The sequence below is a fragment of the Buteo buteo genome, chromosome 6 (genome assembly GCF_964188355.1).
Source record: "Buteo buteo chromosome 6, bButBut1.hap1.1, whole genome shotgun sequence".
Taxonomy (NCBI): Eukaryota; Metazoa; Chordata; class Aves; order Accipitriformes; family Accipitridae; genus Buteo; species Buteo buteo.
The window spans coordinates 27115834-27260012 of record NC_134176.1 but is presented as its reverse complement, the minus strand read 5'-3'; the positions used below and the strand labels follow the sequence as shown (position 1 = coordinate 27260012).

At 38.6% G+C, this 144179-nt stretch overlaps 5 protein-coding genes across 15 annotated transcripts; 3 read left to right on the top strand and 2 right to left on the bottom strand.

The window, feature by feature from the left end:
• Window positions 1-34449: 34449 nt before the first annotated feature.
• On the bottom strand, window positions 34450-67658 carry SEC23A (SEC23 homolog A, COPII coat complex component). 6 transcript variants are annotated; one of them, XM_075030245.1, is made up of 23 exons: window positions 67521-67658; window positions 66488-66658; window positions 66119-66287; window positions 64455-64904; window positions 59473-59714; window positions 57569-57626; window positions 57198-57284; window positions 55784-56020; window positions 55597-55676; window positions 54532-54676; window positions 54032-54190; window positions 53080-53195; window positions 50865-50988; window positions 49625-49705; window positions 47802-47891; window positions 46442-46548; window positions 45438-45591; window positions 44613-44690; window positions 43396-43557; window positions 41808-41894; window positions 40182-40337; window positions 39503-39568; window positions 34450-35906 (listed from the first exon to the last, which is right to left on the bottom strand). In XM_075030245.1, exons 5-23 carry the CDS (start codon window positions 59691-59693, stop codon window positions 35817-35819), a joined length of 2298 nt encoding a protein of 765 aa, XP_074886346.1. In that variant the 5' UTR covers window positions 59694-59714; window positions 64455-64904; window positions 66119-66287; window positions 66488-66658; window positions 67521-67658; the 3' UTR covers window positions 34450-35816. The 6 variants fall into 6 exon arrangements, with proteins under 6 accessions (XP_074886346.1, XP_074886345.1, XP_074886344.1 ...); XM_075030244.1 differs by having other exon boundaries at window positions 67498-67637; XM_075030243.1 differs by having other exon boundaries at window positions 67286-67627.
• An 81-nt stretch (window positions 67659-67739) lies between these two features.
• Window positions 67740-75928, top strand: GEMIN2 (gem nuclear organelle associated protein 2). The gene is made up of 10 exons (XM_075030250.1): window positions 67740-67980; window positions 68660-68744; window positions 69940-70029; window positions 71634-71693; window positions 71858-71968; window positions 72572-72616; window positions 73373-73441; window positions 74768-74878; window positions 75097-75155; window positions 75476-75928. The coding sequence occupies exons 1-10, from the start codon at window positions 67859-67861 to the stop codon at window positions 75513-75515; spliced, it is 792 nt and encodes a 263-aa protein (XP_074886351.1). The 5' UTR covers window positions 67740-67858; the 3' UTR covers window positions 75516-75928.
• On the bottom strand, window positions 68746-83470 carry TRAPPC6B (trafficking protein particle complex subunit 6B). 3 transcript variants are annotated; one of them, XR_012650735.1, is made up of 9 exons: window positions 83248-83470; window positions 83100-83167; window positions 81798-81915; window positions 80230-80313; window positions 79069-79162; window positions 78348-78396; window positions 77521-77669; window positions 70998-71046; window positions 68746-70064 (listed from the first exon to the last, which is right to left on the bottom strand). XR_012650735.1 is itself a non-coding variant. In XM_075030252.1 (6 exons), exons 1-6 carry the CDS (start codon window positions 83326-83328, stop codon window positions 78365-78367), a joined length of 477 nt encoding a protein of 158 aa, XP_074886353.1. In that variant the 5' UTR covers window positions 83329-83470; the 3' UTR covers window positions 78219-78364. The 3 variants fall into 3 exon arrangements, 1 of the variants encoding a protein (XP_074886353.1); XR_012650734.1 differs by having other exon boundaries at window positions 68746-71046; XM_075030252.1 differs by lacking the exons at window positions 68746-70064; window positions 70998-71046; window positions 77521-77669 and having other exon boundaries at window positions 78219-78396.
• Window positions 83471-84564: 1094 nt separating this feature from the next.
• PNN (pinin, desmosome associated protein) lies at window positions 84565-94925 on the top strand. The gene is made up of 9 exons (XM_075030249.1): window positions 84565-84755; window positions 85225-85296; window positions 86175-86243; window positions 87399-87471; window positions 87552-87646; window positions 89601-89676; window positions 91093-91248; window positions 91331-91469; window positions 92534-94925. The coding sequence occupies exons 1-9, from the start codon at window positions 84643-84645 to the stop codon at window positions 93820-93822; spliced, it is 2082 nt and encodes a 693-aa protein (XP_074886350.1). The 5' UTR covers window positions 84565-84642; the 3' UTR covers window positions 93823-94925.
• Window positions 94926-100938: 6013 nt separating this feature from the next.
• MIA2 (MIA SH3 domain ER export factor 2) lies at window positions 100939-140364 on the top strand. 4 transcript variants are annotated; one of them, XM_075030242.1, is made up of 30 exons: window positions 100939-101203; window positions 102692-102825; window positions 104685-104771; window positions 105118-107503; window positions 108575-108577; window positions 110207-110422; window positions 110541-110641; window positions 113800-113931; window positions 115913-115934; window positions 116048-116136; window positions 116536-116607; window positions 117308-117418; window positions 117731-117802; window positions 118248-118352; window positions 121921-122043; window positions 123065-123188; window positions 124011-124057; window positions 124255-124345; window positions 125638-125776; window positions 127713-127814; window positions 129149-129209; window positions 129537-129572; window positions 130539-130606; window positions 131318-131400; window positions 131761-131892; window positions 133793-133945; window positions 135319-135450; window positions 138266-138342; window positions 138754-138979; window positions 139810-140364. In XM_075030242.1, exons 1-30 carry the CDS (start codon window positions 101089-101091, stop codon window positions 139959-139961), a joined length of 5391 nt encoding a protein of 1796 aa, XP_074886343.1. In that variant the 5' UTR covers window positions 100939-101088; the 3' UTR covers window positions 139962-140364. The 4 variants fall into 4 exon arrangements, with proteins under 4 accessions (XP_074886343.1, XP_074886339.1, XP_074886338.1 ...); XM_075030238.1 differs by lacking the exons at window positions 100939-101203; window positions 102692-102825; window positions 104685-104771; ... (2 more) ...; window positions 110207-110422; window positions 110541-110641 and adding an exon at window positions 111858-112169; XM_075030237.1 differs by lacking the exons at window positions 100939-101203; window positions 102692-102825; window positions 104685-104771; ... (2 more) ...; window positions 110207-110422; window positions 110541-110641 and adding an exon at window positions 112658-112829.
• The last annotated feature ends 3815 nt before the right edge of the window (window positions 140365-144179 follow it).

The following is a 144179-nucleotide window of genomic DNA, read 5'->3' as shown; positions in this document are numbered from 1 at the left end:
ACAGTTCCCTTTAAAAAGCCTCCTACAGGGCATGCCATTTATAAACTAGCATTAATATATTTTAAAAAAAGATTATTTAGGAGGCCCTATCAGACTGCTGTAGTATTTTTTCTTTCTAAACACATCTACCATAAACCATTCTTAAAAATGGAAGTCTTCCTCAGAGTAAAAGTAGTGACCAAGGATCACTGCATTCTTTCAAAGACTGTTGGAAGGTCTGAACATGAAAATCTTTTGACAACCCTTGCAAAATGACCACATAATTCCCAAATTTTTTGTTTCTTAGCAGAGATAAAATGATGTATCTGCACAAGACAATGGATACCTGAGGACAAAATCATGTAGCCTGGTACCTGCATTGCAAGCTAGCTTTCCAAGCCCTTTTACCACTTTCATTTTTCAACACAGTCAATACATCTAAACATTCAATCTGTTGTTGTGGTGTAATTTGTATGTGTTGACTTTCTTGTTCTCTGTGACATTTGCTTTTCTTTTTCTTTATATATTCTTCCTCTGTCATCCTAAGGCCTCCTTCACATAGCTGCCTCTTTCACTATACCATAAAACCACTTTTTTTTGTGATTTATTGATTTTAATTTTTTCCAGGTAGTAACTGCATATTCCTATTTTATATAAGAAACTCACCACAAAACAGATTCCTGATTACATTTTCTGCTGATGGCAGCAGATCCTCCTTTGTCCTAATCCATTTTTTCTTTTAGTATAGCTGAAAATTTGGCCCGTTATTCATATTTTCCTCTGAGATAATATATTTACATCAATATTTCATGATGTAGTTGACCTGAAATTTGGGGATTATTTGTTTAGCTTTGTCACAGGGCGTATCACAGTTTATTTCATGTTTAGAGAATGAAGTGACAGACTTGTTAGAAGTCACTAATGGTTTCTGTTTATGTCTTCCAGAATAACAAGGGGAGACATTGAATTAGTAGTACAACTGCAAGCAAAGAAGTTTTTCTGAGTGAATATCCACAGTTATTGTAACCCATCTGATCCAAGCAGCTGACTAAAGTAACGAAGATATATGGGTTGATTTTACTTAAGGTAAGACATTCATAATGGAGTCTGGTATCTTTATTTACAAGGAACATAAAAAATCCTGTTTCTTCAGAGTGCAGGAGGAATCAAAAGGAAACAAAAAGTCTTTTCTCACATGTTCAGCTTTTTTCCCTTAGTCAGTATCTAATCCTCAACATTGAAAGCCAAAATTTCTCTCAGGGGTTCTGGATTCTGCAGATGTATTCTGAATTTTCTCCTTTCCTTTGTTATTCCATCTGACTCTTACCCACACTTTCTTGAACCTCTACAGCAAGGTGCCTCTGCCTATATAGTCACGCTTCCCAAATGGTCTGGCCATACCACAACTAAGTGGTGGCACATGTAATTTAATTCAGAACTTGTTTCTGTTTAATGAAAAATAGGTTTTCCCCACCATACTAGGCAAAAGACAGGATTTGCACATGCTTACTTTAACATCTTTTGCCCAAAATTAACAAACAAACAAAACCCACAAAATTATTTGGAACTCTACATTAGATTTACAAGTGAGGATAACAGAGTTTTTTAGACTTGGCCCAAAACAGTGCAAGTATGGGAAGATAAACAAATTCGGCTGCATCCTCTGCCAATTACTCTAGTAACAAACTCATGTTTTAGCCATCATTAGTCCATCAGCGTAGGAAAGCTTGTAAGTCTTACTGCTTGCATTGCAGTAGCAGCATGGACATTTTGTTGCCGCCATGAAGTAATGGGAACATAACTGCTGCACTAAGTCACTGAAAGAATTGTAAAAATATTTTGCAAGGTTGGCTAAAAGGACCATTTATGTTCTTGATTCAAGGACTACAAGATTGATGTTTAGAAGTATGTTAGCCAAATACAATATTCTAGAGATGTAACCCAACTTTTTTGAAAAATGTGTATTCTGAGTTTGGTACCACCAAGTTTCTTGCTGTTGTAAGCTATTAAAGATCTGTGTAAAAGTTTCTTTTAGCAAAATACCTTGCAGTCACTTGAAAAATGTTTATGGTTTCCTCTATTATTGCAATCATTAGCAAAACAGATATAAATTTCCATGCATCAGCTCTAGAGCAATAGCGGATGTTTTACTCATTAAACTGCAAGTCAAATATTTGCCAGTTGTTAAACTACAGCTCCTTGACATTTACCAATGCCATCCAGGACTCCCTAATCCTTTTCTATCCAACCGTTAGGTCCTGAGAACACATAAGATCAAGTGCTTCAATGGGTGGCCTTGGGTTTAGGGAAAACATATGGCAACAGACTAGCCCTTAGGCTATTTGAGATTTGATTATTGGCAAGCACTCTTTCCACCAAAAAAAAAAAAAGCAGATTTAATTTTTTTTTAAGCAACAGTCCATTTAAGAAAAAACAGTACACACGCAATCTGAGTGGGTTCTAAAGATAGCAGTTCAAACAAATATGAAGTCAAAATATCCTGTTTCAATGATAAAATGTTACATTCAGTTCTCCTCACACATCTTCAGTTATTAATCTTTTGGAAGAAAATCTAAATCAATTTCAGGGAGATCTGAGAAGAGAATAATACTAATTAGTATATCCTGTAGTTGTTCAACCTTGCAAACTAGTTCTTCCCTGAAAGGAAATCAGAATGACATGACTTGCTTAATGCAGGTAACTACGACAGATGAGTCATCATGTCATAAGAATGAAGTAGTCCAAGTCATGCATTTACTAATCTTTCCAGAGTTAGAGAAGCAAGAAGACTGTGAAAGAAAAATCTGGAGGTAAAGCAATAAATCAAAACTCTCCTAGAATATTTGTTCCTTACATACCAACTACTATCACAGGTATGATATAGTTTCAGAAGTTCCATTGCTTTCAGTTCCCATTCCAATTTTGTGCAGTTTCATTTATTGTAAACTTCTCTGGCTTAGCACATATTTTTCATCATGGGCCTTATCATACAACTTTGGAAATATGCAATCTCATAGTTAGAGGTCATCAAGCTTTGTTCCCTCTTTCACATCTATACAAGTTTGGGTTTATTTTGAAAAAACAACTATTTCTTCCCCAAGTGAAAGAAAATTGATTTAAAACACAGGCACACACACCCCCCAAAAAAAAGTTGTAGGGAATCTAGACTAGAGAAATAATGATTCCCTAGTTTCATAGTTTCTGACTCATTCAGCAGGATTTTCAAATTTTTCACAGACCTCTGGGCAGTGGAAGCTTATGCTATGAATTATGCTATGAATTTAAGGCATGATCTTACAGACTACTTACTCTCCTATTTGTCATACTGGAAAAAAAATCTAGCTGCACACAGCTACAGTAATTTTTCACCACCACACACACAAAAACACAACTGCAGCTAACAGTACTAACTGAAAGAAAAAGATAGGAAAGCCAAGTGGGATAGAGACCAATTGTAAGTCAATATAAAGAGTCAGCTTTTTGGGACTCAGGCTAGAGAACGGACACCTTCCCACCACTTTTTTTTCAGAACGCTTCTGCCTTAGGTAACAAATACATCATATTCACTACCTATTTGAACTTCTACCTAGGAAACATTGGCAGTGAAATCAGAACTCACTTATTCCCAAGAAGATCATATGAGAACTACTAGGAACTTATCAACTTATTAAACATTCTTGTACCAATAAGTTCTTTTAACATCTGTTGTAAGCTGAAACCCTCACAGTGCTTCATTGAGTTGCTTCTGCTTCATTGCACTTTTGTTTATAATACGAGGCTGTATTTTCAAATTGCAACTGTGTCTAGGAACTCCATACAATCTAAAATCAAATCAAGCAAGGTGGAACACTGATTTTAAAAACAAAAAAGTTACCAGATTTCACGGGGGAATAATTTAGAAGAAAACAACACTGTAATTTCACAGAAGTCCTACAGAAGATGCACAACAAGACTCAAAATAACACATATGCTATATGTCTTGTAGTATTTGTGATTGAATGTCTACAGAGCAAAAGCCAAATCATACCTGTGAGAACATGACCCTCCCATTGATAGCACAGACCAATTTCCCTTGTCTCTGCCACTTGATATTTATTGATATTTTACCAAATCCCTTCTAGGTGTGGCAAGTGTTTCTTTCTTTAAAGAAATACATACAAGCAGCACTCCCCAAAAATCTAATCAAAGCCTATGTTACTCAACACAGGGTTATTTTTTCGTAGTATCATAGAATCATAGAATGGTTTGGGTTGGAAGGAACCTTAAAGATCATCTAGTTCCAACCCACCTGCCATGGGCAGGGACACCTTCCACTAGACCAAGTTGCTCAAAGACCCATCCAACCTGGCCTTTTTGACAACCACGCAGCATTTCTTCTGCACCATAGCAGAGCTGCTTGCTACTTCACAGATGACGTAAAAGCCTCAGGAGTTTGTGGACCATTTCTGATGGCCTGACCTTGCAGATGATGTTCTGCAGATCTGTTTCAGCAGCAGAGTTATAGAGTCCTAAAGAAGTCCATAGGACAAGCTCTTGTACAGGACTGCAGCTTGCCCCTAGTGTTTTGCTGTCACCCTGGCACAGTTCTGGCATACTGAAGCTAGTGGTCTCCAGCACAATGCACATACATAACTCAGAGCTGGCATACCTATGCCAAGATCCATTCCCAGTTGGCAGTGTGGACAGGCTGCACTCACTGGGTTTGGCTTCCTCATCTGTGTCATGAACTTTTTCGTGAGGTCTCAGGTGAACTGTTGCAGTTTTGCACTGACTAGTGCAATTGCCTTTACTATTGTCATCAGATCAGCTATTCATGCCCTAAAGGAACAAACACATGTGTTTGTTTTGTTCTTTTCTCCATCGATTGAGTTTTTAGCTGTTGAAGCACTCCTAAAACCACATATAACAAACTGAATTAATTCACTAAAAGCTTTAAGGCACAATCTCCACATACCTAAGAAATCTGCCTGTAAGAAAACAGATTCACCACCTGCAAAACAGTCAACACTGCCAAAACAAATGGATCAGTTGTACCAAAGAAAAAACATAGTAAGCTCCAGTTACATGCTTCTACTGAGGTTAACCACAGCCACTGGCCAGCCAATACTTAAAAGGGCCAGCATGGAAAGTGCATAAAAGGTTAGAGTTCTTCCTCCTTTTAATAGGAGTGTTAAAGAGAAAAGGTTTCCTTTTTCTCCCCACCAGTACCTGAGAACTTTCCGTCCTAAAACAAAGGGGGAAAAAACACCCAAACACTCATAGAAAAGAAAACCTGCCATCCATTTTCAAAAAATATAAATAAAGCTTGAAACTTAAAGCAAAATATGTTTGGGGAACATACATTTAGTTGAAAACCTCTTCAGTGTTAGCTTAGAAAAGAAGCCTCTGACAAACTTTGCTCCAGCTAGCACCAGCTAATGATACAAGGTTTCCTGGCTCCAGACAGCTATCTCTGACTGGTCACAGTGGAAGTAGGGAAGATGTGCTGGAAGGGGTAGAGTAAGTACATCTGACTAAACCTGTCACAGCTGGGCATTACTAGGGCACTGCATAAATTTAAACAAATGAATATTGATTTTATTCCATTTTTCACACCGCTACTCAAGGGCTTGTTTCCGTAGGTCCTGCCAAGTACACAGCTCTGCTTTCTAAATTAAGCAGTTTTATAACACTATGCTGTAATAATACAGGTTCTTAACACTGATCACTGTAAAGGGCAGAAGCAATAATGTGCTAGTAAATGCCAGAAGGAGAGTAATAGGGATGCACAGAAAACATAAAACAACGCATTTTACTGGAACATGTGGAGGGCAGCTAGTAAGGTAGGCAAATGCCAATCCTACCTAGTGCCCCAGAAACTCCACCCACAGAGCTCCCCAGCAGCAGCACAGACTCATCACTGCTGCAACAGGCAGAGCAGGTAAACCTATGTGCCTGCTCTTACATCCTGCCACACAAATGTGCAATTACATTCCTACTGGTGCTGTGAAAGAATAGACCTACCCGCTTCTGACACAATCTGCACAGTGCGCAGTCATTGCCAAATGCTTATACAACATTATCAGCCTAGTTACTAACAGAAAGGCCATTTCTGTATAACAAAGATAAAACCAAAGCTGTTTTTTGAGCATAAGTGAAGGGAAATGAAGAAACAAATATACATTTTCTCTTCCTAAAACCACCCAGGAACATAAAAGACGTTTGTAACAGCATGATTTATAGATTACTTTTTCTTGCTTTTCTGAGGGGAAGATCAGAAATAGCCACAAATAGATTTATAGACAGACTAACCCATTTAAATGTTAAATTGCAATCCAATCTGTTATGAGCTGGTACATTAGTGTCTGGCTTTCCTATCTGTTGACACTCCACACAGCAAAATCTTTGAATTTTAATAAAATTCTTTTTCTGCTGGTGAAAGGAAAGGGAGTTTGGGTGGGGTTTTTTTCATCTAACTCAATTCTAAGGTTTTCCATCGGCCTGGGCAGCCCCGAGGAATTAACTTTTCAGTGATTTCTCTTCCCTTTCCAGGAAGAGTAGTGCCATAATTGCTCTAATCAAAAAGGCGTGGATGAGCAAGTTTCATCAATTGCCTTGTTTTGCTCAGTAGTTGGACTCCAGGGTAAAAAGTCTCAAGGAATTAAGGCAGGTGTGTCTGATCAAGAGATCATTACAATAAATGGCAGACCACTCAAAAGGTCTGTCTCTCACATGTGGTTCATAACATCTCATAAGACTTGTTCTCATGTACTTCATACCCTCAGTTGCTTCTATGGGTCAAATCTTTCAAACAGGCCCAGTGTCCTGTAATGCACCAAAGCACGTGGCTTTGCACAGGTGACAAAGCACAAAGCTCATCCCTCCAAAGGAGTACATGGGGCTTTAGTAAAGAGCATAGGGACATAAGTTACAACTCCCTGGAAAAACTGTGGAACTCTGTGTCACTGAAACACTACACTGCATCTACCTAAAGTCGGTGGTTCAATTAAATGCATAATTTCAGGTTTTCTAGAGATAAAGCCAAGTATTTCAGCAAAAGTCTCAATGAAGCAAAATTTCTTTGCAGCTCCTCCCTGTACTTCATTTAGAAATTCCCAACTAGCCAGTGGAGGCCATGGAGGGATAGATTGGATGTGTTATCTGGGAGGCTGCAGCTTTCAGCATTATCTTTCTTACTACCTATGGTGAAGCCTAAAATGCAGATCAACACAGGACTCTAATATTTAGGCCAGAAGCCATGAATTCTGGCGATGACATATGCAGATAAAAATTGTGAATTATAATAAATAACGAATAGACCATGTAAGCAAAAAAACATGTAACTATGAAGCCAAGAACCTCAGCACATTCTTGAATAGTTTGCTTAAGCAATCTTATCAAATTATATTTTTCTGCTGTTGAGGGATGTAGTAACTCAGCAATAAGTGGGTGCCCATTTAGATTCAATTAAGAACCTGCTAGCCAGCAAGAAGACACACCCATTCAACAAGTAAGCCTTCCAATATTCTCCAATTGCTTTTCCATCCCAACACCATCTGTATTAAGATGGCATAAGTAGCTTATTAAACATGCCACAACCTACATTTCTTCATCAGTTCTCTTAGTGTTTCCTATTAAATTTTCCTCCTGTGGTTCTCAAAGTTTAAGCACTCCTCCCCCTTGTCCTTCTGTTTGCCATTTGCCTGGTGTCACCTGTCTGTTAGAGGAAATGTCTCACCCATGGAGACTCTTCTGCTATCAAGTCCCACACTGGCACTTGCCTCCCACCCAAAAACCAATAAAATATGGATATATTGCATCAACACTTTGCAGCTACCTTGAAAAATCACCCCTAAAGAGAGGTTATGCTAAAAAGTAAATGAAAATCCATTTAAATTAAAACATAGGTAATGTAGTTTCAAAAGTTTTATATGAATGGACAGAAAAAGGAAACAGTTCCATCTTCCTTTTGTTCAATCCAGTTCAAGAGGTTTGTCTCTTCTTGTGCCAGCTAACTTAGAGGCTATTTTGAAGTTAAACCTGCACACAGAGATTATTTCCACTCTCTTTGCACTTCACCCTCACTCCTCACTGCTCCCAAAAATATCACTTTGCATAGCTAAGTGCAAACATCTTCCATCCAGGCAGGAAACAGAATCTGTAACTGTCCTGAAGGTTACTAAGCTAAAAAGAAACCATTTACACTTTGCATGGTTACATGAGTGAAATAAACATAGAATTTCATTTTCTGTCTCAAAATGGCAAAACAGACACACATGGAATTAGTGCTGCCTGGTTTTCATTGCTCTTAAGTGAAGCTGCACAGCCGTAAACAAATACTCGGGGTAGAGATGTTTTCAAGTGACTGATCCCAAGTCACCATGAAAACTGTAATTATCTTTATTGCTTTGTAAACATATTTACTGTAACCACATGTCAAAGATGTTGAGAGGGCTAATTCTAATAGAAGAAGAGAGGGTAAGAATAAAAAGGTCGTTTTCCTTCTTAACAGGTTGCGGGGGAGGGGGAGGAGAAACCAGTCATGCAGATAAGCAGGGCCAACTGGCCTCCTTTGATGAGTTGGATGAGAAAGCATTAATTAAAAACCCAAGGTGAATAACACATCTACAGATAAGTTGAAGGTGCTGGAGGTCCAAGTCTGACCTCACCATCTGGAAGTCTTCCAGTTTCTGAAGCAGTCCACAGAGGTCTGTCCAGAAACCTCCTAAAGAGCAGTCAAGCATCAAAACACACACATACCAGTTATATCAAGGGTACCATAGCTGCAAGGCTTGTTCTTTAGAAAGCTGTGTAATACTTTGTGTGTGTGTTCATTGAAAACTGATAGAAAAACAATGTATCTTTTTCCATTATTTAACTTGATATACCTCCATTATATCTGAAATTAATTTATTAGAATAAAAGTCAATGGAATATTTATGAGCATCACAGAACACTTCCAAGAAGAAAAATAGTGTTTCTATTTCATTCCTAGGGAATATATCCTTAACCAGTGCCAGAGAAAACATACCATTGTGTTAGCCAAAAGGAAATTAACTGGAGAATTAAAATCCTTCCTATTACCATAATGCAATTCATTCTAACATACATAGTTTGTAAATTAATTAGCAGAGATATGCCATCACTTACAACACCAATCTACTTGGCAAAATAACTTCTCTAGTGCTAGGCCTGTCACTGAGCCATCTCCCAACCATCGTAATTAGCTTCCAGTCAAATGTACTAACTTTCATTCAACAGCATACTTTAGAAATGTCTGTCTTTGTGTACTTTGTGACAAGAAGCATGTTCCCATTTCTAAGGATACAAAGAAGAGCCGATAGGAAGAGGGAAAAGAGTGAAAAGAACATTATTAAGGCAGTTCAGTCAATATAGTAAACTTAAGACCTAATCTATTAGATCTCAGTCTGATCAGCACACAGGGAAGATTGCTGTCTTTTTTCCTGTGGGAACTTGCACATAGGCAACTACTGTAGAAGAGATATCTTGTCTGGTAACATCGGTTTACTGCTATCATCTAAGAAAAAAAGAGATTTTCCCATATTCCCCCTGTGAGGGGATCAGTTCAGGCTACCAAGATGGTCAGAAATCTGTCCTGCATAAGCCAACTAGAAGGAAAAAAAAACCAGTAACTTTTACAGTGACTTGGTTGAAGGCTGAAAGAGTTACAAGGTCAGAAATAATTTACTGTTATTTGTTGTAACAAGAATGTCCTAGATCTAGATGCTTTTTTATAATCCAAGTTTCATAATACTGCATTTACATGAAGATTTTATTCTGTCATGAATATTTCCTATCTTTGTTGCAGTTTATCACAGGATTAGCTAATAAACAGGCCTGTTTCACTCACTAAAGCTTTAGAGTGAAAACTTCACAGAACAGCTTATATGGCAGAGCTGTGGTCACGAATCAGTTAGTGTTACTATTATAAGCAGTTTGGGAACTTATCTGAATATTTTGAGTCATATCCTGACATTTGGTGTAAGATTTGGGAGTCACACACAGATATCTATTCATATGTGATGTCACTGAAAACCCTTTGTGGTTACTGAGCAGTAATAAAAATGTTAAATAGCAAATGAACTAAGCCTAGGTAGGAAAAGAGTTGAGGCTGGTGAGCTTAAGAAAAGTGGGCTATATTTGAACACAGTAATTGCAGTTCTTCATTTTATCAGCATTAGTGAAACTCCTGCATAATAGACCAAGAACAGGTCTTCAGGAACATGGCAGCAACATAGAGTGGTCCTAGAGGATTTGTTGGTATGAATTATACCACACATTTTACCCCACCTTATCTTATCTCTGACAGCTAGTGAAAGGGAGAGTCCAGGCTGAATCCCAGCACAAATTAAAGTAGTCTTAGGATTATTTTAACTAACACCAGAGGATGGCATTCCAGTTCAGGATCCTTGCCCATAGTGTACAATAACAAACTTGGACTCTCACCCACACTCTGGAAAATTCATCTGGAAAGATTAAATTAGTGTGCTGAAGAGAAAAGATATTTGGATAGAAAATCTGTTACTCTTAGTGGTAACTTAAAACCCTGTATGTTTGAAAAACTGTTTCACATCCACCGAGTCTGTTGTTGTACAGCTGTATTTGTAATAAATGTTTTTAAAGAAATGTTTTTATGTTGGTGTGTTCTGGCAGCCAACTTTTTTTATTTTATCCGTTTTCTGTTCAAGGCCTTACGCTTCTCCAGGCATATAATAAAAATCCCTGAAGAACTACTGAGTTATTTGGAACTACAGTATTTTTTTTCTTTAACAGAAATGCCTATACAGGTATGACATGATATCTTCAGGGTCTAAGAGGAGTTTGAAGATTTCACACATGTACAGTGCCACACTATGAAACAGTTTAAAACATCATTTTATACATGGAGAAGTACTACTAAATCAAAACAGTCATTGCATAACTAAACTTGTGAGACAGTTCACTGAAACAAGCCCAAAAACACTGGGTAGGCAACACACATACACTGGGTGATTTTGCTACTGCAGTCGGGACAGTAGTCACCTGATCATAAACCAAATTGCAGGCAGATGGAAAGTTTCTTAAAACAATTTTGCTAATAAAGCTAAAAAAAAAAAAAAAGCCTAAAACAAGTTTTCAAGCTTGAGGCCTGATATGGCTAAATTATTTTCACAAAAACTACTACTAGCACCTGGCAAAACTAAATTGGCTGGGCCACAGTGCTATTTATGGCCTAGATGCGAGCTACAGACCCATTTCATTTTGAGAACAGAGGAGCTAACTGGATACCTTTACTCAGTTTTTAATCAATACAGTGACATCATTTGAGATACATCCCTAACTGCAGTGGACATACTCTAGACCGTATCATCACAAGCAGTGGTGGAATTAGTCCATTCTCCAAAAAAAAGTCAGAAGACAACCTTAGTTACTGCAGGTCTGAGGAGTGTAGTGTAAAATGTCAGTAACAATCCTACGAGAGCATTGTATTTGGAGAGGAAGCACTGCAGAGAATGACATTCAGCTTTGGTTTTATGCATTTGAAGATCATTGCTACATTGCCATACATGTTAGGCCAGAATATTGAAGTGTCACCCTTTCCCCTCAACATGTTGGGGAGCATCCATTTGGGATCAGATTATCTCCCTCTTGACATTAAAACTGTAGTGCTGGGAAAAAACAGAGTTTGCTCGTCTAACAGTTTGTTTTGGTTTTACTTCTACAAGATATAACCAATAAGATAGCCAAAGAGACTGAGGAAGATTTCTCTCTTCTTGTCATGTCAAGCATAAAGACCAGGCAGTCATAGCAGGGATTCCCCAAGGAAGATTACTTGGGAGCAGTTGCCACTTAGTGCTGGCAATTTTTTCCTGGCCTGCTTTCACATACCACCCTTCCCTTGAGTCAGGGAATATCTACAGCAGCACAGATAAAACCCTCCCTGCAGCCTACCACATCATACTGTATTCACAGGAATTTCCCAAGGACTGGTATGTATGATCAAGCTGGAGGCAACTTGCACAAAACACATGTGGTGGCTTTCTAACCACAGCTGAGATATTGGACTCTTTATGAAAGGTTATCAGAGCAGTACTTCCTTCACAAAAAGTTACACTGTATTTAATTAAACTTTTCTGTTATCAGCGGCATCTACCACTTGCTATTCCACTCTTTGGTTGATAAGTAATATTGTTTCACTTCCACACCATCTGATCATTTTTACTTGCATCCTTTTCAATCACCTTTAAGAGCACTGCAGAAGTTTTGAAGGCTGCATGAATTCCCAAAGGTCCTATTTCATCTCTAGGTCCCCAACAGCAGTAAGCACACAGAACTGTCTGGTACCTATGTCCTGGTTTCAGCTGGGATAGTTAATTTTCTTTCTAGCAGCTGGTATAGTGTTATATCTTGCATTCAGTATGAGAATAATGTTGATAACACACAGATGTTTTCAGTTGTTGCTAAATAAAGTTTAGACCAAGTCAAGGATTTTTCAGCTTCTCATGCCCAGCCAGCAAGAAGCCTGGAGGGGTACAAGAAGTTGGGAGGGGACACAGCCAGGACAGCTGACCCAAACTGGCCAAAGGGGTATTCCATACCACGTGATGTCATGCCCAGTATATAAACGGGGGGACTTGGCCTGGGGGGATCGCTGCTCGGGAACTAACTGGGCTTCGGTCGGCAAGTAGTGAGCAATTGCTTCATGCATCATTGTTTTGTATATTCCAATCCTTTGATTGTCATTTTATTATTCTTATTATTATCATTATTAGTTTCCTCCTTTCTGTTCTGTTGAACTGTTCTTGTCTCAACCCACAAGTTTTACCTTTTTTCCTTCCGATTCTCTCCCCCATCCCACTGCAGCGGGTGGGGGGGGCAGGGAGTGAGTAAGCGGCTGCATGATGATTTGCTGCTGGCTGAGTTAAGCCACAACAACCTACAAATCTGCCACAGGAGTCACAATATAAGCGTAAGGTGCATTTATTGCTTTTGTAATAGGAGTCAGTCCCTGAAGCATATTCTGAGCATTTGAACCTGAAGAACATACTACAGGGATCACTGTCTGCCAGCAAAGTATCTTATGAAAAAATGAAGTATTTTAAAACATTCGTTGTTTTCCATGTGTCTGTGACTCCAGGTACCCCCAGGCTAAAGAAAGCCTCAAAGAATAATAAGTAGGTGTCTAGATGGGATTCACTTGCATATTTGAAAAGCATGTTCAAAACAAAACTATTTCTAGCAGTGAGTTAATGTGCTACAATTTGCAGTCAATTTCTAGAGAAAGATGCCTAGCTGAAGTTTCTATTTCAGAGCTCTTCCAGTTAAGATTTCATGATGAAAAGGATTTGTGCATATAGACAACTCTTAGGCCAAGAAGAACATTCAAGAACATCCCTTTCAAAGCCTGTTCCCAGTAAAGCTACTTGAATTTACATGCTCATTTGTAAGTTGGGGAATCAGCTCGCGTTAGTATCCAGTTGCCTCCACACCACTTTGTGCCTAAGGTAGAGAAGGAATTGGAGCTTCTTCCTGACACCTCTCCTGGTGAAGCACCCAGGATTTGAGACTCTCTGTGGAAAGTAGGGTGTCCTCCTGGAGTAAATGCCAAGGAAAGTCCGGTTAAACTGTTCAAGTTTCCAACATAAACTTGAATCAATATTATTTGAAATGAAAATCTGTGCACATTTCCAGACACTCACCAGTATTTTACTAGCAGATGCCAAATGGGAGATACACTGCAATCAGGAGCATGCAGAGTGACACCCAAACTCACCTAAGATTGTAATGAAGATGCAGCAATATTGTCTTCAGCACAGGCTGTGTAAGTATGCCTGTGTTTTCCTTACCACCCACTTAAACAGCACAGATCCAAGATGTACCTCTCCATTGAGAGGTTGATCTGTCTGGAAGTTCTGTTGTAAAAACTTACAATACAATATGAAACAGAAGATTTTAATGAATAAAAAAAAAAAAGCCACAGCTCAGAAGTCTATCATTTTGACGAGAACATACAACATAACCCCCAAAACACAGTGAACTAAATAGCATCACACACACCCAAAAAAAAAAAAAAACCACCAAACCCAAAACATCAGACTATGCTTAACTTGATATCCAAATACAGTGGTTAATTGAGTCAAAACCTTTTGGAAAGAAAAGCATGCCCTTTTTTGTTCAGTAGTTACAAGGCATCAGGTGCGTACTCAGATCCCTTTAAAGGCATGGAGAACGAGAGGAACTGTAACACAGAAATGCATCATGGACAATCTCACACTACAGATGGTTAGTTTCAAGAATCTTTTGTAGCTCAGTTTATTACTGAAGCTAGATTTGATTCACTGTGCGAGCTGAAGGCCTTTTTTCAGAGCACAGTCCACATGGGATCAAAATGTATCACCTAAAGAAAGAGAAGCACGAACTATTCCCTGTATGTGTTCATCAGTTTGCAGGACAAGGAAGCAGACTGCCTTTGCAGAGGATATCAACATCGCCAAACAACAGGTTTTTTAATACAACAAACACCAGTTGTCTTGTTCATTGTAAAGAAGGGAGATAATCCCTTCCCTAATCAGTTAAAGCTCTAAGCTTTCTCAGCTTGCTTTCTCAGCCTCGTATGGATCTTGTAACGTGGTTATACGTGCAGATTGTAAGGCACTACGGAATCCATTAATGAGTAAGTTGTGCCACAAAGATACTGTGAGAGGAAACATCCACACTAGGTGTTAAAAAAGTCAATACAGCTGACAATTTGAGGGGCAAGGACTGTTTAAACCTTGCTTGAAGAAGATTTCAGCTAGGTTAAAACTCCCAAAAAAATTCTGAAACAGAAAAGGGGGCAGGGGGGCATACAGGAGGGGACAAGAATTTCCCTAACCACTGAAGTCCAGATTTGCAGTTGGAACTTCAGAGGCTTAACATGACATTTCAGCCTGTTCTCTGGAAGATTTGATCTAAGTGCAAGACTTAAAAAGTTCACTAATGCTAACCACGGGCTGTACACTGGCATGAGCAAAGAAGCACAAGTCTGAGGAGTTTCTGTGCCCAAAGAATCTTCCGTGCTTCTGTCAGTGCTGCACACTGGGAACAATTACCCCATACACCCCAAACAGTGAGTTTATCCCCTAATTTGGGCTATTTCCTGGACTCACACGTATATCAGCCAACTCAAGAGCTGCAGAGCATCTGTAACTCAGGATGTGCAAAACACATTAAAACAATGGCCCATTTGGCCATTAAGCAGCCCGATACTGTAAAGAGTAGCAGAAGTTTTAAAAAGTCAGACAAATTCTAAAATTCAAGACATTTTAAGCTAACCCCTGTTCTCTGCCCACTTACTCTGTTTTCAAACTCTGTAGCTAACAAAGTGACTTTCATCTCAGCTCTTTTCGAGGTATCCTACAATCATAATGTTAATAAACCAAAAGACAACTAAGACAATTAGTTGCTAATGTAAAAATAGACAGTTTTCTGATTCTGAACACTGGGGCTTTTTAAACTGGCAAGCCTCCAAGCCTGCCTGGATAGATGAAGCTATTTGACTCATGTTTCCCATATATTCATGCATATTTCCTCAAGTCCACAGACCCTTTTGTTCTGTAGCTACCTCAGCCTCACTGCTTGTTGTTGCAGTACGTCAGTTGTGAACCCATAGCTTTTGTTGTCCTCTTTGATGCTGGAGGGAAAAAAAAAATCCATTGTACTCGAATTCTGCAGAGCCTTATGATTTTTTTCCACCTTCTTGCATGTCTACAACATGTGTATTGGACCAATAGTCTCAGGATTTCTGTAACTTTCGGGTAGCATCTAACATAGACAAAAAGAAAACAGGTTTGTTTTCCCACACTGATGATAAAAGATAGCATTGGTTGATCTTGCAGCTCAAGGGAAAAACAGATATCAAAAGTCTTTGTAGACTAGGACTCCTGTCTCCACATCTGCTCAGAGAAGTGTTAATGAAGACTGATTACTCCATGGAGGATAAAAGGAATACCAAGTGTTATGGCATAAATAGTAGGAACATCCAGGATGTGACTTGCCACTGCAAACACATGCATATGTGTGTCTTCAGCTATCTGTGTGTCCTGACAGCCTGAAGAAGAAAACAAATCCTTTTCCACATTGAAGCATACACAGTCTTCAACCACACACGCACGCACGGTTAGAGCTACAAGGACTTTGCCACACCAATCTCAGACCTGGAACTCGTTGTTCTGAGACACTCTCAATACTCATTTACATCAACGGTGCCAGGTCTCACAGGGCTGGATGAATTCTGAGTAACTGTGTTCATAGTCTTTAAGACTGCAGACCTTTATTAGTCTCCTAGAGAAGCCAGCAGAAAGTAGCAGCATAGATTTAGGAACAGGTTTCCATATTCCTTATTTAAATTTTGATTAATTGCATATATCCAATGTTTGGAGTAATCAAATGCCTGCATAGGAGGATCCAGAAGAAAGACATTCTTTCTGAGGACAAATTAACACTTGCAGCTCTGTCAGCGTTCCTGCTTTTTAGGAGCTTAGGCCTAAGATGCAAATAAACCAAGCATTATCTGAAGAACAGAATAATGCAGGTCAAGGACTTGGAGGATACTGTTAATTAGTTCCCAGCAGAAGCTGAGACTGATAAAGCTGCTGAAAAATGAAAGTTCTTTCATAATTATCAAGTTGTTCAAGACACATACCAAGACCACCTACTCTTCAAAACTGCATCTCTATGTTACAATCAGAGAGAGGTTTGACACTGCTTTGAACAGTGCTTTCTGTCAGCGCACAGATTTACACTTGACTAAATTTCTTACCAGCTGTCTCATTTTACCAGTTTTTCTTGTTCACCAAACCCCTCTCTTCATATGAAGAATGCCAACTTTATCAAGTGGAAAAGCCAAACAGTCTTGGCAAAATTACAGTATTCTTGTGCAGACTCTCAGGTAAGTTTTCAACTAAGAATGCAGGGATAAAATAAAATATATCCTGATTTTACCAAGGAAAGGGGTAGTTGCTGCTTAGCACTGTCCAACCTCAAAAGATCAGAGCTTCAAAAAGGGCATTCCTCAACCAATAGCAGTGTCTGTACTTGTCATTAGCTGTTAGATAGGCTATGGCACATAGCTACAATCAGGGTTCAGACTTCGTTGAGATGGACCACTAACTGTGTAAAGATAAAAAAGCTGTAATGGGACACCTTTTCAGCAACAGCAGCAACACAGTTCTGCACTGGCTCTCCTTGGTTTGATAGACTACTGGAATTCTTAGTGGCAAAAGAAATAAAATGAAAGGGTTGATATATAGCAGCAGAGTAGTACAGGAGATCCAGGCACACGGTAAGCTGAGCTGCAGCTTTACAAAAAACTTTCTGTGGTGCTACACGGCATAACATCAACATCCACAGTGGGGTGGGGTTTAGGGTACACTTGGTCAGATGTAATTACAGATCAACCGGTTCAGGAGCAATGATATTTCAAGCACAGCTAAGATGCTCATCGTAGCAACCACAAAGCTAAATGCTCAGTATGCATTTTAATTTTGCCAGCTGTGCTCTTTAGTGGTACATGAAATGTTTAAATTCAAGATAAGATCACACCAGCATAAAGAGGCAGTATGCACTTAAAGATTTTGGGTTGGTTTTTTTTAATGTATGAGAAGCTGACAACATATCAACTGGCAAACAGCAGTAATAACATCCACAGTCCAAGAAGAAACAATGGAACAATTATTTGAAAACAGAAAGTAGAGCCTCCATCTACTGATTTTGTATCTTCAAGCTTCCTCACTTCAGATACATGACTTGATGTACCAATAGCTTTTCACTCCAGTAAGTTGTGCTTGGCTGTTGACAAACCCTCGACTTTCCAAATCCAGTAGGATTTATAGCAGTTCACTACTACTCTAAATAGATCTCTTGCCATGTTTCCAAGAAAAGCCCAAAGAAACCTGCTATATATCACCGTCACTATTATTATTATTCAAAGCTCTCTTTATTTGACAGGCTGCATCTCCTTCCCAGTTCCTCCACACAAGCTGATTGTTTGAAGCTTCATACCACATTTTGCTATTTGCTAAAGGCCTCTCCATGCATTTTAAATGGACAGAAGATGAAAGATGTGCTGTCTCTTACCCTTAGTAACTACTGGGGTAGTTAGGACAGGATAGGATGCCCTCGGGGAGTCTAAAACACATATTTTGAAAGAGGATAAATGTTCCTGAGCTGCCAGAGATGGCCTGAGCAGACATACAGCAAGACTGCTGACTATAGCACTTGAAAGTATATTCTTAACACCACAAGTAGCTACTATACTCTTCAGACTTATTTTCCAAAGGTGTAAGGAGAAGCCACTACTGTTAGTTTTCTTCTATTCCTGAAGTGGTCAGCTACTCAAGAAAGCTGAAGTCAACTTCACTCATCAATCTCTGAGTAATGTAAGAGTATTTAGGGTCAGTACATCTCCTGCTAGTGTCAGCAGGCACAAGATTTTGCCCTTTATGTCATGGTCTTTTTGTTGTCCGTTTTTAGCATCACACCTATAACCAAGGATATCTTTTTCCAGAAAGCTTTTAAAAAAACTTCTTTATACAAATAGATTACAAACCCTTCTAGCTAATTCATATGAACAGGCCATTTATTTGAGCTTGTTCTTCTCTTCGCTTGTTCTTCTCTTCTAGTATGAATATCATCAGATTTGCTAATACTAATACAATAACTAAGTTATCACATCATCAAAGAGAAAAGTATCTGTCTGGTTTACAATCTTTTTTAATACCCTAGGGAAAAAGAGTCTGATGAAAACATACCCATTGAAAATTATAATAGTGAGAATATTATTTTTCTATTAATGTAAGTAATTTACTATCATTCACAAAATACTATGAATGACAACCTAGCTGTATAGCTACCAGCTTGCTTTTTTACATTTCATTTACAGTAGCTTTCACAATTTTTTTATTTCATGACTTAATGGAAAACTGTCTATGACAGATTCTTTCAGCTTAGTATACACAGTCAATAGTCTCTGAATAGATTAGGCACAAGTCATTGCTAACAGAGGATATCAAAGGAACACACATTCAAGGTGGTTCATAGAAGTTGCCTATTAAATAGTTAATAAAGATACAGTCTGAGAAGTCACCATGAAAAATACTTGTGTAATGTGAATAAGACAATTAAATCACAGGTTTATACACCTACCTTATGTTTATAAATGAGGTAATCTTTCTTAAAAAACTTTATGTGAAGAGAACTATCTATATTGTTTCAGACTAAAAATCTCAGTTATCCACCTAAATTTTTATCCAGCTGTGCCATGAGACTGCTCACCTCAGGATATTACAGTTTGTGGACTGCAGACATTAAAAGACTCTCCTGCCTAGTGCATAATGAAACTACTGAAATCCAAAAGCCTCACTGAAGGTAGCATCCACTCTAACCTTCCACTGACTGCAAAAGAACCCAGCATAACCTTGAGAAGTTAGTATCCTGAAGGCTTTTAGTGGCAGACATTCATTGGTCTGAAGAAAGATTTTGAAATATTTTCCTTCCCTTACCATTATTTAGAGATGAGATTATAACTCTGTCCTAACCTGAAAATAAGGTGGCATAGCAAGAACCATATTCCCAAAAAACAACGTATCTGCAGAAATGTATTTATGACTAGTTCTATTTAAACTGAATGTAGCCAGAGAATCAGTGGTGACCCATAATTAAGCTGAGGCACTGAACTTTTTACGCTACAGGGCAATGACTTTCCATATCAATATGTTGAATTGGATTGCTCGCAACCTTTCAACTAGGTCACAGGAGTACACAGAAAGGACAATTCTCTTAAGGTGCCAGACTAGCATTCAGGAGATGAGAACACCATGTCTGGTGATGCCATGATTTGATATAGACTCCTGGTTAAGCCTGTTAACCTCTCAGCATCACTATTTATAAAAGAAGGATAACACTTCCTAGAGTCAGAAGGAAGTTGCAACACATCAATCAATATTTGTAATATCTTCAAATAGTGACATTTTCTTTATTTTCTGTTCACTATCCACCTAGACCATAACTGGAAGCTGTAATCTCACTACTTCTTTCAGCTGGGTGTTGAACCAGTAAGACAGCTCAGAAGTCTCCTCTTTGTCTTTCTAGCATCATTTGGTGACTAAGACAGAAATTCTTAAAGCACTATTAACTAAGTGGCATTTGCAAGTGAAAACACAACAGCAAATACAAAAGTACTGAGCCATAACAGCACCTAATCTCCTACTTTAGGTATCTATTCTCCCTGTCCTTCTGCTAATCTTACTGTCCTGTAACTTCATTTAACTCAAAAGGATTTCTTAGGTGAAGATGGTGACAGTGCAAAAAATCTAGCACTTGGTCTCTTGCAAAAAGTTGTTTCCATGAGCAATCAGCTGGGCAGAAAGCAGTAGAAACTACTCAGAAAACAACTATAGTTTTTCCTAATATCTCTACCCTTTCATGATTTTATTTAGCTTCACCTAAACTTATGGCTTTTGCTGCCCAAGCACAGGATTACTGCATTACAAAAATGACTAGGCTACTGCCATTTCGTACAACCTATTGTGAAAAATTAAATGTAAATTAAGCCTTTATATAGTCAGCTTTTATCCTAACCAAATTCAGGGGTTTTTTTCCTTCTGCAACAGCTTTTATTACATAAAATAACAGTGCAATAACAACAACACATTAACAAAGGTTTGTGATAGGTTTCAGCACATGTATTTTCTGGAAAGAAAAAAAAAAAAAAGAGAAGACTGATGCAACACAGAGGGCAACATTGTAAGCCCTAGTGTTCTCTTATTTAAGCATATAAAATACTTCTACCTACAAGCAGGTAAAGGAATTGATTTAATAAATATGTCATACACATTTTAAAGATTTAGTCTGTTTCAACTCATAGTGGTAAAACTAAAGAAAACAAAAAAATCCATCCCTTGAGCAGTTATTCCAGTGTGAAAGTGCTCTACAACATTCTACAACTAGAATCTGGACAGAAAAACCCATTTCATTAAAAAAAGAAAATCAGTACAAGGACACATTTGAAGTTAGCGATTACTCCCTACTAAAGCAAAAACTGGGTCATTAGAGCATTAACAGATCCCCAGTGACAATATAGTACCCTTGGTTATTTAGCTAGTCTTAATTAAAGGAATAGCGTGGCTCCCTAAATCAGAAACTCTATTCAAAGTTTCTCCTCCAACAAAGAACATTCACTAGCACTTTCTCCCAGGATATTTCTGACCAACTTATGACTACATCCTATACTGCAGGGCTGTAGTCCTTTAACCATTTTAGTAAAGCAATATACCACCACAACAAATAAATGTCCAGATTAGGCCCAGAGACTACAATACCAATCTACTAAGATATTCAGTATCTACAAGCCAGAGTTCTCAATGTAACAGGCTTTGATCTGTTAGGAAATAAGAACTCAAACTCACATACACTTTTTCCAGCTCTTCCTGAAAAAAACAGTTTCACATCTTGTCAGATTACAAAACCAAGTCTGCTACCTGCTTTTTCCAACGCAAGTTTGCAGAATTCTGCTGAAAATTTACCTGCACAGTACTTCCTAACAAAGCCAATGATGTCTCCGAAGGCTTTCCAGCTACAGCTGCCTCTGGTGCTCACACACCTGGAAAAACAAAGGAAATAATGCTTCACTGCATGGACCATGTGGCCCCAATTACTTGAACTGCTTGAAGAAAGGGAATCAAGGAGCAATCTACCACTTGTCCTGACCCATCTGTACCCAAGACCTTGTGGGTTTTCAGTTACTTCTATCTTCTACCATGTAAAAGTGTGGAGGCAACATATCATTTACCTCTATTACTTTTTTTGACCGTTTCTATTTCCAGCTCATAGCCTGCTTAGAGTAGTAGCTCTAGGCAGGCAAGAGGTCTATAATCCTAGATGCTTTTATTTGTTTTTTTGTAAGTGTTGTACCATTTATTTCAAAAGCATCTTAATTCCTGTAATTTATGACTGGTGAAAAACATAGATAGTGACAATTCAGACCTCCATGGGATGACTCTGCTTTTTATTTAATTTAAAGAAAAGTCAGGTCAGGCTATGTTCCCAAAGCCATATACTCAATATACAAGGAAACAGATGGTTTTGATTTTAATCAGCATTGCACTTCAAACATGCTGTCACCTAATCCCATCTGAGTATGTAGTCACACTGAGTAAGGGAGCCACACTTAAGGAAGAGCAATGCTGCACGGAAATCTTCTGTACTGCTTCAGGCCATGGTTTTGAGGTATTTTACAGTAGTACAAAAACTACAAAGTTAAACTATCGGTACTTTAAAAAGCATGAAATTCTCTCCAAATTACTTACTTCCTTCTCGGGTTATAGGATAATGTCCACCACTGCCCTTACTTCCAGTAAATAACAAGTCAAGTGCTCTTTTCTGAGCTCTGTAATAAAAAAATCACCATGAAGAGCAGAGCCAGGTTCTGCCCAGTGCTCAGGTGAGTAATGGTGGTGTCACCGTGAGAGCTGCACCATATGCAGACCTTGCAGACGTGCTTTCTAACCTCCCCCTTGCTGTAAAGCCACAGGGCAGCTTTAAATAAAACCTTCTTTCAAGTCCTGCTGGTACATTTAGGGGAGTCTGGATTCACCAGAAATGTATAGCCATCCTGCCTTTCCTCACATATTTGACGTTCATCGTGTCACCACACATGTGGCACCTGAAGCCCGGGCAGACTCTGGTAACGGCACTTCAGGGAGAAAATGGCTGCGCCAGCACCTTACCAGCGAGGAGCCCCCCTGTACCTGGAGATGTCCTCCTACAGTAAACAGGGGACCTGGCATTTAGCCCCTGGCATGGCACCACAATAGCTTTCCAACAGGGAGGACGTTTTTCTGTTTGCGCAAAAAAAAAAAAAAAATCCACAGCGGAGCTGAGGACTCGGCCTCAGAGCAGGAGAAGGAGCTGGAGCACGTCGGACATATCCACCGCAGGGTGTGCTGCGGGACTGGGATTTCCTGCGTTTCGTGAGGGACTGAAGAAACCAAATACCTCTGTTTCTGCCAGGATGCCCCAACACAAGTTTTCTTCCACCTGAAACTGAAGCTGGAGCAGCCAGGCCCGTGCCTCCCTCAGATGGGGGAGGAGGGCGGGCGGCGGGTGCACGGCCAGACCACGCGCGGGGCAGGCAGCACCGGCCGGCCCGAGGAGGAACACGGGGGACGGGGCTGGGGCGTGGGCGAGGGGGGCGAAGGCTGGAGGGCGGCAGCTGCAGGACCGGTGTCTCAGAAGGGGCCTGCACGCGGGGACGGTGGTGCACAAAGGCCTGAGCTGGGACACCAAGCATGGCAGCCGTGAGCACGGCAAGCTGGTTGCAGGGACCACGGCCAGATGCTGGTGAACAAAATCCTCGGACAGCCCCGCTGCTCGCTCCAGCTAGCAGGCAGGCCAGTAGCAAATGGCAGGGTTTCTAAAATTTACAATCCTTTCTCTTTTTTTTTTTTTATTAAAAACACATTAAATCTCCAGTTGTCTGGCACTGAAGTTGCCCTTACTTGATGCAGAAAAATTCTTGCAATTGCCTTGAAATATCCATTCACCATAAGCTTGCAGAAGGCTTGCCCTCTCTGGCAAATGAAGCTTTACTACGGAACAACAACATATAAACAGCTTGATTTCAAAGAGAGCTCTTGATGCAATAAAATAAACAGAAATGAGGTATTATGCAAAGCAACTGTCTTACTGCCTGTTCCCATAGCTCTGTTGGTTGTTCACAGCTCACTCCCTCTAACAGATGTTTCATGCTGTATGTCAAGCCTGAGCCTTTACATCTGCAGCCACAGTTCATGAAATCAGCTAATTCAATCACACGGTGAGATCTGCTGCTTCATGGCTGCAGCAACTTCTGCAGTCTAACCTTTGTGTGCAATAGCTGCTTGGGAAGTGAAATCGAATCCTCCCCTCACCGAAGTTGACATTGGATGATGCTACAGTAAAAGGTACTTTTATCTTGCCTTGTTTTGGTTTTTTTAAAATTTTTATTACATCATTTTCTCTGTTTTGAATGATCCCTTAAAAAAAAAACAACAAACAAAGACTAGCAAGCAACTTTCCAATCTATTTCCCATCCCCAAAGAACAGAGTCAACATATTCTTACTATTAGTAAAGAATCTGAAAATGCACTCAGTGATCACAAGTTGCCACTATCACATTGTTCATATCCATTTTTTCCTTCAGTAAAAACCAAATTTTTTTTCACTGCTGAGACCACTCTCCCGATTCCTCTTATGGTATGGAGCGAGTCTTGCCTTCATACTACTCTAGCATGCAGACCTTCAGTGACTCCTTTTCCCAAAAAAAAATTCTTCCACTTTGATGTAAGAACTTCACAAGGTCTCTAAAGTCCTCGCATATATAAAACTTCCTACCAGAATGAAGTTCTTGTGACCTGAGCCTTCCAAGCTGACAAAAGGCACTCTGAGATTTGTGGAACAAAGACTTCCCAATTAGTGTACCTTGACTATTGTGTTCAAAGATAAAAGTGTTGTTTTATCAAAAGCTGAGTCCACCAAAAGTCGTGCCCTTATGCAATAAGCATGTACAATAAACACATTCCATAGTGTATGATATTACAAACTTAGAAAAATTACAAGTATACATACATTAGTGATCTGAATAAAGACAGGTCAGCTGGACCTGAGCTACATTTGCTTCTTGCAAAGGTTACAAGTGAATGTCGCCTTAACTACATCTGCATTGCATTAAGGCAAAACTCCAAATTACTGAAAGAAGAAACAGAGGGGAATCATTCAGATTTAAAGTGGTTCCTGAAGGGCAGGATTGTCATAAAAACTGGGTTGCAAGATCTACAAATTGCCCAATGGCAGAACTTAGTCTAAAAATAATAAAAAGATGGATCTACCAACAAAACACCCTCTAATTCTAATTAAAGGCTGGGTTGATTTTCTATACAACCAGAAATTTCAGCAGAAGGCCCAAGTGGCAAAGCAAGGAGCTGTTAATGAATTAAAAGGCAAAAAAAGAAAACATACAAGAAGCAGAAACAACGACAGGCAACAAAGGAGTAGTATAAAAACATTGCTTAGGCAATTAGAGATGGTATCGGGAAAGACAGAGCCCAGTTGGAGCTCAAGCTGCTGAGGGGCATAAGGGCTAAAAGGAGAAGAATTCTGTAAGCTTGCTAGTAGCAAACTGAGGTTCAAAGGAAATGTGAAGCTGTTGTCGAATGGGGGAAGACAACCTGGTGGCAGACAATATAGTGAAGGCTGAAATACTCAGTGATTTTTTTGCCTCAGTCTTCAAAAAGTTTCCAGACCTCCATACACACCTGCACACTTTGAGAAAGGAGGAAATGCAAAAGTAGGAGGGTTAAGGACTATTTAGAGAAACTGGTTATATTCATGTCTACAGGGGTAGATGGGACCCACAGAAGGATGGTGAAAAAGCTGGGTGATGGGATTGTGAAGCCACATCATCCTCAGAACATGTGATGATCAGGGAGGTCCATGGAAAGGGGCTAAATGTTACAGTCATCTTTAAGAAGGGTGCAGAGGAAGATCTGAGGAACTAAATGCTGACCAGCTTCAACTCAGTCCCTAGAAAGACCATGCAGCACATCTCCTTAGGATCCATTTCCAAAAAAAAATAAAGGAAAAGAAGGCAGTGAGGAAAAGTGTGGATTTACAAAGGGCAGATCAGCCCTGACCAATCTGATTGCTTTCCCTAATGAAATGACTTGCTAGGTGGACATGGGAGGATCAGTGAATATGATATACAGCCCTCGATGACTCCACACACCAAAGCCACCAATTTTTTGTAAAATCATTGTAAAAACTTCTCCCACAATACCTACAAATCACAAGTACCTTTCCTCAGCTGCAGAGACACCTGTGGCTGCTCCAGCCTTCCAAGATCATTTATTTGCTGCTCTTTCTTGACATTTTGGAGAATCTCCTTGCTCAGGTTTGCCTGTTTTAGCTGTTTCATGTCATGGAACAGCTGCCAGCTGAGTATTCTGCAGAACTGCTTAACTCAATTTGTACACCACCTAGGACAGTGATTATGTGCGATGATCCTCTTGTTCCCTGGACTAATAATTCCTTGTATATTCCATGGGTTTTTTTCTGAATTAGTAAATGAACCTGGAGTTATCAGAAGCATTCATTCAATGCTAAAAATCCTAACTTAACAAATTTTCTTCTGGATATTTTACACCTCCAAGATAATTGTCATCTTACATTAGTTCCAGCTGGGTGAATGTTTTGGACAAGTCTTTGGCCAGACACATATATACAACACATCTCATTTCCTTTAGTCAATCACATCCTGCTTTGCTCTTTTTACAGATAAAAAAGAAACAAAAGCATGCAAATCAGTGCCCATGTATTTAGTTTCTGCTTATTTTGTATTCTTTTCAGAAGATGAAGATCAAAAGATGATCATTCTGCTGAATTCCCTCTCTTGTGTTTATTTGTGCACATTCTATCTTACAAGTTCACCTTTTTAAAAGAAGATGCTTTGTTACAGTTAGGGGAGTTTCAGCTTATTCCATTAAAATATTTTAAATCAGTTCTTTGTAGCTCTTCTTTCTAGATTATTTCTTAAAACATCAAAAATGCTTCTGACAGGTTGTTGACTTTAGAAGGAAAGAAAATATTGCTGTGTTTTTCTAAGTGAAGGTGAATTTAAGTCAAATTCTACACTGATTGGGCCCACATTTATACGGATGTAAAAGAGGGATAATCAAAGACACCTGATTACACCAGTAATCAGCATAATAGAAACCAGAATCAGGACAGAAGCCTCATGCATCTACTGCCCTCTCGAGGTTTGCCAAAGGTAATGCCAACAATTAAAATACTCCCTCTTGCTGGGAAGCTGCGAATCCATATTATTTTCTCTGTAGCTGGCCTACTCCTGCAATCCTACAAAACCACGGAATTGCAGCCAAAGCGTGGCAGGGCTTACCTGTTAACATTAAGTCCTGATATTCATCTCAGAAGATAACATCTTCCTTTAACCAAAGCTCTGATCCAGCAGGGCATTAGCACGCACATTTGATCCACACACAGCAAAGTAACAACTTATTCCATTGGGATCAAATTTGCAAAAGCAAATTATTCCACTTCTTTATGAGATTGGAGGAAGAAACTGTAAAAGTATTCTTTGCTTCTTGTAAGGATATGGAAACTGTCAATTGCAATGTGCAACACAGTATTTCAAGTAATACATATTTTTAATATATATTTCCATCGGCAAATAAGACAGTTGTGTCCAAGATTAACACGTTGCAGAACTCTGACTAAAACAGATGTCCTTTTTATTCTGTTCAGCTTAATTCTAAGTTATTTTGGGCCCTGCTTAGAGTGGCATTATGTCATACATTACCAAATATATCATCACAAAAAATAAATCTAGACTTATTTATACACATTGCTTAACTAGGACAAAGGATGTTTTTCATTCAGATGCAACTGACCTACTCTGAGGACCTGTCACTTTATGGATTGCAGATATTTACACACAGGGAACAATTTAATTTTTGTTTAAACTGCATTCACTCCACTGATGAAGATGGATTTAGCCCTTGAAAATGTCCTGCCCACATGTTATCTTTTCAGTTAAAATCATCTCTCAGGAAATATCCTCTACGTGTTTATAGACGTAGTTTTGCACAGTGCCACAAAGACAGAGACTGACACGGGGAGCAGAGTGCCCTCAGTCCATCTCCTGCAGTTTATGGGACTATTTCCATTTGGGCTACAATTCTGTTGGATAACAAGTAGCCTGTGCAAGGACCTGTCTTTAAATTTGTAAATTTTCAACTCCTTTTTAAGTCAAAAAAAGCCATCTAGACAAGGTCCTGGGCAACCAGCTCTAGGTGGCCCTGCTTGAACAGACGGATTGGACAAGATGACCTCCAGAGGTCCCTTCCAACCTTCAAGCTTTCTGTGATTCTGTGAAAAGTAACATAGACAGTAATGGGACTCCCTATCCTGCAGTCTTGGTAGATCACATGCAATTATGAAATCCGTCTCATTTTCTGCAGTTATCTATCAGGGTTGTATTCTTGCTTTCTCAAGGAAAATTCATTCATATCCCTTAGGCAGAAAGAGGTTTTAGGTTATTAAGTCACTTAAACAATCACTTCAGTTTGGAAGGCGCAGCCATCAGTTTGTGCATCTGTGCTCAAAAGCATCCTGTCGACATGTGACTAACACATCTGATAAGTACAAAGAAAAGCCATTACAATTATTGCCAAAGGAAAGGAAGTAATAACAGAACATTTATGAGCTAAAATTTCAGCACAACCATCTTTTTCATTTCAGTAAGCCAAATTATAAAAATAGCAATCACAGTGTACTTGGCTTGATTTACCTTTGATGGGCCAAACATCAGAAAATAGAATTGAGTAAAGATCTGTTTGCCTTGAACATACTGGATAACCTATTCTGCAAAGGCTGCAGTAGTCTGCTGTTCCACTGATCCATTGCACAGCTTTGCTTCTGGGGCATTTTTGCCTTCCTTGGAAACAGCCACTAACCACCACTTGCTCTAGGATGCCAAACTGGTGCTCATAATCAAATGAAAGCTCCAGGGTGTCTTGCTAGTATTTGGGGTTAAGTTAGCTTCCTGTTTGGAAGCTGGCAAGGATTTTTCTGCTCCGATTAGATTGGCAGGGCTTACCAATGTACTGCAGTTCACCAGGCCAATTTCCTCCCATCAGCTGGTGTCGTGGTTTAACTCCAGCCGGCAACTAAGCACCACACAGCCACTCGCTCGCTTCCCCCCAGTGGGATGGGGAAGAGAATTGGAAGGGTAAAAGTGAGAAAACTCATGGGTTGAGATAAATACAGTTTAACAGGTAAAGCAAAAGCCACATGCAGAAGCAAAGCAAAATAAAGAATTCGTTCAGCACTTCCCATCGGCCGGCAGGTGTTCAGCCATCTCCAGGGCTCCATCACGTATAAAGGTTACTTGGGAAGACAAAACACCTTAACGAGGAACATCACCCCCCTTCCTTCTTCTTCCCCCAGCTTTATATGCTGAGCATGACGTCATATGGTCTGGAATATCCCTTGGGTCAGCTGGGGTCAGCTGTCCCGGCTGTGTCCTCTCCCAACATCTTGTGCACCCCCAGCCTGCTCACTGGTGGGGTGGGATGAGGAGCAGAAAAGGCCTTGACTCTGTGTAAGCACAGCTCAACAATAACTGAAACATCCCTGAATTATTAACACTGTTTTCAGCACAAATCCAAAACATAGCCCCATACTAGCTACTATGAAGAAAATTAACTTTATCCCAGCCAAAACCAGCACACCTGGGCATTGCACACAAATTTCATCTTGGGTTTTCATGAGAAAAATATTAGTTCTGCAATAGATGTTAAAATGTCTCCTGTGGCTGACAGCTCATTCACAGAGGAAACGGCACAAAGTAGACCCACCAGAGCAAAGTGTCTGTTACCCAAATACAGTTGTGGGGGATTAGCTCTGTTGGCAGTCTCTCTTTTCCAGACCTGTCTTTACTCCAGTGAAAAAAACACTGTATCTTCTGCAAACAGTTTTAGCTTCAAACAGTCTGTGATAAAATCCTCATTTTCTAAAGGACAAAACATATATTCTGTTAAGTTCTGTAACAAGTTAGCTCTCTCATTTTCTGCTTTTACAGGGATAAAAATGGAATACAATTCCATTGTTTGGTTCAGCGCCATCATTTAAAGGGTGTCATCTCCATTTACCTTCTCCTCCTGCAGGGGAGTGGGAACAAGTCTGAAATGAGAAGTTATATCTTCTCATGCTGTAGGACTGCTCACATCACAGTGCTGGAGCCATGCGGGCTATTTTTTCCCCTCAGTGCAGTGTGTAAATACCTAGCGTGGGAGGATAGACTACAGCAACTTGCATGGGAGGGTCACATTTTGATGCTAACTACACTGGCAGCATTGCTTGAAACCATGAGCTCCTCAGCAGCTAATAGTCCCAGCTTGGCCCTTTGACTGCCGCCCTGGCTGGCTGTCAGTGCCTCTCCATACAGCCTGTCTTTCACATCTGCTCTTGGACAAACAGGAGGGGGACTCAGCAGCTGGGCTTCCATGCAGACAGCGACTGTGGCAACAAGAAGAGATCTGAGGGTCATTCATGGCTCTTTTAGCTGTTTCATGGCACACCAGAAAAATGCAGCAAGTAGTATTTTGCCCACCTATGAAGTTCCTGTGTGTTTTCTGGAAAAATTCAATACAAGTCCTTCTAAAAAGCAGTGCTAACAAAAATACGCTTGCTCCAGGATGAATAAAGATCAGCACTGCTACAAACCACTTATAACTCTACTTCATTAGCCAGGTGTGACATGTCTGCAGATTAGGATAGCACAATTTAAACTGTTCACGTTTCAATTAGTAATTCGAGTCATCCTGTAATGCTGACATATCTAGCAGGAAAATAAAAGGAAAAAAACCAAATCCCTTTCCTGTGGTAGCATTCTCTTCAGATTATACAGGATAGGGTCTTAAAAGGTTCACATCAATTCAGAGCCAAGGCTCAACCATGTCTGTGCTGCTACAGAAAACAGTGAAATAGGTACCAGCCCCCTGTATGCAGCTGAAAAGGAGCTCACAGTTGAATCCTAGAAATGTAACCTCCTCTTCTTTGGTACTTCATTAATTACATGAGCTACTTCATACCAATCTAGTGTCACCTAAACTTTTCAGGGTCTCCACCTAGCTTCGATTTTTCACACGTGGCTATGCTCCCTTGCTGAACTTTTATAAATAACCTATAAAAGCCATACAGTTCCACGTGCTATCTGTAGACTACGAACTGTGGCCCATGAGTCACTGGCACCTCTCCTGGGGTTGAAAGGTTGGCAACCGCACAGAGGTGAGCTCTAACCTAGAAGGAAGTGCATGTTCAGGGACCTCAGAGGCCATTCCACATTATTTTGACCCCACTTCAACAACCATTATTGTTCCAAGTTACTCTGATAGCATAATTTATATGCATGCTTTGAAAGTGGCTAATCCCTTGAGTGGTTGTCTGTTCCTAACATCAGGGAAAAGAGGATAAAATTACAGGGCTGACATGCCTGGGCTTTGTGAGACACCTTTTTCTAATAAGGTATATTGGTCTTTGGCCATTCTCTAGCCAGAGAAACACCCCCTGAACGTGCACAGTTCCAATGCATCAAGCTGAGCACAGACCACGACACAACACATGTAGTTCTCCCTGAGAAAGGCAAAGGACAGCCTTTTGCTCGTTCCACACACATTAACTTCCAAGCAAACTCTTACCCCACTTCATGGCAAGTATACCACACAGCTGATGACCTCCAGGCAGTCATGGAAGAGGATGGAAAGACACACATGATGGACAATCTGCAGGTGTTGGAAAGCCTCCATTGTTCAAGTATGCAGTGATTATTTCGCTTCATTTTTGCCAAAAATCAATTTATGGACATTGATTTAATTGTTTATCTTTTAGCATTGCAGTCCTTTCTTTGGACAAAACCTTACACTATTAGGCACAGTCTGCCATTTTAAACAAGATTTTACATTGAATTCAGAGCAGAGCAACAGCTTCATTAATTTTTCCATCTGTTCTGTTCAGGCTTGTTGGTTTTCATGTAACATTTAACTTTTCTAAGAACCCAAAATGCAAAAGCTAAACTGAGCTCAATTCTATTGTGCTTCACAATCTAACAGGGGGATAATATAGTTGTTTGCCTCAGATTTGGTAGAAGAACAGGATAGGCTCCTGGTCACTGTTCATCAACTATAATTTTTAACTGAGGAAAAGAGGAAATATTGGGAAATGCAATTTTCCAAACACACCACTGTGTGTTGGAGGCAGCCATGACACCACTCATCAGTGTCATAGTCTCACAGATCAAGCTATGAGGTTCTAGGAATTTGACAGTGTTTGTATTTCTAGGCAAATCCACGTGCCTTTAATCAACTTAACTTCAACTTTTGGTTGAGCTTGTTAAATCTGCGTCTAAAGCTGGTACCTTGTGAGTTATCCCATCCAAGCAGCAGATGATAGTCTAAACTTAACAATCCACTACCTTTTCCCAAGTAAGAGGAAAGCAAATTATTGACAGTTGGTATAAAAAAAAAAAAAAAAAAACCACAGAAAAGATGAAATAAACAGAGTAGCTAAAAAAAATCCTCAACTCTCCAAAAAAGGAGATCCTGAAGCTGTAACGTAACATGGATTCAACTACTGTAAAGTACTTCCAAAGGTTCTTAACATACCATCTGGGGCAGTCCCAGACCTGTGAAGTGGGGGGGGAGAGGCCAAGCCAGGGCATTTACCACAGCAGCTCACAGACAGCAAATCAAACAGCAAAGGCTTGCTGTCTCACCAGTGAAAGAGCAAAGCACTATCGGGACACTCCGACCTTCTTTCCAGCATACTTACATCTCTGTGTGGACAGCAAGGAGTCTGGTTTTGAGGTGCAGTCAGAAAGACTTTGAGGTTTTTATATGTATAAATATGGAACTATCATCCACATTTTGGTTGATGGCCTCTACTGCTCTAAATAGCTCATTCCGAAATAAGAGCTTAAACACCATTTCTTTTCCTGTATGATGGGCAGCTCTCACACTTACAAGGTCCAGCAAACTTTTACCTAATCTTTAATATGCTAGCAGGAAGAGCTTTGTGTTGTGGGCTGGTCTAAACACATAGATGGCGTGTGCACATAATACATGGACAGGACTGTAAGTACAGGACTTAAGGCAATGAAAAGATAAGAAAAATTTAGATGCTTGTGTAGCCCATAAAGCCTAGAAAGCTGTCCAGAGAAAAAGGCAGCGGGCTAGAAATAAACACCTTATAGATCAAGCACTATGCAAGGACTGCCAATCACAATGTGCTTTTCCATACAATGTCCTAACACCAGCAACAAGAGTATCTAAGATCATAAACAGCTGTTACATTGCCATGAGTCTCCATCTGATTTCATGATCCTGGCAAAACAGTAACTTCAGAGTCACCTACATTGCTCTCCAAGACAAATGTACTTCCCAGATGGCAATGCTTCAGGCACGTATGTGTCCAGTCAGGAAATTTATATCGAGAACAGATTTTGTTAATTAAATTTAACCTGACTGCTTGCTCCACTACCTCTGACTGACCATGGATAATTTTCGGTCTTTAACTTCCCAGTCCTTAACAGAACACCCAGCAATGGTTTTATCCCCTGTCCTGCAGAAGGCTACTTCTTCCAAGTCTAAGGCCTTGTGTTTTTCACAAGGAGATCTGACCAACTCCTCCTCCAATTTCCAATCTGTGTTCAGGCAAGACCAAATATTTAAAGAAATCATTGCAAAGCCCGCTATCATAGTTAAATAGGTCAACCCTTGTGATAAGACGGCTGTGTCTCATGGATATTGCACAGATTGGTAGCATCTCTTCACCAAGAAACCTAGTAACACAGATGCTAGCAAGGACAGCAAATAGCAGCAATTTATCTTTTTTAAACCACTTTCTCCTGTAGCACAACCCTACAACATATTATTTTGATTTTAAAGGTTGATCCACTCTCAGTTGTAACAAACAGCTTACTTCCCCTGGTGTAGCTCATCTGACTGATGTAAATGTGCAAGACATATTAGATCAAGCAGATGAATGACATGTTAACGAGTTACCAGGACTGGATGGCCTTCACCCAGGAGTTCTGAAGACAGTGAGACATCGAAGGGCCGAGGTGCCAGTGAACGTGTGTAACTATCATTACAGATATTCACTGTGCCAGATGACTGGCAGACTGCTGCCCACATCACTTGTCCACAAAAAGGGCTGTTGAGAGAATCCTGCAAGTTACAGACTGGTAATTCTGATCTCTATCCCTGGTAAGATGGTAGAGGCTGTAATGAAGAGCAAGACTTATGAGCCTATGGATAGACATGGGCTTTTGGGAAAGAGTCAGTGTGCTTCCTATGAAGGAAAATCCTGTCTCACTAACCACTCAGAGTCTTTGGAAGACGTGACTAAGTAGGAGGATAAAGGTAATACATCAGACATACTTGAATTTTCAAAAAGTCTTTGACAATGTTACATACTTGAAGTTACAAAAGAAGTTAATGTTGCCGAGAAATTGGATAAAAGAACCTGTTACAAGGTGAAAGCTGGCTAAAGGGCAGAAAGGAAAACACAGAAAAAAACATCCATTATCATGACTTGGTGATGAACTGATTTATTAGTCAAACAGTATTTAACTGCCAAATAAATTGGACATATTTAGTGTTACGAGAAAAAAATTTTAAGCTGTTTATTAGCTAAAACAAAACAAAGTTAAGAGGGCTACTAATTTTTATCTCCTAAACTGCCACTAGTGTAAACAGTTCAGTATCTCTGGAAGTTAAACAAGGTTGATATGAATTATTACATGAATAAAAGTGGTGAAGTTATTCTAAATTTTACCATTACTACCTTTATTTCCACAGTTCTAGCATCAACAGAAACCAGCCAAATAAATACAGAAAATCAGAGAGAAACGTATTTTATTTGTATTGAGGCAAAAAGAGCTCATCTCATTTAGATCAAAGAAATGGAGAGCAATTGATTTAATCAAGTTTTTAGAATTTACAGAAAACAGAAAAAACCCTCTTGCTTATCACACCAGTATATGATTGAATTTCATAAGTCAAAACTCTCTCTCTTCCTTTAGACTTGGCACAATTTTTTATTGCCCACTACCACACTTCACATCTTTATTTGTCAAAGTGTCATATTACCTATGTAAACATCTGTTTTATGTGTAAACTTCAACAAGTAGATGGGAAAGCCTATTAATTTATCCACCCCAAAAAAATCAAGCATGAGCTAAATATCAACTTAATTACATCATATTCTATATAATAGTGTTTCAACAAGAACTATAGCCTGTTGAATTCGTAACAAAAAGGATGCAGAAACAAAAAGCAGATGTGCAGTGTCATGCATTAGTGTAATAACATAAGGCAATAATAAAAAAAGGTAAATACATTTTTTTTTTTTAAAGTATACTCGCCAAGACAAAAATCAAGGCTGTACTCTTAGTTCATTTTGGTAGCATAGGATTTCTTCTTAGCTGGAGCTAAAAGTGTTAACTTTTGAGCATATCCATCTGTTACTGTGTTTGATAATAGATACTTTTGTCAAAAATACAACATGTGGATTTAACTTTTGTGCAATAACAGACTTTTTACTTTTTCAGTTCAAATTTTTTATGTGGAAATAAAAACAAACTCTGTTCCCAAAGAATCAAGTAGGGTAAGTGGGAAGAAATATTTAAAATTAAATACTCCCAAAATGAACAATACATGAACAATAGTATCTCTGCAGGAAAGAAAAGTTCGGCAGCCTAAGTCAAAAGACTGAGTTAACACTATTTTTATATGCTTTTTGCTGCTTCTTTGTTCACTTCATGCTCAAATTGAGTAAGCAAAACTAGTCATATGGCAGTCTGGAAAGCCCGACATCAGCAAAGATTTCCTTTATTGTTCAATGTGCCTTTGTAGTGCCGAGCAGAATCAACCTCAACCATTTAAAAAGGAAACTGAAATCACATCTCAAAGTTGTTATAAATGATCTCAAAGTAATTATAGTATCACAGTAATCAAAATGACTGTTCTTTTTCCTCTAATTATAACTTAATTTAATCTACTACCTGTCATTTTTACAAACTGCAGTTCACATTAAAACATTTGCTGATAACAAAAGCTTTTCTTTGAAGACAACACTGCTTTACATCTAGTCAGGCAGCTTGTGCATATCAGAGCATTCTGTCAAGAGAGACATGGACAAGGGTAAAGGAGAAAACGCTGAAATACGGCTACAGCTTATCTGTGCCTTTAATACACTGCAGAATCTCAGGCAGCACTAGAGACAGCAAGTTTCTTCAGATGATCCATAAATACCTGCAAGCTGACATCATCAGTAAGAATGGGTGCTCCAGACTCCTATAAAATAAAAGGAAACAAGGAGAATGGATTATACTTGTGGTGAAGAAAAAGCATTTTAAGGCACAATACATTCCATTAAATAAACACTTTATAAATTCAGAAAGACCTTAGAAGCGTACCATTGCTGAAATCCTTACAAAAAACAGCAGACTATAAATTTACATAGATTTTCATACATTTACATAAATCCAGGCATAAACCACAACTACACTCTTTTCCATATTAATGCACATAGCAATGAGCTGCAGTATAGCAAGATATTTACACCAACCATACAAAACTCAGAGTTTTTGACAGCTGCCCAATACTAACTTACAAATTTTTAAAAGTAAATAAAACTTCCATGCCACAGTTCCTGTATCACTCCTACATCAGTGGACCAGACAAAGGTGAGAGAAACAGAAACATGCAAGTGATGCAACTAACAAATCAGTATCTGTCAGTGAAGCTCAGATATATCAAAATGGTGAAAGGAGGAAACAAATCCACTAAGGGTCTGATTTGACACTGAGTGAAGGTCAACTAGCTTTCTCAAGGAAAGCCGGGCCAATTCTCTCGTACAGCTCTGTGCCACCTCAGAGGAACACCAAAAACAACATCTGAAGGTCATGCCACTGCAAAATCAGATCACAAAAGATTAAAAAAAAAAACCTTTTCGGTGGATTTTTGCAATTTACTTATTGACCTCAGAAGTAATTTTCAGAAATCCAAGAAGTTCAAAATGGCCATCTTTCAATTACTATTTTTAAACACTTTACAGTCTAAATAAAACAGCAGTTGGCAACTCTACGAATGTTACATAGTAACTCTCAAGTCCTTTGAAACCAATCTGCCATTACTTCCATTTACTGATGTAGGAAGAATTCCTATAAATCTCAACAATTCAACCTTTTCAAAGGTACTAAGCACCCATATTTCCAAATGAAATCAGAGCTGCCTAAACTCCTACAAAATCCTCCAAAACACAGACCTGAAAATCTTAACGGGGGTGCTTAGAAATGGTTCCCCTTTTTGAGAACTGGCCAAAAACAGTTCTCAGTTAATGATCAAGGGACAAATCCAGGAGCAGTAAAAGTTCTTAGATCACTACAATACACTTGACACAATACACAGTCACTCTCTCAGGGAAGGCCCACTAAATTATCTATCAGCTGATGGTGGCAAGATAAGAATAAAGGATGTTCTACCTCTAAGCCTGAGCTCTCTTATTAAAGAGGCCACAACGGAATTACAAGTAGTTTAATTCTGGGACAGGATATGATTTGCCACCTTGTGTCTTATGCATGGAAGGACAGTACATCATCCTCTAGTAAATAAACCACCAAAGGAGCTGATAGACCCCTAAGAAAAGAGATCCCTCACGATGACTGCTAGTGCTAATCCAGGGGAATTAAAACCAACAGACTCTATTCCTGAAGCTGAACGCCTCATCCAACATGTGCACACAGGCAGCTGCTGTCACCAGTGCTACCACCAACAGCAGCAGCTTTGCTCTGAAGACTGGGAACCCTTCATTCTAGTAGGTAAGGTAGCAGAGTATTTTATTTGCTGGGGAATAAAGTGAAAACCAACAAGGTCACAATGTACAAGTCTGAAAAGTACATGAGAATTAGCTTTGATTTTTCACAGACCACCTTAAATTTTGTTTTCTGTTCATTCAAAGTTTTCATCTAAGGCATACAATGAGAATTTAAATTTAATTAACAATGATTTGATGACAGCTAACTGGGCATTTGGCAAGATTTATGCCATTGACCTCATCTTTCATTTCAAATTGCAAATTCCCCATAGTTACCAAGACAAAAAAGATGATTGGGGGGGAAAAAAAAAAAAAAGAGAGATGAAAATAAAGGCATTCTCAAGTAAATGTCACATTCAATATAATCTGAAAATTTCAACTACATCTTCAAAGACTAACCAACATAATAGAGCTGTATGAAAAGTTTACCATTATTTTCCGAAAATGTTTTCTATACTATATAAGGAACCTACCTGCTAAAGTTAAAAAAGAAAAATCTTTACTTTCAATATAAAAACCCAAACTAGTCAATTCATCACCTCCTGAAACATGGTTTCATTGGTGTGTGGGTGCCCTCTTCAGGTCAATGTGGACTAACAAATTTTTCTGTAGACTTTCAGTTATGCACAAAATGAAGTTACATGAAACAATCCAGGAAGCTCATAAGAAAAACAAGAGCAAAACCAATTCAGTTTGAAATTTTCTCCCAACAGTTACATTTCTCACTTCATAATTTGTACTTGGTTCAACTTTGTTCACAAAAAACCCTGCAAACGCAGGAGATTATTGTGTTGAGCACACACACTGCAATGCCACTGAGGTGATGAACACACCATTTCTTATGTTACCCTACAACTAAATTCTTTCCAACATTAAAAGGGAAAGCTGTCTTTTCTAAGATGTATCAAAGAGTCTCACTTGTCCAGCACGAACAATTTTCTTAGAGATCAGTTCAAGAACTGTTTTGTATTTGCATTTACATTTGGAATACTGTTTCATTTGCTTTCTAATTTACATCAGCAGAAAACATTGTCCTGTACTGTTGGCAATGTCAAAACTTCGAAAATTTCCAGGTAATGTTTAGATAAAAATAAGAACTTTCAAACTACAGGATGTATGTTGTGGAGGAAACATGATGAAGAGAGACACTAAACAGATTGCTGGTTAGGTTATCAATGTTGGAGGCAAGAGAGCTGGGTTCACATCGTGCTGTCCCTGACTCAGTAAAAAGTTTTTAAGTATTTTCACTCTGGATCTCAGTGCTCTTCACTGCCAGAAGCTTCATTAGAACCAATACATCCCTATGAAAACATACCCTGGTAAAACTTACCTAACAAAAATCACTGCCGTAAAATTGCTACAGAGCTCTCTCACTCATGACTTGAACACTGTATGCCCTTTAGCAAAATACTCTAAAAGTCCAGTTAATATGTAGCTTCAACTGTCTGATGCCATTACATTTTCATGAGAAAATGCATTAGCATTAGCATTCACCCACAGCAGTGTTTCTCTTCCCACTCTAAAAACTGAATGTAGGAGACCATGGAACTGGGATGCAATGTTCAAGAATACAAGCTGCTCTGGAAAGTTTAACTTTTGAACTCTTAATGTAACTTCCTTCAGGAAGACAAGATTTGAAAAACTCATTCCTGGTCAACTGGGCCACAAAAATTCTGGAAAACATCAGTACACTGGTACTGGTGTAGCTGTCAGTTCTTGCTTATAACTAACTTCAAAATATATTTCCCCTATTGCAAAAAGGTCCCTTAGTATTTATGTGTGGTAAGTGGTCTCACTCCAAGGAATTTGAAGGTATCTTTCTAAGACAGACGGCTAGACACAAAAGCAGCCTAACAGAAGCTTATAATAGCAAACCAGATCATTTTTGTCTGAAAAAATGACATTCATTTTTCTTAAATTTTGCAATTTTGGTGGCATCAGGCCAAAACTCCATTTCTTTCTCAGTTTCAAAACTTGGCATTATTACTTGTATGTATACAATGTGTCACTTGATTTCTGGAACAGGGAAAAAGAAAATCATCCATACAAGCTTCAACAGCAGATTCATGCTTACCTGTCCCCATGCATACATATTGTTATGAGTCTGAGAGGGATTTACTTTTGAAAGCAGGAAACGAGCCTTTAAAAAACAAAACATAGGCAATAAATTAATCTTCTCAAATAGAAGTTTCTTGTACTCAGAAAAAATTACATGTGTATGAAATAAGTCACTTCTATTATCTGGAGATAAAAATGAGCACAGATACCTATTCAGAAGAGCAAGTAGCACCTCTATAAAGCAAGCCACTGGATTCTATAGCTCTAATGCAGAACTGCTAACAACTTTTCAATGCAGCAGAAAGTAAGTTTTTGTATTTTTCTAAGCACTAGCAAAGCAAATGTGACTATCAATAAGATAATTAATTAATAAGTTTCAAAAAAATAACACAAAGAATAATTCTGGTATTGGTCCAGAGACCCTGACAAGTACTATCTTTTTTGTCCTACACACCTCACACAAGGAATCCAGGAGTCCAAGTCAGTATGGTAAAAATAGTAATAAATAACAGGATTCACAGATTAGGCAAAAAGCTACTGTTAAATATCTGGCTCTGTAAAAGCTTTAAAATTCAAAATGTTCACTTGCCATTTACATATATTTTAGCACAGAAATGTATGTTTACTACCAAAAAAATCTCATGACATTACTAACATACCACTTCCTAGATTACATAATATATACTTCAGCATACCTGGCTTCCTCCATGCTCTGTATCAATGTATCTGGGCATTGGAAATCTGGAATGGAGGATTTCTTGGGCATCGTCTATTGGAGCTTGTAGCAAGTGGTGAAAATTTTCATATTCTGGCATATCTTGGTAACCTGATTTACGCCACTGAGCTATGGTCTGGGGATAGTGGGAAGCAAGAAGTTTAGAACTGATTCACCAATCTTTCTTAGAGGATACACAGGGCTTTTCAGAGGTGAACGTGCCATTGCTGGCCTCTTCCATCACTCACTGCTTTCTGCCCTATAGAACACAAGTTAATCTTTAAAAGTCAAGATGTGCACCTAACATGCCACTAGATTATTATTTTTTTTAACTCTTACAATTTATGGTCCATCTGTATTTCCTTTTTTGTCATCCTTTGTATGCTAAGTATTTAGTACATGAGGTCAAGAATACTATTTACAGTTCTCTAATATGCATGTCTATGACACCTAAGAAATAAATATTTATAATGATATTTATCTTTCAAGCCCTGTAGCACAGCCTTCCAATCTTCTAGGAGTGAAGCTGGCTGCTCAAGGTCAGCTCACCAATACAGGCTGTTGTTAGGAAAGACCTGGAGGGACCCTCAGTAGGGGTTCCCCCCTCTTTTGCTTGGCAACTGTTTTAGGCTGAGGCTCTCATTCCTGGCTCCTGCCTAAGCTATATTGCAGCCATGCCTGTACCTGGCCACGTACCCCACTCATCTGAACCCGCATCTGGCAACTTGACTTCCCACCTTGAACTGGGATTGGCCTCATCCCCATTAACTTGTCTGGTGATCTGGACTGGAGGCTGATCCTGGCTACTGCCCACAAACTGCTCTGCTTGCCTTGCTCAGGTAGTGTGGGGCCAGGTCCTCACTGGTGAGGCCTCTGCCTGCCTTGCAATCATGCTAAGCTCCCTGTTCCCCTTCCCTCAGGGAGCAGCCTGCCCCTGCTGCTTCCTGACAGCATCTTACAAAAATATAGAGAACATTTTTCTACTTAAGAAGTGGTAAAGTTTAGTAACTATTTTAAAAAGGACAGCTATGAGGACATGATCACGAACAGTATTTCTCAAACTGTCAGCTATGAAATGTTTACAGTTGCAAAGTCGTAAAAAGCAGTAGGTTAATTCCTCCAGGGAAGCAGAGCACTAGCAAATCACAGGCATTTATATTTATATTACCAGGGAATGTCTATCCATCTAATAGCCAGAAGCGCTTTCATTCCTCCAGGACAGTGCAGATGAAGGGTGACTATAAAACTTGGTGTTCTGACTCCCTATCCCTAAAGAACTAATTTAGAGGTCTAAAATAAATGAGTGAAAAGCAGGGGGGTGAGGGGAATAACACTCTCAAAAGTTGGAAGAATACTGATCTAAAACAATCTGCATATTGAAGCTAACTCATCTTAAACCCATAACAAACAGGACCAAAACATCAAGTAATGTCAGGTAACTTTGTATAGGCATGTTAGGCTACCAAACAACAAACATGAATTAGGAGTCTGGTATCAGCCATGCAGATGAGAGGTCAAGCACTGGAGTGCATTAGAACTGGGGCATGACTTCCATAATGTAGCACTACAGAAAAAGAATATTTATGTAGGAAATGACAAATCTTACCTCTCCATGATAAATAAGGATCTGGAAAAAGGTGTCCATAAGGAGAATGCGATCTGGTAAAATGCTGCTGCTATCCAAAAGAACAGGCTGAGATTTAAAAATAAATTAAAAATTACCAGCTGATGCAGAATTGAGCAACCAGATGGCATTACCAGCTTTTTGAATCAGTCACTGAATCTTAGGAACTTTTTCAATCACCTACTAAAGCTCTGTATTTGCTCGTTTTCATGTTATACATCTGCAACCCACACAATCTCATTCTAAAGTTATCCAGCCTGATTCTGAATATATAACTTCATGAAAGTAATAAAAAATGTATTCAAGAGCTGAAACCTCTTTCATTATTATGCACTCTTCTAGTCTTTTCAAGTACTTCCATATTTACCTATACAATGCCATTAATTTGAATGATATTTCAACATATAGAGATTCAATAATTATTCAAGTATAAGATTTGGGGGTTGTGGGTTGTTTGGGTTTTTTTAGTCTTGTCCTTGCAGCTATTATTACTGTGCATATATATCCACCAATACTGTATATAGTAAATACTCATGATTTATGAAAGCTAATGTAAAATTTAAGTTTTTAATTCACCTTTTTAAGGGCAGTGACACTATACTGGCACTATGTGATTTAACTGAATCAGTACGATATGATTTAATTGGATCAATCTTATTAGGGATACCAAAAATATTAACTATTCCAAGAATCAAAAAAAAAGATTATTACTCATTCTACATTGAGGCGTCAGCTCCTGCTTGATCATGCTTCTCTCTTGCATCACTCATGACTAATTGTTATTCATACATTGGAGAGTGGTCTTACACCTGTGAGTAGCTCTTCACAACCCACCTCATTACTTTAAACTCCACTTTTAAAAGTCTTTTTCTTATTCCCATGACAGAGTCAAAAAAAAAATCCTAACAAAAGTTAGAATTCCAACCTGCCAAGATCCTTGCCTACTATGTTTATTTTCACTGTCTTACCATTTCCTCACTCTCTCTTATTTATCACACTACTTTTGTTGTCTCCTATCTTGCACTTCTTTCACAAGCTTCTTGGAAGATCATCTTTTTATTTTATGTTTATACAGAATGTGCCATGATAAGGTCAGCTGGAAGGTTCTGTACCAAATCCATACATAGTGGTAACCACATTAAACTTAGAAGCTTTGGATAAGGGTATTACAATAAAGAGAATTTTGTACATCTCAAAAAAACCCCAATTTTTCTTTCAAACTCTACAGAGAAAGTATATTTTGAAATAAAAACATCTTTGGTGATGTTTACATTCTGGCACCAAAAAAACAAAAGCAAAACTCCTGTAACTCTCAGAAACTAACAAAAAAGATACCATTCTTTAGTTTAAATCATCATCTCTTCACAAAGTGACTTTCGTTCTCAAGACTAAGCTATATCAGAATTCTGAGATATGCCTTGTTCATAATATGTTCTATATTAAATGAATATTCTTTCTCATGCAATATATTTTAAAACAACACATTTTATAACATGTAACAGTGAGGACAACAATCATCTCTCTCAAAACAGCACCTTTTAACCTACTATTATCTTATATACAATGATACCTCTGGAGGTCCATTGAAAGAGTAAGCATAAAGAATCGGCTGAACCATGATAAGCGACTGGGTTAGGTCTTGACGCATAAAATGATGACGATAATATGAGCTCTCATCTGGACTGTTGTTAAAAACTTGTAAGAAAGGAGATCTTCTCAAGTGAAACATAAACTGCAAAACAAAAACCATTTGTTTGAACTTTCACAGATAAAAAAGAGAGTTGTACAAGGAGAGAAATGTTTTCCACAAACTACGCAAGACCAATGCCACAACAAAATTGAATTCCAAGTCCTTTAACATTTCTAACTTGTATATGCACCTTTGCCGGTTTTTATATACTCTCATGAGAGTAAGACAGAGAGATCAGAATGGATAAACCTATAAAGCAGCTTTGAATTAAGAGAAAAGTTTAATACTTCTTCTTCTCCAACACTAACTGATGAATAGTATGACTGAATATTGCCAAACCCTTCATTACTGTAAGTTCTACTGTTCCTATGAGGGAGGCTGCTGTGCTTGAACACACAAGGTGTATTATAGCATGTGAACAGAAAAAAGAACATAAACCACAGCAAAGTTGAACTTCGTTAGTAAAATGGAAAAAGCAAATCCTTTCATTGCTGAATCAATCTCTCCACAACACCTAACACCCTGAGACAGATTGCTAGATAAGTTGAACAGAAATATCATGAAAGTCTATCAAGAGTCCAAAAGCAAGATATCTGGAGCTATTAGAATGGAGGAATTTATCAGAATGGATTATTAGCAAAGAAACTATTCAAAGTTTAATATAGTCAAGCTCAAGTTCAGTTCCCAGATAAGCATTTCTTTTCAGGTCAGTATTATAAATCATACAGGAAAGCAACAAAGCAAAGCCGTATCTTTTCTCATGTTTTCTGAATTTGTTCATTAAAACTGCCCTTAAAAAACACAGTGTCATTATCTAAATTACAAACTCAGTTAAGATGAGGATTCCATTATAGGAGAAACAAAAAAATACACACAGTTAGAGGAAGTTTAGCTGTAAGGACAGAGGGCAAAAGGGGACACAGCAGCACAAACAGAAGTGATTTGCTTAATGTCACATGCCAGACAGCGGCTGGGGGCAGGGCGTCTTTCATTCTGGTATCCAGTGTAAAGCCTTATTTTACTCTGTGCTACAGTGCCTCTTCCTTCACTAAGCATTCTCTCTTTATTCCTTATAGACACACCTTCCTTCTACTCACCTGTGGGTAAAGTGAAAAGGTTTCTGAAAATCTGAAAGAGCTTGGATCATCCTTGTGATATTCTCCAAATTTCTGACACTGGAGGAAAAGAAAAATTTACCTAAATTAAGAAACATACTTGCTTGGTCATGCCATTACTGTAGGTTAATTTGTTTTTAATAGACACATGATTTGAGGTGCTTACAGCTTTGCAAGCAAACAGAAACATAGCAAAAACACTGACCTAATTTCTTTTGTTAACAAGCAGCAATTTCCTTGCGTATGAGGCTTTAATGGCTTTTTGGTTTTTTTTCCCTAAAATTGCTAAACAGAGTTAGATGATTAAACAGCCCCGGAGAACATGTTTATAATTAAATTGTTAATAACTACTCACTTATAAGTAAGAAATAAAAAGGAAAAAAAAACGAAAATTGAACTTTTGAAACTAAAGAAATTCCATAATTCCATACAGTTTTCTAGATACTTCGACTTTTTTTTTTTTTTGCTAAAAATATTTCATCTACAATATCATTTTAGGCAGCAGAAAGCAGAGAAAGCTTTAATTACTTCTAATCTTATGCTAGAATTTCTCTCAATTTCTGGCAATTACCAGCTGCTGAGGACTGAGGAAACATTAATAAATGAACTACAAACATATCTGCTCTTCTTTCCATTTAAAAGAAAATCTTAGTTAATTCTGCATACCCACTTGTCGAAATGAGACATTCAGTCCATTTGGTGTTTTGTTTTATTTTTAAAACAACAATCACTTAACACTAGTCATTTAAGAATTTTATGTCTGGAGACAAGAAACCAATCTAAGTCTTTTAATATAGTCGTTTTTACCAGTCGTATAAGTTGTCTGTCCAGCCACCTAAGCACATCAGGCCCCTCTTCTGTCTCCGCCCTATACACTGCCAATCTAGCCATGAGAATTGCAGCAGCTTCCTGGTCAAAAGATGCAGCAATGTTTTGAATCTGTGTCTGTGCATCTGCCCAGCTGCAAAAGAAAAATGCAAATATGTGCATCTCAGTAAAAGGAAAGATGGCCATGCAACCAGTGAAATAAAATACAATGCCACTTATAAAATGGTTATTATATTTTTAAAAATATTAATTATGAAAGGTAAGAAAAACACTGTCCATTAGGCTAATCACGCATTCCCACACTAGCAGTTTTCTTGTGCACCTTGCTTGTTTTTTTCAATTTACAAGGTGAACTATTAATCTGTCCTTTTATCAGTCACCAAGAAGATTTTACTAATATAACTAATATGAGTTAACAAGGTATCCATATCAACAGTAAGGGCAATGGTTTTTTTGATAAACTGAATTTTCCATTGAATTAACTAATCAATAATCACGTTCAGCTGAAAGGAAATATCATTGGACATTGCAAAATGCCTGCATAATATTAAACATCGCTTTCTAAAATTGTGAAGTAAACTGAATCAAGGAAGCTGCAGGTAAAGGTTATACATGGAAGAACATGTATTTACACCCCCATGAACTGCAGCTAGCACTCTCAAGTTATGAAGTGATCTTTGCCATTCCCTAAGTCCGACCATCTCCTCAGTTTGGGCCATAGAATTTCACTCAAAGGTGCTTCTTCATCTAAAATCACTTGGGTTACTTCAGAGCACTCCCATAACATTATTATACAGCTACTACAACCTTTCAGAGGAGAAACAGCGTACAAGACAAGAGAGGCAACTGTCTCAAAGGTATGATCATGCCTTCACCACCTGTGGCACTGCATATCCCAGAACAATAGACTGGTTAATCTATAGATTAAAAGGCAAATATATATCCTGCTTTTTGAAAAATGATTCCTCACAAGTAAAACATACTTTCTGGCAACTGTGGTCACTCTGATACGTCTCTGTCCACTGGAATGCTGGTACTGAGTCACAAACTGGATTGCACCACGTCCTCCTTGAGGAATGGGAGCGTTGTGCTAAGTACAAGAGGAAAAAAAAATAAATGGAGGGGAATCTCAAGATTTTACAGTATAATTCAAAAATGTATAAATGAATTACTAGAAAATGATAAAAATTTTCACAATAGGCAGCTCAAGTTACATAAATGCATTGTCCGGTGCTTTTATTATGTTGAGTACCTTTACTAAACATGGCTAGTAAACTTGGAGACTGTTAAGGGACATTAGGAGCAGTTGCTGCCTCCACCAGATATCCTTAGAGCAAGCAATGCTCTCTCCTTCCACATACCCTCACAGAGACAATACTTTCAAAGGGGCTGTGTTACAATTGTTGATTTCATTAGATTCTATCTGAACAGGGCAACAAAACTACTCTAAAATGTTGATTAATGAATCCCAGAGTGCTATCGAAATGTAAAGATTGGAACCCAGGTGTAAAATGAAATTTCGAAACTCTGGTCAGTAGAAATACAGGTTTATATGCTGTAACAAGGTAAGTCATTCCAAAAGAGAAGGACAGCAGAAATCAACTATTACACGCCATGACCAGACCAATTTTAGAGCTACTAACAAAATGAGACCAAAATAAACATGCAAAAAGTAAAATGAAAAATGGCTAAGGTAAGTTCAAGTTTTCAAACCTTTGCATAGGTTATAAAGTATGTAATATAGTATACTAAATATATAGAAAGTACAGTCAGCTCATATAGTTCCTGAGCTTCAAACATTTGGAAGAAGAGAAAGTACTAAAAGATTTGCTTGTCATGTTTTTATCCTCTTTCCTAGTACCCCCTCAAGGAGACAGGAAACCAGGGTATATGCCCCTGACATATTTCAATGAAGCCAATCTTTACTTGCAAATACTGAGCAATTAAAGTATAAATTAAAATGTAACATTACAGAGTAATTACCTTGTCACTAAAATATCAGAGAAATACTGAAAAGCACTTTTAAATATACAGATTACAGTTTTTTCATATACTGCAACTGAAATACATTTTAATAAGTAACACTCTGAAAAGAAAAATTGGACTCAGATTATGAACTCTATCCAAAATTTGTAGAGCTCTTCCATTCTCATTATCATATTCAAGAAGATTAGCTTATCATTAAGCTGTAAGTGTCCATCTCTAAAGTTTGACAACACAAAATGGCAACATTGTTTGTATCCCTGCTACTGTACTTAAGGGAACCACACAAAAACATAGGCTTCAGCAGTCACATAAAATATAATTACTGTGTTTAGTAGACAAGTAGAAAATATTTATTACCTGGTTGACCACCTCAAAGTACAGTGCAAGTGTTGTAGTAGGATTGAGTCCACAAATCTTCCACTGGCAAGTACCTCCTGTTCCAATCTCCTGTATAAAGATTTTTGTAATACTTCTACAAACCAGAGGTATTACCTTGGTTGCAAAGTACAACATCTGCCCACTATAGGTAACTGTTTACGACTACTCTGTCACAAAAGTTTTCTCCCTGCTCACTCTGTCAGCTTCTCAAACACTCTTGCAAAACAACTGCAGCATTTGATGCAGGAATAATAAAAAAAGGAGATAGTTGCAAAAGATTAAAACATTAGAAAGACAAGGGCATTAGAAAAATGGAAAAAGCAAGTCAGAAACAGGAAAAAGTACTAGACTTTGCTTAAACAGTCCCAAGAGAAGAGGTAAGAAGCACATTTAAGTGGAATGACTCTTCTAAGGCACGCCAGTAAAACTTCAAGCAGGTAGCTTACATAATCTCTAGTACGTAGTTACACAGTCTCTAGTAACTAACAAAGTAACCGTATACATAGTGATGTACTTCAAGTGATAATTCCTTTTTGTCATCCAAACAACATAAATACCCAGCGAAACCAATTAAAATAATCAGTCATCCATAATGGACCCAGTAAAACGAAACAAAACTTTCAAGGAAAATTATAGTGGCAATGCTGCCACTGTGTTTGTGTTCACTGTTAAAAGCATTATGGATAGAATAATTGTCCAGTTACCACTTTAAATGAGCTGCATGCATCTACATTTTATTTATGTTTTACCTCAAAAATTTTAATTCAGATAATTTCAACAAAAAGGTTTTTGGAACAGAAATTAATCATTATATAATTGCAAGGCAACAGACATGAATTCACAATTAAATTTTCTATTACCACCTATGATTTAGATATGTAGCTTAAATAAGGAGATGTACATTTAATTGTTTTTTGGCTTTTTAACTTTTATTGTAATACATGCAGTCTGTATGCACCAGACCACTAAGAAAAAAAAACCCAATGCTTATTATATTGAGAATTTTAGTTCACAAAGATGCAATTATAAATACAAGGAAAATTTAGGCATGAAAAATACTTGATTAAAGCACGCCATTTGTAAGCATTTTCATACTGTAAAGTGCTCTATTATGCAAATTGTTAGGAACAAAAGTGAGACTTCTCAAATGTAAGACATTTTGGTTACTTGCAGGAGCTGTTTTTGATTAGCAATCAAATGCAAAATTAAGCTGTAATAATATTATTCAATAAGAAAATAAGTGACTATTTAAGTCTGATGTAAATTTAAAGGAGTTACTTCAGGAGCCTGTAATAGTTACATATTCTAATCAATTAAACGTGCATTTGGTGAAACAGCTACAAAAATGGGAAGACAAGGTCAAGATAAAGGGGATGTTTCCATGGTCTTGTGTCCTCCTGTTCTCTCAGTCTTTCTAAACAAAGTACTTTTATGGTTGTCTTTGGATAAAAGGACATAGCTCTGATTTTAACAATAAAGCATGCTAACTCAATTTCTACTTGGTTTCTGCTATGCCTGCATCTAACTTCTTAGTAATAACTTTAAAGCAATCACTCAGTGGACAAATCTAAACAAGTAACAAGGGATCTGCAAGGTCTAATACAACTTGAATCTAATCTAGCAGTAAACAGGAGCTTATCCAAAAAACAGCCCTTGCATGTGTTTAATTTAAAATTGGTAAAAAGTGAACACTATTTGTTCCATTTATGGAAAAGTTTCAGCCTCTCTTCAGATTCAGAAATCCTAAATCATATTTTTCCCTCGATAGGGTATTACCTTCATTTTCAGCAAAGTTTACTTACATTTTCTGAGACACAAGGTCCTTTAGAGTTGAGAGAGACGCAGGGTCCAATTGCTCCAGAAATCTTTACTTCTCTTGAAGTCTTCATATTTAGAAGAAAAACATACATTAATATGCCACACTAAGAAGAATTCAGTCTTATTTTATCATTAGTTAATGAAAACCTCAATGAATATCAGTCTTGATACCATTAGGAAAGGTTATACATACAATAATACTTGATACATTTAGAGAAACTTCTCATGTGCTCACTTTCTACACTTAATTACGTATGTTTGCTATATCAATTAGCACATCTGAAACAATAGCATGAACATAAATTAAAACATGGGAGAAAAGCTGCTGTTATTTATAAACCTGAGGGCCTAGAAAGTATACTGCATAATGTCTATTTTCTAGCAAAGCAATTAAAATATTCACAAGATGAGATTAAAACTGAAGACTGGTAATATAAGCCTGTACATACTCCACAATGAACGTATACTCTATCTCCTAAACATATTTAGCTAAAAGCAAAATCCAGTTATTTACATTCTTCCAATGTTATTTTCCTGTTTGAAGTGATTTGTACATCCCTCTAGAATTGGGGCTCCCTTTTTGTGTTTTCCAGGATCTTCCAACGAAATTCACAAGAACACATACATGAAAAAAGAGGGTTTGATTATTTATCCTGCTAGTAAAAACTTTAACAGAATTTTACCGACCAAGAAAATAGCCCCATATTCTTCTACAAGGTAGGATTGTAATATTTTGCAAGAAACATCATGGAAGACAGTACCTGAACCTAGCACATTCAGCTCTAAGCTTCTCACAAGAGCAGAGGTGAAAATGAATGTTGTTAAAGTGCCAGAGTGGAGTCAGAAAAGGACAGAAAATGAAAGGAAAGCTGTCCTGGCCTACATAGAGAACCTGGACCTAAAGCCAAGAAACACTCACTACTGATACCAAAACCTACGCACACAGCATTGTGAGTTTCTAACACAAGACATTGATTTTAGTTTAGTCACCCCTTTTAGCTGTCACTAAATGCAGAGTAAGTAGGAATTAACATTATACCTAACTCACGTTTACAGAATCAGGGAACTGCAAAAAGATAGCTAGACAGTAATAGCTATGTCCAAGCAAACCCTAAAACACCTGTTTGGCATGTTCCTCAAAATTCCTTCAAGGGCAAAGATTCCACAGTTCGTAGCCATCCTATTCCAGTGTTTCACTAACACACTGCATTTTTGTATTCTTACCTTTATTTCTAATGTGCCACCAAATCCCATTTTAAATTGTCCTTGCATATCTTTCGTGAATACTCTCTGAAAGGTTTGTTTGAATAAAGATGTATTGAAAGAGTCTCCCATTATCATGTAGCCCCTAGACAACAATAGAACAAACAAACAAAACCCTCAAAACAGATTACTTATTATGCAGTAATTTAGTACATGGGATTTATATAGCTAATTTCTATTAAACACTACAACTAAAGACAGTTCATTGTGACGCACATTTTTGCCTTCTTAAAATGGACTATCATTAAATTAATATTTTGCTACAGTGTTAGGGAAGAAATTTTTAAGTGAGCTTCTTGCCCAATCTGCACTTTAAGGTCATTGTGATTATAATATATAACAAAATCTTTCACTGGGAAAATACTATACTGGACTTCAACACTAAGAATGTCTCATAGCCTTGTCATACAAAGTCAGTTTACTTCTAATATTCAATATTCCAAACTTATTTCAGGCTTAAATCTATGCTCAAGAAGCATTATTTATTTTTATGCTTAGCAATATTCTGTTGATGTAACTGCAACAGTTGCTGCTTATCATGGAATATCATACACTGCATTTAGGAAATAGTAATGGGAGATATTATTTTTATTCATCCAAAAATATTAATTAAATCATATTAGTAAAATATGTTAATTGGTCAAACATTACACCTGAATGAAGTTATATAAGTTTTCAGGTGGATACTCAAAGACAGAAGAAAATAGTCATGGGCAGAATCAGAAATTCCTCCCTGTATGCAGGATGTAACCAAACAGAAAATAGGAACAGCTGTAGGAGAAATAGACAAACTATACATTAAGGCTAGTTTTGCTGGAAGAGCAGAAACAGGGTAAGGTGAGTCACAAGTACAGACAGAAAGAGCAAAATTATACTGTAGTATACAGACAAATACAGCTTGTTTCATGCAGAAAAGGAATAGGAGTCAAATATGCAGGTAAAGTCATAAACTTAAAGATCCTGAGCAGTGGAAACTCCCAAGCTAAGGCTATACACACAGCTCTGAAAAGAAACAATCCAGCAGTGATTAGCATGGCCAAGCTGGCCTGAAACTCAGTGGCATATGTTCATCACAACCTGCAGCTGCATCTCTCATTCTTCTTGGTATGCCTAGTTATGTAGCATGTGCTTAGGACCCTCTCTCATATGAAGATACTGACAGGGAACTAAGGCAGCCCATTACCCACAGATATACCTGTTATTAAACTGATAAGCAAAGATGCTTCATTTAATTTTACCTGCAGTTGGTATTGACAAAGCTAACAGTAACAAGCAAGAAAAATGAGCTTAGCAAAAGAATCCAGACTGAATACAGAAGTCTAACCTAAAAATCAAATGGTATGTAAAGCTGTACTAGTAAAGATGAAATATTATGAGTGTGGAAAAGACTTTCAGAAGGAGAAAGAAAAGACAGTCTTCAGAAAAAAACAGAATTGGCAGGATTTACAAAATGAACGAGGTACTTAGCACGCAAACAAGTGTCAAAAGCTATCCCAGACTGTAGATCTGCACAACAGGAATGGTGAGGGTGTCATCCACACCAACAGAAAATAGGGGAGTGGTTTCATGAGAAAGACAAGAAGTTGCTTAACTGACGGCAAGACAAGCTGAAGGGAATACAAGACCATGTCTGAAATTTAGAACTGCATAGAGGGAGCAAAAATCAGGAGCAAGAGATGTACCTGACAATCACCTAAGACAGTAGTTGAGTCTATGAACAACAGTATATAGAAGGGCATAAACAAGACACAAAGAATAACACAGGTTTTTGTACCCCTCTGAACAGCAAGAAAAAGAAGGATGACAGCTCCTTATCTTTACTGAAACATGCAGCATACATATACACACACTGAAAAAGAAAAATAGCAACAGTGCCTAGGATAAATTGTCTGTTTAAAGGATATCCATGTTATTTAAGCCTCAAACAGATCATATTAAAATAAAAACAGCAAACCCCCTTCTGATTAAACCCACAATTGCAGTGATTAATTTGCCAGAGGCTGAGAAATTCCAAAATTTCAGTACAAATGCAACCATCACATTATAGCAGAGTGGGTTTGTGCATTTTTTTTAAAAAGTAGCAGAACATTTTTTTGGTAAGTGCTTCCTGTCAAACAATTTAAAAAAATTAAAACCTGCATCTTCATATACTACTTAAAAATGAATAAGCACATACCCAGTGTAGTTGGGACAACACTTCATCTCCAGAAGACCAGTCTGATCCAATGCACACGCATATATGTCAATAACATGACCATTTGTTGCAGCCCGATTAGCCAGGGCTTCAAAATGCTAAATCCAAGATGAAAATACAGTTCATAGCAATTTACCACGTGAACTCTCCTCATCTTTGTATTAAATCCTAAACTCACAAAATTTTTCTAAAACAACATTATCAGACTTTATTCACATCATATTCTAATACAAGCTGAGAGATTTTTTTTTTCTGAAGTTAAAATTAAGACTGGAATTTTCAGCACTTGGGGGGGGGTGGGGTCTGACCAGCTGAGAACCTGACTCACAGTAGAGAGACCAGTGGTTGCTACTTAAACTAGCAAATGACCTTGATTTTTTTTCTTTTTAAACTTTGCATTAAGTACTAGGTCCAACACACAGAATTGAATTTACCTTTCTAATCTCAAGTGTCTATAATGACAAGTGCCTGCGACTGAGCTAATTGTTGAAGCTCCCATTATAATCAGTTAAGATGAATTCAACAGGTTTTGGATGCAGTTCACCTGCCCAAATGTACATTTAAGATTAAATGAACTATGCCTAAACTCTACTGCCTAACCCTCCCGCAACTACAGAGGCAGTTTTGAGCAGCTGTCTTAGAAGCAGACAGCCTTTCTCTAGATACAACATTCAGTCACATAAATTTTTTCTGACTTAAAGGGAAACACTACTAAGAACTTTAATGTGAGCTAGACAAAGTTCTAACTTAATATACTGAAATATCTGAAGAAATTCCTGAAGACATACCACTATTCAGAGACAGGCAAACAAAACCACACAATTTCCACCTCTTTATACATTTGCTGCTACTAACAGTATTTTACAGTGCCAGGCAATCTAAGTGCTTACTTACTGGTAAGATGCCTAAAATATCACCCATGATCATCTCTTACCTTAGTACCCTTTTTAACATATTTAGCATTGTCTTTTTCAATGTCATGCCATGATCTTATAGGTAACTTCAATTCATCCCCTACAACCATGCCAGGTCCTTGCGTAGCTGGTCCTCCAATGAACATCATTATACGTGCACCAGTATTAGGAAAAGTGCACTGCAGGAAATAAAAGACAAATAAAACCATCAGGTTTTGTTACAAATTAAACAAAAGAAATAGCTATGCAGGTATTTATCACGTTAATAGGACTCTAACAATAACTGTACTTTTTCCCTCCCAAAACTTAAATCTGCCGTTAACGCAGTCTCAATTTTGCCTCATTAAAATGCATAAACACCTACGATTATCCTATGCACGTAAGGGATGATATCCATCAGAATCATCATACAAATCTAATATGCATCAATTACTAAGGTTTTTACATATTGGTTGTGGCAGCTTTTCTGCAACAAAATAATCTGTTTACATATTAAAACAACTGTAGTTAAAGCTATTACCTCAAGGAGCCCTACAGCTATAGAAAGAGCCACTCCGGAAGAACGTAAGGGCCGTTTTCCTTGTGGAACAGGCCAAGGATCCCGTTGCAGTTCACCCAAAAGATCAGTAAGATTCATATCAATTTTCTGCACTGGCTGCAAAAATCTGTAAACAAACATATGGAATTAGTTTAGATTCAAATTGTTAAATTAAAATTTTATCAGTTGCTTACTAGCAATATATTAGACATATATTAGCAATGTCTAATTCTAGATTCTAGTTTGGACTCAGACCCCTGTCTCTGCCTCACCAAGATAATGCAGTTTGGTATTACCACACACACAGCACAATCAGCTTAAGTTCTGCAAAGAGCTTGTAAAACAAAAACTTGCTGACTTACAGATATCGCCACTATCCAGAAAGAACCCTAACTAGTCAAAAGAACACAGCAGATGACCTATGAATCTCAAAAAGAAACTCAAGTTTCACTACTTCAGTGAAAATCAAAGATCAGAAGAAACATTAACGTATAGAGAATTTTTCATGCTCTCTGCTACAGGCTGTCTACAAATGCAGCTATTTATTGGAAGACAGAGACTGCAAAAATGTCTCTTATCATTTCATAAATTTCTTCTATGTCACAGTAGAATACACAGGAGGATCAAACACCAACCCACAATTTCCAAATGAGAGACAGAAAAGGAGGGGAGAGGAGCAGAAGAGGGAGAAAAAGGGACAGCAAAACCAAATATCCACGTAAGGGGCACTAAAGCAGCTATTAACATTTTCCAGCATACCAGCCAACAGAAGCATCACTATTTACGTCTCCATAATATGCCTATATAACATTCTCTCAGAACATTTCCAAAGCATCATCCAGATGATTTTACTATCACTCATTAAGTCTTTTCTTCCTAGTATAAACTGTAGGAAAGAAACAGGCTATAACAATTAGTCTCCTAGTAAATTTGTGCCTGATCAAAAGGTTCAACTGTCAGTTGATTGTTTGCATTGTCATAAAACATAAGTCTTCCAGTAAATCAGTGTAGTCAAGGTATGTTTTTTAGATGTTTTAAGCACATTACCTGTTAGAAGGTGGTGGCTGCTGCACTTGAGGACCCCGACCGACTTGTGAAACAGCTACTTTTGTAAGCCCTAGCATTTCCTGTAGTTAAATATGTAAGATTTTATTACAAAAATTGTTTACAGACTATTTGAAGTTCTTCACCATCATCACCTTGATGATTTCTTTTTGCTTGCTTTTGTGGTTACCTGAAGCTGTTTTGCAGATAGGTCCTTTGTTCCTCTGAAGACATAGCTTTTGGAAATTCCTTCACAGCCAAGCTCATGAACTTGCACCATTCGGCCAAAGGTAATGAGACCTACTAACGCAGTTGGTGGCAGGAGACTAAGTGACATTTGCATGGATTCCTTCAGAGCTTGCAAGTCTTCATCTTCCATGCATGTGTCCACAACATAAAGAAATATCAAAGGCATCTGAGGACCACGCTTTAAGAAACACAAATATAATCACATGAAAAGCAAATCTTGCAGTATTTACAGCATCAAAAATGAACAAATAAAGTACATTTTGTAAAAGTTTTAATTTTAATCACACCCATAATGTCAATGTTCCATCTAACTTGGCTCCCTCTCAAGTAGTAACCAGTATCTGGGGCTAAAGGGAAACAAAACCCCTACCATAATGACGTCTGCGCAAAAATGAAATGCTTACTACAGAAGAAAGGAAAAAAATCCTTTCAGGATGTCATGATCATTTTGAAGCACATGCCAATTCTATGAATCTTTTAATATACAATGAGCTTTTATTGCTCTAAGTGAACATAATAGTCATAAAGCTATTCACAATTATAAAATATTCCAACCTAATGACATTCTGTGGCACTCCACGTCATAGTTTTACTCTAGAGATCATCAGTTCTTTTTGAATAATCAATTAATTAAATAACTAAACTAATTTTGCTGTACTATGAGCAAATATCCCCTTTACTTTGTGTTACAAGAGTTAGCAAAAAGTAGAGATTCTGTTCAGTCTTTGTTCTTCATAATCTGAATGCCTCACTGAAGTCTTACAAATTTTAATCCCCAAAAATGGAATTTAGAGATTACAAATTTGCAATTGCAAATGTTTGCAATTTGGGGTTTTAGGTCCTTTTTTTTTTTCTAGTCAAGTAACTTCTACCCTAAAAAACAATTAATATTAAAATTCAAACACCTGAATTGAATATGTATTAGCTGTTTTCTCTAAACCAGCTAGCCCTATGACTAACTCGTAATCATTCAAATACAAACTTAAATTCAAATGATTAATGAGACATGAATCAACAGTCAGCCAAATTTGAACTGAAATCATTTGAGCAAGCAACAGCAGTAAGCAGACCCCCAATACAAACACAAATTAAACTCCTGGTAAAGAAACAGACCTAACAGAAATATTGCCTTTAGAAGAGACCACTTTTTTTTTTAAACCGGTCTTATTAGCCATCCTTATGCTCTTATAAAAAGTTATGTTTTCCATTCCCAACTGATGACATAAATGTTTAAGCTACTAACAAGCACATACAGACTCGCAGTCATTAAAATGCAGTGAAGAAATAAAATTGAAATTAATTCTTTTGTATATTGCAAGGCTACAGAAGTTAAAGATTTTATTTAATGACTTTACCTGTACTACATATTCAATGCTGGAGAACTGAGGCAAAAGTTCAGCTGGCTGATTCATTTCAGATATGCCAGCATAGGTAGGAGGAAACTGCAAATAAACACAAAGAAATTAAGTATAAATAAAAGATTACAACTTCTACAAAAACAAAAACATACATATAGACTACCTTCCTCTGCAACAGATGTTCACTATTCCTGTCATGAAAAAAATCTCAATGCAATCCCTGAAGATATTATGAGGGATATATATGACAACTGCACACTCATGCTCTTGCTGTCTACCTCAGTTCTCAACTGTAATTTGAAAAATGAGAATTTTCACTTTTACCTTATAAAAAGATTTTCTATATCCTGAATGTTTCATTTTCTTACCTGATTTCTCTGATAACAGAAGTTGCAAGCCCAGAGTTTTGCTCGATAATCCACTTGGCTATAAAAATACAATAAGAAAAGTTTATATAGCATGAACAATTCATTTTCCTCCACTGCGGAATTTGCAACAAAATGCAAAATTTTTTTTCAAAAACAGATTGACTTTGAAAAAGCTTCCTCCTAACATACTTTCTCCTAAATAGCATATTACAAATTCAAAACAAGTGTAGTCTTAAACAGATATATCAGGCAACTTATTGTCTTTAGAGAGGAAGAATGGTCTTCAAGGAAAAGGAGCAAATAAGAAATGTAAGAATACAGACTCAGCACCTTTATTAGAGATTTTCGGCATGGTTTTAGGCAAATCATTTTAACTCTCCCTACCTTTGCGTTTTTCTCCTTTCTCAGCCTATTAGCTGTCAGTCTGGGACTACCCTGAGTATACCCTATGCCCTAAAAAAACAGGTTCCAACTTAGCAGCTCTTTCTCTAGTGAAAGTAACATTTTTTTCAGTTAATGTGCCTACTTCCTTTTATCTACATTTTTATTAGTATTCAGATAGTTAAAATAAAAAATGCAACTTGTATCTTCATGCCATACAGATGTCTTACAAAGTCGTACTCACATCTTAAGGGAAAGTAAACTTTACATGTTTTCAATGTACGCTTCTTGCTATCACATCTTCTCCTGCCTACAAGGGCAAAAGTCTTTTTAAAACATCATTAAATCTTTGGATAAGTCCCAGCATGCTGTAAACACAACACAGCTCTATTGAGATCAAATGATCTATACCAATTTCAGGGGCTGCAGGTTATCTAGCCCGATTCGCTGTGCCATACAGGCTTCAAAAGGTCCCCCCAAACTGAGTCTCTAATCACACCTTGTGTAAAAAAAATAAAAAAAAAAAATCCAGTCATGACTTGCACACATGATACAGGAAAAGTGTACACAGTTCACTGTAATGTCAGGGATCTGACTGACCCTTTACAGCTCTGTCTTTCCATTATTTTTCTTCCCAGTCCTCAATAAAAGATAATGCTTCCAAAAAAGTTAGCTTCCACTAAGTCTGACTTACAGTATAATCAGCCACTGTGTCTATTTAATACTGAAACACAATTTTACAGCTGCTTTGAAATTGTCTTTTCTCCCAAGCAGGGACAAGTCGTTCATAAAATTGAGTTCATTCTACAGGATCTTTTACACCATGTCTAATCTCTCACTATCACCCAGTACCTTTCTGATGCCTATCAAACTCCACCTTAGACTTTGTTCCGTTTCCTCTCCATACTTTTGTGATTGGAATGACATATGAAACACTTCCTCTGCTTCCAACCTAAACTTATCCATGACTAGTCCACAATTTGTGCTTGTGCCAATATCACCCTTGAGCTTAAACAGCTTTTCACCCCCTCTCATGTCTCCTTCTGATGTATCTATCTTTATCACATCTTTCAGCTTCTGTTTCGGTAAGCTAACCTGCTTTGGTCTACAAATTAACTAAGGTCAGTAATAAACATAGTTTATTTCATTTGGAAATTAACCTATATCAGGGCCCAATAGTTAAAAAGATACAGCAAAGTTAACTTTTTACCCAAATAATCTTCTAGAGACAAAATGCAGGAGTATACTAACTCACAAGATACGTAGTTCTAGAAAAATAACATACCTAATCATTACTTAAGTACGTTGAAAAGACTGGTTAAATGAAAGCTATGCTTTAAGTATATATGTTACATATGCAAATCTATGTGCAGAAACTTCTAAGATCTGGAAGTTTGAGCTGTATGCTCATGTGAGGAGTACTTGAACTTCCACACACCAGATCTTTTGCATAGTTTAAGTGGCACTATTCTAAATATTGTTTGTAAGCTAAAATATTGGCATAACGTATATATTAGGTTTACCATAAGGGATTCAGAACAGCTCGACACGTGGTCCTACTGCACAAAACTGGCTCATACTGAATAGGAGGCAAGTCTGGCCGTTCCTTCAGTGGCGTGAAGAGGGCAGCCACCGGGACTACCATTCTTGTGGCTTCAAGACGACTTGAAGGCCAAACATTCCAGCTGAATCTAACTCCATCTCTGTCCTCATTCTGCTGGATAAATTCCAGGAAGGTTGTCATGGTCAATTTCTCTGTTTATCACTAAAATAAAAAGATAACCATTAGCAGAGTGTTGGAATGCAAACATTTTTAACCACTAAATACAGAATGCACTTAACAACAGTCACACATTCAAATACTGTAACTGAGTTACAATCAATCAACACTGAGTAGTGCTTATTAAATCCTAAAGGCAATGCACAGAATACCAAGGCGAAACAAAAAGAAATTAAGACTCCTAGCACGCAGCAACCTCTTCAAAATAACAAATATTTGATATGTTGGAAGTTAAATACCTACCGTTAAAATAGTCCATTTCTGACCACTTCCTGATTTAAAGCAACAAACTCAGGCAGGGAATGTTACAAATAAAGCAATAATTCTAGGGTAGGTCAGAGTAGAGAATACGCAGCACACTAACACTATAAAAAGACTTGCTTACAAAAAAATATACACGCTGCTTTAAAGACTTTCACTAATGTACTTAGTTATTCATTCTGTTCATTATTCAAGAATCATTCATTCTTGCAAACTGTTTAATCCTCTTAACTTCTTTTAAGAATCAAATAGGAGAAATATTTTGCTAAGTGTACTTGTTTAATGTCTTCCGCTGTATCAAATTTTGTAAGAGTTTTGTAACCCTATTTTCAGTAACTCATGATGCAGCCTACATGCAAATATAAAGGAATCACAACAGTACATCTCTACAGCAATGCTAGGAAAGAACTTTGTAAGAAATACGAGTGCCATATTCCACTACATTATCTATGAAGATGCACCTTTCAACAATTGTTTCAACTCAAATTTACCATTTGGGGCACCAACCTAAGGCTTTCAAAATTTTCAGCTACAGTTACTCAGAAGCTGGAGCATTGGGGAACACAGACACATCTGAAAAGCTCAACAATTACCTGTGAACATCTGGGAAAGCCAGCAAGAAGCATGCTCCCTCCCCCCAACCCAAAAACCCTCAGCTATATACACACTGTTCCTGAATAACTGCTACGTGCTTCCCAGTACATTTTATAATACATAGAGTACAGATTTTCCAGCAACTAGGATACCTAAACTCCCACTGCCTAGCCTAATAATTAAGAATTTACTGTAAAAGTCTAAGTGAACCACCGAAGAGGTAGTCTGGGAAAATACTCCTAGGTCTCAATTTAGGCTGTACTAAGTTAATGAACAGCTTTTAGAAACGCTGGAATCCTCCTGGATTGGGATTTAAATCAGGAATTCTCACAAGCACGCTGACTTTCTTAGTCCTGCAATTACATATGCTAAAGGAGACTCCTGTGAAACTCTCCATTTATAGAGACCTAGCTCTCTTTAATAAAATTATAATGGCATTGCAGCTTTAGTTTCTATGACAGTAAAAAACTTGTCAAGTTCTTTTAAATTATAGTTTAACTTAATGGGCTTATTCTAATGCTGACTTTTAAGAAAACAGATTAACAACATCCATAGAACAGAGAAGCCCTACATTTCACAGTTAAGATCATTAGAAGATAACCAACTGTCAGCATGTGATGATAGCTACAAAAAGCAGTCTCAAAATTGTTCCTATAAAACACAGACTGACAGGCAAGCTTAACTCTATAGAATACACTTCTCTTAAAGTTTTCCACAGGTGCTATCACTATCCCTTATCTCCACATTGTAACAGAAATACTATGATAATTATTCTGCCAACATTTTAATGGACATGTCATCTTACTGATATTAGGAGCAAATCTACATGTCATGGCAATTGCAACACAAGGAGCCACATGGGACTTTGTACAGAAAAGCATTTCCACAATCACTTTTACTCAAATTGCTGCAAGGCCATTGGGCTGAACAACGCCATCGGGCAGGGAACAAAACTGAGTGAAAGCAAAGGGAGAGGATATCTGGAAGTCATAATTAGTACAGAGGGATCATAGATATAAGGTAATTCAGCTATGAGAGGAAAGAACAGTCTGGTATTGGAAAAGGGTCTAGAATTTAAGATATTTCTTTCCTAATACATCAAAATCCATCAGTGTTTTGTAAAAAAGGTGAAGGAACATTATCCCTGAAAAATGAGGTATTGATACAACAATCTGCATGAGGCAACTATCTCAGCTATAGCCACAAACTGAATAATGTCTCCTTTTAAAATTATCTCCTGAGAAGACAGAGAAAATTGCAACTTAAAGGCCATTTCAGCCATTCCATAGGCATCTGCTACAAAGTCCACCAACTCAATCTCCATACACTGCAATGTGAACTCTCACCTTCTGTACTGGACTTTAAAATCTTTCCTCCACATTATACTCTAGCTTTGTTTGAAATGGTTTTACATGGACATTATTTTTACCATTCGGTTACTGCTCCTCAGAGGGCAATGTACGAACACCAGTGTGCAGTGACTAATAAAGTACACAGATATATATAAAAGATGCGTTGCATTTATTGAGTTAAATACTGTCACCTTCTAGTAAAGTATGTATCTCCTATTCAGAAGGCAGAACCTGCTAATAGATTTTCCTCCATCTTTTCTTCCATCCTTTTCTTCCCTTCCAAGAGCCAATAATGCTTACATATTTCATCATTCATCAAATGTGAAACTCACAGTCTGATAGGTTACATTCAGTTTCAGTACCATTGTTATAGCTATGCAGACACATTTTCTGGGATAGGTGTGCAGATGTATTACATTGGAATAGCAAACCCTCCTGACCTACAGGCTACATACCAAACTTCACACACCTGAATGCCACAAAATACGTACTGCCCACCTCAGAAGACCACAGAAAAGTGATTTTCAGAACAGCTGAACAGCAACAGGTCCCATGTTGGGGTGTCACTACTTTAGCTTTGCTGCAGAACGGGACATCCAGACAAGACCAGCAGTCCTTCCTGGCTTGCTTTCTTCCTCCCTCCCACTGCTGAGGCTGAATGTACCTTGCATCCCCACACCATGTCAATCTCACTCTGTGTCACACAAAGAAGCCACATCTGAAATGCACACAGAGTCAATTGCACAGATTATACCTGACTATGAAGGCTTGATTATCAGGTCAGTAATAGTATTCATGAAATTTGACTAGATGCAAGACTACAGTTAAGACTTTCTAACCATTGCACACATCAAACATGTTTGATATACCATTCAGAAAGCTATCCTATAGCTGAATAAATGGTTTTGAAATACATCACTTTGTAAAGACATTATTTTGAAATGCTCCTAGAAACAACTGCAAACCATAATGATAGTTTCTTCAAAATAGATTATTCTAAAAGCTCCTCCTTCATCTCAGCACCTTTAAACATTTACACACCACATGTAAATGTGTCCCAACAGAGAAGATCACCAAAATAATATCCACTAATCCTTGGACACAGATACAGATGAAATCAAAACATTTCTCTCTACAGCACTTTAAGAGCTCCAGCACAGATGGATCAGGGTCCCTCATATGGCCACATATTTACATACCACTAAATCAGTACAGTTCACTGTGCGCTTTTCTTACAACAAACCTATTCTTTCAGTTTATTATGCATTAACAATTTGGTAAAATAAGAGATTAAGAATAAACCTTTAATTCATTTTGTATGCCAAAATCAGCATTTCAGACACAAATCTATTTCAATTCCAAGGAGGAGACAAATATACGGGGAGAATGGCTTAGCACTTAACTAAAGCAACTTCAAGCTGTCAAACTGACAACATAAGAATTCCATTTTCACTACTCAAACACAGCCATCCTCCAAACCTGCTCTCCCAGTTTTGCTCACTGAGGGCTTTTTTTTTTTTTAAAAAAAAAAACAGCTACCTAAATTAAAACCACATAATCAAATGCAGCAGGGCCTGCCTAAACACCATATTTGTGTAGCTTTACCTATATCGCAAGGCGCCCCTGTCCAAGCCCCCGGCAGCGGCACGACGCGGGTACAGAAGAGCTCCAGGACAGCAGCGCTGCAGCCGCAGGCCCGTCCAAAGGCCGTGCCCCGCCGGCCCTACCCGAGTGCCGGCAGCCCCCGCCGAGGACGGGGCCCTCGGGGGCCGCTCGCACCGCCCCGAGCCGGCCTCCGCCGCGGCGGCCAGGGTGGGCGCTCCCCGCCCCATCGGAAGGGGCGCACGCACCCCTGGCCCGGGACCCGGGAGGCCGCGGGCGGCGCTGACCAGCCGCCGGCCGTATCCCCGGCCCCTGAGGGCCGCCCGGGCATCCGCCCCCCCACCGCCACGGAGGGCGGCGTGAGCGCCCCAAGCCTGGTGAGGGGAGGCGGGGAGCGCCCCACCACGCTCCCTCCTGCCGCAGCAGCCGGGCGGGAGCCCCACGGCCCGAGGGCCGGGGTGCCCCCCCGTACCCGCGCAGCGCGGGGAGAGGGGCTGCCGCCACGGCGCCGGCGAAGGATTCTCCTCACCGCGGCACCCCCCAGCTCGCGCCGCCGGCCCGCTCCGGCTCCCCGCGCCCCAGCCCCTGCCCTGCCCGCTCACCCCGCGTCCCGGCCGCCGCCGCCGCCTCCCTCGCTCTCCGCCGCCCGCACGCAGCCGCCCCGGCGCTGCCGACGCAGTCAACATGGCTGATGGGAGAGTTCGCGCCACGTCAAGGGGCAGAGAGCGGCGGGCCGGGGCGGGGGGCGGGCTGAGCTCCGCGGCTGCCCCGCCGCTCCCCGCCTCCCACACAGCGGGGAGTCCTCGCCGCGCCCCGCTACGGCCCCGCTCCCGCCGGGCCAGCCCGCCTGTGCCCCGCGGCCCTCGGCGGCGAGCGGAGCGGAGGGGCCCGGTGTTAGTCATCCCTCACCGCTGACCTTCGCTTCACCGTCCTGACGGCTCCTGCTCGCGTGTGCTTTCTGCCCCCTTCGGCTTTCAGATTTCTTCTAAAGGTCGTTTGTCTCGATCTCGCTCCTAAAACCGTTCGGGAAAGGAGGCATCGCGGCCACCGGGGCGGGGGGGGAGTTTGCCTTCCCTACCCTTCGGCTGCGCTCGGCTCGCCCGGGGCTGCGCCTCTGCCCGCAGTTACCGGAGCTGTCCTCGTCCTCGTCCTCGTCCTCGCCCCCGCCGGTGGATGTTACTGCTCCGCTGCTGCTGCTGCTGTGTTCTCTGCTTGCGAGGGGCTGTTTCAGGGAAATCCTCGGGACCAAGCCAGCCGGGCTGCTGGGAGTCCTGGAATTCAATCCTGCTTGTTGCCCGTCTTCCACCATGTGCATTTATGGCAACTTTTTAATGTGCAAGATTGCTTACGTGTTTCTTCGGACTGCCTGGGAAAAAATATATTGAAATTATATTCCTGGTGGTTTTCAGCCTGAGACAAGACTTTATCTCATATTTATAAATATTGAGAAATATAACACGTGTTTATTTACTATCCACACAATAACTTTCATGTAGCCACTAACTGTACAGTTTTGTTCAGGTTTTTTGTGAGTGTGGTTATGTTTTTTCCCCCCAAACCCGAGTTATAGGGATGCTTACGTTTCAGGGCACTTCAGAATCGTTTGAAGCAAGTCTGCCACAAAAGGCTAGAACAGTAACTTCTCTCTTTCCTGAGATATCTCAGTGCAACCCATATGGACATGGGGGAGGACTGAAAAACTTTATGCTGACTACCACATCCTCCATCACCACAGCTCTGAAAACACGCTATGACCACCAAACAAATATAAGTGACTAAAACATCCTTATCCTCTTTTCTTACACGTCAAATGTAATTATGATAGAATTTCTATGCCATTACTATTTCAAGTTATCGTTTGCCAGTCCTCTTCAGCCTAAAAATATGAGCAGGTAATAACAGCAGAACTTAAAAGGAGGGATTTTAAATTTCCACGTCCACAAATCTCACTGCTGGCTGTGGGAGCATTAAGCAGTAGCTTGCCAAGGAAATGTAACCTCCTCAGTCTGTTAAAAAAAAAAAAAAAAACAAAAAAAAACCCCACACAACAGGGCGATTCAAACAGATGCACAGAAAGCAATTCAGCAATAATTTCAAAAGTACTCAAATACTCTGTGAAACATTTTCAGAAAGTTATACTGAAAAGAGGCAAGTCCCAAAGTCAGAACTGCAGGATGAACTCTATAGACAAGAGAAGAGGCAACTGACACTTAAAAGGGAAGAAGGAAGAACAGGAAAGTCTACTATTCTGAAAGTTCACTACAAATAAAAGGTATACAGTATTTTTAATCAGTCATTAGCACAATTACATTTCATTGCATAATGACTCAATCCAATGCTCTAAACTTCAAGAAATGTCACAGCTGTTACAATGGTGCAAACCACAGAGAAAAGCAAGGGGAAGCAAAAAAAACAGAACAGCAAATAGGATCCTAACATGGTGTATACTCATTATAAGAAAATACTTTATTGTATTAGAATGTACAGTGAAAGCATTTCATTTTTCTTAATGCAGAATTTTTATGTGTTAGATTTATTTTTTTTTAAGTCAGCAGTGCGTGTCCACTGATGGCAACTCACCCTGTCTTTGAAAAAGTAGTCTTCCATAATGCCTAGGCAGTTGAGGAGAAAGAATATTAATTTCCAGTTTCTTTTTCCTCTTCCTCCAGTGAGTCTTGTTTACTAGCCACTGCATCAACATTGTTGGTAAAACTGGTTAGGAACAATTTTATTATCCATGGAAGACTACCTGTAATAATTAAAAATACGTTACTTCATTTAAAAAATATCAATGGAAAGTTCCAGAAAAAGTAAAGATAGAAAGTATATTTAAAGTATATTTCTATCTGTGGTTTCTCTTTCTGTTCATAGTTCTTGACTTCGTGACAAATAGAAAAAATAAGTTCTGAATATTACCAAAGTATTAGAACTTTTTACAGCTGGACTCACCGAAGTTTTTGTCTTGACCATTGATCAGCCTTTCCAGAAATCTCACTGTAGTTTTAGCTAAGCAGGTTTTATTTCTAGTGGTGACTGCAATTATTGAATACTCGACTAGGATGTTAGATCCGGGTTTCAGAATTAAAGCTCCCTGTTACACGTAGGTGGTTTTGGAAACACCTTAAAACAAACAAAAGCCAGTGGAGAGGAGGAGTTAGGGTAGATGTTTGTTCAGAACTGCTAAAATACAGCCTTGCAGAAAAAAAAAGCATTGCTTGTTTTGAACTTATGTCAGAAGTATTTAGAGCTACTCCCGTCTACTAGATGGACTGTGGGTAGCACCAAACTGACTTTGCATGCAGAACTAATAGGAAAAAATAATATACAGATTGACATTTTACATAACAGGAATTTCATAATACACAATGATTACAGCGTTATCCTTCTGCTTTCTATCTTAACTGAGAAACAACCCCCCTCTGTGCTAAGGCTACCTTGCTTTTGATTTGGCACATGGATACTCCCACATAATAGTATTTAGATAAACCCATACAGCAACAAAGTAAAAACTCAGGCACTGACCCTTCCACAATGAGAACTCTGTTTAAATTTACAGCAATTAACTTTTATGTAACTGATTTCATCCACAGATCTCGAAGCATTTCAAGGAAGGGACAGGCATTATTACTATTGGATGTCCACAGGTAGAAAACACTAATGGATGAGATTTAAAGAACCACTTGCAAAAACTACGGTGTATTAGAATAACTGCACAGGGCCTAACAAAAACAGTTATTAAAGGCTTACACCGATTCGCCACAGAAAGAGGCCTAGTTTGATGGGCAGCGAATTGGCACAGCCACCTTCTGCACTGCTCTTTGGCCAAATTTCCCTTTGTTCCCCTCCCTAGGTTTTCAGGGCAGTCACCACCTCCAGAGCAGGCCGCCGCTCACGGCTTGGCGTTTCCGCCCCGGTGACGCAGCCCCAAGCACAGAGCGCGTTCACGGTGTCACTTCTACCTCAGAGCGCAATACCAACGCACCCTTATCAAGGGCGCAAGGACCGAGAGGAGACGAGAGGCCCGGGGGTGTTTATAAAGGCAGCGCTCCCAGGACGCGCTCCCTGCGCCGCTAACCCCGAGGACGCGCCCGCCGCCGCCGCCGAGGAGGCAGCGGGCGCCGCGGGCAGGGCCGGGCACCGCGGGCAGGGCCCCGCACGTTCCCGCCGGGCGCCGCCGCTCTCGCGAGAGCAGCCCGCCCCTCGCGCCGCCTCCCAGCGCGCCTGCGTCGCGGCGGGCTGGCCCCAGCGCTGCCCGGTGAGGCGGCTCCGCCGCCGGCTGGGGGGGGGGGGCGGAGCGCGGGCGCCCGTAGCGGCGTGGCCATGGAGCCGGGCGTGGAGGAGCTGATGCCGCGGCTGCTGCCCGTGGACGACTGTGACTTGGCCGAGGACTTCGACCCCACGGTGCCTCCCAGGACGCCCCAGGAGTACCTGAAGCGCGTCCAGTGAGTGGCGGGGCGGAAGGGCTGCGCTCCCGCGGGCCGGGGCGGCGGGCCGGGCCCGCCGCCGTCACCTCCGCGCCGGAGCGGCGCGGCTGCCGGTGCTGCCCGGGCCGAGCTTCGCCTTGGGCTGCGCGGGGGCTGCTGCGTCGTGCTACCGTTAACCTGCTAGCCGCAGCCGGAAGAGCCGTTTCCCCAGCGCTCCCGGGGCGGCGGGACCCCGTCCGGCATCGCCTCTAAACCCGTCCGCTTTCTGCGAGGCTGCCGCTTCTGCGGGGCCGCGGAACGCCCCGCTGCATGCCGCCCTTGGCGGCGGCGAGCCTCCGCAGGCTCGCAGCTCCACAGCGATCCGCAGCTCTGGGGGCCGGTGCCGCTCTGCTTCCCGCAGAAAGGTGGAGGTCCCGGGAGTTCTTGGCTCTCCGTACCGGCAGCGGCGGCCTCCCGGGGCCGCGCTTCGGGCAAGTTAGGATGTCAGCAAGCTCCGAGGAGGCCAGAGCAGTCGTGCAGCAACCGAGAATACTCGATCTGTAACTCTCAAGTCAAACCCTCTGTAAGAATTGCCGGTATAGTCAGTGTTTTACTCACCTGAAGGTTTCCGCAGGTGCAGTATTTCAGAGACACCAGGCATATAACCACCACCTGTTACAAAAAGAAAAAAATGTAGCCGCTTGATTTTATTTTGTAGGATTGAAGCAGCTCGATGCCCAGATGTGGTCGTGGCGCAAATAGACCCCAAAAAATTGAGAAAGAAGCAGACAGTAAACATTTCAGTAAGTTTGAGAGATTTTACATGTTTTATTTTGAGAGGAAAAAGATTAAGGGGAAAGGTATTAATATCATAATGTTTGTATTAATTTGAGGGAGCAGTTGGCGTAACTAAATAGCACTGCTGGATTTTAAAAGCATCTACAGAATTAAATGTCTGGGTTTGAAGAAACACCTGTTCAACTGCTGGCTAACAGCAGTCTTTAACTGATCTAAATTGGTAACATCCATACTATTTGATACACAGCAGACTATTTTACTGTCTGAGGAAATCAAATGTTGCATTAAATTTTACAAGTATTTAATCAAAAAAACTGCATAAACTTTAGACAAAAGATACCTCCATACCTATATTTAGGTTTAAATATACATCTAGGGTAAGGGTACTAAAAGCAGCTAAGCTTTGCTAAAGTTAGATGAAATTCTAGCACCACTTCTTTCCTTTTTGTGGAATATTTTATTGGAATTTTTCCTTACTGCCCATGCAGATTTTTCTGTTGTCACGCTACCCTGCCAGCATGGTCTTTAGTCTGCTTTCAAGTAGTTCAAGAGACCAAGTTTGCCTTTCTCTAGTGAAAACTATAATCTGAAATTTAACTACTAGATTGCTCAAGAAGAGTTTCTAGTACTGACATGTGACCATGTAACTTCTGTGACCATTCAATTCATTTGTCTCATCTCTTTGTAGTGGCATTCTTAAACATTTGTAGAAAGGTGTTGGGTTTTTTTAAATAAATCTTTCATGCTAATCTTTAAAGAGGTTCTGTCTACTTAACTGTCAGAGTTAATTTCCGAAAAGATACTTTGGTGGTCTTCTGTCTTCCTCAATTTATTATCTTGGCAAGTAGAACTCCTGAGATTGATAGCAGCTGTCCAAGATAAGGAAACAGCTCCCTGCTTTTTATAAACAGGGAAATTAAGGCAGAACAATTGCTAAAAAGAAGACCTTAAATAATTCTTTGACCATGTATTTTGAATACTTTGTCTTCCTTCTTATTTGCATATGAGAAGAGTCAGAAGAAATTTTGTCTAAACCATCTGTTAAGTCAGTCTTGGATGTCGTCATGAAATTACCTTTCTTAAGCAAAGATTTAAAGGATATTGTTTACCCAACAGTAAATATTTACTGATTCTCTTGCTCTTAAGGGTTCTTCTTATAAAGCTTTCTTTACATTATAATTATTGCCAGTGTTTTCTTAGATTTCTGGATGTCAGCCTGCTCCTGAAGGATACTCTCCAACGCTCAAGTGGCAGCAGCAGCAAGTGGCCAATTTCTCAGCTGTTCGTCAGGTACAAAATGGTGTGTGTGAGGGGACTTGCACTGTCTAGATAGAACACATCTGTGCTTTACGGGGGACAACCTTATATCTATTATAGAAATGTTATGACTTTATGGTAGGACAAATTTTTAAGTTCTTGAAAAAGAATTGAGTATATACTGTGTGGCTTTTAAACCTCTGATAAACCTCTTGAGAGAGTCATGTTTAAAAAAACCATATCCTTCAATGTCAGCAAAAATAGCTGTCAGTATTTAGATTAAATCATATAGAGTAGCTGAGGGAGGAAAAAAAATCCCTGTGATGTTATGCAGTTATATTCAAATCTAGTGCTAGCAGGAATTTTCTGCAGAACTCAACATTAACTGAAAAACAAGTAGATTCTAACCCACCAGGAAATCCATGTATGTAGAACACACTGTCCATTTAGGATACTCTTGACAGTGGTGGCACCCATTATGAGGGGAAATACTGATTTGGTAAAATGTATTTGTAAGATTGTAATGTTAGCACAGACTTAAATCTTGCCTACTGCGTTTCCACCCTGCTCTTAAATAACAGAACAGAAATGGAGAATCGAGCAATCTCTCTATCCACAGTTCAAACAAGGTGAAATGCAAAACATAATAAAGAGATAAGTAGAGATCATTTATGACTCCAGTACTGCAGAAGGCATGTTTACAATGCATTGATACTGCATTGTAGGAATACCTCAAGTAACTGAAGTATAACCAGCTGCCCTGAAGCTGCAGTAGCATTCAACTTTGCATAAGCTCATTTACCCTGTTTTTTCAGGGAGGTAAATCAGTGATCTGTACTACTGCATCTACATTGTAAACATTGACTGAGCTACCCCTATTTCTACAAGTTATCACACTGTATATTGTATATTAGGCATAATCTAAGGTTTTAGTAAAACTAAGGAAACTGACATCTAAAGGCATATTCACTACACAGATATGTCTTTTATACACAAATCACCTGTTCTCTCATCTGTGCCAGAATTAACGCTGTGAAGTATGAGAATATCCTAAAAAATATTTAAGAGAAAAAAAGAGCATCAGAAGTCACTTGTTTAAACACTATGCATCAGCTACTGTTAGTTACAGTGTTGTTAGTGGTCATTTTTACTGCTACAATAACAATTGGATTGGGGGAAAAATTTCAGGTAGAAGGTAGAAGAAATATGCTAGGAAAGCACACTTGCTGCCTTTCTAACAGTTCTGTAGACATCTGATACAGATGCAGACCACTGTTGGAAACAGGATATTGGCTTTATGTGTGCTTTTGGACTAAATCAGGTTGGTTTTTTCTTAAGCTTGTTATACCAAGAAAATTCTAGAAGACTATTAAAGCTTACTACATCAACTTAACTTTATGTAGTAGACTTTAAATTCCTTCAGCTTTTACCATTACTTCCAAAAATCCAGCATGAGCAACTTAGTTACACTTCTACTAAGAGGCATGGGAAATACTTAGCCAGTTATGCCTCTACTGATTTATAGAACATCATAAAATACACTCTTTATACATTTTAAGAATAATGAAGAGCAATTATGGCTCAGATAAAATAACTGCAAAGTTAAACTATGATTTGGCTTTTTTTTCATTACTCAGAGCCTGAACAAGCACAGAAATCGCTGGCGGTCACAACATTTGGACAGCAATGTTACTATGGTGAGTAGAATTCATAACAGTGCTGTGGGTTTTTTCCAGTCATTAAATCCGTGGTTAATCTTGCTTTACAGTTTAATGTAACAACTTGTAAATATTATCATGTCTTTTCTTCAGTGTCTTCAAGATAGCAATATTTCACAGTTTTAACTTATTATTTACTTCAGCCAAAATCAGAGGATGAGGAAGGCTGGAAGAAGTTCTGCCTGGGTGAAAAAGTATACTCAGAAATAGATGCACTATCTGATAATGAAAATCTAGGAATTGATTACATAAAGGTGAGTATAGGACTTCTATCTAATTTTCAGCTGCTATTTTCAAGAGTAACTGCCAGAAACAATCCTACAGTTTATTACCACTTTGTGCTAAATAGGAAGTAGGCTCTCCAATGAGCCCAGAAAGTCCAATTTTTCTTCCCTTTCAAGTGGAAACTGAGTGATGCAGAGGAAAAGTCTATCCCTTCAGTCAAAAAGTTAAAGAGTTCCTTCATCTGTTACCAGCTAAATCACATCACTTTGTTGCTCACTGAACTGAATGGGAAGCTTTCTGCATACTCTGCTTTAATGTTTTGTTGAATGGTGATATGTGGTTTCTGTCCTCATACATGCTATCCTACAAACATGACCTTCACTGCATCATTTTGAAAAAACAGAACTTTAACAAACAGCAGTAAAAACAAGGTTCTTTGATACCACATTTGACTGGACCTTATCTTGAACTTGCTTGAAGATTTTTTATATATATATATATATTTCAAAGCTCAGAACAGACTTCCAAATCACTACAAATGTCTGAGCATCACATCAAAATGTTAGTATGTTCTAAATTAGAACAAAAATGTTTATGATTATGTCTGCATTTTCAAACTTGATTTTTTTCAGGTGGGCTTTCCCCCTTTGCTAAGTATTGTAAGCAGAATGAGTCAGGTAAGCCTACCTCTTAAAATCGCATAGGGACATTACATAAATCATTATTTCTCTTATTCTATCTGTTGTAGAGGTCTTACCTATTTTTCTGTGCTAGAGTAGGCAATTGTTTATTACAACAATTATTGTATATTTACAAGGAAAACACATAATCTTGCCTTCAGCTACAAACAACTTTTACTAGTAAGTATTTATCATGACTAGTTTTAAGAGTATTTTGTCCTTGTAATTTCTCTATAGAACATTTAATATTTGAATTTTTGTTGAATGCCCCATTAGGTGTTTGGCAGTGTTTTTAGTATTTCTCATTTAGTGTTTTTTAAGTGCAGTCCTTCAACTTGATGGTGAACTCTTGCGTACGTTGCAAGCCTGGAAGAATCACACTTACCCTTCCTTTACTATGTTTCCCACTAGTCACTTTTATAAAGAAACAACCACTCAAGCGTGATGCCTCTTTCCTAATCTGTAACTTAACCATAACTTTTTGTTAACACAGAAAATTACTTCCTAGCTGAACCTAGGACAATTTTATATAAAGTTTTTTTCCAGGAACTGGTGCTTTAACACTTACTCTACCCTTATATGTAACTTCAACCTGGAATAAATACCGTATAGTATCACAGTGGAGTAGAAATGCATAATGTGTACATTTTTAAAAAATCAAATTGCTTTTTATATAATACAATGCTTGGGATAGAAGGACAGCAAAACAAAACATTGCAGATATTGTATTGTCTCTTTGTTCCTCTTTTGAAGGCAACAGTAACCAGTGTCTTAGAATACCTGATAAGCTGGTTTGGAGAGAAAAAATTTACTCCAGAACTGGTAATTTTTAATTCATTCTAACTACTTGCACATGAACGCGTTAAGGAATAAATTGTTCATGATTTTATATAAAACTGCTTTAGTTTCTAAAGAGTTCTCTAGATGCACGTATTGTATTCAGTTACTTTCAAAACTTCCTTGATTAGATACTGAAATGAGTATTCACAGAACTTTTTGCAAGGCTAATTACAAAACGTAACAGATACAGATCTATCAAGTACTGCCAAAACCCTCTCCCCTTTTTATCATTCCCCACACTAACTTAAACCATAAGGTTAGATGAGTGTTGGCACTGGGGAGAAAAGAGGGTCAGACTGCAGCAGCTTTGATTCTGACCAGCTTAAGTTGTCAGGGTGATGCACACTGTATTTACCAACATGGCCATTTTAGTTTGGAGATGCATGACAGTGTGCTGGCAAAGACATGTTTAATCTTTCCACATGCAGCACAGATGAGAAAGCTTAGCTGCATTAGTGTGGTGACAAATTAAATCTACTACGAAATTCTGATTGGCAGGGTACATTAGAATGGAGTTTGGCCACAACTAAATTGACTACCTATGTAATGGCATCGTATCTACAGAAGACTTTGGTGGATGCATCTTATCTCATTCAGTACCAAAAAGCAAGAGAGTAATGAAAAATTATTTCCATAATACTAAACACAGTTTCACTAAAGGCCTTTCATGTTCTGTCCTTCTCTGTAGGACTGTTTTCTTTTTAACCAATATGCTGCAGAGAATGTGCATGTTGACTTTTAGTTTATTCCCATAATGAAAGCCACTAGACACTGGAATTAAGAAGTTAGACTGGTAGCAGAAGTTATATTTGATAAGCATGCAGTAGAATTCAGTGAAGTAAAATGCTAAGGACATGTTTCCACAGTGGTGCAAATCTTAAAGCTGATCCAACAGCATTAATTGCACAAAGATCTGACTTGATACATTCACTGTTCAGGAATGTTTTTCCACTGTTTGTGAAGTTAAAAATTAATAGATAAGTAATAATCTTTAGATATTACTAAAATAATCCTTCCTGAGGGAAGGATTACACTTTAATAGTGTAAGCTGTATTAATTTATATCTTGGCTAGTATTAAAAAAAAATCAGGAAAGCCAGGAGTACTGCTCACAAGAAGCTTATCTAGAGGCACAAAATTCTACTGTGTAGTATCTAATTTGGCTTTAAAACTTTTTAATTCTGGCAGTAGCACTTAAATGCAATTTTGTTTTGAGACCTATGCTTCAGGCCTACTCTATATAACAAGAACTCCAAGAAACTTCAAAGCAATGCTCATAATTAAAACTTTCTTATTTGAATCCACACAGGGTAGATGGCTTTATGCACTGCTGGCATGCCTTGAAAAACCTTTGCTACCTGAAGCTCACTCCCTTATTCGACAGCTGGCAAGACGATGCTCTGAAGTCAGAGTACTAGAGGTAAGATCTAATATAACATTGCACAAAGGACTTGCTGAACTTAGCAAATTATTAGGAGGATGATTTTTCAATTCTTGAAGTCTTTCTAAGTAATTTTTCATGTCCTAAGTTTGCTCAAGAATGAAGGGAATATTACGAGCACGTAACATGGCAGGTAACAGCTTTTCTGTTTGACACAGGTAACAAAAGAACTGTTCTAATATTTATTTCTCTTTCAGGAGAACAAGAATGACGAACAAATATCAGCTCTGAACTTGATAATCTGCTTAGTTAGCAGGTAATGCAACTTGCATACCTAAAACAGCAAAATATGTCCAGAATAAATATGTGATTACTGTTGTCCTAACCTAGATTCTTTTAAAGTGGAAGTCAATTAAAATGCCCTGGGCCTATGTAGCAAATATCCTCAGCTAAAAGGACTTAAGATAAACCTAAAAGTAAATTAAGCTTACTGGTTGCCTTGGATGAGCCCCCTGAACTGCAAGCTCTAATTATGATAGAAACACTAAAAGAAGAGCTAGAAAGCAAGGGGTCTATCAACTCAGAGCAAAGGAGTATGTTGCATTACAGGTTTCTTACTGTGTTCCACTTCACTAGGTACTTCGATCAACGTGACTTGGCTGATGAGCCTTCCTAGACTGTTTTGAGAATATCAGGTATTTTTTGTTGCCATGGTACAAAAAGCATTATCAGAGCTAAGAGCAAGACACTGCACTGTTCAGACCTGAAGCACTATACAACGCCTTCAGAACACCCTCACGATAATGCATTTGGGACAGCTATGAGTAACTTAAGCTGAACTTTAGCATGAGATTGTCACTGTCTCCAATGTCATCATCACCATCATCATAAAATGGTCAATGAAGTGTCTGGCATCATCTCTCAAGCTATTATCTCTGTAAAGTACATTCCTGGTTAGAAATTTCTACCATCTGAGTAATCCTGTGGATACTGCTATTAGGTGAAGTCTGAGGTTACATTACAAATGATCGTTCTTTATCTAACACAAACCTACTGAGGGCTTTTTTAATAAAATGGAAGCATTTTAAAGAGTGTTCTTAAACATTGTGGCTTTTCTCATTCTTCATACTATTTAACAGCAGCCTTACTGTAGAAATCTAGACAACTAGGACTGTGTTTTTTCAAGCTTTGGTTCCCAAGCTTAAGCACTGCTAAGCAGCTCAAGTATAGCAACAGTTATTTTAGTATTACTACTCAGGAAGTAGTAATGTTTGTTTTATTATTTTTTAGTAAACAGTTGCAGAAACCAGTGAAAATTAGAGCTGTATTCAATGCTTTTAATAGAAGCATTTATTAATCAGAATGAACAAATTTATTTTCTGTATGGTATCTTGACAAATACATTAGCTTGCCTATTTAACATGGAGTGCTTCGCCAAGCGTATCAGCATCTGCTTGGTATATATACACAACTCCCTCTGGTTCAAATTGTCTTCAACAACTAAAAATCCATGTTAAAGGAACTGTGAGTTCTGCTCATAACAGCAAAATGATACACAATATTAACTGACATCTGCTTTCTGTATATTGTAGGATTTAAGTCCCTCTCCTCACTATTAAAAATAATCATTAACCACAACCACTTACTGATAAACCTTTAGTATGTCTTTGAATGATTGGCACTTTTACATCTCAGTATTAACTGTCGAGTGAAGAGTCAAACTGAGTTACTATAACTACTAGAGTTTTCATTCTGGAAATGAAAGTAACAATGATTCTGTATATGTTGACACTGAATGTCTACCACTTTGCACATGCCTAAAACATGATGACACTGAGATGTCCCTCTATTAGACATGTAGTGCAAGTTGATTTCTAGTCTCTTCAGCCACATTTTCAGCATGTTGAAATCAGGATGAGTTGGCAATTGAAGAACCCATGAAATACAAGAATACTAGTTAGCTTACTCTCTAGCCCTACAATTTCAAACAGATCAGTTACAAAGGTGAACAACAACCCGAGCCTTCCTATAAACTACCAGTAAAAGAACCCACTATTTTTAATCAGCTGAACAGCCGATCCCCCACCAAGTACCATACAACTGTAGTTACTTTCATCTTTGCTAGTTCTATAAACAGGGACAGCATTCTGCTAGTTCAAATTCTGCTCTAGATGTTTCCTAGAACTGTCAAGTTACTCAGCTACAACTAATCTGAACTAGCATTCGCATACCCAGAAAGATCAGCATTTGGTCACATCTTAAGATCAAGTCTAATAAACTCCTGGTTATAACATTTATAATGTATAGCTTGGCAGCTTGTAACAGCTATCTAGACAAGGTTTGATCCATTGCAAACTTCAGACCTTCCCTAGAGCTTAGGGAAGAACAGCCTCCACTGTTCTTGCCTACCATGCAACTGGACAACATACACTTCTCCCAACACAGAAGGTAGTTATAACAATCAAAGGTGCTGGTTTAACGTGTTAGCTTTTCTAGTTAGCCTGTTACTGCTCTCAAAAGTAGAAACTGAATCACTGTCACAAGGCATTCTCTCACAGTTCAGAATAAACACCATAAGTTTCTATTATGATTCATTTGAAAGTATAAGGCCTGAGCCTGCCAACAGAAAGGTCTTACAGCAAAATTCATTAAAAGTTTTAACAAGATGTTTCCATTCTTACCTATAGCAAGATATGTATTGTTACGCAAATCTTGTAACAAGTAGTATCTAGCAAACCCCAATGTCCTCAAGAGTCTTGGTGATGTCTTTATAGCTTCTTGCAGGCCTAATCATCCTCCTGCACACATTCATTACAGAAGTGAGTTGTAGCTAGCAATTAAAAACAGTTACATTAATATTGAGTTTACGCACAACAAGCTAAAACAAATTTCCTTCTCTGGCCAGTACAGATGACCTTAGCTGTAAAATTATTCTGACACAAAAAATAGCTCCTAAGTTTAGGGAGGTAGGAGAAACTGTTTAACTATGTAGAAGTAAGTTCTCTCTTCTACATATCATTCCTACAGCGGAACTAAGCCTCCACTGAATGCTGTTAATGAAGGCTGTTGGTTCACATGCTAATGGCTTCCTCAGAATAATACAAAAGCAATTGCTGCCTCACAGTTCAGAGTGAATAGGGAAAGGTAGCAGTTGGGCATTCATGTTCGGTGACACAAAACACGTTAGGCTAAGAAACTAATTTAGTCTTGGTCAGGTTTTCACTCTATTCTCAAAACATGCCTCTGGTCTTCCATACATGCTGTTTTGGTAATTAAAATAATTTGCTGAAAACTTTTGAGTAGACAGTTTTTTACAATGTGGACATTAATACCTTGGTATAGAATAAATTTCATACCAAGATACAAGGATAGCGTTAAGTTATTTTGATGAACTTTTTATTATATATTTTGAAATTGTGCTGCCTGCACACTGCTATAATTTACAAGCTACAAGACAAAGCTGAATCAAGAAACTGAATCCACACACAAAGGATTTTAAGGTAGATACCCAGATTTGAATGTGCTCTACATCTTCTGTATCATCACCTGAAATTTACCTGAAAAGAAAAAGCAAAGTCAGATCACAGTATCACCCACCATGAGAATTATTTTTCCAAGTAATTATTTTCTTGTAATCATTTTGTTAAAAGGAATAGCAAGGAACATTTCAATCTTACAGTTTAGTTGTGAACAATCTAGCCATTATTTAAATTTAGCATTTAAATTTAACTCCAGCTGAACAGCTTTTTCTTTCTTTTCTTTTTCTCTTTAAGTCGATCCATGTCCCACATCACAACAGTTTTGTCAGCTAAATTTAAAATTTGTGCAAAGTCTATGGAAATTTCTAAATCCACCTTAAGCAGCTTGAGTAGTTACAATGGACTTCACTTACTAACTTTCTTAATGACTCCTGTAGAGAAAAAGCATATATGTAGTTATTTTTATCCTCCCTTGTTCAGGTAGCCTTCTGAATGTACATCATCCTTATGCATCTGACACTTCCAAATGTAAATAGAACTTTTTAGTTTTGCTTTCTACTCGGTCTCATAGAGGCTCACCCTTTGTCAGTATTTGCTAAACAATAAGCATTTAGTGACAAGCCATACCCTGACTCCTATGGCCCAGCAGCTTCAAACTAATCCCATGTTGATAAATGCTTATACAGTGATGAAGTCAGGAAGGAAAGTTACCAAGTTAGCTAATCGTTGAATACTCCGAGAACTACTTACATGCAGGCATTGATGAAACTTCAGCTGTTACAATACTCTTTATTCCCAAATTCGATAGGCCTCCTCTGATTAGTCCACAGGTAAATGCTAAATACTAAATATAAAGTTGCACTTTAAATAAGTGTCAAGGGTGAAGCTAAAGGGTTGCTAAAGATTGAAACTAAGTACTCAAGAACAAGACTTAAGGCTTAGACAATACAAAACTATGGAGGTTTTGTTCCTGTGCTTGAGAGACTCATCATGTCTCTAACAAATGACAGCTCTGATATTTGGTGCAGCAGAGCTCACAATACAGAGTTCTGTTGTTAGAGGTGCTATCTTGAGTCATTTGTTTCTATTTCTATTAAACCTGTAGGAACTTAATATCCTTAAACAATTATTCCCAAGACTTGGCTGAAATTAACAGCTGGTGTTAAAGTCAACAAAGAAGAAACAGTCCAAGATAGCATTCTTGTCCAGGCCACATCTTAGAATACAAGGCCCTGCAGTTATTTAGAGTATATGTTGCAAAACAGAAGAAACATCTCACCAAACACCAAAAAAAAAAAATCCCTAGAACAGTACCCTGCAACTGTGATTACTAAGAAGAGCAAGAATTAAGAAACCATAAAATGAAACTGAATGCCCCATTTCTTACATCCACCTGAAGTGCTTTATAAGAGGTTCTGCAGAGGCACTGATTTTACTTACCTAAACTATTTTCCTAGCTCAGCATCTACACTCAAAACTACTTTTAATTGGTGGAAGATCTTCCTGAATGTTCATATAATCTCAGAAGGTTGTTCTAGGTAACAAATAGCAGCTTCCAAATACGTTTTGGAAATTTAAAAAACGCTTCTGAAAGCACAGGCTTTCCAAAGAGAAAGAAAGGATTTGTGTGATAGCGGCAGGTAGTGGCAGAGCAGCTCCTACCATCAAGTAACTCAAACATGAGAACAGCAAGTTTCACAATGACTATGACCGTTTCTTGAACCATAAATCAAATCCACCGATCCGAAACAAGGTGAATTTCTAAAAAGCACAGGTTTTGGAGACTAAACTTTAGCTGCCCTTTCAAAGAGTTTGTATCCATTCAATTACAAAATTTAAAGTTGTTATTATTAAAAGATCAAGATAATTCAAATCAAACTGGTAGATCCCAAGGATAAAACTGAAGGGTACCTTTGGTGCATGTTCTAAATACTGCTTTCCTGCAGACATTTGTGTCAAGAGACGAAATTTATTGTCTTGAAGGACATAAATACCCTGTTTAAAAAAACAAAAAGTTTTATAGTTGAATATACGGTAACATGTAATGAACATTTTATGTAAAGCGATTTGATTTGTAGATACAATATAAATGTTCTCAGGTTGAAAAATGAAATTTTAGATTAAGACATATGTGATTTAAGTTTAAACTGTATTATTTACTTACATGAAATATCAAAACAAAAGATGCTTAATTGTGAGATTACAACAGAATCCCTAGACAATAATATGATCAGTTAACTCTAAAAAATGTTTATGTACATTCTTCTTGGAAGAGTCCTTCCAGTGCTCAGAAACAATAGTTCCATATTAGAAAGTCTCTGTTAATATATCAAATGCATGCTGATTTTTTTAATTCAAATTTTAATTTTCACTTGGTATGCAAGTCACTATTCTTATTCTCAAATTCAGCGACAATTATCTTCTTTAATAGCGATACAAGCAACACCCAGCAGATGATCAAAGTCTAGAGTTTTCTACATTACAATCTTGTGCCACAATACGCATTTTAATAAATTATGACACATAATTATGACATAGCTTAATCTACACCTGTCATTTTAATTTCTTTGCTAATGGCTGTGCCACTTTGGAACTTCATAACCCTTGAAGTTAAATTAAAGCTGCATATACAATTGAGATCTCAGCTCAATACTGCAGCTTTCTTTGAATTCAAAAACAGATTTCTAAGGTAATTATTATCTGTTAAAACTATAACTTGATAAACAGCTCACTGAAAAGTCAAACCTGTTTTATTTGGCACAATCCTTGTACAAATTCTCTTGTTCCTACTTTGGTACAACAGGAAAATGGCCATAAGAAAACCAAGTCATTCAAAAGGAAGAAGATTTTTTACTCTAGTAAAATGGGTCCTTAAGTTATTTTGATCTTGCTTTAAGAATTGCGGCCATTGATATAGGAAAGGACATAGATACAATACAATGTCACCAACATGCAAATTTGGGAAGTTTTTCAGCTGTTTCTTATACAAGTATGTTCAGTAGAGTCCAACTAAGTGTGTCAACTGCCAAAAAACTGTAAATATTCTTCAAAATAAAAAAATTACTTCAAGGCAGCCATTCTATTTAAATAGCCATTAAGACAGCAGTATCACTTTCTCACACTAGTTTTCTACTAAAATTCATTGGGAGATACATTAAAAAGTTCCTGTTTAAATGTTAATCAACTGTAACCACTACTGTCTTGTCAGTTCGTAACTCTGCAACAGCACATATGAAAGTCAAAGCATTTAGTCTTTTCAAACAGGATGGCAATAAAGACATCACAAGCAATTATCAAATTGTATTCTGAAGACACATGCTAACATGAACCTTAAAAATCTGCTTTTTAAACAAAACAAAGAACATTTGGGGTTTCTTATCAGGTAATTAATTCTAGACCAAGAAAAAACAAAAAATGCAGTAGTAACTTGAAACTATTTCTGATTTTGTAAGTTAAATCTTATTCTACAGCATTAGTACCTGATGATTAGTCCTTAGGTTATCTATTTGTTTTTTGAAAACAGTTGTCCAAAAATCTTTGCAAATGAACTTCATAATATCTAATTCATCCTTGAACCTGGCAGTATCTTTTGTAAACCTAAGAGATAAGTGAGAAAGATATCAATAATGAAGGTACACACAACTTGACCAATTAAACAGAAAAAGAAAACATGAAAAAATGGTACTATGCAACATTATTTTTGAGGCCGTTATGGAAATTAGTTTTCCAACCATTGTACAGTATCATTCTAGCATCACTCTGCATTCAAGTATTTTAACTGAAGAGCAACACAGTATTATCTTAGTGCCTGCAACATGACAGCAGAATAAATGGGTTTAATTGTATGATTATTAAAGACAGTTTAAGTACAGAAAGGTGCAAAGCACTTCATCAGTTTTCTCTTTAACTAAATGTCTAACTAGAAGATAAAAAGTTTACACCTATACTACTGCTTGGAAAGAGTCCTTCAAATATGCAAAAAAGCACTAACACATAGGAACAAACATGTAAAACTTGTTCCTGTTTCCCAAAAAGGCAGTCCTTTCTCTTGCTTATTTCAGAATTCTTGCCCTTCATCCTCCTTGAGGGTCTTTATCTGGCACTAAAGCACCACTTTGTTCGATGAAAGCATGACTTCAGAAGCTCAAGAGTCTCCACACGACCTCGGAATGAGGGTGCTGAAGTTGGATGTGCAGCAAGTCATCGTGCATCCCCAAAGAGCCTGGGGAAACAAGGAACTTGTGCTGGGTCGTCAAGTTCCAAGAACTGACAGTGCTTTAGAAAAATGAAATAGAGTAGCCAATCACAAGATTATGTTGAAGAAACAAATTAGAAAATCATGAAACGTACCAGAAGTAGGAAGCATGGAAAAGCAGGTCTACGAAAAGTGCAATTAAAAAGGATTATAACTATTAAAAGTAACCATATACGCTGACTCAAGTTTTCATGATTGAAAGCACTTTCCCAAATACGTAGTCCAAAACTATCCAGTGTTATCCAAACACAGGCCTCGGCAAGAACGAGATGCCAAAAGAGAGGATGCCAGAACGCCTAATAAGAGGAGCACACCCGCAGCATAATCCCCTATCCGCTCAGAGCGGCGAGCAGCTTTCCCCCGACGGAGCGAACGCTCCTGGCCCCAGCAGGCCGGGAAGGAGGGGGCGTGGGCCCTCGCCGGGCAGACGCAGGGGAAAATCCCCGAGGAGCAGCGACGCCTGCCGACCCCGGGAGCAGGAAAAGGAGCGCTGCAAGGGGCGAGGCTGGCTGAGGCGAAGACTCACCTCTCGATCAGCCCCTGCCCGACGCGGAAGCCCATGCTCTCCAGCTTGGTGGTGCAGCGACCGTTCTCCTGCAAGATACGAGACGCCGCCGCAGCGTTAGCCCCGGCCGCTGCCGAGCGGCCCCCAGCGCGGCCGCGGCCCCACTCACCCCTTCGCCCTGCTCGGCGGCGCGGTACAGCCCCGCCACCATCTCGTTGTGCAGCAGCAGGAAGAGCGCTTCGTCCGCCATCTCCGCTTCGCAGCGGGGCTGCCCGGCGCCGCGGCAACCGCCAGCTGCCGCCGGGGCCCGCCGCCGCCGCCGCGCCGCCCCTTCCGGCTGGGCCGAGGGCGAGGGCGGCCGGCGCGGCCGGGCCCCGTCAGCCTCTGATGCTGCCGACCGAGGCGAAGCGGCCCAGCAGCGGCGGCCCGGCTGGCTCTCCCCGTCGGGGAACCGCTCGGCGTTCCCGCCCGCCGCCGCCGGGGGAGGGCCTCCCGCGGCTGGTCTGGCGCCGGCCCAAGCCTCTCCTGAGGCGGGAAAGGGCCTCTCACGTTAGCGCTTTCCGGAGCCCGCTGCGTCGGGCGGGCGGTGGCGCGAACCGGGGCCGCAGGAGGGAGTGCCGTGAAGGGGAGGGGAGCCGAACGCCTCTCTTCCCTGCGGAACTGCACCCCCCTTACTACTGAAATTGGGGGGAGGGGGGGCGTGGGTTTTTAATTGTCTTCAGAACGTCACTGGTTTATTCGCCTTCCGTTTTCTGCCACTGTGAACCGGCAACGGGCTCCGCGCCTGCGGGCTCTCCCCAGCCTCTCCACAGAAACGGCACCGGCTGCCTGGCGGGGAAGAGTGCGGTTAAACACCTCGCCACCACAGGCGTCAGGAGTACCGTCCGGTAACGGAGTTTTACAGCCACTAAACGGAAAGCCAGCTGGCCAAGCCCAGGCTACGCTTCGGGTGACGGGCGCCCGGCGCCGGGCCGCCCCCGAGGCCGCCGCCGCCACCCTCCGGCACCGGCCTGCGCGCCAGCCCTCAGTAACGTCCCCGCCTATTGGCTCGCCTGGCACAGCGGCCTCTGTAGTGGAGCGGTGATTGGCCGCCACTCGAGCCGCAGGCATGCTGGCTTGTCGGCCCCATAGAGAGTGGGAAAGTAGGATGCGTCCTAGGAGGGTGGGGATAAGCGTCCTCGAAATGGCTTTCTGATTGGGCCGCGGGAAACTGACGCATGAGTTGTCGTTAGCTCTAAGCGATGTCACTCCGGCGGTCCCTTTGGTGATTCGTAGAGCTGGCAGGCAGAGGCTTCCAGTAGTTGGTCGGTCGGGATGCCAGTCTGCCTCTGGGTCGTGTGATTGGTGGGCGCCTTCAGCGAGCCTTTCCCGCGGGGCGTGCCCTTTCCTCTCGTGCCCGATTATTGGCGGTCGGAGGGGAGCGCCGAGGGGCTATTGGCAGTTGCCGGAGAGGTGGGCCGCCAGGCGGGCCGCGCGGCGCGGGGGTGGGGTCTATCCCCCCCCTCCCGACCATTACCCAGCGGTGCCTTGCGCTGGGCCCCGGCTAGGCCGCGCTGCGGGCGGGATGGCGGTGGCGGTGCGCGCGCTCCAGGAGCAGCTGGAGAAAGCCAAGGAGAGCCTCAAGCACGTGGACGAGAATATCCGCAAGCTCACGGGACGGGACCCCAACGACGTGAGGTGAGGCGGGGGGGGGCCGCCAGCGGGAGCAGTGGCCCGGCGGGGGGAAGGGGGGAGGCGTGAGGAGCGGCCAGGCCCGCGGCGGGGAGGGGGGAGAGGGTGAGGGGACCGGCGTGCGCCGCGCTGGTCTCCCGGGGCGGGGAAGGGGGGGGGGGGTGTATGAGGGGCCCGAGGGGTGGTCGGCGGGGTCAGCCCGTGGGCCGCCGCCTCCGCGCTCTTCTGCGGGCCATCGCCGCTCCTCAGGCGCAGCGCGGGGATGGGGATGGGGATGGGGGGGGGGGGCTGGTTTGCTGGCGGCGTCTGCCAGTCGTGGCGGGGTGGGGGGGACACGACCGTGGGGTGCGTGAGGGAATGGTGATGGCCGCGGGCACCTCTGGCTGGGCGAGCTGCAGCGCCCCGGGGAGGCGAGCTGCAGCGGCTGGTGGGGGGGGGGGCAGGTAGCGTTAACAGCGCCCGCTGTCTCTTGCAGGCCCCCTCAAAACAGACTGTTAGCCCTCACAGGCCCTGGTGGAGGTAGAGGGCGTGGGAGTTTATTGCTAAGGTAAGGAGCCGCAGAAACGGGCGGGGGGGTTCCTCTGCCCTTTACGCTGGCCTTGGTTTGCTGTCCTTACACCGGGGCGTTTGATATTTCTCGTCGGACCCCATTGCTCATCATACTGCTGTTTCAGTAGGCAGGCACCACAGCTGGCCTACAGGGCATATGGGGTTTTATGTCACAGCCTGATACTTGAAGTATCTTCTCATTTTGAGTTACAACAGGTTTAAACTGGTGGTTTTCCCTAACCCTTTCAGCCATTAGTCTGAAAAATAAGGGGGGGGGCATCAAAGTTAAGGGAGGTGTTGTGTGGTATCTGGGACTTTATCTCTTTGACATCGTCCAAAATTGGTCTCTCGGTAATTAAAAAGCTGGTAGGTTTTCCAGGAAGAATAGAAAGAGTTGAAGTCAACAGGAGTTTTAAAACATATGTAGGTAAAACCACTAGTGCTTTGTTGTGGGTTTTCCTACACCACCACCCCCATCTCAAGTAGAATGAAAAGGCCAATTTTTTTGCAGTAGTTCTTTTTTAATGCAGTATGTAGTGGATTTTTTGTCAAATTTCACTATTAAATTGCTGATTAAGACGTGTAGTACATCTTGAAAATTACTGCAAATATGAATACTTGAACATAATGGGGCTCCTTGTTTGAGTGTAGCTGCTCAATTGAATAAGTGCAGAAATTCAATTTTAAATTAGTTGGTCCACAAGTAGTATGTTTAAACACTTTATTGCGGTAGTAAGAGTAAATGATGATAGAGCTGCTTTAAAATTTATTGTTATGTCATGACCACAAAGCCAAAATACGGTTTGATTATGCAGGCTTAAGTTGGACCTGGGGCTAGCCTACCTTGTTTTGAGATCACAAGTCTTTTCTTTTTAGGCGTGGATTCTCGGATAGCGGAGGAGGACCCCCAGCCAAACAGAGGGATCTTGAAGGGGCAGCCAGTAGGTGGGTTCAAAAACTAATGCAGAGAACTTGCTTTATCAGAATGAGAATTTATAACAGTAAATTTAAAATACTTAGATTCAATAACTGTTAATAACTGATGACTTTCGCTGTCTTCTTCAGAGATTACATATTCAAGACTGGTTGGAAATATATTTGGATGATAGCAGTTGACTGTGGTGAAACTTTTTTTTTGCATACCTTATAGCAATATAAAGATTATAGCAGTAATATAAAGGTATAGCAATACAAAGATTCTTGGAATTTTCTGTTTTACTTAGCTTACAGTCTGCTATATTATATTCTGCTTAGTAGCCCAGATTTGTTTTACAGTAGACACAAATTGAATTATGATTGAGATCTCCCGTTAAATAAATTGGATGTGTACAGTGTGACAATAGACTCAGATTTTGAGCTTTCACTTCTGGATGCAGATCCGTCAGATGTGACTGATTATAGTGAGCTTCATTCTGTAGGCACTTGTGTGCAATGGTAGTCCTTGACTAAAGCAAGGCTTGCCTTTGAATTTTGGAGTTAACACAAAATCAATACTGTGAAACAGCTTTACCAGTGGTAAAGTGCTGTGCCACAAAGCTGAAGGTGAAAGACGAAAATAACTTTTAACACATTGCCTAGTTCTTTGTTAAAGCCTCAGTTCATCCAAGTTCTCAGGTCCTAGGTGCTCTGCCCCTCCTCATCTGTTTTCTAGGTATTTGGCTAGGTAACTTAAAGAGCATTTCCCATTTGCAAAATCATACCAACCTTTGTATCTTAATGCATTTAAATCTGTCTCGCGATCCCCTTATACCAGTAGCCATTTTGGAGATTCTGGAAAAAGAAAAGTGCAAACATTAAAAACAAGAAATAAATTCCAAAGGTATTCTGAAAAGTCAAATATGGTAGTAATGTGGGCTCTTCTGGTTTACTTTACTGTGCAAGTTGTATTAAAACTCAAACTGTTTCCTCTCACTGATTTTTACCAACAGTAGATTATGTTTGTAAAATGCTACTTACTGGTCATTGGAACAGTAGGGAGATTTTTACTGGAAACGTTGGTTCTTCTGCCTAGACATGCTGACTTGTATTTTTCTCGTGTTAGAACAGATACTGTCCTAAATATATGTTCTCTAGTGACCACTAATGCTTTTTCTTCCTCAGGCTGGGTGGAGAACGTCGGACAAGAAGAGAATCACGCCAAGAAAGCGACGCAGAGGATGATGACATTAAAAAGGTAATACATGATAAATGGAGCTGTGCAGGAAGAAGCTTATCTGGAACATGAACAAAGTAGTTTGTTTTTCTTCGTTGTAGCCAGCGTTGCCATCTTCTGTTGTTGCTACCTCCAAAGAGCGAACGCGTCGAGACCTTATACAAGATCAAAATATGGATGAGAAAGGAAAACAAAGGTATACAGAAATCTCTTTTTAAGTGCTAACGTGATACTTCCATGTGCTAGCATAGGAAGTAGCTTTAGATTTAAAAAGTATTATACAGGTGCAATTATGTATCAAAGATGATGTTGAAGAGGTACCATAATGTATAAAATTTATTTTAAAAAATATTCTCTTAAATACTTCACAACGGTAACAACACATCGTTCACACACAACAGGGGTTCTGCTTCTCAGGCCACCTACAGGAATACATTTGCTAGTGCTTTTGTAACTGATCATCTTTGAGTAAGACAGAAATATATATAGCTTCATTGGTTACTTAACATTTTGGACTGTTACAACCGTCTTGGTACATCACTTATTTTGTTGGTTGAAGGAGGCTTTTGGGCGTGGGTTCCCCCCCCCCCCTTTTTTTTTTTTTAACGCAGTAGTTCCATCATGAGTTTCTTTTATTACTTTTAGACTCATTATTGTGTGTACAGTCTGACCTTCCTTTTGCCTGCTGCTTTTTAGAGTCTTCCTATGTATATCTCCTTTTTCCTATATTATATTTGTGCCAGGGTGGCGCATAAAAGTTATTGCTGAGGTGCAGTTCTGTTGGGAAGAGGTGTTGGAAAAGCAAATTTGCAACTGTGTCCAACCTCTTGGACTCCATCCACTTCAGTCTGCAGCTCACCTGGTGCAATAAAAACCCATACCTCAAATAAATAGAAGAATGGGAGCTGGAATAAGGAACTATAGGGAGCTTCTCTAATAAGGACCACAGGTGGATTAGCACAGAAGAGGCACTTTGCTTACTACTTCTACAGTTACAACACCACTAACAGGCTGCTGTTGCTTCCATCACCAGTTTCCAACTGCTTTCCTCACTGAAACACTTTAAAAATTCTTAGTGGACTTCCTAGAGCTTCAGGCACTAAAAGTTTGTTTCATAAGAATTGTAGTTTTACTGCTTTGCACTTCAGTAGTCTTCCGGGGAGAAGAGAAAACCAGTATTGATATCTATGTGACTTGTGGTGGAAAGAGGCTCTTTAAGGGGACAGCATCCATTGAACTCTTGATTTTGCTTAGTGTCTTCTGAGTTGTCATTCATATACTAATACACTTTGAGTAATCTCTAGCTCTCAATTCTTTATTTGTTCCTATTTCTGCTGTTTAATATACCTTTACCTTTCCGTGTCAGGTTTGTGCCACTGTAGTAGAGTGGTACTGAGGGAAGACAGTAGCATTTCCTTTTTCTCTTAATTGGGTGAAAGTTCAAGGCAAGTAAGAGAGTCTGCCTCTTGCTGTAAAAGTTTAATTTGGGATTAAATAGAAAGAAAGAAAAGGTGAAATTCAAGAGATTAGGTTTTGTTCAGAAGAAGGGAATTCCTTGAAGAATTTTACTTATATAAGTTTTCTCAAAACAACACTTAATTGGGTGAGAGCAATTCTGGTTTCATCTGGTAGTACAGTGTCTCACCGTAGAAGATACTTTTAAGCAAACTGTGACAGATAAGCTTTTGCTCCCCTGTGGCTCCATTTCTGCTTAATCCTCTGAGTGGGGCAGGGGGGGTATGTTTTTCAGAAAGCCCTATGACCTTGCAGTTCACTGCTTTATTGATAGCTCACACTGTATTTACTCAACCTTTTCTTTAGTACTCTCTGCTTTTGGATTTATTTTAATATTTCATTAGTGTCATTATTTCCAGATGTAAAATGTGCAGGCTTCCAATTTTCCCACCGCTAACTGTGCTGTGTTATGGATAAGAGCTGTGTCTTACTCTTAAGCAAAATATGATATGTGACTGTAAATTATGTCCTTGACTGTTGGCACAGTCAATATGTGTTCTATTGCTGATGGCCTTGAGTAATACTGAGCTTTTAAAAATAAACATCTCTGAGGTGGAGGGTTTCTCTGATTGTTTATGCAAATAAAAATCTCGGTACTTGAACTGAATCTCAAACTTCTTTTTGTTTTTATTCAGGAATCGACGTATATTTGGCTTGTTGATGGGCACTCTTCAAAAATTTAAACAGGAGTCCACAGTTGCTACTGAGAGGGTACTTATTTTTAGTTCTACCAGATTGTAAATAATAAAGCAAAATTGTATGGTTAACTATTTAATAGGTCACAGGCTACTTCTGTAATAATGGTGATTCAGTATTGCTGGAGCAGTGCCCACCCTGAAGTGTTCCAGATGTTTAGATTATAACCAAGTATACAGAAATGTATGGCTGTATTATGCCATCTGTTTGACTACAAGTGGCTTCCCCCTCCCTATATAAATAACAAGAATTCCTGTTTTTTGATAAATGGATATGTGATTGTACTGAAGTGAAGGCTTTGCATAGCTTAGTGGTAACTTCAAAAAACTTGCGTATAGGATGGTGGTAACTTTATTCCTAGTACACCCTTTTAAATTGTGGACAGTATGATATTTGTTTACTGTTGCCCTAAATGGGTTATTCAGTTAATACTAATAACCTTGAGATTAAAACCAGTGTTTGAAAGTTCTACTTGCAGCAGTCTGGTGGAAGCAGATACAAAGTCTTTAAACTGAAAACCTTTTCTGTGTAGTGTTAGCATAGCTGGCTTGCAGTGTTGGTATTGATTACTTTCAGATTCAGTATTTGGATATCCTGCTGTTCTATCTAACTTGCCATGTAGCACATGAGAAAGGACCAAAGTTCTCTGTTGCCTGCTTGCCTTTAGAACAAGAAACTATTGATTAGGATGGTCTAGAAACATGAGAGTCTTTGTTTCAAGTAGTATATGTTTGCATAAAGAGAGTTTGAGAAGTTTCTGCTCTCTGCAACATTTTTTTCTGAGAATTTGTATAGGCATTGTTGTCTTCATACATAAAAATTTACTATAAATCAAAGTAGAGGCCTGAGGAGTTTTATGACACAGCTATTTTGTTGTCCAGGCACTGAATTGTATTTTCATATTAGCTATTATACAATCTGAACACATGGCTGTCTAGGACATATAAACAGGGCATTCCTGGATTATAGTAATGTATGTAATAGCAATGAATATACTGGAAGTATTCACAATGTAATTTGTTTTGTTGGTCACAAACACCAGTCTGCAGTCCTTCATTTGTTTCTGGGGGAGTTGACTTTTTTCCCTCCAAGTGGAACACATGAAATCTATTTCTTTTTTTCTGCCACTGGGGGAAAAAAAAACACACACCATGTTTAAGCTTGTGTTGAAAATTCAGATCCAAATTGAATGATAGGAAAGCAGACAGAAATCCACAGGGGCCCATAATTTTATAGTTAACCCTCAAAAAATTAGGTGCCAGCAAGCAGTGACACTCTTTCCTTCCATTACCTGTAATTTAGGAGATAGTTCTTGATGTGTTTTTAGGAATGCCTTTAATGGTGTAAATAATTCAAAATTTTAATTGGACCAAACTAAAACACTTTCTTGATTTAGAAAATATATTTAGGGTCCTTCTTTATTTATCTTAGCAAAAGAGACGACAAGAAATTGAACAAAAACTTGAAGTGCAGGCAGAGGAAGAAAGAAAGCAAGTTGAAAACGAAAGGCGAGAACTGTTTGAAGAAAGACGTGCTAAACAGACAGAGCTGCGGTTACTGGAGCAAAAGGTTGAGCTTGCTCAGTTGGTGAGTTTTAATTTTGCTCTTGATCTTTCTCTTGTTTAAACTATTCTTGTGTATCTTAAGGTTATTTTCTTTCATTTCTCAGCAAGAAGAATGGAATGAACATAACGCTAAAATAATTAAATACATAAGAACCAAGACAAAACCCCACTTATTCTACATACCTGGCAGAATGTGTCCTGCTACGCAGAAGTTGATGGAAGAGTCGCAGAAAAAGATGAATGGTAAGTGGTCTTTATGATACGAAGGCCCTTGTTCTTGCCTCCATTCGATGTTTCCTGTACAAATTTCTTTTTAAGCTTCTCTGCTTAAATACATAGATTTCATGATTAGGGCAAACTGTATGTTCTTGTGTTGGGTGTTCATCATAAGTGAACATTACTCTTTCAGTGACTTATTTTTATGTTGGATGTGCTTTGATTCTCTTACAAAAGAGGTGTATGCATAATCTCAGAGGTATGTGTTTAAAACATAATCCTTTGTATTAGCTTTAGTACCCAGATGTATGCCAGTGCAGCAACTTAGTTTTTGAAAAGGCAGATTCTGTGGACTGAAGACCCAAAGAAATGCAGGTTTTTACGAAGGATTTGAGAAACCTTTTCTAAAGCACAGCACTAGAACTTTATGATGGTTTGGTTTTGGGTTTTGGGGATTTTTTTTTTTACCTTAATGTGTGTTCATTTCTGTTTCACAGGATGACTATATTTTTCTTTTGGAAAACAATTTAAAATACTGCGGTTGATGGTAGACCTACTGTTCTTTTTTTATTAAACTGAGAATGTATTGGTTTTGAGTTTTTTTCTTAAAAAGCTTTTCTTCATTGTGTGGGGCTGGGGGATAAAATAAGCTAGCTCACTTGTCTGAATTGCTTACATTATTTAAGCTTTCTTAATACCTAACCAGCTTTTTGCTGATTCTTACTGTCTTTTGTTTACCTTAGGAAGTATAACCTTGTTAATATATAAATACCAGGAAATCAAGGTATTATTTTGATATACTGTTGGTTGGATTGATTTTAATGAAATCAAAACCTCTTTTTGTTAGTTCAGATTTAGGGCTTTACTGTTCTGATACTCAGCTGAGCTGACTATCCCCTTTGCCTTGTTTTCTTAAGGTAACTAGCAGTCTTTTTCATTATGCATGAGTGGCTGGCTACTTCAGAATGAATAAGGATGCAGTATTTATAAGTTAAAACAAATTTATAACTTATTAGCTCATAGTTAAGGGGAAAATATATTTCAGTGTCCATAGATTATCTGAAACTATTATTTATGCATTTATTCTCTAGCACTCTTTGAAAGCAGGCGAAATGAATTTGCAGAGCAGATTAACAAAATGGAGGCCAGGCCCAGAAGACAATCTGTGAAGGAAAAAGAACAGCAGGAGGTGCAGAATGAAGAAAAGAAGGAAGAACAGAACAAGGAGCAGGAAGAGGGTAAGGCGGCTCAGCAGGTGGAAGAGTTGGAGACAGGTAATCAGCACAATGATGTAGAAATGGAGGAGGTAGGGGAGGAAAAGGGAAAAGTAGGTTCAGGGCATAGCGATGCAGAGAAAGAACAGGAAGAGGATGAACAGAAACATGAAATGGAGATTAAAGTAGAAGAGACTACTGAGGTGAGGGAAAATGACAAGCAACAGGATGGTCAGCATGAAGAGGTCACAGTTGTAAAAGAGGAAAGTGAAAACATTCAGCCAGTGGATAATGAGCAGGATGTGGCTGAAATGAATGAGGCAGATAGTGTAGAACCTGTAGAAAATGAAAATGGCAAAGAAGTGGAACCAGAAACAGAGTGTGATTCTCAGCCAGAAAAAGTGTGTAATGTTCCTTCTCCCGAGAAGGAGAAAGGTATCAAACCGGAAATTGAAGCTGAACCTGAAGAAAAACAGGAAAAGGCGCCAGAAACTCAGCCAGAACCTGTGGCCGAGGCTCTATCCCAGCCACAGTCTGTGCCACTGCCACAGTCACCTCAGTTGTCTCAGTCCACTCAGGATACAGAGCCCCAGGCAGACAAGGATGAAAATGCTGCGGTGTCTGTAAAGGTGGTTGAGGCACAGACAGAGCAGAGTCAGACACCGAGTGTAGAAATTAAGAGTAAGACTAGGAGTAGAAGCAGAGGTAGGGCAGGGAACAAAACTGGTAAGAGTCATAGCCGTAGTAGCAGCAGCAGTAGTAGCAGTAGTACTTCAAGCAGTACTAGTAGTGGAAGTAGTTCCAGCACTGGCAGCAGTAGCAGTCGGAGTAGTTCCACCAGCAGCAGCACTACAAGTGGAAGTACTAGCAGGGACAGTAGCAGCAGTAGTTCTAGCAGTAGTGAAAGTAGAAGTCGAAGCCGAGGAAGAGGGCATAACAGAGATAGAAAACGCAGAAGGAGTACGGACAGGAAGCGAAGGGATGCTTCAGGAGTAGATAGAAGTCACAAGTCCTCAAAAGGTGGGAGTAGAGATACCAAAAGCTCAAAGGATAAAAGTTCAAGATCTGACAGGAAGAGGTCTATATCAGAAAGTAGTCGGTCAGGCAAGAGAACTTCACGGAGTGAAAGAGACCGTAAATCAGACAGGAAAGACAAAAGGCGTTAACAGAAGAGACCAAGCTTCCTTAGCCTAATCTTTGCAGCGGAAGATTATTTGAGTGAAAGGATTCCTTGTAAGGAGGAGGAGAAGGCTGCCTTAAGAATTGCATGCTGTAAAAAATCTTTTGGAAAAATGCAGACTGTTTACCAGGCATTCTTGTACTTTTTACATAATTTTGTAAAAGGTTACTTACCAAAATTATGTGAAGTTCCTGAAAATGTAAAAATAAAAGATTAACACTCCTTTGCATCTTTTTTTAAATATCCTGTACTCATTAAGATCCTCTGTATATTTTAATAGGTAAACCTTTAAGTAGGTGTGATCACTTCTTCTGTATCATACACTTTTTTTTTGTAGAAATAAATGTGCGTTTTAAATAAATTGTTTGAGATGTCCTGTTGACAATTAAATTCCCCTTTTAGATCATATTTAGGGAGGCAGTATTGCAGGAAACGTAAAATTTTGCTTTTCCCCTCTATTACTTGCAAGAATGGGAATCTTAAGACCCAGTAAACGGAGTAATCTCTCCAGTGCTGGGTAGGAAGCAAAAGTAATTGATTTAGATCTATACTTTTTGTTTTCTTCTGTAATCACAAGCTCTGACTCAATTCTATCTTCCAGTTTTATAAAACTTTTTCCTATCCATAGGCAAGCAGTGATTAAATGGGAATGTTAACACTGGCCAAGATAGCTCAAGTCAGTCTGGAATACCACTCTTACCTGCCTTCTGCAGGTGCTTTGATAATACTTACATCTCTGTTCTGGAGACAGTTAATCTGTTTAATGATGTTCCTTGCTTTGATGGCCAGTGGAGGAAAGACTTCAGGTTGCTTCTCAACCAGGATTCTCTTTATTTTAGTTGCAGACTAATCTTTGATCCCTTCATACCACTAGGAATAATTACATTGCAGTGTGGGAGTTACCTGGGACTACCTAATACTAATGTTGTGTGTGTGCAAGAATGCTTTCTGAATGTATTTAATACAACTTAAAGTGGTATGGTGTTATCTATGAAGGTGAATACTGTTTTTATATAATTTTGTATGGAAAACAATAACATCTGTTGCTCTGTTCTGTACATGTGCAAATAAATGTGGCTTTGTAGACTATTCCCAATGCCTATGATGTTTTCTATAACACAGGTATATTATCTTAGTCTTTCTACTTTTAAAGCATGAATCATAATTGCAGGTGACTACCTTAGAAGCTCTGTATCCAAAATTGTTCTTATAGGCTTTAATTAATGCCTGTTAACTGAATATGAAACACTGCTATAATCTGTGGTGTCTTGGCAGGAAGAGAATTCTCTTATCTCATATGCCAAACTGCAGACCAGGAAGTCCTAGAAAGATTTTTGGAATGGAAATTACATGTAAGCTTATTTTAGTGTACAAAATGCCATATATACCCTGTTTTTCTGGAACATAGAGCAGGCTTTTGCAAAAAAGTTCTAGTTTGGGAGAGTGTCAATTTTTGGATTTTTCATCTGAACTCAGAGTAGTGATGGACTTCTGTGTTAAGTGCTAAACTTCCTGGCTTAAAGAAATGTGTCTAGCAAGGGATGAGGTGGAGTGTTCTTTCAGCACAAATAGACACAGTGGGAAAGCTCCTCAGGCTTCCCCCTTCTCAACAAGTTCAATGCTTTATTCTGATTCTTCAGTCCATTTGCTGCTTCAGTATCCTATCTGCCTCTGCTTCTCTACAACTGAGAATCGTCCTTAGTTCTTGTCAGTAGTCTCCAACTGTATCTCATTCCCTTTAGAGGAATGTGGTGGTTTAATGTGCCTTCTTTTTTGAAGGACAAGCAAAAGTTCAAATGCCCTATTGAAGATGTTCAACACAATTTACCACAAGGAACAAACTTTTATACTGAGTAGTTGAGTAAATGTTACTGGTTTGCATGTTTCAACTGCACATTGCAAATTGCCTTTGGAAGCCATTTTAATTTTGTCAATTAATTATATATTTTTTCCTAACACTGAGTATTTTGAAGGTTTCTTATTTTGAGCTCAATGGAGTGTTTCACTGCTGTAGTGTATTTACTGTATAGGTTCTAATGGCTGATACTGTAGTCATTATGCAAACTAGAGAGGCAGGTTGCTACTGGGAAGGCACTGTTTCAGAGGAGCATATTAACAGGGTTTATAAAAACAGCGTGATGGGTCCTGGTAACTGAACTAGGGAGTGGATTTGATTACATTGTTTCAGGTTCTATTACTGGGAGCAATTTATTTTTGACAAGGTGAAAATACAGTTTTGTTGCTGCGTGCAAAGCTGGTGACTTATTTGATAGTGTAATGTTTGTTAGAAGAAACTTATTGCCATGGTTAAACTATTAATAGTTAGCCTTGCTAGATCTAAGCAGCTCAATGCAACATAAACATCAGTGTGTGATAATTTCATAAGAATGAAGTTTTCTGAAAGCTAGATATTCCAGCCAGTATTCCACTACAGAAATAGTGTAAGATAGTGGTATACAATTAGCACAATAATGCATAAAGACCTGTGTCTTTACAAAGCAGTAGTATTTTTAGTAATTACATTTGCTCTCGAGGTCCCATCCTCTTACCCTGAAATGACTTCAGAGCTGTGGATAGGGCTGAGACCATGGGTGCAATTTCCTTCCTCTGTACCCAGTCTACTGTTCCAAATAGCTGACAATTTCAAGACTGAATTCAATGCAACAGTTTGGGGTTTTGAAGAATTAAGTGCAGATAGCATAGGGGTAGGAAATGATTAAAACATTTTCTTATTTCCCTTCCCTATAGTGGTGAGTAGAGATCAAAGGAAAAAATACCTTGTTCTCTTTTCACTTAAGCGATGTGGAAAAAGGAACAATAGAAAAGGGGGAAAACTAAGAATGAAGTAAAGATGCTTTATGTGAGTGGGCAACATACTATGTATGCTTTATGCCTGTCTTGTGGAGCACTTCCATCAGATGGGCCCTTCTAGCTTCAGGTATCACTTTATAAGACGGTTGGGGGTGGGGAAGGTTAGAGCTTTTGTACTATGCAGTGGTTCTATACCGTTTACTTGTCTTTTTCTTCAGTCCTGACGCACAGGTAAACTGGAAGGCTCCAAGAATGTGTTTTTTGCCATGATGCTTCACTCGGAGTCCTTGTCAGAGTAGATTTTACACAGATTGTTCATTAATTATAAGCGGAAACATGACTTTTCATAAAAGGTACACCTCTTCAAATTTCTGCTCCTTTACTTGAGGTGATGTCTTTATGCTTAGAATAGCTTCATTGTATGTATTCAAAAGAAACCTGAACATAATTTTTCTGTGGAAAGTAGGTATTAGTGAACTAAACACCCTCTCCAGGAAAATTAATTTCCAAAACCAGGAAATTTGCAAACAGATTTCTAGAGCATCTTTTGTTTATCAGGAAAGTAATGCTCTTGGGGTTAGGTCCTAGTTATATTTTTGAGATTCAGGTCCAGCTGCTGATTTTGTAGCAATTACTGTGGTACAACAGGACAAACCTATTCATTTTATGTATGTCCTACATCTTCAAAATTAGTTTCCCTGCTCAAAGAATTATTTCTCTGAGACTGCATGTATTTATGATGGGATCAAATGCTGTGGCAGTGGTCTATGAGTAATATACAGACATCTGTGTTCTGGAGGATATAATTTTGCTCTTTCGGTCTCCCCCCCCCATCTCAGTTTTATGACAAACCTGTGTTTTGCCACAAACCTTGTTCAGGCAGTTGTTATTAGGTGACAGTGTTCTATTATATGGGAAAATGTGAGGCATTCAAAGCTTGGAAACATATTATCAAGATTCAAAGTAATCTAAGTCACAAGTTCCATGATTTTCTAGAAATGCACTGCAAGTTGTCATGCTTGTAACTGTTTTTGTAATAGGGAAGCAATAATGGCTTTTTCTTGCTATTTGTTATCGTGGCTGAAAAAGTTGGTTTAGATCTGGATGATGAATGACTGTTACCTGTTTAGATTTGTCCAGCAATTAGTGTTCCTTTTCTTCCTTTGACTTATTAATTTTTAAAAGATACTTGTTTAAAAAAAAAAAAAAAAATCTTTTTGTCATGCCACTTGATTCAATTTAAAAGTTGATCTGTATTTTCATCCAAACATCCTACGCCAAGAAAACTGTATTTTTAAAGTGCTTTTGCCATGGACTATATTCTTCCATATATTAGTGCAATATTCTACACAGTGAAACCCTACATTCTGTATGGAGCTTTTTGGTACTATCATAATATAACCAAAGCTGTATATAATGTTGTTACTATAAAATAGATGTTGACTTTAATGTACTTAGGAGAACTTTTACCAACTTACGATTTGCTTTGGGATCTTTATTGTTAATGCAGATACTGAATAGTCTAGGAGATGCAACACCTCTTATACAAAGCCATGTCTTAAAAGAGCCTTTCAGTGTGCTGTACTACTCATTTTATTTAAATTACACTTAACTCGGAGTTGATCCTTCTGTGAATTATAATATATCATAAGGGATCTCTGCATTTCTGTCTCAGTAGTTAAAGTTACTAAGATGTCATTGCAAATAAAAAGTTAATAGTTTCATCCTAGCGATAGCTGTGGAAATAGATCTTACTTTTTCATTAGCATTGGTTGTCTTCACATGTGGAATAATACTCACATTTGTTGCTTCAGTTCTGCAGAACAGAAATTAACTGAAGTCTCACTCTGTCTGCTATAAAGCTTTCAACTTTGTCCTTTGGAAGCCAACTATGATAAACTCCATGAATCTTTATCTTTGACTTTAGTTCAAAGGTGATTAGAAGTTATGCTTCTATAACATCTGCAAGTATAGGATTTGCACCCAGAAGACAAGAATATTTGATATAAATATGATTTATTATTGAAGTTAGAGGAATAGTTTACACAGAGATCACAGCAGTGCTCATCAGCCTTTTCACAGCTTCAGAGCTAGAGGAATGATTGTTGAGATTAAGCTACACAATGAGCAGCGCCTAGAGTAACTTCAAAATTGCAGATGTAGATTAAACTGATTAGCTAAAATGAGCTGCAACGTTTTATCTCCATATAAAGACTTGAGAATTAGTTTGGGTATCCATATGAAACTGAAGTCAGAGTCATTTTCAAAGCTATTTTGTCAAATAGAGTAATAATGTGCACATCTTCAGGTGTGGGTCTGATAGTTTGTTCTCCTGCACAAACTTGCTGAAGTACCTAATTTCAGCTGTCAGAATACCTGGCATTTCCTTTTTTAGGTGAATCAGCTCCATGTTACCAGGCTCAAAAAGGGACTGTTACCTTTCTAGGCCCATTATTGGGTTTTGTCCCATGTTCCGTGGTTGGTGTGCAACATTAACAACTGGGCAGAAGAGTGTTTCATAATCTTGGTGGGATAAAAATGCTGTCCTTTTTTTGATTTTTGCACAACAGTTAGTATATATAGAGAGTCCCCCCATTATAAATTTCTTGTATGTTCCTCCTCACCAATCTGTCCTAATCTGTAGAGACTTGGAAATGAAAAAAAAATGCCCATCCTACTTTTCTGCTCACCAGGTTTCTTTGCATTTGTCATGTTTTAGCTGCTTGGTATTCCATTTCTCCCCTTTTACTTCCTTCAGATAAACCCGGAGGACCTCAGGGAAAGTCCCAAATCACAGACCCTGTAAGCAACACAAGATCCAGGGGACTGAAGGGGAGGGAATATTGATGCTGGGATGGGCCTGCAGGAAAGCTGGTCAGGAGCAACTGGGGGGGCTGATCTATAGTATTTTCCCAAGTGCACAAGACAGCTCTCCGGTGGATCACCTAACAGCAGAGGCAGCTGGCATACTAGGTCATAGGATAGGCCTGTCCAACTACCAGGTCATGTGGCAAAGGAAGGGGCCAAAGTGTTAGATTGCAACTGGAAGACGTGTCATCTACGGTGATTTTTTTGTTTGCAGGACATTGCTGGTTAACGTGACCCTGGCTCACTTTGTGCCCTCTCTCTCAGCCTCCAGCTGATGATCTGTTTGCTGGCTCAGTAGGTCAGGCCAAGCACTGGCATCTGGCAGGTTTGAGTCGTGGAGCAAGAGGGAGGGGGAACTATGCTGCAAGTAGGATACAGCTTAGGTTCATGGAAGGAGAAAGCAGAGCAAATTCTGTGTGAGTCATGCTCAGGACTGAAGGAGGGGCAGGCTGCAAATATTATCAGGTTGGGAAGGAATGCAGATTCTTGGGGCCCTATCAAGAAGGGAGAGGGAAGAGGCTACCTCATGCAGGAGAGTGGGAAAGGAAAGGTGAAGCCCCTTTTGTATGTAAATCAGACATACCGGGTTTTGGTCACCAAGGAAGCGCAGGACAACGATGTTGAAGCCTTTGAAGCAAAGCTTACTTCTAACGCGAACCTTTCTGCAAGATTTCATTTATAGCACAACTTCATACCTATATAACCAGTGTACAACTCCCTGCACAATTACTACTTCAAAGCATAACCTGTATTTGAGAAAACATTATTTATAACTCCATATTGGATAATAGGTTGCTAAGAAACAGAGGGTATTCCGTAAAAAGCAGGACATATCATCTGCTTAGCTTTGGTATATTGCTCTATGATATACGATGTAGAGATAGCATATGGATTTTCTCGTTGTCTTTAAGAGCCTGAAAACTGCTAAGCACCTTTAAAAGACTTTGGAGTTGAGTAAGTATTCCCCGTGCTAAAGGACAGTACTTAGCATCTAGTGCGTGAGAAAACTCCAAAAGAGTATGTTGAAAAAATTTCTGTTGTGAGTTCCTAATGACCACCTATAAATAATCCAAAACATATCAGTTAACTATTAAACAAAAAAACCTAGAAAATTTTCAGTAGTTATATTAGCAATCATGCAAATCAATATAAGCATAAAATCAATAGTCCATGTTAAAATCAAATGGAAGATATATATTAAAATTCATAATCCAGAAAAAAATCCTAATACAACTCTTGTTGAATTTCCCCTAACACAAACTTCTACAAACTTAGTACAAAATAACTTATCTGATAGAGGATAGATTTTGAAGTGACCAGGACTAGTTTCTTTGTATTCAAAACATAGGTCTAGCTATCAGAACACAGTTAATTATTAAACGGACATGTATAATCAGGACACCTGACTTTGCAGTTTGTTAGCAGAGTGTACTTCTGTTTAAGCAGATGAGAGGAGGAAAATAGGATTATAAATTTATTTGCAATGTTTCGTTAGGCTAAGAAAAATAATGTAGAATATTCTTGCTAACCACACATCAATGCAGTTTCCGCAGTTTCACTGCATTCATCTAAAATGTCAAGGATCTTCGATCAGAGAATTTTGCTGTTAGTAATTTCATTTTTAACAAGGCTGCCGAGTACAAAGGTACTTTCAGAATGGAAGAAGTGTGGTGATCGGGAATGTGAGAGTAAGTAAAAAAAATGTTGTTTTTTTTTCAAAAGGAGTCTGTGGTGTATGCAGCTACTACTAACCATAATGTCAAAATTAGCAATGAAACAGACTGAAAATGAGTAGCCATAGAAAATATTTGTTGTCAATATACTAAGTTTATGAGCAATAGGCTTAAACTTTTCAAACAGAAAAAAATACTTGCTGGATTGCATTGTGCAAGTATATAAAGATCAAAGTTCAGTAAAAATACTCTTGAATGTCTAGTTTTTTTCAGGTTTCCTCAAAATGGGCAGTATAAAGCAGCTTTAAAGTATTTTTAACTCATTCTTTACAGGTACAAAAGAAATTTTTAAAAACCCCAAAATTGGTAGGTTATAAATTGAGAAAAAGACTATGTATCTTGTGTTTATAGTACATTCACAGCCCATTCTGCAAAACTCTGTTGTTTTTTTTTCTACTGTAAGCAAACTGTTTGGTTTGGGTGTTTTAGTAATCCTTATTACAAAAGACCCTGTTAATATATCGTCTTATTTTTTCTGCTTTAACATGAAGTAAGAGCAGTAACTAGTTATGGGGTTCCTGGGAAGTAAATAGCTCTGCAGGAGGCAGAGCCACCGAATCACGAGTGGGCAGCAATAAATAATGTCCCATTTATTATCCATTGATTACCACTGTGAAACCTGTCATAATCATATGAAGTTGAAGCCATTTCTAAGCTGTCCCCATTGGCTTGGCAGCCTTAACTGTTGCACTTTCAATTTGGATAGCTTGTGCTGAAGTGGAAGAGACCTTAGATTTCCTCTGCTGATGGATCTTTATTTTCCTGTGGAGCCATACTGGCTTCAGTGGGGTTTGGATGCTCAGAGATGTCTGTCTTTGTGGCACAGCATGTGGAATGGGCTCCAAACTGACCAGAGCACATCAGTAGTGGTTTCTGTGGGGAGATGGGGTGGAGACAAAGAGAATGTAAAGTCATTCAAATTGAATTGGAAACTTTGGTTTTGAAATGTGTTTAAGGTTTATATTGCTTAAACTTAACTATTTTCTTCATGAGATAAATGTATTCAAAATAGAGGACAAAATCCCTGAAATAATTACTAGATTTAACTTAGAATTTCTAAAATATATAATTACAAATATGCCTGGGAAATATTTTTTGGCTACTTGGATCTGGATTTAGTAGTTTAACTTCCTAATTCTCCACACACATTTCAGCATTGAAAGCTTGGCTGAACAAGGACTGGAAAGTGCCCATATAGGACAAGTGCTTTTCTCCTTGAGGTCTGTAGTAAATAGGAAAGAAAATAGGATAGGGCTGCTTTTTGCATTAGTTGCTTTCCACTTGGTGGTATAAATGGATTAGTATCATAACAAAGCACATACTGATGTATTAACAAACATTTTAATGTATTTATATATATCATACTTCTTCAGTAACCTATCTGACTTCAGACAAAATGGCTGCTGTACTTACTTGTGTCTTTCTTTCCACGTACTACTTTAGCGGCAATGAGCAGAGTTCAAGCCACTACAGACTACTTAGGGCCTGATTGCCGGTATCTTAACTTCAAAACAGGGGAAGAGATAATGGTATACTCCAAACTTTCAAGGAAAAATGAAAACTTGTGGACAGGAAGTGTAAGTACTTCAATCTGAAAGACTTTCCCCATAAATAATCTATAGTCTAACAGTGTAACAGTTGCAGTCTGCTTGCTTCTAGGGATCTTCCATCTCTTTGGTAATATTAACCAGTCATGGATTAATATAGTATTTGGGAGATGGGTCATTGGTACTATCTTTATATAGAGGGAAAATCAAATCTTGGCAGAGATCACTCATGGAGAAACAAAGTCAATATCAGAATCCAAGTTTTCTGTCTTCTTGTCCTGGTTTCAGCTAGAATAAAGTTAATTTTCTTCTTAGTAGCTGGTGTAGTGCTGTGTTTTGGATTTAGGATGAGAATAATGGCGATAACACACTCATGTTTTAGTTGTTGCTAAGCAGTGTTTATACTAAGTCAAGGATTTTCCAGCTTTTCAAACTGCCCTGCCAGCAGAGGCTGGGGGTGCACAAGCAGCTGGGAGGGGACACAGCAAGGACAGCTGACCCAAATGTTCCAAAGGGGTATTCCTTACCATATGATTTCATGCCCAGTACATAAACTGGGGGGAGTTGGATGAGGGGCATTGTGGCTCAGGGACTAGCTGGGCATCAGTCAGCAGGTGGTGAGCAATCGTATTGTGCATCACTTGTTTTCTATATTTGGTTTTTTTTCCTTCTCTTCTGTCCTATTAAACTGTCTTTATCTCAACCCATAAGTTTTATTCCCCCCCCCCCCCAATTGTCTCCACCATCCCACTGGGCAGGGAGGGGGTGAGCAAGCAGCTGTGGGATGCTTAATTGCTGGCTGGGGTTAAACCATGACACTCCTTCATCTAATCATCTATAGAGATTTCATCTGGTTCCCTTACAAACATTCAGGTCTATCAGGTCAGGTACCTACCTACAGGTCTGTGGGTAAGAAGGTTTTACAGTTGCTCAATCGGTGATCCAGTAGTGGGACCTGGCTTCACAGTTCAGTGCTCAAGGAAAGTTCCCAGAGAAGTTATCATGCATATTTAATGATTTGGAACAACTGACAATGTAGTTAGAACAGCCATGTAGTTATTTTATAGCTAAGAAGGAATGGATGCATTGATCCAAATCCAACTGCTAGTAAAACTCTGTAAGTGCTTCAAAACCAGAAGATACTGGTAAAACTTTTTTTTTTTTTTTTTTTGGTAAATGATCTGTCACATTTATTGTTTAACAGTGAAGTTCTGTCTTCCTTTTTTTCATCTGAGCGTATCTTTGCAGGTACCTCACTCTTCCTTGCTTTCCAAGATGTATTCCTCCACTAAAGGCTATGTGCAATGGTTTGATGTAAAGCTAGTGGTGTGTTTCTTGGTCAGACTGACCCTTACTTGATTCTTTGGGGCATTATCATCAACTTATTCTCTGTAGTATTATCATCTTCACTGCCATTTTCTCTTCAGCTGCAGCTGACCTTGCACCTGAATTTCATATCCTAGTTTTCTTGTAACTTATTATGGGTCATTAGTTATTAAGGCACACTTTTTCTCCCACTTGAGTCAATGGGAAATTTGCAGCCGATTTTAGTAGGACATGGCTGAGACCATCTGTGCACAGAACACTGTCTGCAGTTGGAGCAGTGTTAAGGCTACTGGTTTGGTTCTGCACAAACACATGTTCATAGAAATAATACAGAAAATAATAATATGGAGTATTATATTTCCCCTTCCTTTCTGAAATGGCAAATGGAACACTTTCGTGAAGGAAAAATAAACCAACATTTTGACCAAACAAAATGAAGGGGGTAGAGGGCAGTCCTATAAACATATTATTTGTTTATTCGTACTTTTCTAGCATATATGCAAGCACCTAACACGCTTATCACTGAAGCTTAAATGGTCTCATTCCCTTTGTATTTTTTACAGAAAGGAAAGGATTTTGGATATTTCCCAAAAGATGCTGTGAAGGTTGAGGAAGTTTTTATTGCAGAAGAAGTTGAAGTGCTCACTAAGGTAAACCAACATCACCAGATTTTTCCAATGTAGTTCACAGCAATTGAAAATCTAATATCCAGTTAAGACATTCAAGTGTCAATGCATATTTTATTTCAGATAATTCAAAACATGTTTTTTTCATAATTGTTCCACTTACATGTCTATTGTCCTCTAAAATAATTTTTATCTAATAAATGATATAGAACCATTAGGAATAATATCATTATTTACAGTCCTTTGTGTAAAGTTATACACACATATTAACTACACAGAAAGGAAGAGAATAAAGATATATTGCTGTGCTACACAGTGCTGTAGAAAATTACACATGAAAACATTTTAAAAGTTAATATTGTTCTTTTAGGAAACTGATTTTCTTTGTCTTCATGGAGATAAGTACATTTTTGATAATGAAGATAGCGCATTACATGATCACAAGAAAGTAAGTGAATATTCATCATCTGATGCAGAATCAAAGCTGCATGAAAATGAACTCTTAAAACATACAAGAGACTCTATGCAAAAGGAAGAAAGAGTTGAATCAGTTTCTGAAAATGATTCCAAGCAATCTCACACTCAGGAGGAGTCTGCAAGCAATAAGTTGGTTAGAAAAAATGAGAACAGAAAAGATGATACTGAAGAGTCACAAATGCAAAACGGTCTCCCAATAGAACCCATTCCAACTCAGTCTAGTTGGATTGTAGGATGGTTCACCACAGGAAGTAAAAATTATGAAGAGCCCTTAAAAGCTGTTACTGAATCTTTAGAAGAAAATACATATCGAGGCAGAAAAATAGCAGTAACTGCTGAAAATGATTTACAGGACCCAAACGATGAGGAACAAGAACCCCCAGCATCTGTTTGGTTTCAAGGTGGACTGATGGGCTTTCTGTATTTTGGTGAAGAGAATGTGGATGTTGGTTTGGCATCCGAAAAAAATGATCCACAAATCCATGATGTTTCTGGTGTGCCTGGACATTCCAGTAATGAACAGGAAACAACAGTCACAGAGTTACTGACAGAAGAAGAAAAGAGTGAAAGCCAAGAATCCAAATCAAATTGGTTTAATTTGGGTTTAAGTAATGTTCTTAATTTTGGCAATGCTGAGAAAGATACAACTGCTATGGAAGACGTGCAAAGCAGAGAAAGAGAGGATGAAGCACATAAGAACGAAGAGCAGGCTTTAGACCAGAAAGAATCACGCATAGACAAAGAATCAAAGGAGACAGTTAAAGCAGTGACAAATGCAGAAGATGAAGAGAATTATGCACAAGAAATACTAGATTCAAACAGTGATATGCCAAATCCTGGGGAGATACCAGCAAGTGTTCGTAGTCTTAATGACACCCAAACTACTTCAAATACCACAGAATCATCTTTTGATATACTAACAGGTGACAAAGAGAAGCCAATTGAACCTTACAGTTCAGAACAAGATTTGGTATCAGAAAGCCAACTGCTGAAAATCACTGGAGCTAAAAAGAGAAACCAGAAGTCAGAAAGCAAACATGGCCAGTCAGGTTGGTATACAAATATCTATAATAGCTTTATTAATTATAATATGGACACACATGATAATCAACAGGGACATGAATCGATTGCATCAGATCAGATTTCTTCTTTTCCTAGCCCCCCTCAGAATTGTGATCCCTCAGCCACAAAAAATACAGAAGAAAAGCCTGACATAGCTGAAGGACAGAGCCATTTCTTCTCTTTTAGTCGTTTTGCAGACATACTGAAGTTCCAGAGCTCAATAGCCAAAGAGCAAGCGCAGAGTTTGCAAGATTATGTGTTTTTCAGTGAAGAAACCCCTCAAACTGAAAATGATGATGAAATATTACAAGGAAATAATAACAGAGCAATGAAAGTACAAGTAAATCAGAGAGTTAGTGAGGAGCTATCTGAAAAAGATGAGGGTACCATCCAAGAAAGCCATCTGTTTTCCTCACTAGCTGTGCAAAATAATGAAAAAGCAAAGCATTTTGTCAAATTAGTTAGCGATAGTGATGATTCACAAACTTTATCTGTTGCAACACTAGTACAACTTGAAGTATCTCAATATGTACCCTTCTTTAGTTATTCCAGTGCTGAAGAACATGTTTCTAAGAGTAGTAAAAGTCAGGAAAACACCAATATAAAAGGTTATTATAATGACCCTGTCTCCAAAGATTCTCTACATTTACCTTCAAAATTAAATTTTGAAAATACAGTGGAAATTGGAACTCATCTACAGGGAAAATCAAAAATGGAAACAGTTGAAACAGTGCAAAAAGAACAAAATAACCTGAACACTTGTATTCAAGAATCAGTAAATTCAGAAAACAAATTACCAAGTTATGGGGAACTACCAGGAACTGCAGATAATCATCTGGGCATCAAGAAGAACCCATGTGACAGTGAACTGAGTCTTACTCTGGAAACATCTGAGAAAGGCAAACCAGTTGAATGCTGTGATACAGAACAAAATTCAGCATTGAAAAGTCAGTCCAAAATGGATGGTGATGTAAAAGAGAAAATTCACAAACCAGAGAATAAAAATGACCCACTGTTTTTTTATGAAAACATCATCAAAGATTTCAGTCAGGCTATTTTTAATAATGAACAGGATCAGGAATCTGAGGAGTCCCAAGAATTGACTCCAGTTCAACCTTTTTCTCCTCAACCCTCATCTAGTCACTTCAGTTTAACAGGTACCAAAGCTTCTGAAGAAATTGGCCACTTGGAAGACATATGGAGTTTCAGAATGGAAGGTAAAAACTGCTTGCTGAGAATAGAACAACTAAGCTTCCATAACGAAAAAAGGTCTCAGTATAAGCCTTCATAAAATACTATGTGTAAAAGAAACTGAAGGCACCTCAAATCAGAAGGATAAACATAATGAACCAGATAACAGTAATGCAGATACCTCCAAAGAGAATGATCTTTCTCTTCAGCTGGCAGTGCAAAATAACAAACAGGGCAGTGAAGGGAAAAAAAAAAAAAAGATAAAATCTACCAGACTAGTAAAAGACAGGACAACACTTAACGCTCTTCCTGATAGCTTGTCAGGAGGGAAGCTACAAAATGAAAAAATTCCTATGAATGTGCAACATCATCAGAAAGGTGAAACAGAAATAATATGGGAAGATTCATGTTCCCAATATGAGCCTCTAGTACCAGACAATGGGTCAGAGGACAATCTTAATCCAGATTTTAGAAAGAAATATAAAAATCACATGTGATATAGTAAAAGAAAAGATTATTCTGTATCACCAGATTTAGGCCCATCAATTCAAGCCATTATGACAAGATACAGAAACATAGAAAATTAATCTGAGGTTTGGAAGGCATCATCAAACACTACTTCAAAAGGCACAGTAATACCAAAGTCTTGTGCTAAATCAAAGTCCAAAAAAAAATTCATAAAGAAAACTTAATTGACAATAAAAGCAACAGAGCAGTCACGTGATAGTAGTCTGACTGAATGTGAACTTTTACCCTAGAAGCCCTCTAAAATAGAAGACAATTTTAAAGAAAAAAAAAAAGCATTACAGTTACTGTCTCCTAAAACCCTCAAACTAGAAAGCCAGACTGCTATTAAAAAAAACAGATTAATTCAATCCCAGCAACCTGGGATTGCTGACAGACATGGCTGATAAAGCATATGTTGAAAGAGAAGATACTGTTGTAACTGAAAGGATGGATAATACTTAAAAATTAATTGCTGCTACTAAAACAAGATAGGAGAGGGAAAGAAAAGAAGAATGAATCTGAAAATCAGAGAGAGTCAAAGTCCAGAAACAGAAATATTAAAAATTATATTCTAACAGAAAGGGTTCCAGGTAGTATTTTTACCAGACCATCAGGGTTCTTGGCAAATATATTTAGTAAAACTAACAATTAAGCCTGTAGAAAAAAGTCTGAGGATACATGTTTTCTCAAAAAAAAAAATAAAAATAGGGATGACACTAGGACTAGTAGAATTAAGTAGTGCACAGAAGAATGAGATGGAGTTAAGAGAAAAGGAATCTGAACAAGAAAAAGATACTACTAAATCTGTAGAATGTGCAGAAAATTATGAAATCAATTTAGAAATCATGCAAGATAAATTTGAGGAAGGACAGCTTGGCGTCTTGGAAAAAATACCACTGCAAAATCCAGCAAAACCAAGGAAATTGACAAAACCACGGTAGGGCAGACAGAGTTCATGTCCCAAAACCCAAGCAAAACCAGGCAAATATTGTATGACAAACACTCAGATTTACCACACCCATTGATTACTTTACAACAATTTTATTTAAATTTAAAACAAGATGTTAAGCAACCCTTAGAGCATCTCTGCGTGGCACAGCTGCACCAGCAATTTGAAAAGATTCATCCTGAAATCACAGCTTACTCACGTAAAGACAATGTTATGCAGAGGAAACAAGTGATTGTGTCTGCACAAAAGGGGTGCAATTTCGACATTGGGCAGGAAAAATGTATGGAAAAAAGGAATGTTCTTCTAGAGCTGCCAGAGCTTTTGTCTGCTATAACAATTAAGTGTGCAGCCCAAACTGCAGCTAAAGGTACTGGACTAATGTTTTGTTAACAGTGATTTAGCAAGAACAAAATATGCTTTGTTTGAGGAAAAATATACAACAGATAAAACACTGTCTCCTGGTGATTTAAAATCAAGAGGCAGTGAGCCTAACTCATAGTAGTTAATGACTGATTTATGGTATTTTGAGGATCTGATAATACAGATCTATTTAATATAATAGCAACAGCTTAAGAGCCGGTTACTCTTCCTGACTTTTGACTATTGTGATGGATATCTTTGGCCAGTAGTGGCTTGAAGCATAGAATTAAAAATGAATCAATTTGTAAATGTTTGTTGGGGTTTTTTTTTCCTTACATGGGTAAGTAAGGTGTGGGGTTTTTTGAAAGTGGTATTTTATTTGCTTCAGGAAACTTATTCCAAGTCACTGAAACTGGGGCAGCTAGGTGCAGTCAGACATACTTCTGCATGAACATGCCTGTGGATTCTTGTATTTCGCAGTGAAATTTGTTATCTTGTGGGAAGTTGTTAATCTTTAATCCTATATGGCATTTTTAATTGTTCTTTTTGTAAAGCTTTTCCCACTTGTATTTGGATATAAGAATGAGACCTACTAACCCTGAACAAGGAATCTATAGGCAAACTATCAAAACCAAGCATATTTTTTCCTGAACATTAACTACTTTACTACATGACCAGTTTTGCTTAAAGCTCTATCTTCCAAACTGCGTTCTGAGACCACTATTTGAACCATTGTTTCTTAAATCATAAATCTGTAGCACATTTTTACTCTAACATAGCACTCTTTGAGGAAAACAACATTAAAAAAAAAGAAAGAAAATCTCTATAGAGGTTAATATCATAAAAGTGTGTGTGTGCGTGTAAGTTGAATCCTCTGAAAATAAGCATGATTTCCCTTCACAATTATTTACAGTAGGCAGCAGAAGAAAGCTACTAGAAGAAACACCAGAAAAGGAACATGAAATGAATGCAGCTGTAGACAGTGAACACGACAGTGACCAACGTTCAAAAGCAATAACAATTCCTTCAGTAAATTCTGAAGAAAAAATGAACAGTTTAGTAGTTGAGTCTCCATCTGATGTTGAAAAGCCTTTCTCAGATGCCATCCAGAACTATGTTCCAAGTAATCGTAAGTGTTAAGTTTCTTAATTTTAAGGAAAATAAATTTTCAATCTTAAAAAAAAATTAGTTGGAATTATATTGACAATTGTAATGTAAAACCTTTTTTTTCCTTATGAACAAACCAGAAGGAGGCTGGATGTATCAGATACTTCTGTGCTTGAATGCTCTTGAGATCAGGGAATCGATAAAATCTGTATTCTCAGCAGTGACGAGTATTATCAAAAAGGTAAGAATTTTTTATGTGATATATTGCTGACAGTAGTGCAATATTAATCCAGTTAGTTGTTATGTGCTGCAGTGAAGCTCCTAAAAAAAGAAAGATCCTTTTAAGTAAACCCCCTGCAGTCCACTTGCTTCTGGGGTTATCTGATGCTAAATGAGATAGAGATGGAACAAGAAAATGTCAGGTTAGCTGCTGCTCATCTGCCTCTCTTGTTTGCACTGCAGAATCTGATGAAGTTAGTGTGGTTTGGGTTTGGTTTTTTTTACAGAACAGCCACAAAACACCTCAGTGGCCAAAAATATCAGCATTTGGCTTCTTTTGTTTGTTTTTAAATGAAAGTCATAGCTTCCTCTAGTTCCCATGACAGCACTGATTAAATTTGCTTGGACTTAGAAAGTTTGGGTTAGGATAAATAAAATAATCGGAATACTTCTGTTGTTTCTAAAGAGTAATTTCAAAGCCTTGCTTCCCAAAGATTCCCATAGTTCGTAATTACATAAAAAATAGTTTTCTAAGCAAATATATAAAATACAAAATGGGATTTTGACTGCTATGGGGATATCTTAAGTATCAAAACGTAGGGACAGAGTGAAGGTTGACCTTACTGGACATAACTGCACAGGAAACAATGCTGCCAGAGGAATGTGAGAAAAGGTAGATGGTGTTGCACCGTCCCCTCTAAACAGAAGAGTAATATCAGGTAAAGTGGTATATGGTAAGCTTCATTAATTTTGGTATTTTGGTTTAACTTTGTTTAGATTTGGTAACTGAAGGTTAAGAACCACATAAATCTGTTCCGAATTTCCAGTGTACTTACATAGATTCTGGCTAAAAAAAAAACAACTGAAGGGCTTTGCTTTTTTTCCTCATGAAGCAGACTGGATTTCAATGCTCAGTGGCCATAGCAGTAAACTATCAAACTCATTCCTGTATTGATAGAGCTAAAAAAGCCACTTCCACTTTCTACTTATCACTGTCTCTTAGGTGGTACCGGCTTCACAGGCAGGTCACTCACCTTGCATTGTGAAAACTGAGTTAGCATATGTTAAAAAATAAAAGTGTAGTTGAGTACATTAAAAAAAAAAGAATAATACAGAAATAGTCCTAGCGAATGAGAGTATAAAGAATCCATCGCCATGTGGCACTGCAGCTACCGCTTCTCCCACCTTCCATTTGTGTATCAGCAGCCCCAGCACGATCGATTTTTAACAAAGCCACTCAGACGGCGGGGGGCCAACCCTGGTTTTAATGATGATGAACTACCCCCGAGCACCAGCGGCTCCATCGCCGGTCAGGCGGAGGGAGGGCGCCCGCCGCCGGTCGTTGACCCACCTGTTGCCCCCCCCCGCCGCCCTCCGCCCCCGGGCAAATGCCCGCTCCGGCTCCTCGTCTGGGAACCCGAGCGGCGAGGTGGCACGTCTCCGCGGCCGGGGCCAGGCCCTGCCCGAGGAACCTAGCCCGGGTAGTTTTGTTTTTGTGAAGAGCCGCTGCTGCAGGGGTGCGCATGGACGCGGCGGACGCCGAAGGGGAGGTGAGCGTCGCCGCGCATTAACTTTCGGGAACGACACGAGTAGTGGGTTCGTGGCCGGCGGGGCCGCGTCCGTAGCGGAGGGCGCGGGGACGGTCGGTCCTCCCCGCCTGCGGGCCTCACGCGAAGAGGAGGGTCTGTTGGCTGAGGTGCCGGAGACCCGCGGCTGCCTGGGCCAGCCGCGCCGCCCGGCCCGCCGCCGCGGGCGCCCCCGCACCTGCCCCTCGGCCCCGCCGGCTCTGGGGCTCGGCGGCGCCCCCGCTCTGGGCCGAGCGGGGCGGTGAGGCCCGGGGCCCGCTGCCGCCGCCGCGCTCTCGTCTCCCCCGGTAGTGGTATCTCCCGCTCCGTCCTGCCGGCGGTGGTGTCGCGCCCCTATTCGTGTCGCAGTGGTACAGCCCGCCGCCCCCTTCAGGCTCCCCCGGCTGCTCCCACCTGTGCCCGCGCTGTCGTCGGCTCCCCCCGCCCCGCGGCGGTGGTACAGGCCGGTTGTCAAGCGGCGAGCCGGAAGGGGCCGCGCGGTGGTGGGCCCGTGCCGCCGCCTGCGGTAAGATGGCGGCCGGCGGCCGCGGGGATGCTTTGGACGTCGCCACCGCCAGCTTGTGGCTGGGCCTGCGGGAGAGCGCGCAGCGCTACTGCGGGTTGGCCTTGGAAGGGGCGCGCAGGGTGAGTGCGGGACCCGCCTGCCCCCCGGGGTGGGCTCTGGCGGGCCTCCCGAGAGCGCCGGGGTCTCGTGCAGCGGCGCCTCGGCGTTGGGGGAAACGGCGCTGCCGGGGGTGGTGAGGGGCTCGGGTCTGAGAGAAACGGCCCCGCACCGGAGCGCACGGCTGCGGCGTAGAGCCGGGCTGTGCCTCGCTGGCGTGCGCCGGGGCCCGGCAGCCCGACCAGAGCTGCGCGGCCGGGGGGGACCCGGAGGGGACCCCGGGCTGCGCGGGTCCTATTGAAGCTGGCCGTTTCTCGGAGAGTAACGGACGTCTCGAAAAGCCAAAGCAGTGAAACGAACACACGCACACCCCCGCACCCCTTGGCTTAAGATGGGGGTAGTCTGGCCAGTTTCTTAAAGAAATCGCGATTAAGACTTTACTGCACAGTGACACGTTCTTAAACACAGGTCGCACGTAGTAAATGTGAACAACGTTAAGCAGGTTATATCTTTGAGAAAATAGCGATATCCGTTTACAAACAAAATGTGAGTGCGTTTAAGCATTTAAAATGCGTTAAATGATTGACTGTGTTCAGTATGTTGTTTTAGCATGAAGTTGCTTGAGCAGGTTTTTCTACCAAACATTTTCTACCAGTAAATCACAGAATATTTATTAGTATTAATTTTTCTAACAGTGAAACGTGTAGACAACTCGAAGAAGAATTTACCATAATTGTTAGGTTCAGAAGAAAGTTTTCTGAGCTTTATCTAGTCATCATCATATCTTGTTGGAACTTTTTTCTTATTTTTTTCTTCACTTGGTAAATGTATAATTTAAAAATCAAAGGCTTCTCTTAACCATTTTCTTAGAGTTTTGGAAAAAATATAGACGTACAAGCCTTAGAAGTAAACTAAGTCAACATGTAACATGTATTTCTGTTGAAAATATTAACCTTTGTTCCTTTAGTTGAAGCTTTTTACTTTATTTTTCAGGCTGTGGCTTCACTGCCTGAAGATATGAGACCCGGTCCTGATCTGTATGGTCTCCCCTGGGAAATAGTGATTTGTGCTGGCATTGTTGGAGCTTTTACAATTCTCTTGTTCCTGTATAGAAGTTATCAGTCAGTAAGTGTTCAAATTACATGCAGATACATAGAGTGCCTTAATGGTTTGAATTAAATGGTTTGAATTGAAATTGTTATTCTATTCAAGACGTATAATGTTTCAGAGTTTTAAATCTGTTGGGATTGAATTTAGAGTCCCTCTAAAAGAGAAATTGAGAAGTAGTCTGTTTTGTCAAGACAGTAAGTGGTTAGAAGTGTACTGAGTGATGGTTGTCATTAGAGGAAATACAATGAAACTCACCATAGTAAGGCTTCCTTTTCCCTTCTCTTTTTGACTTCTACACTAGACTTTCAACATCAGCCCTTAAATTATTCTCATGGGATATAGAGGTCTTCCCTAGGGTGTATGTACTGCTGTGTGTATTGATATCTCTGTGACTAACCTGGCTAAAGCCAGACCAGCTCAAATCTTTCAAGGTAATTGTAAGCAAAAGCAATCCAGATGGATTTCCATTAAGGGAGGAATTTGAAAACTCTTTGGGCAGTGACCTTGATTCTGTTTATTGGAACACTGAACCAATTTTACTCTGTGCTGTTTGTGAGCACTAAGCTGATGATTTTGAGAAATGCAGTACTGAAACGTTTTAACACACAAATCAGATTATATTTTTGAGGTAAGGGTTGTCTTCTGTTGTGAGTAAGTAAGGATCTGAGTAATAACAGCTGCCTGCCATACTCTCTCTACTAATGAAATGAGGTCAGTGTCCATAATTCAGTATTCTAAATTTCTCCCCAGTTTTTGCATAATCTTAAATAAACATAATGTGATTTTGGTGCTAGGTGTAATGATGCTTGTGTTTGAAGATAGGTTGCATAGTTGTTTAGTTTTTCAGATATGAGCAACTGCATTTTTAGGGTCCTAATGTCAACTTAGATCTGGAAAAATGCTGCCTTATTCTGCAGCAGCGATTCAGATTGTCTGGAAGGGGATCTGTATTTATATAAGTTAATGTATCTATAATTTGGGTCATTCCTCCCATTTTCTAGCAGCATCCCTCTAGGTGGTATGAAAGAGGCATTTCAGCTGAAATCAGTCAAGCAGCAACTCTAGTATTGTCTTCCTCCTGCACATGTCACTAAGGCATTAGATATTACAGAAGTTATTGATAGCTTTTTCAGTCATCCATACTTAGGACTGCTCTTTGAAGAATTAATGATTAGTTACTCAAAAGTAATGAGGTTTGGTTTGGGGTTTTTTGGGGGAATGATAGGATAAAGTGTGCTTATGATTTTCTTTTCCTTTTTCTATTACTTGGACTTCTTGGCCACCCCATGGCTTTAAATGAGAAGGAGACAGGGAAAATCTGAGGGACCCATTGTGTATTAGGCACATGACCCAGGCTCAGCCTTGAGGGGAATGCCGTGCTGTAAAGTTTTTGTGGGTTCAGCCAAGTCTACATCTCTTGTCCAGGCCATTTGTGACTGATTTTTGTCCCGCAGTTTGTAAGATTTTTATTACGTGGCACTAAACCCCACCTGGCAGTTGCTGATTTGGCACTTCCCACTAAGTTGCACCTGGGCAGGATGCCCATCAAGTAGTACCCTTACTGCAGCTCTAACTGTTATGTATTGTAACATGCGGGGTTTTTGCCTCGATGGAAGTTATAGTCTGAGCTGGCATGTGGAGCTTCCCCCTCCTTCCATTTTCCCACTCTTTTGGCTGTGCATGTCCACTACCACTTTGTGTTGCCAGTCATGGTTATGTGATGACTATACAGAGGTGTGTTATAAAAGTGATCCAGGTAGAAACTAACCTCCTTTCCCCTCTTCTCTCTGTTTAATTAGAGTGGGAGAAGGACAGGGTAAACACAAAGCCTTAGAAGGGGTAAGAGCAGAGGATGCAATTGCCCATTTTCAACAGCAGCCTGTATTTATATTCCGTGGTTAAACTGATCATGGAACCACAGCTTAAAAGATTAGTTTTCAGATACTATGCAAGAGTAATTGATCAGCATTTTCAGTATTTATTCTTTTTATTTCAGGTTAGAAGTCGACTTTATGTAGGTAAGCTTATTTTTCATACTGTTTCTTTGGAGTGTGACTTTTTTTCTTTACCTTTTTTATTTTCCTTTTAATTATTCAGATGTTGCAACACTTAACTGCCTTTCTTTTTTTAGGAAGGGAAAAACAGCTTGCCAATAAAATTGCTGAACTACTTGAAGACAAATGCAAAATTCTTGAAAAACTCAGCCTTTGCAAAAAAGAGGTAATGGTCCTCATTTATTGCCTTCAGATGTATCACAGAAATGGGCTCAATTTATCAAGTATTTAAAGTATTAAACTTACCTAAAAGTAAGATGTTTAAAACCTTTTAAAGTGATTCTTCAAATGCCTTTTCCTGTCAGTGCCTTTAAGTGCCATTAAGGTGTTAGCAAGTTCTGCCTTTAACTCTTAATATTATATATTTCACTGGAAGCAACTTTAAAATGTCTTTGTTTTATGCTGCTGCGATAATCTACTAGGGCTAAGGCTTTCCTGTTTTCCAGCAAGGTGCTTTTGTGAATATTTAGGTAGCAGCTATGTTTCAGACTAGAGCATCATAAATTGCTGCTATTATTTAAGTAATTCTTTACATACATTCTGACGTAAAGTATTTCCTTTTCAGTTTGAAGTTTTAGAATTGTCTCTGAAGGATGATAACATTATGAAAGAATCAACAGACACATCTTTTTTTGAGGTAAAAAGATAAATAGAAATTGTTATTTCTACAATTTAAGGCAGTATTTCAGGAAAATGCTGCCCATATTAAAAAACAACAACAAAACCCCCAAAACCTTAATTATTTTAATTGAGAAAATTTTTATTTTAGTCCTGGATTACTGAAAATGACATAGAAGTGAGGCATTTAAATCGAGAGACGTTTTTGTAACAATTGCATTAAAAATGATTGATACTAGAGAAAATGGCATAGTAGACAATATTTAATTTTTTTTTAAAAGTAAATTGTTCCTGTTTCTAGTTGAGAGAGAGACAGAGTAGTACATGAAGTATTTTTTTCTCACATCTGATTTAATTCAAATATATTTTATAGGCTACTGGAGCACAGTTGTAAACAAAAATTGCCACTACATTGTTTATATCCCCCAAACTGAGAATACATTTGTAAAAGAGTTCAAAAAAAGTGAACCAAATACCTGATGGGTTCTGTAAAATTTGTGTAACAAAAAAGCAAATAGATTTATTTCATTCTGCACCTCAGATCCTGTAGAGCTAATTGTTACAGGTTTTGTTAACATGCAAGAGTACTTTGGGATTTTTTCCTTGATATGGGAAATTTGTTAAACGTACTCTGCTGTCATGTTTAAAACATACTTGTCGTCTTCATATGTAATTAATGTCAAATGTTTTATGTTAACTGTCAAAACAACTTCATTTAGGAAATGCATGAAAAACTGAACAAGTCAAACGTGGAACTCAACCAAGAAATAGAGAATCTAGAAAAAGAACTGGAAGAAGAAAAATCTAAGCAATCTGAAAATGATAACTTGGTAAGAATAAATAGAATCCTGTCTTTGTTCCTATTAATTGAAAAAAAAAATTCCCACAAAATAATTCTCCATGGAGAAGACAAACTATTCTCTTCAGGTTTTTTGAAACAAAAACTACATTTTCCATTTTGTGTCCCCTCATACTCCCTGTAGCATATTGGAAAAATAACACCCATAAAGGAAAATACTCAGGAAAAGGTGTTCTTACTGATAGAACCTTCTCACTTTGAAAATTAGAATAACTTTATTAATTGCTTAGACCTTTTCAGTCAAATCTGTGGAAGAAGCTATATGACAACTAATAATTTTCAGGTGGCTGAAATTCAGAAGAGTGTAGAGTCTTTAGAGAATGAAGCAAAATCTATCCAGTCACAAATTGATGAGGTATGTCCAATCTTTACAGTTTCTGTTTTCAAATCTTTGCAATTTATTTGTTCTCCATGTAGTTACTGTTTTAATTTTTTTTTCTATTAAGGATGCAGAAATAATATGCTGTGTAAACCAAAAGACTTTGTAAGGCTTAGTACTTTTGTGTGACTTGATTTAGCAACTTCGAATTTCATACAGTGATTGACATTTATTGGGAAGTACAGTTACCTCTTTTTTTTTTTTTTTTTTACGGTTACCTTTTCTTTGCCTTCTTACTCCGCAATGATATGTAGTATTGCAAAACTACAATCAGCAAAAACTGTTGCAATTGTAGGGAAAATGTGAGAATACATATATAGCACAGCTAGAAAACCTAAGAATAAGTCCAATAATACCATCACGACCTAACTTGTATCTTCACCTATACTGTTTAAACAATACACTTTTTTATTCCACTTAGGCCAAGTCCACCCTAAAAGTGTATCAGATTAATACAGAGAGACTCAAGACATCTGTTCAAGATGCAGTAGATGAAAACTGCCATCTCCAAGAAAGTGAGAAACAGGTAGGTTCTACATAGTTATCCTTAGAAACACTGTATTTTCTTATGATACTACGTAAATATGATTTCTCTGAGGAGCTCATCCTCAGTGTGTTAATACCCCTTGTGTGCTCTAGTAAATGGAAAGAGGAAGAGGACATGGCTTTAAAATTATTTTATGTTAGAGTAACTTTGTCTAAAATAGTCCCGTTTTAAAAGAAATTTAATAATTACAGTTTGTGGGGAAACTTGCATAGAGTTCAGTGAGAAAGAGAGCATATGGTAATGTAAGACTAATAAAAATTTTGCTGAGACCTGGAGGAAAGCAGAAAGATTTTAGCATGTCCACAGCTAGGATCCTCTAGAAAGGCAGAGAGAGAAAATGCTTATATTTGAACCAGAAAACAAATTAAGAAATTGCAGAGTATGCAAAAGGCAGGTAAAAAACTTACTGTAGTACCACTATGGATGAATTCATGGAAAGTTAGGTAAGTAATACAAAGGGACAGAAAAGAATGTTCCTTCCAAAATTTTAGCTGTTTATTTTCCACAGTGCCATAGCCAGATCCCAAAGAATGCTGGTTATTTTAAGATGTTCAGCATATGCAGTTGTTGTCCTGTGCAATAACTAGTTTTAGTGACATTATTCTAATCTTTTTCTAACAAAAAGGTATTATCTGTGAACATTAAATGTTCCATGGAATGCTTTTGGGTTTCATGGGGGCGGTTTGGGTTGTTTGTTGTTTTTTTTTTAATGGATATGTGCTTATTTTCCTGACTGACTGATGATCCCCTTGTCTGAAAAGTAACCTGATAGATACCTTGCCAGGTGGGGAGTAGAAGTACAGGCCTGTTGGTTTTTAGCAGTCTGATAAAAAGCTGGGGAGTCCTTTAGTCCTCTCTGTCAAGACATTGTGCATATCAGACTTAGTGATCCAGGAAAAAAAAAAAAGATTACTGGAAATAGAAAATTTTCTGCAGGAAAATGTTTCAGTTTGCACAATTCCGTTATCAGTAAAACTTCATATTTTTCTCTAATTTTAGAAGGGTACCTGTTTGTGACTACAAAAAAAAGGAAGACAATTTTATGAGACACTGTGAGTGGAGAAACAGATTTGGGTGTTATCACTGTGAGATGAAGTTGCTTGAGAATTATTTTCTTTCAAGAGTTTTTTGTCTAATCTATACATCCTCTTTGTCTCTGTGAGGAGAAAGGGTCTGGTCTCAGTGCTTTATTTAAAATGTGACAGTATACTTACATAATAAATTTTGAGAAGCAGTACACAAGTTTTAATAGAGAGGGATTTTTTTTGTTTTCTCTGGTAATTTCTTGGGTTCAAACAGAAATTATCCAATTGTTTATGTGTGTGAAAATAATCTTCTTTTTCTTTCCTCTTATTAAAAAGTAGTACTTACAGTAAGATAATACTAAGTGCTGACAATTACTATACATTTTATAGGCAATCATTTTATATGAAGCAAATCCAGGAAAAATCAATAAAAAGAACTCTCAGGATGTAATTAACTTGCCACGTTCCTGGATAAAAATAAGGGTTTTTTTGCATTCCTTCTGGATAAAACAACCTGGATATAGCAGTTCCTTAACTACATTATTTAGGAAGAATTACTACGTTTTCTTGTTAACTGAGCTTTGTTGCAGTTTTTAATAATTTGAGAACATTTGTGTATATTGTATTTTGCTATGCTTTTTAGTACATAAATAACCAGATAAGAGTTGATGGAACCTGATAAGGAAAGAAGAGAAAGTATCTGCTTTGCTTATTTATGTTCTCTTTTTATGAAGTTGTTGTAAGCATGTGAGTTAGTTTGCTATATTAGAATATGCATATCCCTTTTTATTTTTCTTTCTTACTTTTTTTTAAAGATGGAATTTCACTTATGCTCAAAAGGTAACAAAGGTGTTATTTGTTCACAGAAACTAGAGTACTTTCTTCCTCTGTCCATTTGCACTAATGGGTCATAATCTTCTGGCACATCATAGCTTAAACATAACAGATGTGCTGTCTCAGATTTATGATGTGTCAGAGAGAGGATTGGGCCTTTTAGTTTGAACAAGGGAACTGTTAATAAACTCCAAACTTTCTGTACTTTGTTTTTTGCAGGAACTTTAAAAATATATATTGCTTCAGCTTATTGCAAATCCTTGCTATTTCTCTTTGTTGTAATTCTTACAGGTATATAAAGGCGTATCAATTTATTTTCTCTTTGGCTTTGTGAAGAAGGAATATCTTAATTAGCTTCCCTTTGAGGGTGACAATTAACGATAAAAGTAGTTGCCTGCGTACATCTTCTGAGCAGTATTAGCATAAAGAGTATTTTTGTTTTATCTGTAATATGTAGTTTGCATGATGCTGCAAATTCATATGTGGCTTTTACTGCTTGAAGGGTGCAGTTGTGTGCCAAGTGGGGTTAATCCAATTCTAGTCACATACCTTTTGTTTTATGGCTTCCAGTTTATCTTTCATAAGTAGTGTTCAGGCTTGCTTGTCTATTTGCATGGCAGTTCCCCTGTTTAACTACCATTTTCTGGTTTTATTTTTAGTATAACTGGCTGTTACGTTCTTGTTGCTCAACCTAGTAACTCCTTTCTGTACATTCACTGCTTTTAAATTGGTTGCCTGTTGGGCAACTTTAAGCAATATTCTTTTGAAAGAGACTTGAGATTTTTTTTTTTTACTGTACCCCATGTTTTTGTATTGCATGTTTTGTCTTAATAGAAATTTGCATCAGTTCAATTTCATTCTCACACTATGAAGGCATGGTTTAATTAGTTAATATGTTGCAGTGGTTATTCTTAATGAACTGGTGCATGCTTCAGAGTACTAATCCCTTTACAGCAGTGAAGTATTTTTGTGAAATGACATTTTACTAGGGGATGTCTGTAAAATGTAACCTTGGAGTCTACCTGTCTTTTTAGTTAACCACAGTTAATTACAAAGATACATACTAGTAAGTGTTGATTACATACAGTTGCTGTGACTTTCATTAACAGGGAAGCTTTTTTAAAATAAAATTTAAAAATTAATTTAAGAGGTATGGAGGAGAGTAGGAAAAATAATGTAGTCTTGCAAGTCATGTGAATTTAAATAGCCGTCTAAAAAGCTTCCTGGTTTTCCTTACCTCACCAACCTCTTCTAGTTTGAAAAGACACGGGTACAATTTCGGAAGCGTGTATGCATATTGGGAAATGAGTGTTTTCATCCACTCCCCAGTGTTTGTAGCTGTTACACAAATTGTCACTATTTTATATCCATTGCTATTGTCACATCAGGGTTTTTCAAATGAGTGGAATATTAACTGAACTGTTCTTATAAATGTTTAAAAATATCCTAACTACTAATTACAATGGAGAGCTATGGCAGCTAAAGCAACTAGACAATAACAGAAGCCTTACTTTTCAACGTTTGAGGTTTCACTGTCTTGTGGTCTATCTCTGTTAATTTTTACTGATGGGTGAGAGATTAAAATTCTGCTTATGTGTAGATAATACATGTAACAGGCTCAAGTACTGTTCCTCCTTGATTCTTGGTTGTAATAGACAATCACGCTAATCTGGTATTTCCCTTTTTAGCTTTTACAAGAAGCTGAAGGATGGGGTGAACGATTTAGTGAACTAAATGAACAAACTAAGATGTTTGAATCGTCTAAAGCAGATATAGAAGAAGTATTGAAAAATAAAGAGAGTCAAGTCAAGGTAAATTACGACAGCTGGCATTGAATCGAATTATTCAGGCTGATGCTGTCCTGGTTTCGGCTGGGGTAGAGTTAATTTTCTTTCTAGTAGCTGGTATAGTGTTATGTCTTGGATTCAGTATGAGAAGAATGTTGATAACACGCTGATGTTTTCAGTTGTTGCTAAGTAGTCTTTATGCTAGGTCAAGGATTTTTCAGCTTCTCATGCCCAGCCAGTATATAAACTGGGGGGAGTTGGCCTGGGGGGGATGGCTGCTCGGGAACTAATTTGGCATTGGTTGGCAAGTGGTGAGCAATTGCATTGTGCATCACTTGTTTTGTGTATTGCAATCCTTTGATTATTATTGTCATTTTATTATTGTTATTATTATCATTATTATTTCTATTATCATTATCATTATTATTCCTATTCTCTCCCCCATCCTCTGGTGGGGGGAGTAAGTGAGCAGCTGCGTGGTGCTTAGTTGCTGCCTGGGGTTAAACCATGACAGGTGCTAATCACCAAGTTCCAAGAAAGTCTAACAACCTCTCCTGGTCTTAATATACATTAAGATGTTTTGGGTTTTTATTTGCTGTCTCCATCCTCTAATGTCTTATTTCCTGCTAAGCAAAAAGGTTGCTTAGCAGCACAATGGGGCAGTCTGATAGCCTTGGAAGCCAGCACATTAGATAAGGAAAAACTCTTAGTTCTGGTAGAGTATTTGCATTTTTTTTAATTTGGAGCATGGGAGTTGGCAGTGTATTCTGACATGTGTGTACCTTATATACACAAGCTCTGCTAAAAGCATGCATGCTTGGCTATCTGAAAAGTCTTCATAAGGGCACACCTGTTGACCTGCAGGTATATGTTTTAGTAGAAAAAGTAATATCAGGCATCTAGAATCCTGTATATGGTGCTCCCTTAATCTACTAAGGGAACTAAATGAAGGACAGAAATCCTGAAAATGTAACTGTAATGGTAACTACATTTTCATTGCTTGTGTTTATTTTACTGTTTGTGTTTTGTGATGGCTTTTTCTTAGTCGCTGACACAATACTTACTGAAGATGAAAGACTGGAGTTCAGCAATAAGAGAAGATGATGACACTGAAGATAATCACTGGGACACGGATATAAAGGGTGAAACAGAGAATGGAGAGCACTTAGGTATGGTTTGTATAGCTTCCTATCTTAAATATTAATTTAATAGCTGTTTTAGAAATACAGAACCAACAAACTTTCAGGAAGGTTGTAACATTAGCTTTGTAGAGTTGGATTTTCAAAAACTCACCCAGTGTTATTCATGTCAGACAGTTAACTGATCCTTGGACACCTCCAGAATAACAACCTGTGCTACTCTTTAGCAGTGTGTGGAAATAGCTAAAGCATGCATATTATCATAGAGCAATGTAAAGACTCAGTCTCCTGCAGAATGACTTCAGCCTATGTTAGTATTAAGCAGTGATTCTCAGACATTTTTAAGTGGAAACCTTTCATTTCTTCTTGAAGCTCGTCCCAGCAGTAGCACTGTGGGTCCTCAGAGCCTAGTTTCTGTTTCCTCATCCTTACACAGTTGTTACTTGTTGCAGGCACTATGATAGCACTGGAATCAGATGGGTGTAGATGTGGGTCCCCTCCAAACAGCGGCACAGAGGAGCCTTTCTTCCTCCTTTTCCTTGCTGCAGCTTCTTCTTATGCTGGTGTTGATTATACAGTAGGGCACATCCCAGTAAATCATACAGCGTGTATTAAGCATTTCACTTTTAACATGAGCATTCTGAGTCTGATTGGCAAACAAAGCACTAGAATATAGCGCGCCCCCCTCCCCCTCTTTCTCCCCCCCCCTTTTTCCTCCAAGTATGCTATGCTTATCATGGTATGTTGGGGATTGCTTTTTTTTATAAAAACAAAATAAAATAATACTAGTAAGCTCTGTCACAAACCATTTTGTGCTTTTTATGTGACATATTATTCTATTCTGTCAATCAGATGATCAGCAAAAACGAACTGTAAAGAAATTGATCTATGCTGCAAAGGTATGTGATTTTAAGAAACTTGTGGATGGAAGGGGGGAAACTAGAGGGAATATATGCAATGGTTTTGGTAATTTTAATTGCACGTAGGTATCAGTATCACAGAGTTCAGCACCTTTTAATGTTTAATTAGATATTTTTGCATGCAAAGAGTTTCTGGAAATCTTAAAATGCTCATTTTTTAAAAATTTTGATTGTAGTTAAATGCTTGTTTAAAGACCCTGGAAACAGAAAGAGATCAAATGTATTCAAAACTGTCTGATGAAAATAAAGCTAAAGGAGAACTTACAGGTAATTAAATGTTGTTTTGCCTTTAAGATTAGTAAGATGTTGGTTTTGTACAATGATGTTACAGCCTGTAAGTATTGCTTCTAGTAAAAACTGAATTAAGTTTACATTAATAGCTCTACTTGATTTTTAAAATGCCTGTTTGAGTTTAAGTTGCTTAGCTGTTTTAAATATTTGATTTTAGAGGTAAAGCAATCGAAGTTGCTAAATCACCATTTGCAAATTTTGTTGTACTCTGTTGGAATATTCTATAACTGTTAAGTTATATAATCTTAAAATATATGGGCAAAGTGATGTTAGTAAATATATAATACCTTCTTTACATAATTTCTGGACATGAAACAATGGAGTTTTAGTCTTAAATTTTAAAACCATCTATTAAAAATGGTAGCTTAATTGTAATTGGTTGGTAATGGGTGCAAGCTCAATATTTCTTAAAATCCAAAATACTGCATTTGGAGAATTCAACCTAAAAGCATCTTGCTGTGGTTTCTTCCTTTGTTGTGTAGGACATACTGAAATAAACCCTATGAAATGAAAACATTGCCACTTTAATTCAAATTAAAGCCTGTAATTAGATATTGCTTTCATAGATAACAGCCAGCAGAGTAGCCATCATATTTGAATGTACAGTGCTTTGTTATTTGGGTGATCAAATGCTCTGTAAAACTGTATTTTTCAGTTTTTGATAGTCCTTTAAATTGTCTCTTTGTGCTAGTGTGTTTTCCAAATTGATTGTAACTCTGTCCCATAAAGATATTCAAACTTAATTGAAGCTTTCTATGTTTCTTGAAGAGAGGCATAGGAGTAGTAAATAGGAAAAGAAACATGACTGATATTAATTTGGAAAGATAAGGTAGTTTGACAAATATGAGTTATCCCTTCAGGCTACTCAGCAAGACCTCATGTGGGTAAATCTGCAAGACTGATGGTACTTATTTTACTCCTTTAGTAGAATAATTAGAGTAATAAGAGCCCTAAATGAAAATTTATATTGTGAATTACAAAACTTCATTGTTTTGAAAGAAGCTATATGATTTGGAGCAAAGGCTAGATATGCGCTCAGAGCTGCACTTTGTGGCAGGTAGAGTATAGTTGCTGGTTTCCCATAAAAAGGAGCAATACTGCTTCTCAATTTGTATGAATTATTGAAATATATTAACATTATTACTTGTATTATTAAAGCAACATAGGATCAAAGGTTTTTACAGACTTTTTATATACTAAAATATTGCAGATATTTTAATTTTGTAACTTTTGCGTTGTCCCAATATAATTATTTCTCAATTTGATAGAACGTATAGAAAACCTTCAAAGTCAACAAGCTTCCCTGCAGTCTGAAAATGAATGTTTGGAAAGTGAAGTTCAAAAGCTTCAGCAGAAACTTAAAGTAATGACTGAGCTTTATCAAGAAAATGAAATGAAACTACACAGGTGCTGGTTTCTCTTTTTATATTCAATGCCTTCTGTTTGATTTGAATATAACTCCTTGATTTGGGGGGCTGAAAATTATTGAAAATTTGGATACTGCTTTCCAGAGTTTTCTGAATTGTGAAGACCCTGTTATGTTACATCTTCATGTACATTTATGATCACAGTAATTGTATGGAAATTGTTTCCGTAGAAGTAGTGGTATATTATTTTAGGACTTTTCCACAAGCAAGTACAGAAACAAAGATAAAACAAGAAGTAACTCATTTTTAATCTATAAAATGAGGTGGGTAAAGTTGGAAAGCTTGATTATTTATTTGTTTTTTAATTAAATTAAGATGTGGTGTAATACAGCTATCAAAGTTGCTGAAACAAAGATAATCAGTAGCTGCTTTAACTGTGAGGTATATTTTACATAGTAAACAGAGCTAGTAATGTCAGCAGAGGAGTGATGCTATATATAAAAGTAAGCTTAGAGTTAAAACATAGGCCAGCTAACTATTACCAGTAAGCAACAGAGAACCTCTGTGTATCGGGCTTTTTCCTCACCAGGAAGGATAGAATATGAGAGCTGTACTATCTGCCTCACAGTCAGGATGGTAGCAGGGATTATGACTTACTGACTGAAATCAGAAATATGTTAAGGACTAGAAATAAAGTCGATTGGGATGGGATGGGGTATATAGTAACCTTCAGAAGTGTGTGTGTGTGTGTGTGTGTATGGGGCAGGGAAGGAGCAGAGGGCATCATTTTAGGGCATGATGGTAAAATTACAGTTTTACTAGCCAGAAATTATTTCTTCAAGTAGCAGATGTAATCTTGAAGGCAGCAAGAGAAGCAGCACAAGTCTTGGTCCTGTACTGAGCGGTATGCGGGACCTTTTTAAAGTATTACTTTTGGTAATCTTCTGTGTAGTATATATATTTGTATAGGTATTTGGCACCTTTGTAGATGCAACAAAACCTAGAAATCCCCTACGTTAACATTTGATTTTAAAAAAAGGGGGGTGGGAGTGTGGTGTGGAGAGTGGAAGGAACCTGTTAAAAAGAAGCTATGATGTGCAGTCAGAAAGGAAAAATGTTTGCAGGCTGGGTGATGGTATTTAAAAACACCACATTGAAGCTCAGCGAGAGTATGCTGCTTATCAAAGATTTTAGAAAAGCCAAAAAGGAGTGGAGAGAAGCTACCATGATGAGATAGCAGAATAAGAGGCTATTAGTATTAACAAAGCATCTTTTAAAAAGCTAGCTGTGTTCAAACAAGGGAAATAGAAAAGTGGGAAATGAAGATTGAGTAGAAAAGTTTAAATCATGTTCAAAAGACCCATGATTTAGATAGTTTGATTGCAAAGGACTGCTGGTTACAGGAAAATGACCAGTTTATCCATTCAGGACTGTATGCAGCAGTAGTATCCATGTGTGTTCTGCAGAATTACCTTGTGCATAATCTGTGGTCTGGAATATGGGTTTTCTCTTCTGTAGTGCCTGATAAGGCATAAAGAAAGAGGAACCTGGAAAGAATTTTTTTTAATAACTATTTTCTTAATAGCTAGTAACAACCTTTTTTCTTCTCTGGAAAATCATTGTAAAATGTAAAAAAGTACCAGAACATTTAGTTTGTTTGATTTGATTTGTGGCTGCTTACCCCTGACATCCCAAATAGAAATATTCTTTGGGAATATAGATTGTCTTCCAGATTCCTTTTAGGAACAGTGGTAATCTAATTGTTTCATATAGAACAGTTAATAAACTAAATAAACTAATATGAATACAAACTAGTGTTATTTATGCCACTTCATATGTTGCCTCTAAAACTTTTATCTGGATAAATATCATGTATTCATCACAACTAAATAATTGGAGAAGTTTTTCGTGACAGACCAACTACAAAATTGTTGACTTGAAACAGAATTAACCATAGTTTTTGAATTTTCTTAAAGGAAGCTGACAGTAGAAGAAAGAGAACGCCTACAGAAGGAAGAAAAGCTTTCTAAAGTAGATGAAAAAATTAATCATGCTGCTGAAGAACTAAACAGCTACAGGTAATTACAGATTTTAGTTGCTGTAATCACTTGTTCCAAAGTGAACAAAAGGCAGTAGAGAATTAATAAAAACAGCAGCATAAGTGAATGTATTTTCTTCCAGTTTCTTTGTTTTGTGTGTGTTTGTGTGTATGTGCTAGTTTGTGTGTAATAATACATACTAAGGGAGGTTTTGCTTTGTTAAAAAATTTGGGTATGGAAGATCAATCACTAGTAACTTTTCTTCCATTAGAATGCTGATTGTATTGACATGTTAGCTTTAATGGAATGGTAGAAGTGGGTCTCTAATCTAGTTCCGTTTATTGAACAGAGATAAAAATATGAAGTTAAGAGAATGCTGTAAAATAAATGCAATGTTCAGTTTTCCTATAGATCGTAACATATTTATGTTGTATAGTTGCAGTATTCTGTTTCTGTATCTCTAAGCCTGTCAAATAGTACTGTTGTTTAGAAATTCATTACTATAATACTGTGATGTGGGAATATTTTCTGTAGTTGTTTTTTAACTGCTTTGCTCTGTTTTGTGTTGCACCTACTGTGTACCTCTGGTTTGTTTCTGTGGTTTCTCAAACTATGGCATAATTCTTCAATCTGTAATGTATATTCCACATCTTCCTTCAGTGTTTATGGAGGTATTGACTATAACTGAATGATACTGATCAACAATATTTCCTGAAGAGTAAATTAGATTAATTCTTTCTCTAGAAAGTTCTTGTAGACATTCTTCAGTATTCATACAGGAAGACAGAATTCATCCTTCTTGATTTACTCAGAACGTGAACTTCATAGACATCTTAATTTTAAAGAGATTATTAATATTGCAAATGGAGTATAACTAAACAATGAATATGTCTTTGGCCTACCTGCTGAGAGAGGGTAGAACCTAGAGAGGCTGTGCACAGGGCAGCTGGCAGCAAAGGTGGCATCGTACTTTCTGTGGTCTTGAAATAACTTTAGTGCAAGTGACTACCCCTGAGGACTGAGGGTGGTAGCCTGTAACAGCATGATGCTCCAGCCAGACTGGTACATTTGCTGAGCTGGGTGAGGCTGGCTGTTAGGCATATGTGGAGGGATATCCTTTGTATTGGAAACATATCACAAACCACTGAAAAGTTGGGGAGGTGTTGGGTTTTTTGGTTCTGTTCTTTTGTTTACATTTCAGTTTGCACTAATCTAGGACCTACAACTTCCACTGCTACTATGATTTTAATGTATCCCATGGGCCTAAGTGACAATTCTTAACTATACCTTGTGTTTACCATTGTGTTTACTGTATTTAAAATTACTTTCCTCCACATTTTATTACAATGTCATAAATCCTAATTTTGTTACAGACAGCGAGCAAAAGATCTTGAAGAAGAGCTAGAAAGAACCATTCGTTCTTACCAGAATCAGGTATGTGCTTTGTGTTACTTACCAGCTATGCCAAGCAGGAGGGATGTTATTGCAACTGAAATACCACTTTCAGCTAGGTTGTGATGCTGTATTTGGCTTGGTTTTGTTGGGTGGTTTTTTTGCTCCCCGCACTGCCCCAATGCTCTGTGGTTTTGACTGACACAATTTCATAGCAGAGATCACCAGAAAACGTTTTAATAAAGTTAAATTTTAAGTTTAGATGTCTCATTATAAATTATCCACACATGTTAAATTTATTGATAAGAGCATATACTCAAGTTTTCTTTTTTTACATGATAATGATCTAATGAAATCTCTCTATCACAGATTACTTCACATGAGAAAAAAGCTCACGATAATTGGGTAAGTTCCAGCTACTGAATTTTCTGAACTTTGTGTGTCTTCCTTTTCCATGATTTGAATAGCTTTCTTTATCACTTATTTGTTTCTTATTAAAAACAGATAATCAAAATTGACTCTAACCTGTCACCTTTAAACATACAGTTTTATTGCAGAAATACACAAAAGCATGTTAAAAATACTTCTATCGTATAAAATAGTTGGAATAATTAAGCTGGATAGCAATGAGCACAGTAGAATGATATTACAATATTATTTGCTGTAGCAATAAATCTGCTGGAATAACATGTTACCACTTAACAAGTGTGTGACATTTTGCTAATAATAAAAGCATTTGGCCTTGTTTCAATGCCATTTTAGTATTTTCCGTGGATGTACTTCACTCCTTTTATCTACTAATAGAAAATGTTATGTGCTGTAAGAACAGTATGTTCCATTGACAGCTTCCTGAGAATGTTGCCACAAAATCCCTTTTTGCCTTTTTTCCCAAACAAGAAACTTATTAAAATATCTCCTGACTAATACATTCTTCAGTTTCACGGAATAGTCTGTATAAGATAGAACCCTGTTAAAAGCTATGGCACTTCATGGTCATAATTTTACAGTTTTTAACTATATGATTTTAACATAAAGCTTTCTTATATAAAATTTGAGGCTTTAAATCTTGTACATATTCTGTAGATGCTTCAAAGCAGCTATAGCCAAAGAATTTAATTTCTGCAGTTTTAAGAACATGCAGAAAGCCATATCATTCCTCAAAAATTTGCGTAGTAGAGCTGCTAATGCCATTTGGTGATGTATGTGAGGATCTGTTTCATATGCTTTATACACAAGTCATATCTTGTGAAAATACAGGCCACATGCTTCAGATAGAAAAAAATTTCTTGGATCTAGGGCCTGTCACATTTTTGAAGCATTTAATTAATAAATAACAATATCTAAGCATCTGATTTTTGTCCCTCCCCAAAGCTGACAGCCCGAGCAGCTGAAAGACACCTCAATGATATAAAAAAAGAAAATGCACATAACAGACAAAAGTAAGTGCAATTCTGATCTCATTCTAAACAAATGCAATTTGGCATGTGAGTATGTTTTGGATTTATGCAATTTGATGTTTTCTAGACCTGTGTTAATCAATTGTGGCCCAAACAGGGCAGAGAGAACACAGTGTTCCATTGGAGTTCTGAAAGAAAGGGAGTCATTTGAGCATTCCTGTAAAGATAACATGCAAGAAAGAAAGAACTTAAGAACTATGTGAAATACTGAAATATTTCAGGAAAGAAGCAGAAGGTAGTACTAGAACTCAAAGAGTTTGGGGGTTTGGTTTTTTGTTTGTTTTAAATAAGTGTGTATCAACCAGATGTCATGGTTACCTCATGATTTTACAGCTTATCTCAGAAGTTAATACTGGGCTAACAGATCAGGTGGTGGTGGTTGGGAGGAACCTTTAGGTGTTAATACTTGGAATGCAATTTAGAGTACTCATGAGAATAATATTATGCTAGGAATTGTGACATCTAACATGCCACTTCAACTTCTGAATTACAGTTTAAATACAGCAGAATAGAGAAACACTTTGAGGATTTCTTAAGTTCAGAGTTCTGTGACATCCTTTGTCTTTTTATTTAGGGAATAAAATACCTTGCTTCATTAACCCTTTAAGTAGAAAGCCTAGCAGTAAACAGTGCAGTCCAGTAAAACTTTTGCACTTCTTGGTTATTTACTACTTTTTTGTTGTTTATTTGCAGATTAACTGAAACAGAATTTAAACTTGACCTTTTAGAAAAAGATCCTTATGCTCTTGATGTTCCAGTTAGACCATTTGGCAGAGGTACAGTATTGAATTGTAAAATAGAGCCTAATTATTTTGGTATATGGTTTTGTTTTCCAAGACCACATGCATGTAATTGTTTGAAAACTATCTTGGCCATGTGTATGTACAAATAAGTAATTTTAAAAAATAATTGGGTCATAAGTGACTCTAGGTCATGTCGAGTATTTTGTTGAAACTAAGAGTGTTTGTAGTATCGATGAGAGTAGACTAGGAATATGATACACATGGTAATTAGAACACAATTTTCATTTCACTTATACAATTTTAGTTTTAAACTTCACCCGAGAAGTTAATTACTTTATACACTTTGCTAAACTAAATATTGTGAACTTGAGTATTTTGTTTTAACTGTTCCAGAGCATTCCCCATATGGACCCTCACCAATGGGCCGGCCTTCATCTGAAACAAGAGCTTTTCTTTCCCCTCCAACTTTATTGGAGGGTCCTTTAAGGCTTTCACCTATGCTTCCAGGTGGAGGAGGAGGAAGAGGTACAATCTTAAACTTGAAAATGTATCTATTCTGGATTTCTCTCTCCTCTACTATAAACCTGTCACACCTTTTCCTCTTGCTGGTGACAAGAAGTGTTAAAACAACCAATTCGATATCAATAGTTAATTGGACAAACTCTTCCTGTTTTTCAACTTGCTTCTAAAGCTGTCTAATGTGTAACAGTACAATAGAAACTTTAGTTGTTGCTAATAGGTTGGTCAGTGGATTCACTTTAGAAGCATAGATTGAGAAAAGTGAAAAGCCCAACTTAATCAGTCTTGTTTTATTTCTTGGACAAATGGGGTTCTGCTGAAATAAACTTAGGATTTTAAAGTAAACAAGAGTCGATTAGTTTTCTGAAGAAAGAATACTGCCACTTCCATCTCATTGGACTACAGTCAGTGAAAGAAGAAGAGGGTACCTGTGTTGTCAAAAGCATGAGAGAGTTTTATTGGGGGTCATGATACTAGAAAGTTACTGATTCAGTAATTGTTTTCCTCCCTTTGTTCTAAATTTGAGGCAGTCATATATGTGGAGACAGTTTCTTCCCTAGTGATAAAAGGGACCAGGAAGGTTGTGTGCAAGGAGTAAAATTCAGAGATTGAGGAGTAGGTGAAAGCAAGCCGTGATGTCAGGGGTTGTAAGAGAAGAAAACCACTGTTCCTTCATGTTTTTGATGTTGATGGAAATAGTGTAGATAAATGCCAGAGTGGAGTTCAGCATCTGTTACAGGTAATAAAGAAGCTCTACTACTGTTAAACCTGTTGAAACCTGTACTTATTTCATGGGAAATATGTCTAAATGTCTCATCTGTAAGGATTTCACTAATCAACAGTGATTTTTAAAGATCACCATGGCCTATTTATTTACTTTAATTCTTTGTAAAAAGCATATCCAGGTGCACATGAAAGTTGATTCATTTTTCTAAGTCAGAAAAGCTTGAGATTGAATGTTCAGCAGTAGCTGTACCACACATAAGCAAAATCATACTTGACAATTTATTTGTATAGAGACAGTAAGTAATGAAACTGAGCTGTCCAATGTATCTTTAAACTGTAGCTCAGCTGTTGCTGGTGAGGAAGACTAAAAACTGGATTTCAGGATGCAGTATTAACAAGGAAAGAGACTATGCAAAGGCATAACTACTGCCCATTTCACAATGGAGCACTAACATAACTTCAGCAGATTAAACAAATGATGTGTTTAAATAATGCCAGCTACAGAGCAATTATAGTGCTCATCTGATTTTGTACAAGACACGAAATGGCTTCAAATTTTAGGTTGAATTTTAGGATAGAGAATTAGAGAATGATACCAGAATTCAGTACTTCTGTGATTTTTTTCAGAACAAATCTATTTTAAAGGAAGCTTGCAACTTAAAATCACTCATTGTTACAGTTTCTCTTGCCTTTGGTTATGTGTTGACCTGGTCTTCTCTTATTTTTTTTCTTGACTAAAGAATTAGAAAGAACCAGAAGAGTGTTGAATGTAACACGGCTATTTTCTTACGATGAGGGTATTAACTTCAAGTGTGCTAATTTTTAGTTTGATTAGCAGCAGTTTTTTTAGCACTGAGAAGAAGATTTATTGTGAGGGCACTAGTTTCTCTGATTTGAATGAACTGAAACTCTTAAAATGATTATTTAAAAAAAAAAATTGCAGGTACTCTAGGTTGCACTATTGTTGAACTAAGACTTTTTCATTCCAAACAAACCTTTTAAACACTTCTAGTAAACATAACAGCAAACAGCTGGAGAGTCCTGTGGAGCCATGCGCCTCTCGTATCTTGACAGTGTTGGTGTTCCGTGATATATTTTACTATTTTCAGACTTAATGAAGAAAGCCATAATAGAGGATTTAAAATACCTGGGTAAATAGCTATCTGATTTCTTCGATTAGGATCCAGAGGACCAACTGCCATGTATGAAGGTGGTAATGAAAGAGGAGAGCTGAGTTCTGATAGATTAACTGATCCCCACAGACCACCATCAGATACTGGATCCCTGTCTCCTCCTTGGGACAGAGAACGCAGGATAATTCTGCCTCCACCAGGTATAAAAATCTGCTTAGCTACTGTATCTATGGAAAAGTGAAGTTATTGTGCAGTGTGTATATTTAAGTATTTTTTGCTTAAAAATATGAAATGTTTTCTTGGAACTGCATGTGCAACTGCACTGGAAAGGCTTTTTTAATAGTGGGGTTTTTCCCCTTCTTGAATGGTGTGGTTCACTTGCATTTCTTCTATGCTATTTTTTAAATATATATTGGTACTAGCAGTGTACAATCAGCTGTTTGGTTTCATCATTTTACTGGGGGTTTGCTTAGTGCCTTAAAAGATCTGTCTGGGCTGGATAATTACTAAGAGATCTGTGAAGGTAAAAAGTTTTAATGGTACATTAGCCTTAAATAAATAAATAAAAGCTAATGTTGAAAAACACTGTTTTTTTCAAAAAACATTTATATTAATTATACAGGAGTACCATGGTACAGTCATCATGTTCGGTACATATTTTTGTGTTGATGCTGCCTCTTTAATAATTAACAACAACAAAATCAGTCTTCACTCTCACTTCTTCAGCTAAATGTCTGTATTGCACGTTATCACTCAAGACAGAGATGAATCAAAGAGGGTACTGCTGATATTTCTCAAGTAAACAATGCAGGGGGAAGGACAACCTTCCTGTACACCAGTAATAAAGAAGCAAAAATGCTACAAGTTAAAAAAATTTTTTACAAATTCGGTAGACAGATTAAAGTGCCTCAGTTATTAGATGCAGCAAGCGATATTGTAGTTGCTACACATCTGTGTGAAAGCCTGATTATAAAACTCAAAGTCCACTCAGGATGCAGCTTATCATTTTCCAGATCTGATCTATTGACAGGGTAATGCAGAGAGGTTGTCTTATTTCCTTGAGCTTTGTTCTTACCCCATCTTTGCTCTTTGATCTCACTGATACAGTTTGTCTTGTAGCTGCATGATTGATTGCTAGATCTGATGCAAGGAAGTTGGTGGAAACACATTACAGCACTATGAAACATAACAGAAAACAGCACTCATCTAAGAATGGCTTAAAATGTATAGTACCTTATTTTGTGTTTGACCTTCATTGCTATGCTGAACCTTTGTTTCAAAGCCCTGCTGTTTATGACTTAGGCAATCATAACTTTCAAAATTCTACTGTATGTTAAACCAAAAATCAATGAACTTTCTCTTTTGCAGCTCCTAAGAAACATAAGCTATAGTACATACTTGGTGGGATTCCTATGTTTGGGGTTTTTTGAAATTTGTTTTCTCATCCTGGTTAATAGTCACTTTGGATATTTACAAGAGCATAAGATATCCGGAGGATTTTGCTGGTGTAAAATTATGTGGAATGGGGGGAATAAATCTTCATTGACCTGTTTTGTGATTTCTTCAATGTTAGGTGAGCCTTACACTGATCCAGTTCTTCCTCCTCGAAGACAAGAAAGATTTTTCCCTAATCCTCCAAATACTGGAAGACTTTCTGGACCAGCAGAACTACGAACTTATAATGTGCAGTCTTTTGATAAAACAGGTGGGAATTGCTTCCTTGATACTATCAAATGGAGAATCTCAGTGTAAGTTGACTATGTGTAGTAGCCTTGGTAAGAGGACAACTTTATAGCTACCACAGACCTGATGTTCCATTGTGTAAAAACATTTTAACACCTGCTAGCCTTTCCCTCTTATCAACAACAGCAGTCTCTTCTGTCAGGTGGATGGGATTCAGTGAATGCTAGTCATGAGGTATTTTTTTGTCCACCTTCACTGTTCTGTATGTTAACCATTCAGGATTGGCCTTGAGTCTGTTTTGGCCCCTCCCATGAGGCTCACCACAGCATAAAATATCACAAACCCACACTTGCATTCCCATGCCATATTTGGTAAAGTTAGAAAGAGTTAGAGTCAATAAGACCAAAAGAATAACAGCAAAATTTTCAAATATCTGCTGGCTTTGTGTACTGAAGTAGTAGAATGTCCTGAGGTCTCCTCCTTCAAACTAATTACCATACTTGCAGCTTTTTGTAGTTCACAGTGCAGTTGCCCCCAACTTAATCACACATTTCACTGACCCAAGTACCATTTGTTTTAAACTGGCCAATTACGTAAATTGTAGTTTGTGATACTTAGTAACAGCCAGAAGCTCAGAGGCAAAGTTTTGGTGACTTAAACCTCATCACTGAAACAGTTTAAGAGCTTAAAGCCCTAATACTTATTAAGCAGTTTTCATCCTTATTTAATGCCTAGTAAATCACATGTGTCTGATCAGCTAGGCTGAAGTCATTAAACTCACAACAGAAACTTTGCCACCTGGTATTCAGTTACTCCTATGATTAGTAGTAAGTTACCATCTTTGTTGCCCAGTTTCTGGCAATAGGAGAGAGAACCTTTGTTACTTGGTGTGTAGTGTGAGAACTGGGAATGCTGAATTCTGTTTCAGGTTGAAGGTTCAGGTTTTACAGGGAATTTTTCCCTACTGGAAGACAATTCTGTTCCTGTACAGCCACTCACCTTCCTACCCTCTTTCCCAAGTCTCTCTTTGTTTTACTCCTGCTTTCTAATAGTTTGTGTTCCACTGAGGTCTTTCTTCTAGCACCTGAATGCTGACTGAAGGACAGGAGAGGTACACTGTCTTTGCAGTCACTTGTTGCATCCATTTTTACCCTTTTCTTCAGCTGCTGGCAAGCAACAATTAAAAAAAAAAAAAAAAAGCTGTATTCAGTTCTTAGGCAGTTCAAAACCTAATTAATGGAAACAGGGTTTTGGATAACCTTGGTGCCAGCATTTAGCAGGTCATGAAGCATATGTGAATCTTGCTTTTTATAGGCATGTAATTTCACTAGAATCTTGCTTTTTAGAGGCATGTAATTTCACTAGACTTGGGTGAGTATTTGTAAAAATAGCAAAAAAACTCCAACAAATTGAAAGAAAAAGAACCTACCCCATCCAGCACATGCCATCTGACTTCAGAACAGCAACATGTCTCACAGTACTGAATCCAGGCTCCAACTCTAAAGAGTGAATAAGCAAGATGATCACAATGTTATTTAAAGTGAACAAAATAATAGGCATTTTCCTAAGCTGGGGTGACTAACTACAAAAATGAAATTTCAACTTGAGGCAGGTACCTGGAGCAGCAAACTTCTGGTCAGAAGGAAGGGTTAAAGCTTGACACAGTTTGTGAGCAACTTTACAGGGATTTAAAATGCAAAGTGTTATGCAACCTAAGTATCAAGGCATGAATATTCTGTGTGTGACACAAACAGTTGAAATGCTTCAGATTGTTAAGTAACTGTATCTTCAGCAAAGGCAGGGCCTGCTTGAAATGACAAGTAATTTAGATTTTTGGAAAAGACCTATCTGTTCATTGAGAAAAGAGCTTTGTTTTCTTCAAAGGAGAAGAGATACAACATGTAGATGAAAAGTCTGTGATGTGTGAGAATTATGGTTTCAGTCTTGTGCTTTTTAGTATTATTGTCTTTAATCCAGGCAGACATGTAAGAAAGCAGTATTTTTCAAATCTTGGAGGGGGTTGGGGTTTTTGTGTGGTTTTTTTGTTGTTTGTTTGTTGTTTTGGGTTTGTTGGTTGGTTTTTTGTTTGTTTTTTTTTTTAAGAAAGGAGTACCTTTAGTGTATATATTTATAGTATATTTATATCCAGTCAGATTCTCCTCTGACAATTCCCTTTAATAATTTTCTTCAATTGTTACTGAAAATACTTGTTCTCAGGGATGTATAAGGGTAAAAACACTGAAGTTCCTATTTATCTCTTAATTTATAAAGTGAGTACAGCAAATATGAGGATGATTATTCTCATTTCTGAATGTTTATCCAGAAATGATGCAGTTCTGAAAGTGTCCTTAATGTTTAGCAGCTAAGGAAGGAATCAGTTTTTGTCAGAATTGAATAGGATTGCTGTTAAGCTCTATGCCAAGAGCATATCATAGTGCAGTCAGTCCTAGAGTGGGACTTAGCAAAGAAAGAATTAGCAGGAGGGAGGGGAACAAGGGAACTGCTACAGTAATGTTATGTATTGCTAGGAAAATGGACTTGTAACTTCTAAAAAAAAAAACTAAAATAGAAGAAAAAGACTTACTTGTATACAAGAAACTTTGGTAAAAGCTGCAACCTTGTAATGCATATGCAATCTGTACAGAAGTTGGAGAAGATACTTAAACATAGCTTTGTGTTCCTCTGTTGTCTTTCAGTCTGCCTGCGTAACAGTTGCTTGGTACAGCAATACCTTCCCCCCCCCTTGCCTATATATCCTGATTTCAGAAAAAATACTGAAATCAGTGGTGGAGAAAAGGAGGTCAGCACTGAATAACTTGTTTAACTTTTGCTTACAGATGGACAAACATCTTCAGAAAATAGCCCACGAACAGAACCAAGTGGAAATGGGATGAAAGACCATTCTAACCTTAGTGTAAGTAGCCAAACAGAAACTTGATTTAAAGAAGCTTTAATTTTCTGCAAAATGTTTAGGAAAATTTGTCTCTAGTGCATTGGTCATGTTATATTGCACTGTGCCATCCAAATTATAAGATTATTTTTACGTTTATCACAGCACTTACGATCTTGTGAATTAATTTTTATGTATGACTAATATAACCCCTGCTGAAAACTAATTGTAACACAAAAGATGAAACTATGGTCAAGCTGATGGTCAGTGCACATAGATAGCCTTGTTCACAATTATGCTGTAGCTAAGGCAGAGTTGGAACTAGCTGTTAGCTAGTGTGACAGTCTACATCAAAGTGGGTCTGATGGGATTGGAGATGTTGCCTCTCCTCATCCCTTTCCCTAAGCTAACTTCCCTGTTTTCACTGTGTTGTAGAACTCGCTTCCTGATCCGTCGCTGACATCTGAAAGTGAAGCCATCAGTTCAGGGTTTGCTCCTCCACCTTTCCCTCCAGTCAGACCGCCGTTGATGCCTGTGGATCCTAGAGCACCTTTCATGAGACGAGGACCTCCTTTTCCTCCCCCTCCTCCTGCTGGCATGTATGGACCACGTGAATGTTTTCCAGTACGAGACTTTGGGCTTCCGCGCCCTCCACTGCCAAGTACGTAGCTTTTGCCAGCATTTATTTCAAGTTGATGAACATAAGTGCTTTGTGCAGGTAGTGAGTTACCACACTGGGTGAATATCTACATCTTTATTTGAATACTACTTCTCAATTCAACTAACAGGGAGCATCTTTTCTGATTAAGGTTAATGGCATTGTACACTTTCTTTTTCACAATTGCTCCTATTGACAATGTTTTTACAAATACTAGCTTTGGCTGGAAAATACACATACTGTTCAGGATTTAAAGGGGTTTTTTGGGGGGTAGGAAAGCAAGTAGATGCTTACCTTAATCCTTTTCCTCCTACAAGGTTGCATCATATATAAATCTTAGCTTCATCCTTTATCTTTGAGGTATGCTAGCGTCCATGCAAAGGTATGCATTTGGGACATACCTGTTAATTGTTTTCCCTTGGAGCTTGTCTTAGCTTGCATTAGTGGAGCAAGATCTAAGTATCAAACTGAAGGGCTTCTTTCTGCCTCCTGCTGTTCTGTGATTAAACTGTGAAGAACTAAGCCATTTATCTTCCAAAGGATCTGTAAGGTATGACAGCCAAGGGCTGCTAGAGCAGACCAAAGGTGATGGTGGCAGCAGCAGCCCATTAACAGACAGTGACTGGCTGCTGCTGTGAGCCTGTCACAGGTAACTTCTGAGAAAAGCGATCATTTTGTCCTCCTCCTTAGCATCTTTGTCTCCTTGGAGCATAACACCTAACCTGGGTCTACTTTGTGACTTCTATTTAGGCAGGCCATATATGGGGTAGGAGGAGCAGGTATGTTTACTGTTGTGATTGATATTAACTTGGACCACTCTGATTCTCCTGCAGTAAGAAATCCATTTCCAATGAGATCTTATCCTCACTATCCACCTCAACGACCTGGATTTTTGCCTCCACCCCCTCCTCCTGAAAATAGAGTTGAGCCACCTCAGCTAAATCCATCAGCTGTAGAACAACCAGAACCAAAGCAGGAGACTTGACAGAGACATCTGAGCAATGAAGCATTTCTGTACTCTCCTAAAGGCATTTTCCCTTGTGTTAAGTAACCATTGTTACTTAGGTATATATAAACTACTTTGCTCAAATTGAAGCTTAATAGAAAATTCTCAGGATAGTATTTTGTAAATAAAGAATTAAATAAGTATGAATATTGTGAATAAGTGATTACCATTGTACGATAGTCATTTTAATTTAAGTATTTCTAACTTGAGTAATCTCTTCAGAGGTGTATAAAATTGTCATGTGAACTGTATTTTAAAAGTCCAGCTGCTTTGTCCTTGTTTAGCTGTACAGGGAATCTCTCTGCATGCCAAAAGTGATGTTTGCTGCTTTATGAATAGAATGTGAAAACAAATTGAAACAGTTAATAAAAGTCTACTGAAAATGAAGGCAATGTCCCTGTTAACATGGTACTGTAGAAGCAGTTGAAGTGAAGAGGAATTACTATCATTCCCTACTACATACATACTCTGTTAATGACCTCATAGGTAATCTTTCGGCTGTCCCAGCTTTGCAGAATAGCAGTTAGACCTACCACTGCAGTGGGAGGGAATGGGAAGTGGAAACACAGAGCACCTCTCCCCTCACTCTTCAAAACTGATAGTGTGGGTGGTAGTGTTTTATTGAAGATGTGTATATGGGGTTTTTGATGGCATGGGCAGAAGGAGTCATAGCTATGTGATGCTTCAGCACCACCAGAACCTTGCAAAACTATTACTAAGTTTTTTTACTGTCTCAAAATGGCATTTGGGAAGCTGGGTGGGAGAAAAAAAACACTTCTCAATTCCTTCAGCTCTAACTTCAGAGACTACTCAGGATTTATCAGTGAAATGGGTACACAGGCTGGGGCAGGAAATGGCTGTAAGCAAGCTTATCCCAACACCTTGTACAGATAATTAAAACTGCAATGCGAGGTAGAATTTCTTTTTTTGTCTGGCAAGCACAGAAGCAAGTATACCAAATACACTTAACAAAAAAAAACAACAGAGAACTTGCTGTTGTGGCAAACATTTAAAAAACCCAAACAAACATTATTATAGATGTGATGTGTCCATCAACAGTTTGTAGCGATTGCTAGGCTTTGCAAAAAAGGAGAATTAAAAAAATATGAAAGAGGTGGCAAGCTAGAGCATTAATGATTTTGTTGCCTATGAAAGGATTTAGTGTGTTGACTCATTCACCTTTTCAAATCAAGTTAACCATTTGCTTCTTCCCTTGTGGTAGCAGCCATCACAGCAGGCACAGTGCACTTACCAGGGCACAGGTGGGCATTCCGATGCTCTGCTAGATCAGGACAGAGCCTAGCTCTGTTTTTACTGACTATCATACAATCTAAAGACTTCTGCTAGAAGCTGTTGGCTGTTCTGACAGTTTGGCTTCAACTTGAAAACCATGTAATTACTCACAATGCAGTAATTTGGTACAGGACCCTTTAAGATAAAGGAAACTGTTTCTAGACAAGCCCCCACTGGCAGTAGCAGCAGCAGGCAGTTCAACTGCCATTCCCCTGTTCTCTGTGCACACACACACACACACACATGCACACACAGAACAGTTTCAGCCTTTAATATAACTGCAACCACCACACCCCATAATTAGAAGTTACCAAAAAAACCTCCAGCCTGCTTTTTTTGTAATTGCTTAGGTCAAGTGTGCCAAGGGAGCTTTTTTTTTCTGCAGCTCACCACTCCGTTACTTCCACATGGGCTTATTTCAGCTGCAGAACTCTTCCATGGCTCACTCCTGCAACTTCTTTATTCTCCTTTCTATTTCTAGTTTAGTCCTCAAAGGCATTTAGATAAGCCTTTGTACCTGAGCTGTTCTGCAACAAATTCTGACAACAGACATTTTAAAGCATCATCCATGTTAAATTGTTTTAACTACTTTTTAGCTTAATTCAGCTGTTGCATCATTTTTAGCCAATTACTTGCCTTCTAAAGGGCTCTAAGTCTGCCTGAAAGACTTCACCAGATTCTAAAAGAAACTATTGTTTTACCTTTGCCCTTGATATCAGTCCTAGAACCAGAAATGCCAACTGTCAACTACCTCTGTACATAGAGCCAGTGGATAGCACAGAAGTCCTTAGTTTGATAATGCTGCCACCATAGGAGCCCCCCCCCCCTTTTTTTTTCCTTCCAACTCACCTTAAGGATTGCAAACTACTTACGAATGTAACTATTTTCCAAGAAAATACAGTATTTTCTGTGTGGATTAAATAGTTGTTCTAGCTTGTAACTAAGTTGTCTGCAAAAAACAATTCTTCCTCCACCAAAACAATCTACTCTATGCCCAACAATGATACTGGAAGCTGCAGCCAAAACAAAAGTTAGCTGGACTAAGATAATGCAGGACAAGCATGGATTAGATCATCCCACAGGGTGAATGGAATGATTTCAGACATTTTTCTCCCCAGTAATAGCCCAACATTTTATTTGCAGACAAGTAATTTAAAAACAAGCTCAGATTTTTGCAATAGGAACAGGGTGTAGTAACCCAACAGATGTACTTAGTTATGTTTAATTGAGAAGGGTCACACAAGTACATACATAGGGAAGTCCCTGTTCCTCCCCCAAAAAGAAAATGCAATCCAGTTTTAACAATTGAGGGCTTGTGTTCCAAGATCCTGCTGCTAAATCTAGAATGCAGCAAGACTAACTTGACACTGCTGTCTCTTTAGGAAACAAAGAGAAACAAAAAAATTTAAAATCCCATTTGGGATTATGCAAGCTCAAAGCAATTTCACACAGTCTGTAAGGTCCCACTCCAAATGCAAGTGCACTTTCCACATTAGGACTTAGTTTCCTAACACTCAATTTCAGATTGCTTCAAATCAAAACCCTTGATCTTGGTTATCACTAATTCAGATTATTGCTAAAAATACAAACAAACAACAAAACCAACTTCTTTTATTTATTTCTAAGACAATACAACAATCAATCAATCAGAGGTGTATTTCCCCAACACTGTTCAAGGTATGGGTTTCACCACACACTCATGCCTTACTGGACTTAGTACTTGTAAAGTTAAGAAAGATTATAATAGTTGGTTTAAGTACATTGACTTCATACCTGGAACACGAGCCATAGCAGTGATTAGACTTCAGACTGTGAAAAAAAAAAAAATCAGACCTGGAGCACTAACAACAGACATCCATTGATACAACCTATATTAAACATTGTGGCTATAACTGCAGTAAACAAAAAGGACTGCACATCTACCATCATCAAGTGACCTGTTTCTCCCGCTCCTCATCTTATCTTTCAAGATTAAGTTAATTAAAAACAGAGCAGAAAATAGCTTAGACTAAAAAGAGAAACTTGCTTATATAACAGAAAGGTAAACAAGTTGCTTCCCAACTGCGTTAAGGCAAGCAGTTATCCACAGAAACACAGTAATCTGCAGAGGGAAAATGCACACCCTGCAACTGTTTAAACCAGAGGATGCAGCATTTGCTTCAGGAAGTCGCACAGAAAAAGCCAGAAATCCTTGATCACTTTACAACCAAATTTAAGGTCCAGATGATGCTAACAGTCACTGTCAGATTTAACTGCTACATAAACCTCCCTCCTGAGGCTGAGCCCTGAAAGGCTCTGAGACCAAGTCCCTTTATTTCACTTTACTGGAATATGAAAAGCTGTAACTGTATTTATCTTTATTACCCACAGCATCTCTTTGGTAAGTTGGTAAATGATCTTTCTTAACAAATCCAGAAGATCTAGGAGACTGCTTAAACAACAAGCAGTGCGATTTTCATGCTTGGTAGGGGTTTGGACCATCATAAAATGAAGTTCAGAAGCTCAAATTAAATCTGTGCTTGGCATGCACACACTGAACAGCCACTCCGCCAATTCTCACAGCACAATCAGCCATTGCAGGGCATGGCAGCTCTTCAACAGCTTACCAGACATTTGCAGTCTTCATTCAGAATGCACAGCTACGTAGTCTTGAGCACGGATAAAATGTCAAACTGAAGCATTGCAGGTATTCATAATCTATTTAATAGTGGGACACCAAAGAAGTACTACACATTTTTCTTGAGCACATATTAGATTTTGATTTAAGCAATTGCAATGGATGCAGGAATTTCTCAAAAATAGTCTTCTATATTCTACAATCCACAGTTTACTGTATCAGTCTAATAAGTCATATCATGATATACTGTTTGTGCTAACTGGTCTGATAGTCTGATCTTTAGCAAA

Excerpts from the sequence above, each read along its gene's own strand:
- TRAPPC6B (XM_075030252.1), bottom strand. The coding sequence starts at position 83,328 with ATGGCGGACGAAGCGCTCTTCCTGCTGCTGCACAACGAGATGGTGGCG. Across the intron at positions 83,168-83,247 it reads CCGCCGAGCAGGGCGAAGGG|GAGAACGGTCGCTGCACCAC; the intron begins GTGAGTGGGGCC and ends CGTATCTTGCAG. Across the intron at positions 81,916-83,099 it reads GGGCAGGGGCTGATCGAGAG|GTTTACAAAAGATACTGCCA; the intron begins GTGAGTCTTCGC and ends CTTATCTCTTAG.
- SEC23A (XM_075030245.1), bottom strand. The coding sequence starts at position 59,693 with ATGACAACCTTCCTGGAATTTATCCAGCAGAATGAGGACAGAGATGGA. Across the intron at positions 57,627-59,472 it reads GCTGTTCTGAATCCCTTATG|CCAAGTGGATTATCGAGCAA; the intron begins GTAAACCTAATA and ends GTATTTTTATAG. Across the intron at positions 55,677-55,783 it reads TATCTGCAAAACAGCTTCAG|GAAATGCTAGGGCTTACAAA; the intron begins GTAACCACAAAA and ends ATTTAACTACAG.
- PNN (XM_075030249.1), top strand. The coding sequence starts at position 84,643 with ATGGCGGTGGCGGTGCGCGCGCTCCAGGAGCAGCTGGAGAAAGCCAAG. Across the intron at positions 84,756-85,224 it reads CGGGACCCCAACGACGTGAG|GCCCCCTCAAAACAGACTGT; the intron begins GTGAGGCGGGGG and ends TGTCTCTTGCAG. Across the intron at positions 87,647-89,600 it reads GATGAGAAAGGAAAACAAAG|GAATCGACGTATATTTGGCT; the intron begins GTATACAGAAAT and ends GTTTTTATTCAG.
- GEMIN2 (XM_075030250.1), top strand. The coding sequence starts at position 67,859 with ATGGAGCCGGGCGTGGAGGAGCTGATGCCGCGGCTGCTGCCCGTGGAC. Across the intron at positions 68,745-69,939 it reads AGCAGACAGTAAACATTTCA|ATTTCTGGATGTCAGCCTGC; the intron begins GTAAGTTTGAGA and ends GTGTTTTCTTAG. Across the intron at positions 75,156-75,475 it reads ATAATCTGCTTAGTTAGCAG|GTACTTCGATCAACGTGACT; the intron begins GTAATGCAACTT and ends CCACTTCACTAG.
- MIA2 (XM_075030242.1), top strand. The coding sequence starts at position 101,089 with ATGTCAAGGATCTTCGATCAGAGAATTTTGCTGTTAGTAATTTCATTT. Across the intron at positions 102,826-104,684 it reads AAAACTTGTGGACAGGAAGT|AAAGGAAAGGATTTTGGATA; the intron begins GTAAGTACTTCA and ends TATTTTTTACAG. Across the intron at positions 115,935-116,047 it reads TAGAAGTCGACTTTATGTAG|GAAGGGAAAAACAGCTTGCC; the intron begins GTAAGCTTATTT and ends TTCTTTTTTTAG.